This window comes from Leucopleurus acutus (genome assembly GCF_964270905.1).
Source record: "Leucopleurus acutus genome assembly, chromosome: 7".
NCBI classification, from domain to species: domain Eukaryota; kingdom Metazoa; phylum Chordata; class Mammalia; order Artiodactyla; family Delphinidae; genus Leucopleurus; species Leucopleurus acutus.
Window position 1 is genome coordinate 46570155 of NC_139150.1, and position 144179 is coordinate 46714333.

The 144179-nt window shown below is 37.3% G+C and overlaps 1 protein-coding gene across 1 annotated transcript; it reads left to right on the top strand.

The window, feature by feature from the left end:
• The first annotated feature begins 45157 nt into the window (after positions 1-45157).
• Positions 45158-98994, top strand: ALDH1A1 (aldehyde dehydrogenase 1 family member A1). The gene is made up of 13 exons (XM_082841970.1): positions 45158-45260; positions 63972-64076; positions 71911-72051; positions 74125-74254; positions 75845-75906; positions 77458-77586; positions 79215-79328; positions 83505-83607; positions 85179-85363; positions 88186-88350; positions 91614-91771; positions 93616-93690; positions 98369-98994. The coding sequence occupies exons 1-13, from the start codon at positions 45195-45197 to the stop codon at positions 98439-98441; spliced, it is 1506 nt and encodes a 501-aa protein (XP_082698096.1). The 5' UTR covers positions 45158-45194; the 3' UTR covers positions 98442-98994.
• Positions 98995-144179: the final 45185 nt, after the last annotated feature.

Here is a 144179-nt window from a genome sequence, read left to right on the forward strand (position 1 = left end):
TGTATGTGTTTTTTCCACGAAAGGCATTCACACAGAGAGAGGGCTTTAATTTTTCATGGTGTTGCCATGTTGATCTCTGAGATTTTACACAGTATTTTTGATCCTGGACTAAAAAAAGAGAGTAGGAGGGCATTTCACAAAAGAGGAAGTATGAATGGCTAATAATATCAAAAAGATACTCTACTTCACTGAGAGAATGTAAATAAATTTAACAGTAAGCTATCACGTCACACCCTCAGACCGGCAAACACTGGAGTGGTAACAAGTGAGGAAGAGAACTCTCATACATTACTGGTGGAAGTATAAATAGTGACGGCCATTTAGGAAAGCATTCTGGCACTCTATATTAAAATTAATAATCCGCATGTCCTTTTATTCAGCAATCCCACTCCTTGTATTCTAGCCCATAGAAATAAAAGTACTAGTGCATACGGAATAGTAACAAAGATATATTTTACAGCTTCAGAAACAATTGAGGACTAATTTAATATGTTGTGATAGTTTCATACAATATTATTTAGCCATTAAAAGGAATGAATTAGATCTATATATATTTCCCTAGAAATATGTCCATGATATACAGCTAAGGGACAAAAACAAAATTCAGAGAAATATATGCACCATTCCAATTATGTAAAACAAAGTGGCAAAATGTGTTTTATATGTGCCGTATGTTTTTGCATATATGCATGTATGATTCCATATACATGGGGAAAGGTATAGAAAGGTATAGAAATCATCTACACCAGGAGGTAGGTAATTTTTTTTTTTTTTTGCGGTACGCGGGCCTCTCACTGCTGTGGCCTCTCCCGTTGCGGAGCACAGGCTCCGGACGCGCAGGCTCAGCGGCCATGGCTCACGGGCCCAGCCGCTCTGCGGCATGTGGGATCTTCCCGGACCGGGGCACGAACCTGTGTCTCCTGCATTGGCAGGCAGACTCTCAACCACCGTGCCACCAGGGAAGCCCTGTAATTTTTGACTATATAGTTGGTGAAGAGGAGATGAGGTGGGGAGGGGAGAATGGAGTAGAGGGAGAGGAGATGTCAGTTCATAAAAACAACTGACCCAGCATGTATTATATTGTCCCATTTATGCCATTTTATATACAGAATAAATATCTGTGATTGCATGAAGATGAATAAATGAATTTAACCAAAACGACGCAAATGGATACATGAGGGTAGCAGGATCTCAGAGGATATTTTCATTTTTCCCTATAATTTATGGTATTCTTTAAAGTTTTACAAAGGTTATGTACTATTTACATAATCAGAAAAAGTGATAGCACTGTTTTCAATGGGGAAAATAGATAACATAAGCAATATTTTATTATTGTTATTTTTAAAGGCATTTAACCTGGAATACCTTTGTTAATTTGTAGGTTCAGAAATTAAAATACTTTGGAAAATATCTGGGATTGAATATTACCTTTGCTAGACTGGAAATAAAAGCTTCCATCTAATTAATAGTGTAAATCCCACATGAGGAAGAGATGTGTGTAACTCACAGACATTGGTTTTCAAAATCTCTAACCCTAGTTCTCCCGCTCAAGTCAAGGGTGTGGCATCATGAAAATGGAACCACTGAGATCCAGTATGCGGTTTTTGCTCTAGCATTCATGTCTTATGTGGTCTCAGGGCCTTCTCATTTCTGGGCCTGGAGTTTCTGATCTGTTAAGTGGCCCGGACTAGATTAGATGTTCTCCAATCTGATGGTCAACAGACACCCACAGCGTGAGGTCCATACCAACCATAATGAATCAGAATCTCTGGAGCTGGAGGTTAGAAGTCTATATTTTTAAAAATCCCTCAAGTCTGGAAGATTTGAGAACCACATGGAACACCATGTCACATCCAGCCACGACTGTTTTAAATATCTGCTGCTGTTACTGCCACACCCTCGTAGTATGGAAAACAAGTCATCTCCAATGATCTGTTGCTGCTTCGGTGACTGATGCTCATGACTGACTTGATGCTCCTGATATGTACTAGTTGCAGTGGTTTCTCAAGGTCTGGGGGAGGGAGGAGAGATGGCTTTTCTTTCTGTGTTGTGTGCAGCTAAGGTTGTTGAGATTGAGCAGGTACCGCCTGGACACAAATGAATCCTTGCTGTCGTTTCCTTATCTTTGTGGTGAAAACTATGTCTGTCCTTCAGAAGTGATGAATTGGATTCTCTGGGTGTGTGCTGTATTAGTTGATCTAACTATTAATGAGATTTTTAATGTACAAATAAAATGTAGAAAACAAAAGGAGTGAAAATTTACATTTGTTACATATATTACATTCTGAAACATTATAAGTCAAATTAAACCACTTCTATTAAAAGTCTAAAGGATCTAGAACTTTGTGTGTTTCAAAAAGGAAAAATGTGTCCTCTTCTTACTGCTCCATATACTCTAAATACCAAATAAAACAAAAGTACATTATGTATTTCAAATAGGGTGCTTTCTACTCTTCGATTTAGTGGAGAATGTTCACATAATAAATATCTTCTTTTGTTACTTTCTAATTCTCATAGAGTTGAAAATATAATGTGATCAGTTAAATATTCATTGGAACCCAGTGATGAACCCATTAGAAAATTTATCTTTTCATATATTTTATACTTCTATGACACATTTCAATGTGTGAAAAATGAGAGGTACGTTAAAAAATTGCTATTATTTTAAAATTATATTGTTAAAACAGTGTGATATATTATGTGAGGTCTTAGTTCTTTCATTTTTTACTTATTAAATATCTTTAAGAACGTATTATGCCCCAAGCATTTTGCTAAGTGCTGAAAATTCAAGGATGAACAAAACATAGTTACCATTTCCCTAGATCCTGGATTTGGTTGGTACACTGTCATATAAACAAAGAACTGTGATAAAATGTAATGAAATGGCCACACATAAAGGCACACAAAAACTTTTACCTCATTTATAACTTCCCATTTTTCCCATTTCCCCTTAATATAATAAAGTACAATGATATATTTAAATGCTTTGTAAAGTTTGTACACTTCTAGCCACCAAATAAAATGTATTTTAATATCACTGTTGATCTTGTTTCCTATTTTAAGGAAAGGTAGCTTATAAAAATGGTATGAGTTGAATGTATTGCCTGCTAATTTTGAAATATTAGTGATTTTAAATGAAGAATAACATTTATAGAATCATATGTACATATTATATTTAATAATATGATCAAGGAATCATATATTTAATAATATATTTAGTAATATAATTACAAATGTTAAATTCCATTTTTTTTTCTATTGGAAAGGCTTTTTAAAAAATGCTCTCTGTGGAATTTTCTCCCCTTTCTCACTCTTCTTTTATTTCCTTCTCTCCTCAGTGTCAGTCATAGTGTTAAAGCAAATGAGGTGTTAAAAGAAATTTTAAAAAAAATAGAAATAATAACAATAACAAAAAGGGAAAGAAAAGAAAGTCAGAAACACAACATTGAGAAAATGCATATTTAACCAAGCCTGGGAGATCAAGCCAGATAGCACTTGGTAAATACTCTTTGAAGACAGTAATGCTCAAAGGTTGTGTTTGCTGTTGTGCTTGAAGTTTGCTTTTCGTGGGATCAAAGACACCAGATGACCAGTAATCTCACTTGCCCTTTCTTTTTCTACTCTCTGTGGGCTCTGTACACACCTCCTTTCCCCTGCAACCTTGCTTGCCCCTGGCCATCTCCCAGCTCACTTGTTCTTCTAAAGATGTCTGGGATGGTTAGGATTCAGCAGGTCACACCTTAGCCTGTCAGGGCCTGGCGCCTCCTATGCCTTGCATTAGTTCATCACTTTATTTCCCCTCCAAAGGGCCCAGTGACAAGTCTGCCTTGTTAGACATAAATCTCAGCGAGCCCAAGGCAGCCAGCAGTCTCCCGTTTGGTTACCTGTCATATCTCCTTATGTTTTGGCAGTCTGAGACACCCGTAGTTCTCAACCTCAGCCAGGGCCATGCCAAGGAAGGCGGATATAGGATAGACAACTCCACTCAAGGGCCTTTAGATTTAATCTGCACAAGGTCACCATTTACAAACTGCATAGGGTTAGACACAAATCCATGGTAAATTTTTTAAAAGTTTCAGTTTTGTTTAATTCAACTTCCCAATCATTTATTAAAGCTATGCAAGCTGAGGGAAACTGCACATGACACGTAAGTTTTAAAAGTTTAACTTATCACTCATTACCAGTTTTGATCTTCACAACAACCTTGCGAGATAGATGGGTAAATATTCTTCCATTGCATTGCATTCCATTCCTTTATTCATCTATTCATTCACTTAACTTTTTTTTTTTTTTTTTAAAGAATCTACTCTATTTGGTACTGCTCTTGGATTAGAGCTAAAATAAAAAGACTGATGAAATGTTGTCCTTACTTTCCAGAGACTACCTGTCTAGGAGAGGCACAGAATTAGGCAGATATTACATAGAGTAAATGCAATGACAGAGATAAGCAAAGGAGAGTATATCCAATGAGGTGAGATAAGAGGGTATATACAAGGGCTGGATGCTCCAAGGAGGTGATGCCTGAGGTGAAGTATGAAGAGAAGTAAGAGTCTGCCAGGAAAACAAAAAACCCTGACATATTTTGCCCTTATTTTGTAATTTCATAAAACCCTTAGAGGTTCTTATTCATATCACTGCTTCTCTTCAGATGTTTCAGTCCAGGTTTAATGTAGTTATGGGAACTAGGCAACGTCACTTAGCAAATAATTGGCAGAAATGGGACAAAGCAAACTCATTCTGTCTGATTCACATTTAGTGCTCTTTTCATGAAGCAATGTTATTTCCTTAGAAGGAGTTAATTCCATTTTGAAGACAATATTGATAGTGGAGAAGAAGTGAATTATAAGATGAGATCACTTTAATTATAAGCCAGAGAGCCAAAATAAGTTTAAGAATTTAGTCTGAAATACTCCAATTTTCCAACTCCTCTGTACAAAATAAGTGGACAAAAATTTCCATTTATATTTTAAATTAGGTTTATGTGGTAAATATTTTGTAATTTTTGTGAAGCACAGACTACCATTTGAACTTTGCTAAATACGAACAGAGTTCAATTTACAGTTAATTCCGTATTGAAGAAGTTGGTGGTTTTTTTTTTTTTCAAGAATCATCAGAGAACTTAAAAGCATACTCTTACCCAGCCAAAGAGAATGCTTAAAATCATTTTCCTGAATAATTAGAGAAAGTGAAATCAGGTAAAAGAATATAAATGCATTCCTCTTGTAGACTTTTCTGGAAAAACAGCAGGAGGAACATTACAAAAGATCACTAAGAAAAATTACACAATGGAAAACCACTAGATAAGAAATGCCAGCTCTGCCAAGATTTGCTGTGTGGTTCTGAGTACATCACTTTACCAAGGTGAGCCCTTCTGCTTTCTTTGGTGTAATGAAGAAAATGGTCCTATTTTGTTCCAATTTACAAGGTTCCAGTGCATAAATTAAATGATATATGGGGAATAATTTGAAACATAAAACACTATGCATAAAGTACTGAAAAGAAGAATGTTTTATTATTACAAATTAAATATTTTGTGCATATTAATAAAGAAGAAGGTTTGTATTAGCAGATCTTCAAGGGAAAGAGCTGATATAGACATCTTAGGAAAACCATGAGTCCTCTCCTGAGTAGATTGTAACGACTCTTGTTATGTTGCCTACAATTCATTTTAAATATCTAGGCATAGATAGTGTAATAAAGTGAGTATAATTTAACTATAATCTACATGCTAGAATGGATTATTAACGTTGAAAGTATTCTAGTTAGGATAATTAGATAGCATTTGAAAGACTCTAATCAGTGTTGTGTATCTTCCAATAACAATGACTTCTAATTATGACATTCCCAACTGCAATAGAACAGAAGAGATACTTGAGATACTTTTCCCCCATTGTAAAGGTGATTTGAGAACTTGGTGAGCCAGCGCGCACTATCCTTCAAAGCATGCCCTAGTCCTAGGACTCCTGTTCTTTCCCAGGGCCCCAAAGCAAAATAAAGGACTCACCTAATTTTAACCAGATGACTAGCTGATCCTCAAGACTACTGTCACATGGGCCTCCAAAGAACCTTTCATGAAAGGTCAATGACTGAAGGACAGAGAGCTAAAATTTCACCTAGTTTAAAGAACACGTTGTTTGAATTTTTTGTTTGTTTGTTTGTTTTTGTACCTTCTTGGTAATAAATTTGTTTATGCCACCTGTGTCTGTGACTTGATTTTGTTGTAATGTACCACTTGGCATGTTGCAAACTTGTTAAGGAGATTATTACTTGGAGAGCCACAATGTGAGTTCCTATTTTAAAGACTTCAAAGAATTTTTGAGGAATTAATGTGATTCCATCTTTTTTAATAAGAGACTCATGGAGCCTACTTTATCTCCCTTTTTACTTTGGTTTGCAGAAAACTCTAAGTTTGGTTTGATATTTGATTGAAAGTCCTCTGGGATGATCCAAACAGCCTACATTTTTGTTTTCTTCCTTTACGTGGTTTTGATTTTTTAAATTTTAGGCAAATTGCTCTACATTTTATTATTCTAATGGCTATTTATTTCATTTTTTATCTTAAGTCCTATATGTAAAAAGGATTAGAATTAAAAACATACTTACAAATAAATTTATCATATAATATGAATTTACAATATTATAAATCCATAATTTATAATTATGGACTGCTGTAAGAAAATCCTGCAATAGTAAAAAAGATTACCTTTTCTCTACAAGCTTATTTTCACACTAAAAACTTAGAGAGGGCTTCCCTGGTGGCGCAGTGGTTGAGAATCCGCCTGCCGATGCAGGGGACACAGGTTCGTGCCCCGGTCCGGGAAGATCCCACATGCTGCGGAGCGGCTGGGCCCGTGAGCCATGGCCACTGAACCTGCACGTCCGGAGCCTGTGCTCCGCAACGGGAGAGGCCGCAACAGTGAGAGGCCCGCACACCGCAAAAAAAAAAAAAAAAAAAAAAAACTTAGAGAAATGACTGAACATTAGAAGCATCAGTATAAAAGTAAAATTTTTAATGAGTTGCAAATTATGGAAAAATAGAATGCTGTGCACATTTTTAATAAGGAATTTTATTAATGCACATCTATAATAAATGGCTTTCTCAAACAAAATTAGAATAAAAGTTCTCATTATACATCTTTTAAAATGTCTTTAATACTATGTTGTAATACTTAGTCTTTATAAATTTTCTAAACTTTGAAAAAACTTGCTAAGCAAGTTTTTAAATCAATAAATTAGTTTTTAATTGATAAAATATTTTCCTATCCCAACCACTTCCACCCTTCTCAGCCCCAAGCTAATGATAAATGCAGAATCAAGTGCAAGAAGTGCAAGAAAAGACTTAATATCACTTTGAAACTTAGGCTATTGTCCTTTAGGTGCTGAAATTCTTTTTTTGTAGAAATTCAGGAGATTGCATCCAAATGGGTTAAAGCCACTAACTGGTTAGCACTAACTTCCAATACCTGTGAAGTAGTTAGTGCCCAATTTGTTCCTTTAACATTTATTTCCTTTGTACCCAAAATCTTTGAGGTTGGAAATTAGGATTAATTTCTTAATCTTCATGTTGTAGTACTTATCATCTCTCTCATTAGTCTAATTTGAGTTAATTAGAATCTGTATTACTTCTCAATCTGTGTTATAGTAGAACAATTGAAAAGAGAGGCACAGACACAATTATGTTTTTTTTTATTGTCTGGAGGAGACAGAAAGCCAGTGGGGCTTCCCTTATTAGGTTAATATCTACCTGACTTCAAAATGTTCCAATGGTACAAATAGCAATGGGAGCCATTGCACTTTCCAAATTCCATCCCTCTTTCCCTTGCCCTACCCCTTACAATCCAATTAATTCAAAGGTGATGGAAGAAGAGAAATGTTCTACATGTCAAAATGACAATGTCCATTACATGATTTACAGAATGAGTAGTATGTGTGATAGTCTGGGGTGAATTCATGTTTTTACTTTTAAAATAAATTCCCCTTTTGTCATGTTTCATTAAATCCCCCTTCAAATCAGTATGGATGAAGCATGTGCCTAAATAATCTCTTTTGATGACAATAGCGGTTTGATAAAAATGAGATTGAAACAAATATAAAACGTTGTGAATCTATTACCTCCAATTCCTTGATAATCTGGCAGTTGTGGTGTGGTTTGATACCCCAAGATGAAACTTTGCTTTTGAGTATAGGTTATGAAGCCAACTTTCATTGTAAAGGTAAGACACTCCATTCTTCAAAAACTATGTGGTTTAGGCCTGGTCTGAATTTCAATGAACAAATGTGCTATTTATAAAAACATCAAAAGAAAGGCATACTATTTGATATAATTAAATATACATGCCAGTTACTATAATCAAGTGAACTCTAAGTCTCCAATCCAATGACTGGAAATTAGTAACTGTTAAGAATATAATCAATATGAATGAGTCATTAATGTTTAACAAATAGAGGGTTTTTCTTAAAAAACACATAGGGACAAACAATATTCATTGTAAATGTAGAAAGATCTTAAATTTCACTCCTTAAGAAAATTCTAGTTGAAAATCACCAAGAGCCATTAGAACATGAATAAATGTAAAACAAATAAAAAACAGATTTTAAGGTACCAAGATCAGGTGGTAGGAAACAAAATAAATGTCAGCTACTTAAGAAATCTACATTGAATAAGAAACTACTAATACTCTTCCAAAAGGGATATTAAGGAATTATCTTAAAGATATTCTCCTCAGAGCCCTCTAGATTCATAAAAGCACTAGCTAAGTTGTTTTTTCCTTAGTTTAAGTATATAGAGTGAAAACAGTATTTATTATTAACTAAAAATAGATTTTAATTGACTCTAATGCAAAGTTGTTTCTCAAAGGTAGCTGTTATTTTCAGGAATATTTTCAAGGGAGAACTTTTTTTCCGTAGGCTCACTTAGATAAGTTGTGAGAACAAAAATTCAAATAAATAAATTAGATTTGGGGAACACTACCTAGCCACTACTTTTTTCACTCTTTTAAAACATATAAATTAAATAACAAAACATGATTAAATATTTTTATTAGAAAACAAAATTTTGATTGAATTTTAGAAGCCCAAAATATGGTTGAATTATTTCCTTTTATTATAATCTGTTTTTAGCCTATAAATGTTACATTAACTTTTAGTTGCAATGTATATGCCTATAGGGTTGCCTCACAAGTTATGAGTTGTAATTTTATTTGCAAAGGGAAAATGTGGTAATTCTGTGTTCTATTCCGATCCAAAGAGGAAATTCAATTCCATTTTCTCAGTTGTAAAATGAGGACAATACCTGCTTTACTTATCTCCTAGTATTACTATGAGAATACTGATAAAATATGTGTGAAAGCTGGGAGAATAATAAAACCTTTGGCAAATGAAAGGTGATACCAGAATTTTTACTGCATATCATGTAGAAATATCAATGCACTCTATCTGGATGATTGGAGCAGAAAATGATGTTCTGAGAGTGCTTTTTATAATATTGCAATATTACATCTTGATGCAAACATGCAGAGTTGGCTAGCCCACGTGCTGCTTTTGTGCTAACTAGGAAAAAAGAACCTCCTCCTCCAGACAAATGAATGCCCTTGCCAGGACGATGACTTGGTGAGTGGGGTACAGGTTGGGTTTACTTAGGAACCCTTGTGTTGTAAACAAACAACGTTTATAACTGTACACTGTGACTCAGCAAACATGCTTTAATTTAAAAACTCAGATTTTCACTAAAATATCAATCTAATATGGGCTGTGAACATTTACTAACAACTGAAATGGTCTCACAACCAAGGGGAAAGTTATGTCATATGTGGTTAGATTAGCTGTGGCTATACAGAATGAATACTCTCTAAAATACATGTGGTAACAATGGCCACAAATTTCCTAAAGTGCAAAATTTAAGTTTTAACTTCTATTTACAGTGTAGATCAGGGCTGTTCCACTGAAAATATATGCAAGCTATATTTATCATTTAAAATTGTCTAGCAGCCACATTAAAAAATATTAAAACAAGTATATTTAAAAATGTTCAGTATTATATTTTGTATAACCCAATATATCCAAAATATTGATCCAACATGTAAAAAACAGAGAATTCATTACTTTAGTTTTGTTTTTCTCCTTTATTTTTCATACTAAGTCTTTACTAATCATCAGATGTGCTTTGGAATTTTTTAAGGGATGGCACCAGAAAATTTAACAATTTTTTAAAAATGATGTTCAAATATAGAAGTAAATTATTAATCAAATTCCAAAAGTAATATTTTAACAAAATACAAAGGTTTATATAAAAGATTTTGCAGAGTAATAAATGTCTACTTGGTTGAATATTAATTTCCTATACTTGCTTATTAACTTACTCTGTGGATTGCAATCTTTTTTCATAAAATGACTTTTATATCTGTAACAGTCACATTCATAATTTTCTGTCTAAAAGTTAACTCAAATGTTGCCTCAATTAAAACAAAGCATCTACTCCTATGCATCTCCTAACTTAATTGAACTTTGTACTGTTTACTTTCAAGGAAGGAAGGGGAAAACTCAATTTATTTCTTACCCTTTCAGCATAGAAGAAGAATTTGGAGAATATGTTTGATGCTTTATATTATTGTTTTTTCTTAAGTTGCAACTTGGAAAATGAAATTATGAACAAAATTCTCAATATTCACACTCAACTACTCACATTCCTAGTCCTTGGGACAATGCAAGAATTGCAAAGAGCTACCAAGCATTTAAAAAATTAATGTTTATTGCAAAGTTTTATTGCACGATTTTTTTCTACTTTTACATCCTTCTTATATGTTCTGGAGAATGTCCACTTTTTAGAGATATGTTTTATTATTCTGGTGGGGAAAAGATCCTTGAGGATGTGTTCTATTCTAATTATTTTGTACTACCTTAGTCACCTTCAACTAATGATATGAAACTCTTGAATATATGTTCTCTATAGGAAAGCAAATTTGAATGTAATAATCTTCCCCTCTCCAAGTAAATGGATAAATATCATTCAGATTTTTTATGTGTTTTTGCTTAACTGAGCTTGGAAGTTTTCATTAATTCCATTGTAAAAATATATGTTAAATCTGCACACCTAATAAACATTTTAGAAATTAAATATTTTCATATTTTATAATTCTATTTATTGAAAATATCTATATTTCAGTTTTCTAAAAGTATCCTGAAGTAACATCCTTGTGTTTGACACTTTGATAAGATGAAAAAGACAGAAATTTTATAATAGATGATTGCATAAAATCATTTTCCTCAAAAGTGGTTATGGTGTTTTAAAATTACATACTGGAAAAAAAAATCACACAGCAAAACTTCATTGTTCTATATGAATTTACTACTCAAAACCAGTCAGTGAAAAAGTGTCCAAAATATTGGGAGCAATTAACCATTAAAATTTTAAGTCTTCCTTTACTGAATCTTTTCATTTTGCAAAATCTATTCAGTTGTATAAACAACTTTGTATCTGGACTTGACTTGTGATGAACTTGAATGACTTTTATGGGTACAAGACACAAACTGGTTCTACGTTCACAAATTGTTCTCCCTTCCGTTGAAAATTACACAGAGGGCTCATGTAATTTCCCTGAGAGAAAGCAAATGTCGTGTTATGTTCCTGTTCATGATGTCCTCTGAATAGAGAAGCATTGTAATATTTATTTCAGCAATGTAATTCATGTCACTATAAATATGCTGCACTGTCTAGTAACTCCATGCTCTGAGAGGCAATGAATTGCAGTGATAAAGCAGTGTTCTATGCAGAGAATAATGTGCAAATAAGAAAAGCATGCAGCCTTATTTCTAAAGGAAAACAGCTTTTACAAGACAAATCCCATTGCAGATAGTTTGTTAATACACCTGACAATTTTTATACTAACATTTTATTGTCTGTAATGCTGCTTATAATAAGTAATACAGCAGTTAGGGTATAGAAAAACACACTGTTTCACATATTTTATTTTAACGTCAGTAGTTTAAATGGACTTTTTGAGTTCCAGCATATAAAAGGAAACTCCATCTTGATATTCTTTGCAAATCTGAGTTAACTAAATCTTTTTCATATTTTGGTGTGCCTACTGGAAAATGTTTTTCATCAATGCATAATGCCATATTTAGCCATATAAATGTGAACATTTATTCATATGCATCACAAAGAACATGTCTACTTCTGTTTAGGTGTAAAAAATATTCTAGTTAAAGCATAATAATTCTTCATGATCTTTACTTAAAAAATACACCCAACCGTGTTCTTTTCTGAACATAAATCTGTTATGAGTTGTCACTTTGCACGTAAGGAAAGATCTACATATTTCTACCAGCAGGATGACTGCTGGTCAGCTTTACCCCTTTACATTTATGTATCATTTGGGATTTTTGAGCCCCAGGATATAGTATGAGCAAGGGCAAAGATGGAGAGCTGGAGAATGTACTTGGAATTTTTGGGAACATTGTTTATTTTTCCCCTAAACTACTCTGGGTTCTTTGCTTGCAAATGCCAGGCTTGTCTCCTTGTTGATGAAATCGAGAGACTGAAAATATTGGGAACTGGGTACAAATGTGTGCTTCTTCCTCCCTCCTTTCCTGCCTCGATGCCCAGTAAAGTACACCACTCCTGCAGTGTCATGTAAAGACCATAACATGTTCTGCCATCCCGCATTTCATGGTCAACACGTGCTTCCCTCCTAAGTAAAGAGAAACAGATTAGATTGGGAGATATGTGTATTGATTGCAGTGGTCCTCAAAGCCTGTCCCATGCCAGAAGCATAAGAAATACCTGGGGACTTGGTAGGAAATACAAATTCTTGGGTCTCACCCCAACCTACTAAGTTAGAAACTCCAACTTGTGTTTTAACAAATCCTCCAGGCAATTCTGAGTTTTAACCACTGGCATAATGAAAGGCAAGACACAATCGTCCAAAGTCACATAGCCAGAGGTAGAACCAAGAGACAAGAAAGCATGTGCCCTGACTCCCAGCTGAAATCCACTTGCCCAAGACTCTGTGTATGTATGACGATCAGGTTCCTCTTGCATTTGTCTTTAAGGATGACTTGGATAATTTTTGAAACAGAACTTTCCCAGGACTTTAATTGAAGGAATTAATGACAGTGTGGATTTTTTATATTTTAATACCACAAAAACTAAATGAGAATATTATGAGTAATGCATACTTTTATTAAATATTTCTTGACTTTGGTGATCCTATTGGAGATAATGGCTCTCTGATCAGACTTAACCATTTCTGTTTCTAGGAATATTCTCCTACAATTGGGAAACTGAATATTTCAAAGTGCTCAACAAAATCTTTGTGAAGTCTGCTTCAGTGCTTCTGTTTGTGAAGTGAATCTTTTGTAGGACAACACTGATGTATTAAACCACACTGATGTACTCAGATACCTTTCTTACTTTTCTTCATCTTGGTATCAGAAAATTCATCTGAAGTACACCAGTGAAATGGTATTCAGTTCTCTTGGCGCTTTGAGACATTCTAATGCTTTAGTACTGTCTCATTTTATTAGTCTATAAATTTGTAAACACATAAATAAACTATTGGCATCATCATAATTGTTTTATTGTTTGCAGCTAAGATTTACTCTCCATCCCTCTAGTCATAAAACAGATTCTTTCTCAATTTACTTCTGGTAATATCTATGTATTTTCATTTTATATATTTAAAAATGTTAACCTGGCAGTCTATCTTACCCTTCAAAATATTTAGGGATCTAACAAACTCCATTATTTGGGGAAAGAATGAATCATCTTTCCTCTCAAAGTTAATATTTCACAAATGATCATAGCTTGGTATAAGCATGAAGTTTTCAAAGGGGGCTGCTACAGGAACTTTTTCATTACAATACAGCTTTAAAGACACTGTGTAATCTATTTCTAAAGTCACAAGTTGTGGAAAGAAGACAAGCTATCTGGAGTGATTATGCTTAACGGGTTTGGTTTCCCTATACCTCAGGTATTCCCACCCACCACCTCGAGAGAGACTTTATGTTAAATACAATGAAATTATCATCACTCAGGGGTTTGCCCTGCCAAATATAATCCAGGTAAAACACATTTGTAAGATGCAGCCAAGTATATAACTTAGTGCGCTTATGACGGGATTCCTTTTGGTCTGTAAATTGATAGGCACAGCCAGAGGGATTATGTAAATAATCAAGGGAATGAAATGCAATGCAGAGGGTGTAACTCTATCCCAGGCTGCAAAGCAAGAGGCAGCATGCACCTGACAGCTCGTTGGACTCAAGCGAGGTATCTAAAAATGGAAGCAGTTCCTTTTTATAGTCCTGTTACTCAAGGGGACCTACTCCACATTGTTATGTTAAGCAAATCTCCGCACACTTCTGATGCTACCTGGGAGGTTCTAAATTGTTCCATAGTTTGCTGCTCACAGCTTTCTTGGAGCAAACTTCAGGCTTCTGAATTCAGTGTGTACTGTCTTCATAATAATTTTTTAAAAAATCTGTTATGTGCCTAGTATACAAAAGGAATGGTTTCTTACATCACTATCCCCCTTCCCCAGGATCATGATAAATGTTCATTCATGTAATGAATAATTATTCATTGAATACACCAACTTTAAGCCATGTGCTGTACTAGTGTCTGGGGACACAGTGCTAGCAAAACACAGCTGTGTAATATCCAAGTGGATCTCACAGATTCATAGACACCCTAGTGTGTGGTAAGTTCTATGGTTAAAAGGCATTGGGCGCTTTAAGAGCCCAAATAGTCTTAAGGGTTGGGGAAGGTTTCCCAGAATAAAGTCCGAGTATTACTAAGACCTGAAGTAGTAATTAATCAAGCAAAGAAAGAGAGCCGGAAGAGAGGAAATTATCATCGAAACATAACTTAGAGCACAATTTTGTAATTATATGGCAACAAATCGCTAAGGTCATTAGGTCTAATAGCTACCTTCAAAACAAACCAGGGTCTTAAAAGTCAAGAACATTTACCTAACCATTATTTCTCTAGTATTTTGCAAACTCCCTGAGTGGACCTTTTCCTGCATTTTCTTGCCCTTATAAATAACCCCACAGCATAGTGTCTGGAATACTGTAGATGCTCAGTAAATATCTGATGAAGTATTATTTAAAATAATCTCCCCTTATATCCTATAGTCTAGTATGAATATAGGAAAACAATCAAATCTTTTTTCTAGAAAATTTCTGCATGTATCTTTAGCTTTCTCTTAAGGGTAAAAAGTTTTCCTTAGAAAACTCAGTCACACCGGTAATATCCTACCACTAAGCATTCAACCCCAGGGTGCTGGGGTGTGGAGCAGGGAGTGTTTTAAACAGTAACCTTTATCTTAAGTATGAACGTTAACATCAAACTAATTTAACCCCAGTCATCATATAAAGACAAAGCACTTCGGACATGCCTTTCCCAGTGTTATACAGGAGAAAGTGTTTCACCATTAAGCAACTATTCCTTGTTATCATATATCACCACATTTATGGAATCAGTCCTCCTCTTTACCTGCCTCAAAATGCAGTGTCATTAATGTGATGCCTAATTGCAAAAATATATATCTACAGATTTACTGCTTACATATCAAATATGTAAAAATCAAGAGGCTGTCTGGGACTTCCCTGGTGGCACAGTGGTTAAAAATCTGCCTGCCAATGCAGGAGACATGGGTTCGATCCCTGGTCCGGGAAGATCCCACATGCTGCGGAGCAACTAAGCCCGTGTGCCACATCTACTGAGCCTGCGCTCTAGAGCCCGCGAGCCACAACTATTAAGCCTGCGTGCCACAACTACTGAAGCCTGCGCACCTAGAGCCCGTGCTCTGCAACAAGAGAAGCCACTGCAATGAGAAGCCCTCGCACCGCAACAAAGAGTAGCCCCTGCTCACTGCAACTAGAGAAATCCTGCGCACAGCAATGAAGACCCAACGCAGCCAAAAAAAACAAACAAAACAAAGAGGCTGTCTGCATCTTGACTTTGAAACCAAGATTGCTTCAGGGAAAGTTGAAAGTTGCTTAATACCAACTGCTTTCAGCAATACAAGCTGATGATTAAGGATTTAATCTGCAACCTGGTAGGAAGATGGGGATCTATTTGTCTATTCACATTATATTTAATGGAGAAAACTTTAGTCAGTAATTCCTTAAACACTTGCATAGAAAATTATTTTTTTTAAGTAGGGAAAACTCATGTTAATGTTTCATTTGCTCTCTTTAGATATGTCACTTGAGTCAGATTGTTATCATCCATGGCAAATCAGTACCTTAATGAGCACCTTGGGAGTATAAAGTGCACATAGAATTATGCCTGATGAAGACTGAAAGGAAGGCCCATCTAGTCCAAAGCATTGTTTCCCAGCTGGAGACAGAGAGGACTTGAGAGCCCAAGAGCCTGCACCTGTTCAGGGTCCCATTGCTGATTTTTGAAGGGCTGGAATGGGGGCTCTGGACTCCCAAATCAAATCAGGGTTATCTTCCCTTGATCCAGCATTTCAATTTTTTGTTTAAGATTTTCCCAGTTGGGGCGATTACTAGATTGTGAACTGTATCTCAATTCCATGTTAGGATTTTCCAAATTGGAGGGATTAATACATTGTGAACTTCTGAAGAAAAATTAAAAAGTCATTTGCAATGAATATCTTTACATTTTGATTACCTATTACAGTCATTGACCTCTGTGGAGGATAGCTTATTAACCTGTTTTTTGTTTCCTACTGCCAGTAATTAGCTAAAATTTCACAAATGCATGTGAATTTGATGTATGGTTTGTGTTCCCTAGTAGGTACATATACTCAAATTAACCCTTTTCTCGAAAGGTTTTGAGGATAATCCTTAAAGTAATCATTGACTAGCTTTTAAAGATTGTTTGGTTGGTTGGTAATTCCTGTGATATATTAACCCAGGTTGTCTATTCTGTCATTTCCTGACCTATAGAAGGTATCTAAATTAGGGACGAATTATTTTTTCTCTCAAAGCCTTTTTCTCTTAATAGAATGACTTGGTTCAGAACAGGCTCAGGCAATATAATTTATGGTACACAGTCTCCTAAAATATAGAGCAAAAACTAGGCCAATGGCTCTTCTAACATCATACAGGAGCCTGGGAAAAAGATACCTAACAGTAGATCCTCTACTACATCACTATGAAGTACATAGGCGCAAAGAATTGAAAAGGGCTTGTGATTCTGAACTTGGGACTATTCCTAAGAAATCACAATTATACTGAGAATCCTCCTTATTAAGCACTCTCACCTTAAGACTGATGGACCCAAAGCATCATTATCCAACCACGCCATTACAGCCAGGTTTGGAAAGATATCTGAGAAGAGCACCCTGCTGATGATAACAGAGCCCTGGCATTCCTCCTTAAAAGTTGTTCTCTGACTTAGTCATGCTGCTTCTTTTTCAAGAATCTACTATTGTATGCCTATTGCCATGACAGTTATTTCTCAGAGATGATTTCTTGCAGCAACATTCATTTTTTTCCCAGAAAATACTTATTGAGCTAATGTATGATGTGATAGGATACTTTTCATATATATTTAATATAGTATATATTTTATATCATATAGGGATAACTGAAAATTTTCTTGAAATAATACTGACCCTTACTACATGCAGTACACTCTAATATATTATATCCTACTGAATTTTATTTTTAAAAATTTAACAGAGAAGTACAACTCTAACTCCATATTGGATCTATTCTTTTAGCTCTAACCTTTGTGCTCTGTTGCCTGTGCTTAGTTATAATGGCTTTGCACCTTTGTAAAAGAATGTTTGCCTGAAATAAACATGATAGCCCATCCTCAAGGCTCTGCCTCCCAGGCGTGACCTTTAGAGGTATAATACTTTTCATTCACACAGAGATTTAAAAAAATGCAGAACAGAGAATAGCGTTCGTCTTGCTAAGAGTTTACAGGAACATCGTGACTAGACCTACGTGGACAGCTGCAAGAGCAAAGGATTATCACAATCCCTTGGGGGTCTGGCCAGCACCAGGAAGTTTGCAACAGCAACCACACCACCTCCCCTTTTAGTGTAAAAGAGGCATGAACTCTAACTGAGGTAAGATGGTTCTTTGGGACACTCGTCCATCATTTTCTCAGTCTGCTGGCTTTCTGAATAGTCTCCATTCCTTGTCCCAACACCTTGTTTCCTGACTTAGTGGCCTGTTGTGCGGCGAGCAGTACAAGCTTGGACTCGGTAATAAAAATGCTTATCTTAACCCACTAAATTGGTATCATTTACATTTTAGTTGGACAATTAATTTGGCTTATTATTTGATTTGTCATTTGAAAAATACTGTTTCAAGCCATATTAAAATTGGAAAGCCATTTAAAAATGATTTGTAAGCCTTGAAAATGATTGGGGGATTTTGAAGCTGTTTAAGAGTTTTTAACAAAGAAATGGAGTGTGATCCTTTGGTATCTTATTTTATTTTGTGCTCAATTAACATTTTAATTAAGGGTAACAAACAATAATTAAACAGATGACATTTAAATTAATTTTCTCACTATAAATAGTCTGATGGAAAGTATTGTAAAATCTGATCTAAATATTTCTCATCACAAAAACAGTGACCTCAAACTACCTATGATCAGAAACATCACCCCACTTTTTTCCAGCTTTATTAAAATATAATTAACATATAACATTGTGTAAGTTTAAGGTGTATGACATATTCATTTGATACATGAATATATTGCAAATGATTACCATTATAGTGTTAGCCAACACGTCCATCAAGTAATATAATTACCATTTCTTTTTTGTGTTGGGAGCATTTAAGATCTACTCTTATCAACTTTCAAGTATACAATACAATATAACTAACTATAGTCACTATGCTGTACATTAGGTTCCCAGAACTTATTCATCTTATAACTGGAAGTTTGTACTCTTTGACCAACATCTCCCCTCACCTCCCCGCTGGCCCCTGGTAACTACCATTCTAGTCTCTACTTCTCCTTTTGGTATTTTAAAAGAAAATTCTGCCTGTGCCATGGAGCATGACTTGGAGGGGATGGAGACATCCCAGGTGTCAACCATCTGTACAAGAGCCTGGAACTTCACTGAGTAGCAGAGGGGCATCTGCCTCTCCTTGTCATGACTTGGCCCAGATGTCCTGGGAACAATTGGAAGGCTAGGGTTTTAAGATGGTGATTTCCACGTGAGCAGCAGTCAGACCAAGAAAATAAGGAACTAAAGCAAGGGGATTATGAAATCAGTCCAGTCTTTTGGAGCTGGAGTTTAGAAACTTCAAGCTATAGAATCTACTTGCATGATAGCCATGTGTACTTTGTTATCCAAATTACTTAGTATTTTAGTCACTCATGTATTCACTCATTTAAGATGTATAAAACAATTACTATCTGTCAAGACTGTGTTAAGTGTCAGAGATTTAAGGAAATAAGGCTAGTTCCCGGTCTTAAGAGATCCACACATCTTTCCCTGGAAGAAAACAAATCTTATGTTTTCTGTATTTATTTCTCTTTTGCTCTTTCTACGTACTTATTAAAAGTCTGAAAATCTAGCCTGGCTTTGCTGTAGTGAGAGGAACCTATAGTATCAGGCAAAACCAGCGCCACTGGAAAGGGAAACTTGAGAGAACAAATCTGGAGCCACTTGGTTCAAAATGGACCTCTCTATGGAGACTTTGCTTCCAGTAAAAAAAATCTTTTTGAGGTTCTGGATTTTGTTTGAGAGAGTTGGCATTCCCTTAATCCTACATTATAATCTTAGTATAAGCCTTTTCAAGCATGTTAACTATTAGGAAAATCAGTTGTTTATCACAAAGAACTGAAAGATGAATGAATGACACTCTCCATTATTCATCAACACGTCTCTCTAAATGTGTTTAAGCTATCAGCGAGTAATGCTGGCAACAGCTGAAACAGGCTTACAGAATACTAAGAGACAAAAGATAAAGATCTGAGCAGTAACATAGAACAGAGGTAGGGTTATTCCAAGCACACTTTCCCCCAAACTCCAGCACACACAATAACTCCCTCTGTGAGTAGCAGTCTTCCGTGGAAGATCAAAGAACTAACACTTGAGACTATATCAAGAAATCTAGTCGTTAAGGAGCCAAAAATGTAGATCAGAATCTTCTTTCAGATTAACTCAGGATATGAAGCAGAAGAAAATGGGCAAAATATCTTTCCAGTGAAGTGAGGAAGGAAAAAGTACAAGAAAAGAAAGCAGTAATCTATAGTTCAAAGCAGACCCCTAAAATATGGGACATTCAAATATTGTATCTATTTTGGGTCCCTGTAGACTGTCTCATCCCACACCAAGTTGCTGATTATTTGTCCCACATTCCTGAAGATTATAAAAACACTATAGAAAATTTAAAGTGCTAACTGAAAAACAAGGAAGTTCTGAAAACTGTTCAATAATCTTGGTCATTATCACTGCAGGGAGACTGGATTCAATGGCAAACCATTCTTGGTTTCCCGTTTGGCCCAAATAATTGGAACTCAGTACTTTTACAGGTAGTTTACGGTACCTAGTCAATAGTTCTTTACTACTTCTTTAACTTGCAGAATAAAATGGTAAAATGAAATGCTCTCTGTGGCACTTTCCAGCCTTAAGACCTTATATGTTCAAACCTTTTGAAAGGATACGCCCACTTGATTATATATATATATATATAATAAAAGGAAACATTTTGTCGGTAGAGAACACATCCTAACTGTGACATTCCTGATAGATGGCACCACAAAATGGGTCTCATAGACTTCTGAATCTATCTGTCTTGATGGATAATTTAATATGCTAAATAAAAGCCCCAATTGGGAATGTGACTTATACAACATCTGTTGACAAAGACCACTTTAACCTGAGAAAAATGCAGTTTTCCCTGGATTTAATCTACGTGTAAGGTTTGACCTTTAATTTCTTGCACAGTGAGTCAGCATTATTTGGTGCTGCTAAGGAGTGTAAACTAATTTCCACACTTGCTGTTATGCAACCCATAGCTTTATCTTTTCCCTTTGCATTCTCATAACCCTGAATCTCATCACAATCCCAAAAGCACTTGTATACGGTCTTTTGTAAAAATGCATACACCCTGTATGTACACCTGAGGTCTTGTTTATATTTGGTTACTGTGGTGGTAACCATAGAGCACTTTTGGGCTAGGTGTCGCTGTTTGCATAAAAACTCAAATTCAACCTTAACTTATATACACCAGAACCTAGTAAACACAGTGAATTCCATGGTGCTCAATTATTTTATATGTAAACAGTGCCTCCTAGAATTCTATGACTTTTGTGGCCTTAGTGGAGATAATCACCTCTTTCATAAAGATTTGAGGGAGCCAGTGGGGGCTTGCTCTGAGAAAGAGGCCACATTGTGAAAGATTTCTGAATATGCTTGATAATAATAGTTCAAGCCTTGCTAAAATGGTTGTCTTCTGTTCTCTAACAATTATTTTGTGGATATTCATGAGAGGAAAACATGAAAGAAATCGAATGTTATTTAAAGCATATTATTTCACGAACATATAATACCCTAGTTTACCTAAAATGTGTGAGTCTTAAAACAGCAGTTCCTCTATTAGCAGGTCGAAATGTAGAGTATTGCATAGTAGCCAGGGGATCCAAGTCCAGAAGGAAATAGTTTTAATATACTGAATTATTCAAGCCTATAATCTCTTGGATTGTTTTGTAACATTTCACTCCACTATTTGGAAACGTTTCCAAACCACAGAATGTCTTCAGCATTGCAAATAAGTTACTATGCCAACATCTGCCACCCTGTTGAGCCGCATTATAAGATGAGTTCCCTTAGTACCAATTATTTTTTGAGGGACTAGATTCACTTGGTTGGAAACATCATGCTTTCAATGACCTTTTAACACAAAAACCTGCGAGCTCATTGCATGCATGCTTTCAGTCAATCAGCATGTGTTTATTCAGACATTTCCTAGGAGGTACAGGACTGGGTATAGTACAGAGAGTAAAGACAATTAAGAAACAGCTCCTGTCCTCCAGGTGCCCAAAGTCTAGGACAGAAAACAGATAGATAATCACAACCATAAAACAATATGATTCAGATAATAAGCAAGATCAGTGCAAGATGCTCTAGTAATAGAAGGATTAGCAACTGACTGGTGGAGCCTAGAAAGACTTGAAGAAGTAAAATTGAAGCTGGAAATTGAAGGTAATATTTAAGCCATTCAGAGAAGAGGAATTAAGACTTTCATGGTAGAGGGTACAACGTTATAAATTATAGAAACTTAAAAGATTAAAATTTATTAAGAATATTAAGGCAATGACGATTTATATGGCATGGATGATTTACAACTTGAAATATGTTAGAGAATGTATGGAAGATGACAGGGAAGGTAGGATGAGTCTTTAGTCTGGTGTACCTATGTACCAGGCAGGAAGGCTGGACGTCATCTCGTGAGAAACTGGAAGCCTTTGAAGGTTTTTTGAGCAGGGAACTAGAGACATGATTATAACTTTACTTTAAAAAGATAATTCTGGTGGCCATATTTAATGAACATCTATTAGTTTTCAGTCGGTCCTACCACCCTTAGTTTGGAATACTGCCCCTTCCTTGCTCCTTGTAATTTTGGTGGGGTAGTAAGCAAGGGTTTCCACCTCTCCACCATGGGGTTGGGCACATGGCACAAGCTGGCTAATCAAACTGGCCCAGGAGTGAACCCTGACCCATGAGAGCTTAATATAAATCTTTGGGGTGGGTGGATGACATACATGCTAGTGGTCATCATGCTTTTTTCTCTGGAACTGCTACCTAAAAGACTTATTCATGTGAGCCTGTGGCTCCTTGGCTATCTTTGCCACTATGTGGACAGAACCTGACCAAGGAGGCCAATGGTGAAAAAAGCAGAGCTGAGGGATGGAAAGAGAGACAGAATTCTGATGGCATCATTTGAACACCTGTATCTAGCTATGCTTGAAACCAACTCTCTTCTTCAGTTTTCTTATTTAGTAAATTATATTTTGTTGTTTATTTCATAAACATAATTTGAATTTGGTTTCTGTATTTGTAGTTGAAAATGTTCTCATTAATGTAGAGGATAAAAGTCAGATAAAAGTGGAAGAAGAGAGATATACTTATAGGAATTAAAGTAATCTACATGAGTGATGATAACGGCCTGAACTAAGACAATGGAGCTAAAGAAGAGAGGCTATATCCAAATGTATGAATCCTGAATGGACACGCTTCAGTGACTTATTAGATGTGTTAAGGAGAAAGGGGAGAGGGAGAACGAAGACTGACAGATGTTATCTATGAAACACTCTCCACCATAATTTCTAAGCAAGTGAAAGGTCCCATTCTTAACTAAAATGAATGATTGAAGAAGCAGGATATGCTTTAGTTTTCCTTGGGGTTCAGTCCAAGGAAATTTATATAGTTTATTGCACCCTGGTGAATAGTCAGTGTGAAGAAACAGAGGCTGTGTGTGCATTTCCTCCTCAGTACTCTGGGAGTCAGGTTCCAAGCTTAGTGTATTGTAATTAGCTAACATAGCACTTGATGTTCCTTCATCTAAAAGCTGGGCACTGTCAGATGTGACCTGCCAGCTAAGCTGAGTGCTACGAAAGGATGAGGATGACTCACTGTGCTCTGCTGCTATGCCTGCCACTGCTTTGAATGAGATAGAAACTTCAAACCCTCATCTTTGAAGCCAGTCTTTGCGGGTAACTCTTGAGCAGAGCTGTAATTCAATCTCTAGTTCCCAGAGGTATAAGCCATGTTGTTTCAGAGAGATGATGCCACTTCTGTGCCAAAATGCAGCTGGAAGAGGATCTTGTGTGATTTGTCCAATATGATGGAATGAAAAAAAAAAAAAAAACAGACTAAGTAGGTGCTTAGAATAAATGTTAGTACTTTAAAAAAGAAATCAAGTTATACAGTATCTAGTCTAAATCTGTAACCTATAAAGAGCACATTCAAATTTTTATGTAAAGCACCAAGACTTCAATATAAAGAGAATGAGCGGGAGACCCACTCATAAAGAGACATGCAAAATACACAGACTCAAGGAAACCTATTTAGCCTCATGGGCAATCCAATAAATGCTTACTGAAACTAAACCAAAGCACCTTTGCATTACTAATAACTTGGAGGCAGGAAATTAAGATGTTAAAATGAAATCATGATTTTAGAATTGAGTACGGCAATATTTAACTTATGGTATTTAAAACCATAAAATATCATTACTCTTACTCAATATTCCTACTCTTGGGATTACATCCTTAGGATATTATTCGGCAGAAGAAAAAGATATGTACATAAAATGTCCATTATAACATTCTCTGTAGTATCAATATATTGGAAAAAGCTTAACTGACCAATAACAGGGAATGGATAAACAAAAATGCTGCAAAAAGGTATATAGGCACAATGTTATAAAACAATGTGGAAATATTGAAAATAAGATAACTTCTGAAATAAAGAAGCAGTATTCAAAATTGAACATACACTATGTGAATGAAAAATGTATATTTGGACAAGGACTAAGTTGACTCAAAGAAAATGGAAACAAAGTAATGCATGTATTGAAACTTAATTTATGACTGAGATTAAAAGGACAAAAAAGGACCTACTCAATAAATAATGCTGTATGACACACAGACAAAAATCAATTCCAGCTAGTTAAAGAACTTTAATGTGAAAGGTAAAATTTTTAAACTTTTAGAAGATAATCTAGGAGAATTTTTTTCTGGCTTCAGAACAAGGAATAACTCCTTAAATCATACATTAAAAGCATTTACCATAAAAGAAAAATGATACAATTGACTTCATGAAAATAAGAAACTTCTGTTCATCCAAAGACACCCTCAAAAGAGTAAAAATACAAGCCACAAATTGAGAGTAGATATATGTAACACATATAACCCACAAAGCCCTAGTATACAGACTACAGGAAGATTTTAAAATTGGGTGAAAGTCATGAATATATATGCTTCACAAGAAGAAGTATGAGTAGCCATTAAACAAACTCATTAATAATCAAGCAATTTTACATTACAATCACACTGAGATATGCTTCATTCCAGCGTTTCTATATATAGCTGCATGGATCACCCACTGCTCAACTCCAGGGAGCACCATCCTTATGAACTCAAATATGAGTGTCATCCCCTTGAAGCTGTGGAATGCACTGGCTCTGTTTCACAACCGCTAAACTGGCAAAAAATCAAAAGTCTGCCACATCAGCAAGGATGTGAAACAATGAGAATCTCAGTTACTGCTTACTGACGTGTAAATTGGTTCAACCCCTTTGGAGAACAGCTTGTCATTATCTAGGACAATTAATGGCAGGTTTAGAGTAGGAATGGGAAAGAGTGTTGACCAGTGACAAACAGAGAAATGAGCAGATATTAAAAATAAAAATGTGAAATGGCTCTAATCCGGATACATTTTTTTCCAGATGTCTTTAGAAGCCAGGGCTAAAGGTCAGGAGGGCACAGATAGGGTGAAGTTGAAATAATTATCCAGGCTATCCTTGTTCGTATATAGACTAAGGCGTAGGCCAACATACTATGACCTGTGGACCAAATCCAGCTTGACTACCTTTTTTTGTAAATAAAGTTTTACTGAAACACAGTCACATCCTTTCATTTCTGTGTAATCTATAAGCTCCTTTTGCTCTACAACAGTGAAGGTGAATAGTTGTGCAGAAGCCTATGGCCTGTTAAGCCTAAAATATTTATTATCTCACCCTTACGGAAACATTTTGCTAACCCCTGGACCAAAACATTAGGAAAGTAAAAAAAAAAAAAAAAAAATTGGAGTGCTTGGTAAAATTTTAATGAAACAATGAAAAGATTCTTGATCTCTATCATGGAAGAGAATTACAGAATTCATGTACGTAAAGTTAAAGCCAAAATGCAAGATAACAAAGTCCAGAGTGTGTTCATGCCAGTGGTTGCCAACCTGATATCAAGTTGTGATTAAATTTAGCAGACTTTTTGATCTCTAGTAATCATAGTGGAAAATCTGGAACAGAAGGCCAAACACTCCCTATGAATTGACAAAATTCTACATCATGTGGATGTAGATATAACTGACTCAATTAAAAAGACCAAAAAATAAATGGTGAGAGATTGAGTTTTGCTACTAGAGTGTTTGGATATTCAATTACTTTTGATGACTCCTGTAGTTATGACAATAGTTTACAACAGGGGTATCCACTCACAGATGTATTTGTCAGGGCAAGACTAAACAATTATAAATGATTTCCAAAAATCCAGATAAAAACTGTCCTTGTCCCTCTCCCATAAAGGTTCCTATGAGTTCACTTCAGGTTTGCAGGGGAACCCTACTCCTTGGGGTTATTCATAAGCCATATTCCAAAAGTCATTGTCATGCTACCCCTTAGGCACTATCACCAGTTGACACTGTCACTGTCACTTTCACTCTGGTCAGGACTGAATTCCCACCTCATCTAGCTTCCTGCTGGTAGAAAAAGGAAAGAGGAGATAGAAGAGGTATACTTGAGGCCTGAAGTCCTAGACCAAAAACTGGCACATATAACTTCTGGAACTGTGCCATGCACTCACATGTCAGCCTCAAACCTATTATTATGGAAGATGAGAATAATGGATTTTGGAAGAGAAGTAGCAGCCTCTCTCTCTTTCTGTCAAGGAATAGTAGCTTTCTATCTAGTAGAAGAATGCCAGCCCAATTGATGCTAAGCAGAGATGTAAATAATATGATTCCAAATGTGGAGATGATAAGGTAACCTATTCATAATATTTGCTTGAAAAAAAATCCATAAAAATTCTTCAGGGTTTTCTACTTTTAAACTGCATTATGAGAGATATGCAGAGATCTTTTCTCTCTTTCGCTTGGGGATGAGAGGAGGAAATGTAATATTTTTCCAGGCACTGAAACTTCTATATATTTAGTTATTCAAAACATGAAAATAAAGTTGGCAGAAAGACAATGTGGTCACAGAACAAATTAACCTCAACCTAAGATAACAAAAACTGGCAATGCAAAGCTGCCACAAATTAAGAATACTGGCCCGGTGACATGATCATGGTCTCCTTGCCTCTCAAGGCAAATAAACAAAGTTTCGTGGGAAGTATCCTCCTATACTAACCAAAGAGGAACACCAAGTCTCTTGTTTTATTAACTGGGTTAACCACAGTCTCATGAATGGAAACTATGGTGCTGATGACTTTCTGAAGATTCTTTGAACCAGGTGTGCTGGTTGGGGACCCTGGTTCTTAACTATAATATGAATATTTTATCTGTGGCAACTCACGTTGAGCCATTGCTCAGGTAATCTGGAAGCAATAAAACATTAGCTGTTCAGAGGATGAATACTGGGTGGTCTACACCCAAATCTAAGTAGTTCTCTAACATCAATATCAATAATTTACAAAACTTTAAAAATGATTATGAAATATTTTATTATGTGCAAGGCACTTCCCTCTGAACCACATCTGATACAAAGCTGAGTGAGATGGGCCATTTCCTCAATGTATAAGCTGCTGGAAGAATGAGCAAGCATATGTATGGGAGCTAAATTAAGAGACATATCAAGGTATTAACACATTTCTATAGGAGGTGGCAAGTCAAAGAAGGTAGGGACTAAATTGATTTGGAATGGTGAGTTGGGAAGGACTAGGAAGACAGTAGGACTCTGAGGATATTACTGACGTCACGAAACCTTGGTTTTTTCATCCATACAATGGGGAGAATAGTACTTTCAATCCAGATTTATAAAGCACTTAGAATAGAATTAGGTTCATAATAACTTCAGTTGTCATTGTTGCTGTTTTTGTTTCGGCTAATGAAATTTTCTGAAAGTTTGAACAGAATTCCAATAGTTTAAAATATTGGAGTGTAGAATTCTAGGCAGATGGGATGGAATCATCAGCTACTGGATACTTCATTGGTATGAATCCAGACTGCAATGGGATTTAGTATGGATTTACTAAGCAAAATGCCTTTCTAAGCCAGCTGCCTAAAAGAGACTTTGATACACCAAGGTTTCTGTGTCCTTGAGTCTACATTTACAAAGAAGGATTTAATTTACTCAGTTTTATGAATTTCCTATTTTACACTTTTGAGGGAGAATGCCACTAGTCTCTTTCTATATGTTGAGTGGGGTAAAAGAACTTGTCCATGCACATATCAGTGATAGCCCATATATGGAGGTACATAAAAAAATATAAGGTCAGTCCTCACTCATATGGTAGTTGAAATTAAAAAGTTACATAATGTTAATTCTGATACCGTGTAATGGTACACTGGGGTCAAGTGGTAAGGAATGAATAACTTGCAATTCTATGGAACACAGTGGAATCTCTGTATGCTAGTACTTCTTTTTTTTTTTTTTTTTTTTGCGGTAGGCGGGCCTCTCACTGTTGTGGCCTCTCCCGTTGCGGAGCACAGGCTCCGGACGCGCAGGCTTCGCGGCCACGGCTCATGGGCCCAGCCGCTCCGCGGCATGTGGGATTCTCCCGGACCGGGGCACGAACCCTCGTCCCCTGCATCGGCAGGCGGACTCTCAACCACTGCGCCACCAGGGAAGCCCCAGGACTTTGAACTTTTGAAGTCCATTTTTTTTGAGAAACAGTTTGCATCGCCCACAGATAATGTTAGGAGATTATAATTGCTTAGGGAGTTCATGACTCTCTGATTTAAAAAATTAGTCTTCATACAGGAACATGAGGGAGAGAAGTGTGCCATTGCTTTTTTGCCTAGGAAAGCTGTATCCTGGGAGAAACAACCCCCAATGGTTTACAGGGAAGCTTTGAAATCTGGGTTGAAGACAAATCATGACACTATTGCCTGAGGGAAACCATTTCCTATGTTCACACACCATTTATTTTTAAAATGTTTAAACTCCATATTCTAAATTGCTCTTCAGTGCTTTAAAGTCATAGTAGTCTGACTTCAGAGAGAAAAGAATTCTCGATTCTCAAACGCTTTCCAAAACTAATCAGAGCAACTTAGGAAAGATTTTAGATTAATATCGACTCTTGTTTTATTCTTTGAATGAGGGGGAGTTTGAGGCAAATCATTCTTTATCCTTCAGAAACAACAAGAAAAATATACAAATTTATCCTTTTAGAATATTCTTGAAGTGTTATCCAATACATGCTAATCATTATTTATGTTGTCACAATATCTAAGAATTGAGACTGAAACAATAGGACATGGGAGCAAAATATTTTAAATGGCATGAAACTCATATTTCCCCAGGGCAGCCATTCCTGGGTCAGTTTGAAAGTAATAAAAACAGTTTCTCAGGCTTTTAGTATCCATGGTATTGCAAGGTCTACAGCCTCATCAAAGAATCATCCATTAACTGGTATAGTCCTTGGGTTGTGACATGTGGTCAGTAATAAGTTTCTATCTGCTTCCTCTTTATATTTTTAAAATAATTTATTGAGGTGAATTTTTACAACATGAAATTAACCATTTTAAAGGAAACAGTTCAGTGACATTTAGTCCATTCACATGTGGTGCAGCCACCACCCTTATCTAGTTCCAAAACATTTCCATCACTCCAAAGTAAAACTCCTTCCCCATTAATCAGTTTCTCCTCAGGCCCTGGCAACCACCAGTTCACATTCTGTCTCATCTGTTTCCCGTTTTGTGATCTATTCCTTTTAGCGAGCGTTCTTACCAGGCTTTTGCTGTCCATAAAGTCATCTGAGAGCACCTGGCTGCAGCCATTTACAGCTAAAGAAAAGCTGATCTTAGAGCCAAGGACACAATCTCTCTCTTGGTGGTCACTAAGCTGCCAATAACAACCCTCTGCTGCCTGAATGCCCTCCTATCTCCATGGCTACCCTACCTCCTGGGCATTGCATGGGCTCTACATCTCTGCTGCCATGACTGACATAGTGGAGTCTTCAAAAATACCAGTGATAATGTATTTTCTGGGTTCATTAATGTACCAAAGCCACTGTGGGAGAGTCTTTCTCTCTCTCTTAACTCTTGCATTTCTCTTTATCATGTGAGTAACAGATAAATTAAATACCTCTGGAATTTCTTTGTGTCTGTGGGAGAATGACTTTTCATTAATTAACAGTTTTTTTTTTTTTTTTTTTTTGCGGTACGCGGGCCTTTCACTGCTGTGGCCTCTCCTGTTGTGGAGCACAGGCTCCGGACGCGCAGGCTCAGCGGCCATGGCTCACGGGCCCAGCCGCTCTGCGGCATGTGGGATCTTCCCGGACCGGGGCACGAACCCATGTCCCCTGCATCGGCAGGCAGACTCTCAACCACTGTGCCACCAGGGAAGCCCCAATTAACAGTTTTTTATTAATTAATTTCAGCCTACTCTCTCCTTACATTATGATGAAAACCCATGTTTGGGAGAAGGGGTGCTGAGTTTGGAGCAAATCTCAATAGCAAATGGCAAGTTGTGATCAGATTCAACCCTCATCTCTGACAATCAAAGCATTACTATAGACCTCAGTTTGTTTCTCTGGTGCTATCCTCACTTAAGAGTTATTCCCAGGAAGATCTTAGCCCTTCCTTTAAAAATGCTCCTGATGGGTCAATATGATCAGTATTCTGGACACATTCAAAATATCTCAACACTGGTAGATTTTAGCTTGAGTTTAGGTTCAACCTGGAACTCTAAGTACAAGTATTAAACTTAGTATTGGAGCGATAACAAACTAATATGATCTTGTATGATTTTGTAATTTTAATATAAATTGACTAAAATTTTCTATAAAAGGAAAAAACTGAAAAAGAAAGCTCCAAATCAGGAAAGAGGTTTCTATACACATACACCTTTATGCTTGTAATAATAAACAATATATACCATATATGAGAGTATGAATATTTTCTTATATTGATTGCCATTTATTAAAAAAAGTTTCTCAAAATTATGTGCAAACAAAAAATGAGCAAGTGTAAAAATCTAGTAGTCTTATGAATGAACTAGTTTTTTTTTAAATGACTGTGCTCTTTTTGGAAAAATAATTTCCATTTCACTCATTATAGCAGGCTAGATCATGGGGAAATTCTCCTTCTAAAACACAACTGAAAATGCAAGATAAAAATATAATAAGTAACTGTCGAATGCATACTTGGCTCAATAAGTAAAAAAAAAAAATTCCAGAAGCCAAAAGAACAAAGAGGAAACTTAAAATTGAGAGGTAAACACACTGTTCCTGCTCTTGAGAATGTGCTGCCTTGATAGCCAAAGGGTTTAATAGCCAAGTAAGGAGAGCAGTCAAGGTTGCAGGAAGAGGAGGTAGGAACTAAGACCCCACATGGTTGAATGGCTTACATTCACTAAAGAATGTAATAGAAAAATATGCCCTTTGAATCACTGGATGGGGAGGCAACAGCATGGTCAAACAGCTCCTTAGTCTAGGCTGTGGGTGTAAAAAAAATTTCTTCCTTCTTTGAGATTTCATAAACAAAGGCGTTTACTCTTTGTCTGTGTTACATCACTTAGACTTGAAACTGCAGTTCCTCCCAAATGCTAATGAAAGGAATATCAGAAAGATAATAATAAAATGTTTCTTTTTCTCCTTACAATACAGAGGAGCAGATACAATTTCATGTCTTAAGTTTAGTTCTGATAAAGTGGTAAATTGAGAACATTTACAAAAACATCTCAATATGATTCTCTTTACCAGTATGGAGATTTGTATAAAAATGAATAATCCTGTTCTATTTCATAACACATTCTTGGAAGTGTTATTTATACAAATAAGCCTTTTAAGACATTCAGATTTTGGCGGTTGTTGCTGTGTTTTGTGAAATATAACCTCAACAAACTTCTACGTGTTTGCCCAAGAAATACTATTTGAATTGACAGATTATTTGAGGTTTTGTTGTTAGTCCAGAAGAACTTTAAACTTTCCTTTTTTACCATTTGTTTATAAAGACACAATATATCTGTGATTCTGTTGAATTCTTCAGTTAAATGAAGGTTTGAGAATATTCATCTTATTTAAATCAACACAAGATAATACAAAAAAAAAAACCCATGATAATTTTAAAAAGAATCAAAACTCCAGAAAGAAAAAAACATAGTCATTGAAATTAAAAACTCAACTGATGCTCTAAACAACAGATTGAAAATAGCTGAATAGAGAGTAAGTAAAATAGAGTATACATTTGAGGAATTATCTAGGATGCAGCACAGAGAAATCAAGATATGGGGATTATGAAACAGATTTTCAAGAACACAGAGGTTAGAATGAGAAGGTACAATATATATCTAATAGAAATAAAGGTCATAGCAAATATAAATATTTTTAAGAAGAAGATAGGATCATCGTAAGTCTTCAATTATTTGAAAACAAAATTTTAAATCCAATGCCTAATACATAATGTCTAGCACAGTCAGAAGAAGAAAAGACAGCATGAACAAAAGCCAGAAGGATCAACAGACAAAATGCATTTCTCAATGCAGAGACTTAGGATATTGGAATTATCAGATGCAGACTTTAAAAGATCTATATTTAAAAGACAAGACTAATAATTTCAGAAGAGATCCAAAAACTGAAAAAAGAATAACAAAAAAATAATACTTGAACTAAAAATGGCCATTATCAAATGCTGCCTAGATGAATTATTTAATAGCAACTGGACACAGTTGAAGGAAGAATTAGTAAACTAGTTAGGATAGAAGAAAATCTCCATAGTGAAGCCTAGACAGACAACATACTAACAAAAAATAGAGAAGAGTGAGTAAATGACTAAATAATAGAGACATGATCTAATAAAACATAGCTGGAGTCCCTGAAGGAAAAGAGAGAAGATTCAATGCAATCCCAATTAAAATCCCAGAAGACATTTTTGTGGAAATTGGCAAGCTGATTCTAAAATTCACATGGAAATAGAAAGGATTTAGAATAAACCGAAAAACTTTGAAAAACACAACATTGGAGGATGAACATTACCTTATTTCAAGATTCATTATAAAGTAACAGCTATTAAAACAGCGTGGTATTGATATAAACACAGACAAAGAGATTAATGGAATAATATAGAGTCCAGAAATAAACCTACATATACATGAACAATTGACTTTCCACAGAGGCACAAAGGCAAGTTGGTAGAAAAAGAATAGTCTTTTCAACAAATGGTGTTGGAGCAATTGGATAGGTTGACACATAGCTGTTGAAAGTGGGTTTTTTCTTAATTTTCATTTTAATTATTACATTATCTGCAAGCATGTCCCATTTTATCAAGATATTTTTGTATCCTTTTTCTCTTTTATTGCTCAGTCTTTCAAATGCTCCATCTTCTATTTTTCAAAAAGTCAAGTTTTGGCTTTGTTGAATTTCTCTATTTTGCCTTTTAAAAAAAACTTAATTCATGCCTTTTTTACTCTTATTAGTTCCCTCTTTCTACTTTCTTTAGATATATACTGCTATGGATTTCCTACCTCCTTAAAATGAGCAGTTATTTCATTCATTTGAAGAATTTTTTCAATATAAGTTTCAGGAATAAAAATTTCCCTTGAAGTACTGTTTTTGCTGAGCCTAACAGATGTTAATATATGATAATTTTATTATCATACATTTTTAGATGTATCTATATTTTCACTCACAATGCAAGTAATTAAATGCAAATCCAATTTAGCTTTAGTTCCAGTATGCAAAGGTTTTTTAATATTAGAAAAATCCATAAATGTAACTGACAACATACAGAATTAAAAAGAAAAAAAAATGAAAATCTAAGGTAATACAAAAAAATTATTTTATGAAATTCAACACATTCATAATAAAACAAAACCTCTAAGTAAAGTAGGAATAAAAAGAACCTTCTTTAAACTAATAAAGAGTTTCTAAATGTAAACAAACAAACCCACTATCAAAAATCAATCTAAACGGGAAAACATTTGAAATGCTACCTTTAAAATCAGGATATAGAGAAGGATGCCCACTAACATCACTTAAATTCTACAATGTGTTGGATGGTTTAGCCAGTGTAATACAAATTTGAAAATCAAGTACTCAAGAATAAATCTAACAAAATCTGTACAAATCTCAACAGGGAATTTTTAAACTTTATTAGGAAATATTAAGGATTTGCTAAATACACTGGGGAACTATACCATTTCATGGATAGAAATGTTTATACAATGAAGATGTCAATTCTTTCCAAATTCCAATCAATATCTCAACACATGGCTTTTCATGAAACATAAAGTAAAAAAGATTCTAAAATATAGATGGAAGAGTATAAAGCCAAGAATAGCAGGTACTCTTCTAAAGAAAAAGAGCAGAGAGAATAATCTTTTTCTACTAATGGCAAAGCTAGACATACTAATTAAGACAATGTGGTATCGGTAGTTGGATGGGCAAAAAGACCAGAGAAATAAAACAAAGAACTCCCCCGCAAAACACACATATATTTGTATGAAATGTTATTCTATGACAAGATAGCATGTCAAGTTATTGGAGAAAAGCAAGATGTTCAATAAAAGGAACTTGAAAAAATGCTTTTCCACATAGAGAAGATTAATCAGTACTGCTACTCAATGCTCTGCTGGTAAACCAACTCTCTAAAAAAACAAAACAAAACAAAACAAGGCCCTGCTTTGCACTGGTTTGTAGCACTTGACAGTTCCCGTAATGCAAATACTCCACCCATGATTGAGTTTAAGTAACCAGTGTAAAGTCACCTGACTCTCAAATTCCTGAAAGATTAACAGCCAAGTTTCCTGAGCTAGGATGAGCCAGCTGCAACACCCCACTAACTTTACTTCACACCATACACAAAAATCATTCCCAAATAAGCTTCAAAGGGAAAAATACAATTTAAAGTTCTTAGTAGGAAAAGATGACAGCATATCTTTGGTCTGTGTTATTTGATTAGTTTTCTTTTAAAAAGCACAAAAAACAACATTGACTGTAAAAATAAAAGACTGATAAATTTAACTGCATTAAAATTAAGAATATTTTGATCATTAAAAATATACTGTATGTAAATTAAAATTTAGAGATTCAAAACTGAGAAAAGACATTAGTAATATGATTAAGGATTAGAATCAAGTATATATTTTTAAACATTACAAAATAATTTAAAAATACACAGACAATACAATAAAACTGTGCAAAGCACGTGAATAGGCTTTTACAAAAACAAAACTAACCAATAAACATATGATGAAGTATTCGAGATACTTAGTGACAAAAGAAGAACAAATCAAGATTGCAGTGCGATACCACCTTGTATCTCTTTGATTATTAAAAATTAAAAAACCTGATACTCAAATGCTGAAGAATATGGATCCACAGGTTATTTTTCCATTGGAGATAGAAGTGCAAATTGATACAATCACTGTGACATTGTATCCCAAAGTTTAACATTCCTCTTCCTTAAGAAATATCAAATTTGATTCTAGATATATAGCCAATAAAATGTATACAAAAGTGTTCATAGAGGGCTTCCCTGGTGGTGCAGTGGTTGAGAGTCCACCTGCCGATGCAGGGGACACGGGTTCGTGCCCCGGTCCGGGAAGATCCCACATACCGCAGAGCGGCTGGGGCCGTGAGCCATGGCCGCTGAGCCTGCGCGTCCGGAGCCTGTGCTCCGCAGCGGGAGAGGCCACAACCGTGAGAGGCCTGCGTACCACAAAAAAAAAAAAAAAATGTTCATAGAAGCACTGCTCATAATAGCAAAGCCCCCCAAAACCCATTATCAAAGACTGGATGAATAAACTATTATCAGAAAAGTATATCACCCAGCAGTCAAAATAAAGAAACTACGTGACATGCAACAATACGAATGAATCCTATCTATAACACTTAAGGGAGTTCCCCGGTGGTCTGGTGGTTAAGATTTGGTGCTTTCACCGCTGTGGCCTGGGATCAATCCTACAAGCAGCATGGCCAAAAAACAAAACAAAACAAAAAACATTTAAATAAGAAAAAAATAAAGTTAGAACTAACTAAAATGTATACACATACACACACACAAACACATGCATACCATTTTCTGGAATACACAGAGATACAGTGGAAGTCAACCAAGAGAATAATAAACACAGGTTTCATAATTTTCTCATCCGGGTAGGAGAGAGGGGACAGAGCAATGGAATGAAGGACCACAAGTATACATGTAGGTTATCTTCAAAGTACTTTGTTTTGTGTAGTGGTTTACTAGTGCTTATTATGTTATTATACATAACTAATTATACAATTAAACAAAACAAAAAGATGTATCTGAAAATCTAAAGGAATAATATCAGGGTCACAGCAAAAACAAAAGGCACACCTGGCTGGAGTTTTGTAAATGATATAATGAAGGAATTTTTTACAGAAGGATAGACAATCCACAAGGAATACTGAAGAACCTAGAGCTTGCACAGGTGAGAAGCAGTGACCACTCCTGAAAACCTGAAGAGACAGGAGGTGGAAATGGTATTTTCAGAGCCCAGTGAATAAAGCCAACACTCTATAGTGAGGGACATTCAACAAGGTCCATAGTCATAGGAGGAAGAGTCAGCCCTGCCAGAACGCTGCCAGAATGCCAGCCAGCCATGAGAGAAGCAAGGGAGCATGTATCCTGGCCTTTCTCTCCTGCTACACTACATTCTCCTGTCAGCACCTCCCTCCCTTTCCTATTGGTTGAACAAAACCAGAAGCCAGAGGGCAAGAGAGCCGTGTCATAAGGCAAAGAGATGAAATGGATCTGCAGTGGAAAACAGAATATCCAGTAATATTAACATGTACACACAAATATTTAAATAAACATCCACCAGCAATGACATGTATATGGGGAGAGATGTAAACAAGTTTAAAGTGTTCTACGTATTTAGATTGGCCAAGGAAAAGAGTAAAGGTACAAATTAATTTTAGACTTTGAACTATTATTAAAATAATAAACCCAATATAAAATTCCCCAAATAATAGAGAGAATAAATAATTTTTAAATTTAAATGAATGTACACTAAATGAAAAATTAACATAGTTTAGTTTAATTTTAAAACTAATATCTTAATTAATTTTAAATCAATTTTTTATAAAGGTAAGAAAAGAAAAATCGAGCAAGTAAAACAAATAAAAGTATTTAGTAAGATGATAGAATTTTTAAACATAAATTTATCAATACATTATATTACATGTCAATAAAATAAATGATCCAATTAAAATAGAAAATCTGTAAAATTGCACAAATGAAGAAACCCCAACAATGGGTCGTTTAAAGAGACGTGCAACACATATAGACACAGAGATTGTAAGTAAGAAGATGGAAGAATATATATTATGCAAATTCCAACCTAAAGAAAAGCTACTGTGGGTATAATTTATCCGACAAAGGAAACAAAGGCAAAAAGCATAAAGATGAACAGGGACATCTTATAGTGATAAAAAGTTCAATTCACAAGGAAGATAAATCAAGGCTAAATTTGTAAGCACATAAAAATATAGCCTTACTAATGTAAGCTGCAAAGACTTGGGGGCTGTTTATTGCCAACCAATAGAAAAATTAAGAAATGCACACCAAAATAAACCATAAATCAAGGAAGATATCACAATGGAAATTAGAAAGTATTTTTAATTGCCTGAAAATGAAAATACTATTTCCAAACTTGTAGACGCTTCTAAAGACATGCTTAGAGGTAAATTTAGAGCTTTAAATGAGGGAAGTGCATTAAAATTTATAGGTTGACTAATAAAAATAGAAAGCATTTCTTCCAAACAAAAAAAGAGGTGAAAATGGAGGAATAGAGAAATTGCAATCACTACAAGAGAAGAGAGGTAAGAAGTAAAGGAGTATGCAGTTACCTCTACAATAGTCCTCTCTTCTTACTACTACAATTACTGATTTTGAACTATGAGCCTGGTTGCCCAGAAAAAGTGTACAGTCTTTATTTTTCCTTACAGCTAAGTGTGGATATGTGACTAAACTCTGATCACTGAGCTCTAAGCTTCAAGGGAAACCTCCTCAAAATGCAGTGGACCCTAGTCCTTTGTCATTTTTCCTCCCCTTTCTCCATTCTGAATCCTGGGATATGAATGCAATGGTTGGAATTCTGGCAGCCTTCTCTTACCAGGAAGCCGAGTCATAGTTCAGGGATGCTGGGGCAGTAAGCTGAAAGGAATTCCCTCTGTATCTTTCAACTCTGCCACCATGCCTTCCCTGGATGAGCAATTTACGATGTCTGTTTATGTGAAAGAGAAATCCATTTCCATTTTGAGTATTTATTTTGGATGTTCCCTAATGGGCAACCAAACCTAATCCTAACTGATATAAGGACAAACAGAAAGCACAAAGTACATCAGTCATCACAATAATCAGAAATAGAGAGAAATGGAATAAACGTACATGTTAAAAGCAGAGACTCTGAGATTGGATTAAAAAAATACGACAGCTATGTGCTCGTTAAAACCTTGACCTAAAATGTCAGGACACTGGAAAGTTGAAAGTAATAATTATTTCAATAAATAAAATTAATAGTTTTACAGGAAAAAGGCAAGGAATCACAGATGCCTGAATTTTCGTCGGTGTTGTTTTGTTATAAGCAGAAAGAGAAAATTCAAGAAAAAGGTCTGATTTTGAAAAATGATAATGAGTTCAATCAAGGGTCTTAAAATATGAACTAAGAGACTAGGTAGTTAACCTAATTGAGTGAAAATAGGCTGAACTAAATACTAGAGATAGGTTGGGTCTATGTTTCAGTGCAGTGATCCTCAAACTTGACCTTGACTCAGAATCACCTGATGGGTTCTTTAAAGCACAGATTGCTGGGCCCTAGCTCCAAGGATTCTGATTCAGTTGTTCTGAGATGGAACCTGAGAATTAGCATTTCTAAAATTTCCAGGTGATGTGGATGTCACTCCAACATTGAGCACCATGAGGAAATAGAGCCAGAGCTGCTTCAGCGGTTCTGACAGCTGACCACACATTAGAATTACCTGAGGAACTTAAAATGCATACCAATAGCTGGACTCAAACCACTGTTACTGAATCGGAATCTCTTTTGTTTTGTTTTGTTTTGAATTCCCTAGGTGATTCCAATGGGCAGGCAGGCTAAAACACTCTTCCAGTCTTCTGATGGTCAAGTTAAAATCTGGGTTTTTATGTAAATGTTTGTATTTATTTTTAATCATACTGCATGGTCCACGTAAACAAATATACAAGCTCTCAATTTTCAAATCCAGCTACCTGACTAGATGTGCCATGTAGCTCAGGTACCGAACAAGCAGCTGGAACCTAAGCCAGAGCCTGGAAGATAAGTTTGGATTGTAGTTATAGATCTGGGTACACATGTGTGTGGGAAAAATCCAAGCAAGCAAATGCAAACCAAGTTTGATATTGTCTAGCTGAAATGATCATTTTAAAAAAAGGCTTTCACAAACATCATTTTCTATTGCATCTTACTTTTGCAATTGAATGGGTATCCATTTATACTACAACGGAAACTGGAAGGATTTCAAAATGTCAGCACCTGAGAAGTTTTTATTCCAGGTACAGATGGGAGGGAGGCTTCCCTTTATTTGAACATGAATATTTAGATTTTAACAATAAACTAGAAAAACATGCAGAGGGCATGACCAATGACAGTGGATACTATTTGGCAACCCTGAACTCCTGCTTACATTGATTATTGTATTGGGTGCCCATGACTGATGTAACAAATTACCATAAACTTGGTGGTTTAACACAGCACACATTCATTCTTACAATTCTAGAGGTCATAGGGCTGAAATCAGTTTCACTGGTCAATATCAAAGGGGTGGGCAGAGCCAGTTCCCTCCAGAGGCACAGGGGGAGAATCCATTTCCTTGTATTTTCCAGTTTCTAGAGCTGCATTCCTTGCATTCCTTGGCTCCTAGCCCCTTAATTGTCAAAGCTAGCTGCTTCAGTGGTCAAACTGCCTTCTGTTTCTGTGGTCAAATCTCCTTCGCCTCCCTCTTACAAGGATACTTGTGATTACATTTAAGGCCCACCCTGATAATACAAAATAATCTCTCATCTCAAGATCCTTAACTAAATCATATCTGCAAACTTTCTTTTGCTATATAAGGTAATATTCACAGCTTCCAGAGATATCTTTAGGAATCATTATTCAGCCTGGGAAAATTCTATAAAATATAACCAAAGAAATCACATGATTGTTTTTATCATGCATAAATTCAAAATGCCAGAAATGACACTGAAGTCAAAATTCAGCTATTTAGCTTTCCAAATGCTGAGGCCAAGGTCAAAGGCAAATTGCAGATTTCGGCCAAATACTAAGAGTGAAGCACAATTTCTTAGCATGCCTACAGAGGGCACACGGGTTTATAACCTTTTTTTTTTTTTTTTTTACTAATTTACAATATATCACAAAAGTTCCTCAAGTATTTGTTTACTTTTTTCACTAACCCATGATTTATCTAACCATCTGGTATTTTTTTAATTTCATAAATAATATTCTTTTAAAGATACTTGTTCATAATTTACACATTTATTTGTTTCCTTAAAAGAAATTTCTAGAATTAGAATAACCAGATCAAGGGTTAAATGTTTTTAATATTTTAATACAATTTGCCAAGTGTTATTAAGCTCTGAGAAACGCTACAGGAAAAGGGTCATTTCTCCGCACCCTTACATGTGCCGGGATTGGGATAAAAAAAGTGCCCCTTGACTCTTAAAAATGCTAACTTGTTGCTGCGTATTTTGCACTTATAATTTAAATTTATTGGAGGATATTTTGGTGGAGAGTACTCCCTGAGAAACTTTCTTTACCTACAACCACGATTTAACTCACTTGCCTGATTAACTTGCACCTCTGAAGTTCCTTTGTAAAAATATTCTGACTGTATGATTTGCTTACAGGTTCAAAATCAGGGAAAAAAGAATGTGTGGCATTAGAAGTTAGGATACTGGTCATCTGGGGTGAGGAAGAAGGGGATAGTGACAGAGAGGATGTACAAAGTGGGCTATGGGGTTCTAATATTGTTCAATTCTTTGACCCCGGTGGTGGTTATTTTGTTTTGTTCCTTTCATGACTGTTTGTTGAGATGTTATAAATAAAAAGTTATGAGTTTTGCAGTTTTTCTATACATGGTGTATTTGACTTAAAAAATTTTTAATAAAAAATAAAAGAGAAAAAAATTAGTACTGACACTCATGTCTACATACACTCAGTTTTGGGCACAATCTTGTCTGCTTAGCAATAGTCAAATCTCTGCTCCAAAATCTTATCATTCACATGAACCTAGTAGTTCAACCGCATGATTAAATTAAATGTTATTCAAGTTGTTGATTTATTAGGAGGAAAGGGAAAGTGATTTCTATGAAAACAAAACTGAGTGTTATGCAAACACTCAATCTCGTCAAATTATTAAACACACTGGCATAATAATAATAATCCGTGTATAAGACAATTGTAAAAAAATTAAAAATACATAAAAATCTCGAAGTAGTCTACATTCAGATTGCCTCAAAGATGTCTTTAAAATTCTTTCTGCACTCTGAGGAAACAACAACAATGTGAACATTATTTATGCAAGGTTATTTCAAACTCTAGCAGCAGACCCAGTTCTAAGAAATGGTTTTGGCCCATGAAGTTTAGCAAAACCTATTTAAAGTGAAATAACTGTCTTATAGAGGATTTAATCTACTATTTCTTTTAGTGACCCTATTGTATCAGGTAAGAGGGACATCTGCCATCTTAGTAACACAGGACAAAGAGAAAGCGATGATAGGATATGTGAGGAGCAGGGGAAATCAGAGGTAAAAAAATATCGCCAATTGGAAAAGATTGTCAGATGAACAGAAATTAGCCCACAAACACATATGTTCACATACTCGAATTCTCTTTCCACCTCCATTTTTTTTTTTTTTTTTTTTTTTGCGGTACGCAGGCCTCTCACTGCTGTGGCCTCTCCCGTTGCGAAGCACAGGCTCCGGACGCGCAGGCTCAGCAGCCATAGCTCACGGGCCCAGCCGCGGATCTTCCCGGACCGGGGCACGAACCTGCGTCCCCTGCGTCGGCAGGCGGACTCTCAACCACTGCGCTACCAGGGAAGCCCTCCACCTCCATTTTTAATAGCAACTTGCCAACTGAGCACATATTCTCTCATCACATACAAGATCCACTTTTTCCAAATTATTAAAACCCAAATAGGCACATAAGCCCATGTGGTGTCTGTTGAAATTGCAGTGATCAAAAGCAAAGGGACATATCCATTGCTGGGTTAACCACCTGGCAGACTCACCCAGTCATGCTGAAGGTGACAATGAAGTGTCAGGGATGGCAGATGTCACTGAGCAAAAGAAGTTCAACAAATTGATCCTGGATTTTGAAATCAGAAAATGAGTTATTTTTTATTTTACCATACAATTAAGTTTGTTAAATATAAATGGTTTTTATTTCAATTACTCATGTGGGTGGGAGAAGGTTAGGCTCCATTAGCTTTTCAGTGACTAAGGCTTGAATGGAGTTTTAGAGAGATTCCTTATAAAATGAGACAGCAGTTTCAGCAATGGTTGATGACCTGGTCTATATATTTCTTCGTATAATGACAGCTTTCACAAAGGACTGGAGAAGTCAGATTCAAAATAAAAATAAATTATGCTCCTTTCCCCATCCCCCCACTGCCGTGTGTGTGTGTGTGTGTGTGTGTGTGTGTGTGTGTGTGTGTGTGTGTGTGTGTGTGTAACTTAACTTGTCCCTAAGAAAGAAAGGAAGATTAAACATCCTTCATCTATTAATCCCAAATTCAAGTTCCAGCCCCTCCTCTGATGCATAATCCTGGCAAAATATACAAATATATATTGTATATAAAAATATACACGATTGGGTCCAGTCTTGAAGTGGGGCTTCTTGGGCCCTGTGTTCTCACCAAAGCCACTTTGTAAGGGAGGAAAGTGATCTCCTAGGCCTTTTACCCATGCAACCACTCCTAAAAATATACTATTCTACGAGACAAATTCCAGGGGCAGGATGATACTTACTTCAGAAATAGAAATCTCAGGGCCTGTGGTTTCTGGACAGAAGAGATCTGCCCTTCAAGTAAGATTAAGGTTGGAGAGTTCCTGATACTCTAATCGCAATGCTTTACTCATAGAAGATACTTGGTAAATATTTGTTAAAATTTAATGTGCAGGTGTGGTAACCTGTTTCCAAAGCTGTTCCTTTTACCTACATTCAGTAATATCTGGCAAAAAGGGACCTGTTCTTATGTAATTATTCAATAGAATATGATTAAGGATGAGCTTAAAATATTGAGATGACACACCAAATGTGTTATGAAGCTTTGAGCTTTCACTGCCTGGACAAGTGTCTGACTCCACAAACACCTGCAAAGCTGAGAGAAGAAGAAAGTAGCAAAACACAGCTGTCTGGGCCTGGCCAGAGCACCACTCTGCAAGTTATGTAACAGCTATTGTGTAATTGTGCATTTAATTCGGAACACATTTTTAAGAGAGAAAACAATTAGATTTTCCAAAAAGAATGAAATTGAGAGTGAGAGAAAGAAAGGGAGAGAGAGACAAAAATGGTGAAATAGCACAGAAGTTTCCATCTGGTCTTCAAGAGTGAAGCGCAGGGAAGGCAAGGACCTTGGGGATGGTTCTCTTAGAATCTAGGGGCCTGCCTATGAGTCAAATCTGGCCTGCCTCCTGTTTTTGTAAATAAAATTGTATTGCAAAACACCCTACACCCCTTAATGTATCGATTGCCTGTAGTTTGTTTCATGCAGGGTTGAGTAAGTTACAACAGAAACTATCTGGCCTAGAAAGTGGAAAATATTATCTCTTTACAGAAAAAGTTTGCTGACCCCCATTTTAGGTGAATAGAAGGCTAAGCTTGAGTGCCTGTGAGGAGTGACTACTCACTTAGAGAACCAAAACAGCCAATTCTCAAGTCCATCTGGGAATTCTCTTATGGAGAGGAGGGCAAGGAGAATAAATTGGAATAAGAGCCAGGGTTTTAGCATCCGACTGGCCTGAAATAAAATTCAGGCCAGTGAAATTCTTGTACATATTAGATTTGTGTTCGTAAGCAAGCTACTTACTCTATGTCTGTAAAATGGGAAACCCAGTGAGGAAGGAAAGAGAAAGTAAGGCTTCTGCACCTGATTTGGAGTAACTACTCAGTAAGTCTTAGCTTCCCTACCTAAATCTCATATTTGGGGGAGCTGGCATTTTTCACTGGAAAAAATAATTGTTGTTCTTAATTCTTAGTAACCAGTTAAGAGCATCCAAAGTTTTCCATCTTGTTCTGACTCTAGCTTTTGCTAGAGTTTCAATAAAATAAACTATTGTACTTAAAATGGGAGTAGTACAGTTAAAAATTGTCCTTTTTGAATGTTCCCAACTTGAAACATTAATTTCATTTTAAGAACTTGTATTACTTGGGAGTCCTGTTTAAAGTCACTCTTGGTACAACTGCCTGCATCAATGATTGATAAATACCAGCCAACTTCCAAAACCAGAGGTTCCTTTCATTTTAAATGAGTTTTAGCAGACGATATTGCCATATTGCTACTGCGGTGACTGTGTGACAGCACAGTCCGAGTTTTTAAAAAATATCCTGCTAACTTTTCTATTCCCACATATAAAAGATAATTTAGATAAAGGTAATTTAAATAAAGGTAATTTAAGTAAAGATAAATTTAGAGCTCCTGAAATCCTAGTAGTTCTACTTACCAAGCACTGATAATACATTGGATTGGTATGATTTTTTATAAGCTGACTTGGGGTAGGGTCTCTATAGAGGGCCTTTCTTCCACAAACAGCACCCTGCTTTTCTGGGACATGGACTGATTCTCTGACTGCACTGTCCTAAAGATACCTGGCCAGGGTCCTCGACACACCAGCCTCTGCTGAGAACAAGTGCCCTTTGAGATTATTTTTCAATCCTCGAATTCTCTGATTCCAAGTCTGTCAGAGAACAGAAAGTTTCACAGCAGCATAAAAAGCATGAAAAGCCAAAAACATAATAACTGGCCTTAGTGGCCAGAGCAGCTGTGCTTCGTACCCTTATCACAGGTTTCGGCTTTGTAAATTAATTCGTCTGCAAATAGTGCCCTCTCTCCAGATGCAGCTTCAATGCTGTAGCACTGGTTTCTTAAGGATTTAAGTTTAAAGTCAAGGGCTTCCTGCCCTAGGTGTTACAAATAAGTAGTGTCGTTTTCTTTTTGCTCCCAGTTTGTTCATCCAATCATAACCCAGTATGCAAATAAACCTTAGCCCATGCAGATAAAAAGGAACAAATAAAGCCAAGTGCTCTATCAGAACCAAATCGCTGAGCCTGTCACCTGTGTTCCAGGAGCTGAACCAGAAATGTCGTCCTCTGCCATGCCAGATGTACCTGTCCCACTCACCAATTTGAAGTTTCAATATACTAAGGTTAGTACAACTTCTATTTGCTGTTTTGCCTCAGTTTTATAAAAACTACGTTTATTTAAAGCATAAAAGGTCAATTTAAGTAAACTTGTGTAAAGAGCCCTTTGCAAATATAAAAATAAAAGGCTTGCAAAATGCCGGTCTGGGTTTAGTGTCTTGATCAAATAATGAATTCTAAATTGTATCAGGCAACTTTTCATAAATTTATTTCTTAAAATATTTCTGAGTGAAAGGAATTCTCTTCGTTGTAAAAGGTTCTTGTGCCAGGATTCAGGGGACTTTACTAAGCAGTTCTATTAACTTTCAGCAGAGCCTAGCATGTGTGATAGGAGAGGCAAATACTAGAGAAACTTACTGGAAACAGACAAACAAATGGGAATGTTTTTTTAAAAAGGAAAAAAAAGAGAGAAACAGAGCATAGTGAAGTAACATGATTTTTATATATGTCAAATGAGTGTCAAAATTGAAAGACCTCAGTCTGATAACTGGATGAAGAAAACTCCAGTTACAAAAAAATTCATGGGACTTGCATTATTTAGCATATTTGGGGAAAGAAAGCATTCTTATTTATTTCTTCAGCCAAATTTGCTGCCATTGGAGCCAGTATGTAATTGTTAGCTGATAAATATTTACAGAAACAAGAGCAGAAGCCAGACCCAGATTTAAAAATCCACAGCTAGAGAGAAGGAGGAAATGGATCCTATTTGAGTCGATCAGGAGTATCTCTGAACTTTGCCTGTTTCACACTGTTACATTCCTGCTTTCTAGTCAGAGCCTAGAACTCCCAGAAAAACAAATAAAACAAACAAAACCAATCTAACCAAAATCATTTAAAAAGTGAGCTTTGTGGTGTGATGCAGAAAGGAAGGTAAGAAAGGAACTATTCCCACTCAGGGAGAGCCATTTTCCTGTCTGAATTAACCAATGAAAAACCAAGAGCATTATACGTTAATGATAAAGTCCTGCTATTATTAAATTGTTTCCTTACTTGCGACCACGGATGCTTTTGAAATCCTAAAGTCTGTTACATTTTCATTTTCATAAGTACAACAAATGAGGAAGTTATTCAGCTATTTTCCATAGTAGAGATCAGATTGTGCCTTTAACATGGTTGACCAACAGCTACAAAGTGTATTAAAGTATTATTTTCACAAGCTTTTATTAAAAGGGAAAATATTTTTTGTCGGTTTGATTTTATTCCAAATGGGAATATGAAAAATGCGATGACACTATATATACCGTCCAAAAATTTTGCACTTGGCAAAGTTATGCCCAAAAGATAACAAGACTCCAGTTTTGCCAACTTTCTTAACTCTGTTATTCACAAGAAATTTCGATCCAAGGTAAGTACATTTAAAAATGCATTCACTTCATAAAGATCAAAACCATTGGCAATGATTGAATTATACCCTTACTATTATAGGAGTCTTTTTTTTTTTTTCTATACTACCTGGGAAGATATTTTGGTAGTCTGAATGTCACTTTTTTTGAAAATCTGGTTTGCAGAAGTTTGCAGTCTTCCTTATATGTGAATCTCCAGGGACATCTAGTATGAAATATTCTTTCTACTGAATTAAGCTTCATTTAGTAGTTATTAATTAAACATGTGAGAAACAGTAGTAGACAAATGAGATGGTCCTTAAAATCTAACATACAAAAAAAAATCTAACATACAAACACAGATCTAGTGATTCTTTAACACATAGAGATGATTTTAAGATTAAAGTCTCCTGTTCACTTAAAAGTCATTACACAAGAACACCCTCTAGGGAAACTAACTGACCTTCGTGTTCAAAAGGAGGCAAGATTCCAAGAGCAGAAATTTACTCTTGCATATAAGAACTTTTCTGGGTAAAAATGCCCAGTGCAAGTCAGTGAATTTTGATTGCTCACACATCTTCTCTACAAATCTGTTCTGCTCAGATACCATTTTATTGTCTGATTTATTGGTTACAGCATTTTCACACTTGGGAGGACACCAGTTATGTATGTAATTAAATCTAAATGGGTGAGCTTTTTCAAATGCCTTTGCATTTTCTTTTTACTGTGCCTCACTGAAGAATTGTATTGGATTTGCACTTGCAAGAGGAGTTGGAAAATGATGGTTATTAACTAAGTTTCCGGGTTGCAAACCAAATAAGCAAGGATTTTATAGTGTCTGAGAAATTACCTTCTATAGCTAGCCCCTAAACTCTATTATTTTTCTCCCACTGTTTTAGTGTCCGTCTTTATTATCGCTAGAATGTATTGGTCATTGGGGCAAGGCGGAGGGAAGAGACAAGCAAAATTGAGTAACCAAAAACTATTACAACTATGGTAGAAGAACTACACGCCCTCTCAAGCTTGAGACTGCCTCTCATCCAAACAAAAGACATCGCTGTCTCTTATGACTTATTTTCTAGTACAGTCGGTTTAATTTTTTAAGGTGCATAAAACAGAGATCAGAGTTTAAGAAATACTTTCTAAAATGATACCAAAGTTTTTAGAACTTAAAACCTCAATAACATCATTATAAATGCACATAAACTCAGATTTCATCTCTATTCTCATTTTCCCCTTTTCCAATTCTAAACAAACCCTACATCTGCCAACTCATCTGTTTTGTTGAGCTTTTAAATAATGAGGTTCTTCGGAAATTATGTGATCTTTGGGCAAACTACATTACCTCTCTCTGCCTTGGTTTCCTTACATGGAAAATAGGAATTCCTAAGGTGGAAAAAAGCATTAAATGAGTTTAATGCATTTAAGGCACTTGAAACAGTGCTTGGCACATGGGAAGTGATCGATTAACATTAGCTATCCTAGTCCTATTTATTTTTCTGAATTCCTTCCAATTTTCCAGAGCCTTCTTTTACTCAGCCTTTCCTAGACCTGTTTCCCACAAGTGTCCCTCTCATCTCATTCTCTTTTCCAAGGCTTTCTGTCACTCTTTCTTGCACAGTCATGCCCCACCTGACAGGACCGCATTGGAGCGAAGTTCCAGGGGTTGATCTGGGATTTCAGGGATCAAGAACTTTCTCTTACAGGATTTGGTAAATTTGTTTTCCATTCTCCCTTCATAACACTGTTTTCTACCTTAAAAGACAAATAGAAAATTCAAGAAGAAAGCTTTCTCAGACAGGATTCAAACCCCAAAATATTTAACTTGACTCTTAAATGTAACTCATTGAATAATGATTTATTCATGCTGGAAAAGATCTTCATCAGCTAATGACATTTCACACACACCCCCACACACCCATACCCACACACACATGAAATATCATAGTTAAGTTTCATTGTGTTTACTCTGTGCCAATGACTGTTTAAGTCCTTTACAATGATTTTATTTACTCCTTACAATAACCCTATGAGAACATTACTATTCCTGTTTTGTAGATGAGGACACTGAAGAACAGAGTGGCTAAGTAACTTGGCTTAAGTTACACAGCTAGTAAATGACAAAGCTAGACTTGGAATGCTGGCAGTCTCAGCCCTCACACCAACAAGTGACTTGTCTAAGACCAATATCACTACTTTGGGACATGGCGTTGCTGACATCCTATTCTACCTTTATTCTGTCTTTCATTTGTCCATTCCTGATTACTGGAGGGGCCATGCCCATGAGCCTTTCCAGCTGTTGCTCTGCTGTTCCCAGGCCAACAGGAGGAAGTTTGCCACCAACTTAGAAAAAGAGGAGAACAATAAGGAAGGTTGGAAATAAACAGACTCTCTGCTTTGATGGAAAAGGTGGCCTTTGGGCTGGGAGAGACCATGATGCAGAGGACTTTGACATAGGTGTGCAATTTCTACGTGGACTGCATTTCTTCAACCCATAGGGAATAATAATACATTTTGGTTAGAGGAGGAGATATTTTCCTAGATTTCTGGTATTATTGTTTAACCCATGTGGGTTAAAGATATATTTTTGATAAAGAAGAGTTATGAATCATTGAATACTATGTGCTAGGCACAATTTAAAGTGTTTTCTTCCCCTACTATTATCTCCTTTTAAATTCTTACAACAAACAAATTCAGACCACATGCAGTTCCAAATACTCCACTCTCTTCACTCATTTCTCCCTTTTTCCCTTCCTCTCTCCCATTTTACCTCCCTTTATTTAACAAATCATTGAATGACTGTTCTGTGCTAGGTCTTATGATATAAGAAAGCTAGTATGATTCTTGCCTCATGGAGCTTATATTCCTGCAGGGTGTGGGGTGGGAAGGAAGGAAGCAAGTAAGTAAATACTTTAATCACAAATTGTGTTAAATGCTAAAAAGAAGAAAACAAAGCTGAGACAATATGAGGGGAAGAGCTTACTTTGGATGAGGTATCAGGGAAGGGGGAACCTGAGGGATGCAGAGCATAAGGTGGCCATGGAACGTGGGGAAACAAAGATCCAGAGGTAATAACACGTGCAGGGACGTCTGCGGACACGTTTGGTATATTCAAAGAACTATCAAAAGGCAAACATAGCCGGAATAAAGTGAGGAAGAGAGAGCATGGAAGAGATAAGACTTGAGATGGAGCCTCCAGCCAGACTGCCTGATGGATTTCATTTGAGGGAAACCACTGAGGGGTGCTTAAAACAGGACAGGACTTATGTTGAAGACAAAGACGATTGTGCCGTGGCACTGCTTTCATTTGGGAAATCTTTTTAAGTCCCCACTGACTGAAGCAATATTTTGTTTGCTTTTGGCTTGGAAGCAGTTGAACAAATAGCTGGATGGCTGCAAGGTGCAGTGGCTTAACAAGATAAACCCGGCTTCAATTTCTAGCTCTTCTACTTATTTAATGATATGACCTTGGCCAAGCTTCTAATCTCCTTGAGTTTCAGTTCCCTTGTCTGTAAATTGGGAATAATAATGACTACCTTGGAAAGTGGCTGTGAGAATTAAGTGAGGTAATTTGTGTAAAGTGCCCAGCACTTATTAGCTCCTTGGTCCAGGCTCTCTTTAACCCTCTCCTTCCCAAGATGACTCCTAGAATTCTAAAAATTTTCAGTTGCCAATGTAAGTGGAACAAATACTTGCACTGCTTGTCAAAGTTCAAAACTACTTTCATCTGCTGGTCTCATCTGAAGTTTATAATTAACCACCGGGAAGGAGCTAGGGAAGATGTTACTTGTGACCCATTTTAGAGCTGAGGGACCTGAGCTCAGCTTAAGTGACTTGCCCAAGGTCACAGTTTTTAAGAGGCAAGCACAGAATGAACCGGATTCTGAATCTTATTTCAGATCTGATTCTTTTCCACATGGTTTCATATTTTTCCTAAATATTAAAAATAGTAGTATTTGAATCTCACTGGATCGTCTCTAACAAATGCTTTTGCACCTGTTATTTAATTTGTATCATTCATTCCTTTATCCGATAGAGAGAATGGAAATTTGGATGATAAGAGAAGAGAGATAATTTGGACACTAGATCCCGAAACACGTGGACTAATAGAAAGAAGATACTCTAGAGCAGTATATCTCAAATTTGATTGTGTAAGTGCCTCAGTTAGAGACCATGTTGAAACACAGATTCTGATGCTGTAGGTATGGGGTGAGGTATGAAATTCTGCAACTCTAACAGACTTAAAGGTTTTGCTGATGCTACTCAAAGCATGGTCCATTGACCAGCAGCAACTGTCTAAAAGTTTTGGGTCAGCCTTATAACTTACCTACAGTGATCACCATCTAATTACTTAGGGACTTGACTTCCTATTTCTCCCAGAAACTCACTCACACCCAGCCAGGTCAGAAGCGCTTACTTTCTCTTTCAGTGCCTGAGTCCAGCAAGAACTATATCATGGCCACAAACCAGTGATGAAACCAACTATTGATTTTGATCCTGGGAGATAAACATTCTCTAAGAATGCAATATTTTAGCTTATCTCTGAAGACAGTGTCTTGGCAAATTGTTTTGTTCTCTGGCACCTGCCTGGCTTCAAGAAAACCTAATCAACAAAATCCTAAAGTAAATAGCACATACCCAAAAGAGGGTGTTATTCCCATTTCATGAGGACCCTCAGGACTACAAGTGTTCACATGATTTCTTTAAACTGGACTTCACCTAATGGATTTGTCATTAACTACTTCTCAGACTAAGGGGGCAGGGTGAGAAAAACTCTTGAAGAGTATGAGAAACAACTCATTTGAAGAGCAACCCAAAGTTAGATTAGTGCCTCTGAAATGGCATGGGTAATCTACGGGATGATATAACCCAGATCAGCCAAAAAGAACCCTCATGGGAATACAGGCATTGATAAAATGGCCATAAACCTGTCTCAGGGTAGCAATTAGATGGCTTGGGTGGTGGTGGTGGTGGTGGTTTGTGTTTTCATAATGCTATTATAATTGTGGTCAAACCCATTACACATTTACCAGATTTAAGTGGCAACACAGAGCCATGTTCAAAAGAACAGGAGCAATAATTGCTTCATAATTAAACATTTAATTAAGAGCCACTGCTAATCTACAAATCAGAAAAGTAAATATTTGTGTAAACTGGATTTCATCACACTGATTCATTTGGAGTATACACACGTACATATGTATGTGTATGTGTGTGTGTGTGTGTGTGTGTGTGTGTGTGTGCGTGTGTCTGTCTGTCAAAAGTTCCCACAAACACTGGTGATGCTTGCAAGGTATGTAGAGTGTTGCTAATATTTGATTTCTGATGTTATCTCTACCTGATGCCTTTATTGTAATGTTGGAATTATTAATGTATATTTCTTGGCTGGGGGTCTGCACAAACAGCACAGTTCTTAAAATTTTGCCTGAACAGCTACCTCCCTCACCCAGATCCCATTAACTGACTATTTCTACTGCTCTCCCAATACTTTTTCAGAAGTCAAAGGAATGCAAATATCAAACAACTGAATCATGCTCTCCATTTGGCACTTTCTTCAGAAGGAAGAAGGCTTATATGCGAGCAATTATCTTATTGGGTCTTGATAATTGTTAAATATTAAATATATACAGAACTTTCTAGTGCTTCTGCATCTTACCTCTTTGATATAGGGTATATATGATGTATGGAAATTATCGATGAGTGTTTTTGTCATTTATGGGACAAAATGAAGTTGTGGCTCAAAACAGAAATGCCTTAGCATCTTTTCTTTTCCCCTAATTGAATTGAAAAGGCTGAAAGGTTTTTCAAAGAACAAGAAAGAATAGAGTATACACTCATGTTATTGAACTCAGACTATAATATAAAACAGAAATGAAAGGAAAATTTTATTTCTCTTACTTTTCTTTTGGTCACCCCCTCATTTTGTTTTCATTCTTTTGACTGCAGTTAAGTATTTTCTTCCCATCTGTTATTTCCTCCTTAATTTCCTTTTAGACATTTTTACTTTGAGTCTCAACATTTTGCTTTGCAAAATGGGTTGCATTTGGGTTAAAAGTACTTGCTAGAGATCTAGCTTTGATTCTTTTAAATGTTTAACACCTGACTTTTGTTCAGTCTCTCTCTCTTATTATTGAACCCCCATCTTGTTCTTTCTCCCTGCCCTCACCCCCCACCCTCACGGGCTCTGGTGCTTTTTAGGTTCCTAATGCTGAGAAAAGTTTACACATTTACAGCATCCATCACTTCCTATACGTTTACAACAGTACCCATCACTTCACATGCCCGAGACCTAGGCTCTCAGGTTTGGAATTTCACACAGGTGACATAAAATGGAGAATCTCATCAAACTTCCTCACTCTTGGCATGACTTAAAAGAAATTCTTTGTACGTTGAAAATGTGAAATCTGTTAAAATCTCTCTGCCACCAAGAAAGCATTGGCTTCTCTTACGGCATCTGGAGCCGCTGGCCAGGTTGCAGTCCTAAAGAGATAATGTGAATTTAGGGCTCCCCGAGGGACTGTTAGAGGGAGCCAACAGGTTCCAAAAATCTCATATCAGCAGATAAGGCTAATAGGTTTTATTTGCCTATTAGTCAAACCTAACTTGATCTAAACCAGACATATTTTGAAGAAAGTGCTTATTTATTTAGAATTGTAGCTTTATACTAAACACACTAAGATATAATAACTTTTCCTCAGGAAAGCCTTTTTTTCCTTCAAAATTATGATTTATTGTTGGACACTAAACTACATTCAGGAAACAGCCAGTTTTTTTTATCAAAGGTTATGTACTGCATCTCTTAAAATCTGACATATCTAAAATTTAAAGAGTAAAAATCAATTTTTAAGTTGCTTCAACATTTCCATTGATTGTTTCCCCAAATAAGAAGCACTTGAAGTTTAAGAGTATGAATAGGCATCTATGATTTCCCATCAATATTGTGAACTTTAAGTTGAGTCTACTGCACATATATATTATTCAAAAGTATCCTGAGTCCAAAATTCATAATTAGAATATAGTTAACATAATGGTTAAATAGGATCCAATAATTTTTTTTTTTACTTTTATAGCATGATCCTTTCCCCCCTAAACTTGCTAAAGGCAAATAGCAAATGGAAAATGAGGTTGTAACCATGATAGATCATTTCAACAGGCCTAAAATAGGTTTCATAATCATTATAATAAACATTCATTAACCTACACATCTCCATATAACCATTTTATATAACTACAGGAAGGATGGTTATTCAAAAACATTCAGTCACACAGTTAGCTGGAAGGCAAATATAAACCCAATACAATTAAAACAGAAAAAAAGATGATTAAGATAGTCCCTATCAATAACTTCTCCACAGCTCAGGGGAAGAAAAAGATGGAACAATGCTTGCCTCTCATCTCATTATCTGTGCTGAGTTTTGTTTTCACGCTGCAAGGCCACTGTTTGGGGGAGAATGTGTATCATTCATAATTTGCAGACTATACTGCTGTGTCATTCTCCTCTAAAGCCTTAAGACGTCATGCCTGGAATGTTAGAATGGTCTCCAGGCAAATCCCCTGGACTGTCTGTGCTCCTCAAATCCATTTTGGGTACTGTAAAATCAATATTTCTAAAACATCCATTTGATCCTGTCACTCCCTTATGACATCCAGAATAGAGTCACTCAGGTATCAAGATCCACCACAAACTGGCTTCATTTTCCCTGCTGGAACTTATCTAAGACTTGTTCGCACTGGAACTCTCTGCTTGGGGCTGATCTCTCTACCGTGTTCCAAACACCCCAAGAGGGTTCCCTCCTTCTGCTCCTTGTTTTCCTTTTTTTCTACCAATCCTATCTTCCAGATTGCATTCTTCCAGCCCATGGTCCTCTCTTCCATGAGTTTCACTCTGCAATTTACTGACTAAAGCACTGCTTTGGTCATTGTATTCTACAATCTTTAATTCTTTACTGGCTGATCTTGATATAAATATACTCTCCTCTTAGATCATAAACCACTCGGAAGCAGGGGCCAGAGCTCACTCATCTTCCATGTTTCCATATGACCTTACAGAGTATTTCTCAGCTATCTACACATTATTTGACAAACACTTTTCTGATCAAAGAAAAGTGACCATTTGGGATTATGTGAGTATAAGCACAAATTCAAACAAAAATTAAGTTCACTGTGTTTTCCTTTATTAAAGGTTAAAACTGAATAATGCAGAGTAGTTGCTGGTAACTTGGGATCATCCACAACTGATCTCTTCAGTTGCCTGGAGGCTGACAGATAAATTTGTGTTCTTTAATGCTCATTTACAAAATATTCACTGACTTTAATCTGAAAGGGGAGTTTTATGTGCAGTTTAAATGCAAGAGCCTGATAATAAAAATAGATGGTACATACATATTGTAATGGTTCTTTCACCAAAAGAGATTGTATGAAGGGATTAAAAACAAGTTATAATATATTGAGCGTGTATTATTGAAAAGTTGAAACCACAAATTATCAGGGTGAGAGGACTTAGGTGGGAGCTGGAAAGCTTCACCACAGGCCTATCAAAATATAATACATTCTGTCTCTTCTTTTTATGAGAGTTTTGGTGAAATTATACTGTGGAAGGGTGGAATTCTGGGCATATCTCTGACAGGGTGAGACTTTGTGCTCTCTTAGTTTAGAGATATAAAGTTGGAGGAGGGGATATTATCTTTAGGGCGAGAAGAGGCAGAATTAGACATCTGTGAGTGAATCTGAATCAAGTTTTGCAAGGCTGGCTCAAGAATCTAGAGCAAGTACCATGATGTCTTTAGTTTTCTGTTTATAATTTGATGAGCTGATATGTAGATAGCTAGCTTTAATTCAAAACAGAACATAATAAGTAATTTAATAGTAGGATATTAAAATGCTATGTTAGGAAAGAGAAAAAAAGAGGTTAAATCCAATCGGACAGACTAGTGAAATCTTCATGAGGAAATGACATTTTAAAAGAGTTTGAAGTATGAAGAGAAGAAAATAGTGAAACTCCAGTCTGAGGAACAGCATGAATCAAGGTATGGAGGAGAAAAAAATGCATGGTATTTGAGACAGTAGAATGAGGTTGAAATAAAGGGTAAATTGAGGAAAGAGTGGGATGAAAGGTTGGAAAAGGACATTGGGGCCAAACCATAAGACACCTCAAATGCCATGCTCAGTAGTTTGAGAATGGAGAACCACCTAAAAGTGTTCTGAGGAGGGGACAAAATTTGAACTGGCCTGGCTTAGGAAGGTTATGTTAACAGGGTAAAAATTAAATTTCAATTAGGCAGAGGTGGGGGCAGGGAGAACAGGGGAAAGCTTTTTTATGATAGTATAAAACATAGTGATACAAAAGCATGAGTAGGGATTTTGTGTGCCATTAACAGAAGAGGGAAAGTGTGTGTGCATGTGAGAGAGAGAGAGAATGCAAGAGCAAGTTTTAGAACCTTAGTTTGAGTGAGAGCAGCATAAAGCTAGAGATGACAGTGAGCTGAACTTGGGACACTTAGATTGAGGTGCTTCCCAGCGATCCCATGTGAGGAAAAATAAGAGGTAAAGGCTAAAGACGCATGAAAGAGAATACTCTTTAAGAGTAATTACAGGATTCCATAAAATGTGTTTTTGATAGCTAGAATGCTGATTCACTCCAAGAGACGTTGAGTAAGTCAGTAGTTTTAATCTGAATTTATCTTTCTTCAAGTTGAACTAAGATGCCAATTTTTTTTTTTTTTTTGGAGGCTAATAGGAGTTTTATGCTCTTCGTCTGTATTCCATTACCCTATCAGAGAAACAAGGATTTTCTTGATACCTCTATCTTTCTCAAACCTCCATATATGTGTCTTTGGACATCTAGTCTCTTTATCTGAACTGCTTTGTATCCCTCCCCCTTTATTTATTCACGCCCACATCTTTTTCCTGTCAGTTCCAGGCTAGCATCACAATTCTTTTGAACGCCTCCAAATACATAGGTTATATTGGCAGGAACAGGCAAAGGAGGAGACTTATCCTTCCCCTTGTTTTTTAGCAAATCAAAATATCAGAGTGTACTCATGTGCAGAATATTATAGATATTACCCATACGTAGCTACTGGATTCTAGGTTCTTTGATTCAATTTTAAGTTATTTATTTAAGAGTTCTTTACTGAGGTTAAGGTCACTTGAGGACTGGGATTGTGCTGCACACCTTGGACACTTTGGCTGGGAATTTTTTATTCTGAGGATAAACCAGAAAAACAGACAAACATAACTTTATTCATCATATAAGTGGTACTTCTTAATTTGGCCTCATCAAATGTTTTTATTCTATGAAAAGATGAATATCAAAGCTCTATTAATTTCCATAATGAAATGCAAATTCAGGGCTGCAAAAGTTGAAACTCAGACTTTTTAAATGATGACATACTAACACTTCTTAATATTCTTATTTTTTTATTGTGTACAAAAAACAAAATTCCATTATTTTCTAGATCCTTCTGTTTCTTTAGATGCAGGTCTCTTTCTCATAGATAGCACTAAGAAATCTAGTATCTGATTTCAAATGAGGACAAATAATTTATTAGATAATCTTTTAAAAAGGAGAATGAAACCCTTATGCCTTTAAAAAGTCGATGAAAAAATGTCACTAAGCCAATTTTTTTCTAAGCAATCTTCTTTTAAAATCCTCCCTCAGGCTACTTTCAAGACAGTAAAATAAAGGATCAAAAAATAGTCACTTATGATACCAAATCACCAGTAGCCCAAAATGAGCATGTTCAGAATCTTAAGTAGAAAATAGACAGTGATTCATAAAGATCAAGCCCACTCAAGCCTTCGCTCTTACCTCAAATTTATGGCTAACAGCATCTTTTTCTAGGTTGTCTTCTCCAGTCTGTATTTTCTATTCTTTAAATGACCTCATATCTTAGTGAAATTTTAAAGTATTACCTTATCTTACTGTGTGTATGTGTGCATGCGTGTGTATCTGTGAATGTGTGTGTAAAATGTCTTAAACGGCTAAAATATTCTTGGAGGGGGCAGGTAGGTGAGGGAGGTGAGGATGTAATATTGGCTTCACCTATGCATTCTGTAGTGCTTTAGTTTAAGTTTATAAAGAGTTTCCGAAATTTGCTGCATTATTTAAATGCCTTTTTAAAAAATAGGTCTTTATTGGAGTATAATTGCTTCATAATACCATGTTAGTTTCTGTTGCACAAAAAAGCGAATCAGCCATATGCATACACATGTCCCCATATCCCCTCCCTCTTGAGCTTCCCTCTCATCCTCCCTATGCCACCCCTTTAGGTCATCGCAAAGCACCGAGCTGATCTCCCTGTGCTACGCTGCTGCTTCCCACCAGCCAACTATTTTACATTCGGCAGAGTATATATGTCGATGCTACTCTCACTTCACCCCAGCTTCACCCTCCCACCCCATGTCCTCAAGTCCATTCTCTATGCCTACCTCTTTATTCCTGCCCTGCAACTAAGTTCATCAGTACCTTTTTTTTTTTTTTAGATTCCACGTATATGTGTTAGCACATGGTATTTGTTTTTTTCTTTCTGACTTACTTCACTCTGCATGAGAGACTCTAGGTCCATCCACCTCACTACAAATAACTCAATTTTGTTTCTTATTATGGCTAAGAAATATTCCATTGTATATATGTGCTACATCTTCTTTATCCATTCATCTGCTGATGGACATTTAGGTTGGTTCCATGTCCTGGCTATTGTAAAGAGTGCTGCAATGAACATTGTGCTGCATGTCTCTTTTTGAATTATGGTTTTCTCAGGGTATATGTCCAGGGGTGGGGTGCTGGGTCATATGGTAGATCTATTTTTAGTTTTTTAAGGAAACTCCATACTCTTCTCCATAGTGGTTGTATCAATTTACATTCCCACCAACAGTGTAGGAGGGTTCCCTTTTCACCACACCCTTTCCAGAATTTATTGTTTCTAGGTTTTTTGATAATGGCCATTCTGACTGGCATGAGGTGATACCTCATTATAGTTTTGATTTGCATGTCTCTAATAATTAGTGATGTTGAGCATTTTTTCATGTGCCTCTTGGCCATCTTTATCTTCCTTGGTCAAATGTCTGTTTAGATCTTCCACCCATTTTTGGATTGGGTTGTTTGTCTTTTTGATATTGAGCTCCATGAGCTGTTTGTATATTTTGGAGATTAATCCTTTGTCTGTTGATTCATTTGCAAATATTTTCTCCCATTCTGAGGGTTGTCTTTTTGTTTTGTTTATGGTTTCCTTTGCTGTGCAAAGGCTTTTAAGTCCCATTTGTTTATTAATTTTTTTTATTTCTGTCACTCTAGGAGGTGGGTCAAAAAAGATCTTGCTGTGGTTTATGTCAAAGAGTGTTTTTCCTATGTTTTCCTCTAAAAGTTTTATAGTGTTTGTTTTACATTTGAGTCTTTAATCCATTTGGAGTTTATTTTTGTGTATGGTGTTAGGGAGTGTTCTAATTTCATTCTTTTACATGTACCTGTCCAGTTTTCCCAGCACCACTTATTGAAGAGGCTGTCTTTTCTCCACTGTATGTTCTTGCCTCCTTTGTCGTAAATTAGGTGCCCATATGTGCGTGGGTTTATCTCTGGGCATTCTATCCCGTACTATTGATCTATATTTCTGTTTTTGTGCCAGTATCATACTGTCCTGATTACTGTAGCTTTGTGGTATAGTTTGGAGTCAGGGAGCCTGATTTCTTCAACTCTGTTTTTCTTTCTCAAGATTGCTTTGGCTATTCGGGGTCTTTTTTGTTTCCATACGAATTGTAAGATTTTTTTTTCTAATTCTGTGGAGAATGCCATTGGTAGTTTGATAGGGATTGCACTGAATCTGTAGATTGCTTTGGGTAGCATACACATTTTCACGGTGTTGATTCTTCCAATCCAAGAACATGGTATATTTCTCCATCTGTTTATGTCATCTTTGATTTCTTTCATCAGTGTTTTATAGTTTTCTGAGTAAGTCTTTTGCCTCCTTAGGCAGGTTTATTCCTCGGTATTTTATTCTTTTTGTTGCAGTGGTAAATGGGAGTGTTTACTTAATTTCTATTTCTGAGTTTTTGTTGTTGGTGTATAGGAAAGCCAGAGATTTCTGTGCATTAATTTTGTATCCTACAACCTTACCAAATTCATTCATTAGTTCTAGTAGTTTTCTGTTGGCGTCTTTAGGATTTTCTATGTATAGTATCATGTCATCTGCAAACAGTGACAATTTTACTTCTTCTTCTCCAATTTGTATTCCTTTTATTTCTTTTTCTTCTCTGATTGCCACAGCTACAACTTCCAAAACCTTGTTGAATAAGAGTGGTGAGAGTGGACATACTTGTCTTATTCCTGATCTTAGTGGAAATGCCTTTAGTTTTTCACCATTGAGTACGATGCTTGCTGTGGGTTTGTCATATATGGCCTTTATTATGTTGAGGTAGTTTCCCTCTATGCCCACTATCTGGAGAGTTTTTTATCATAAATTGGTGTTGAATTTTGTCAAAAGCTTTTTCTGCACCTATTGAGATGATCATATGATTTTTTATTCTGCAGTTTGTTCATATGTTGTATCACATTGATTGATTTGCATATATTGACAAATCTGTGCATCCCTGGGATAAATCCCATTTGATCATGGTGTATGATCCTTTTACTGTGTTGTTGGATTCTGTTTGCTAGTATTTTGTTGAGGATTTTTGCATCTATGTTCCTCAGTGATATTGGCCTGTAGTATTCGTTCTTTGTGACATCTTTGTCTGCTTTTGGTATCAGGGTGATGGTGGCCTCGTAGAATGAATTTGGGAGTGTTTCTCCCTCTGCAATTTTTTGGAAGAGTTTGAGAAGGATCAGTGCTAGCTTTTCTCTAAGTGTTTGATAGAATTCGCCTGTGAAGCCATCTGGTCCTAGACTTTTGTTTGTTGGAAGATTTTTCATTATGGTTTCAATTTCATTACTTGTGATAGGTTGTTTATATTTCCTAATTCTTCCTGGTTCTGTCTTGGAAAATTGTACCTTTCCAAGAATTTGTCCATTTCTTTGTGGTTCTCCATTTTATTGGCATATAATTGTATGTAGTAGTCTCTTATAATCCTTTGTATTTCTGCAGTGTCAGTTGTGATTTCTCCTTTTTCATTTCTAATTTTAGTGATTTGCATCCTCTCCCTTTTTTTCTTGATGAGTCTGGCTAAGGGTTTATCAATTTTGTTTATCTTCTCAAAGAACCAGCTTTTAGTTTTATTGATCTTTGCTATTGTTTTCTTCATTTCTATTTCATTTATTTCTGCTCTGATCTTTATGATTTCTTTCTTCTACTGACTTTGCGTTCTCTTCTTCTTTCTCAAGTGATTTAAGTGTAGCATTAGATTGTTTATTTGGGATTTTTCTTGTTTCTTGAGGTGAGACTGAATTGCTGTAAACTTCCCTCTTAGAACTGCCTTTGCTTCATCCCATAGGTTTTGGGTCGTCGTGTTTTTGTTGTCACTTGTTTCTATGTATTTCTTTGTTTCTTCTTTGATTTCTTCAGAGATCTCTTGATTATTTAGTAGCACACTCTTTAGCCTCCATGTATTTTTGTTTCTTACAGTGTTTTTCCCTGTAATTGATTTCCAATCTCATAACGTTGTGGTCAGAATAGATGCTTGATACAATTTCAATTTTCTTAAATTTTCCGAGGCTTGATTTGTGACCCAAGATGTGATGTATCCTGGAAAATGTTTGTGTGCACTTGAGAAGAAAGTGTATTCTGTCACTTTTGGGTGGAATGTTTTATAAATATCAGTTAGATCTATCTGGTCTTGTGTCATTTAAAGCTTGTGTTTCCTTATTTATTTTCTGTTTGGATGATCTGTCCATTGGTGTAATTGGGGTGTTCAAGTCCCCTACTATTATTTTGTTACTGTTGATTTCTCCTTTCATGGTTGTTAGCATTTTCTTTATGTATTGAATTTCTCCTATGTTGGGTGCATAAACATTTATAATTGTTATATCTTCTTCTTGGATTGATCCTTTGATCATTATGTAGTGTCCCTCCTTACCTCTTGTAACAGTCTTTATTTTAAAGTCTATTTTATCTGATACGAGTATTGCTACTCCAGCTTTCTTTTGATTTCCATTTGCATGGAATATCTTTTTCCATCCCCTCATTTTCAGTCTCTATGTGTCCCTAGGTCTGAAGTGGGTCTCTTGTAGACAGCATATAGATAGGTCTTGTTTTTGTATCCATTCAGCAAGCCTGTGTCTTTTGGTTGGAGCATTTAATCCACTTACATTCAAGGTTATTATAGATATGTATATTCCTATTACCGTTTTTCTTAATTGTTTTGGGTTTGTTTTTGTGGGTCTTGTTCTTCTCTTGTGTTTACTGCTTAGAGAAGTTTCTTTAGCATTTGTTGTAAAGCTGGTTTGGTGGCGCTGAATTCTCTTAGCTTTTGCTTGTCTGAAAAGCTTTTAACTTCTCCATCGAATCTGAATGACATCCTTGCTGGGTAATCTTGGTTGCAGGTTTTTCCGCTTTCATCACTTTAAGTATATCCTGCCACTCCCTTCTGGCCTGCAGAGTTTCCACTGAAAAATCAGCTGATAACCTTATGGGGATTCCTTTGTATGTTATTTTTTGGTTTTCCCTTGCTGCTTTTAATATTTTTTTCTTTGAATTTAATTTTTGTTAGTTTGATTAATATGTGTCTTGGTGTGTTTCTCCTAGGGTTCATCCTGTATGGGGCGCTCTGTGCTTCCTGGACTTGGGTGACTATTTCCTTTCCCATGTTAGGGAAGTTTTCCACTATAATCTCTTCAAATATTTTCTCAGACCCTTTCTTTTTCTCTTCTTCTTCTGGGACCTCTATAATTTGAATGTTGGTGCATTTAGTGTTGTCCCAGAGGTCTCTGAGATTATCTTCAATTCTTTTCATTCTTTTTTCTTTATTCTGCTCCTCGGCAGTTATTTCTACCATTTTGTCTTCCAGCTCACTTATTCGTTCTTCTGCCTCAGTTATTCTGTTATTGATTTCTTCTAGTGTATTTTTCATTTCAGGTATTGTGTTGTTCATCTTTGTTTGTTTGTTCTTTAGTTCTTCTAGATCTTTGTTAAACATTTCTTGTATTTTCTCAATCCATGCTTCCATTCTATTTCTGAGATTCTGGATCATCTTTACTATCATTACTCTGAATTCTTTTTCAGGTAGATTGCCTCTTTCCTCTTTATTTATTTGGTCTTGTAGGTTTTCACCTTGCTCCTTCATCTGTGACATTATTTTGCCATCTCATCTTTTTTTTTTGATGAGTGGGATTGTGTTCCTGTTTTACTGGTTGTTTGGCCTGAGGCTTCCAACACTGGAGTTCGTAGGCTATTGAGTAGAGCTGGGTCTTGGTGCTGAGATGAGGATCTCTGTGAGACTTCACTCTGATGAATATATTCCCTGGGGTCTGAGGTTCTCTGTTAGTCCAGTGTGTTGGACTTGGAGCTCCAGTTCATGGAGCTTCCCCCCGACCCTGGGCTCCGTGAACCAAGATCCCTCAAGCCGTGTGGTGTGGCAAAAAAAAAAAACAACCCAAAACAATAACAAAGTAAAAAATAAAATTAGACTAGGAAAGTACCAGATATGTTAGAAAGAATGTAAAAATAAAAATATAGATGAATCAACAACTGGAAGGTACATCAGTGCCACAATAGTAAAAAAGAGGAGGGAAAAGAAAAAAAAGGTGGGGAAGGCCTTGGCTGTGGAGGGTGGGGCCTAAGCAAGGGTGAGGTTTGAATGGTGGGCGGGGCCAGTGCTCAGGACCCACAGGGCTGGAAAAGGCCCTGGGGGCATGGGAGGGTGGGGTTTTAGGCTCAAGGAACAGAAGGGGCACAGGCGTGGCCCCCACCCCTGGTCTCAGAGGGCAGGGGACCTCATCTGGGAGCCCAGCAGGCTTCCTGGGCTTGAGTGGGCGGGGAAAATGTCCTCCTCTCCTCTACTGCTCCTCTGGTCTGGGGTCTGGGAGGGCCCCTCCCGCCTGCCTCTCCTGATCTCCCCGAGCCTCCCTCCTATGCCCCCAAGGACACACATGGCCTGGAGGGGGCTTTGGAGGGCAGGGGATCAACCCAGGAGCTCAGCAGGCTCCCTGTGCCCAAGTGGGCCAGGCAATCTCCCTTCGCTCCTCTCCCGCTCTTCCCAGAGAGTCTCTCCTACCTGCCTCTCCTGATCTCCCCGGCCTCAGGGGCACCGATCCTGTCTGGCCTCCACTTCCCCTCCCCCTTCAGTCCCCCTACATCCTACCGGTTCACTCTGGGGTTCCTCCCGTCTCCTTGGGTGTCAGAGTCCCCCACCAGCAGCTGGCAGTCACCCTAGTTGTGGGGAGATGCTAACTCCATGTCTTCCCACACTGCCATCTTGACTCTGCCCTTAAATATCTTTTTATTTACCTTTTCTCCTTCTCTGCAGATATTCATAAACAATGAATGGCATAGTTCAGTGAGTGGCAAGAAATTTCCAGTCTTTAATCCTGCAACTGAGGAGAAACTATGCGAGGTAGAAGAAGGAGATAAGGTAAGTTTTATAACACTAGTTCCATTTTATGCCACCATTCTGAGCTCCCAATCTCCTTCCATGTTCAAACAGACATGTCATGAAAACATGGTTTCCAGGTCATCTGGGGAAATGTTCTTGGTACATAATGGGTACTCACTAGTCATGCAATGATGATGAGCCTGTGCTTGTGCTTCTGGGTGTGGTGATTCTTTTCATATTATTTTCCTTGCTTTTCAATTGAAATAGTGTCTGTATTTATTGTACAAATAGACTGCATATGAAGTGAGTGGTCATACATTTAAAAAGCAGAGAAATCCTTTATTCATACAAAATTTTTTAAGTTGCAAAAGGAAACTAAAAAATCTTAATATAGGGCTTTTGTAATGATACATTGCCAAGTTATTTCATTAAAAATCATTGAATTTATATTGATCAGTACCTTAAAAATTGAATTTTAAAGTGACTTAAATTGAATCACAAATTAAGTGTTGTTGCTTGCTAGCTAATAATACTAACAACAAAAATTAACTTTTATAATGATAATTTTTAATACAAATTAAAAAAAAATTTAATACACAAAGCAACCCTACGTATTGCTGTTAGCCACTTTTACAAATGATGATGAAACAGCAGAATGAAAAGGTTGAGTAATTTACTCAAGAAGATATTGCTAATAAATAATGAAATCAGCATTCAGCTGCTGTGCTTCTGTCCCCGGAGCCTGTGTCTGGCAGGGCTACTGCCTTACCTTGTTATTATTATACAAGAGAGGGTAATATTAAATAGGCCAGGGAGTGAAGAGAGTATAAAAGCCTTCAGAATTTTTACCTGAACACATACCTTAAAAAGCATATGGTCTAATTTGAAATGATTTTTCTGGTCTTTAGCTGTCCAGATGTTATCAAGCTTTTAATTTCTGTTATATAAGATATAAAGAGGTAAAATATTTTGCAGCATGAAAAGACTACTTATTGGAAGATGAAGTCAGCAAAATCCAAGGATAATACTACTTCCGACACTATGTTCAGTTCATGGTAGCAATCATGTGTTCCTGTCCTGTCTCCATTCTTTTGCTATCTTCTTCCCAATCAACTAATCTCAAGGTATTACACCTTGCAAACCTTTTTGAAAATAGTGATAGACCTGAGGGGCTCTTTGGGATTTAGGAAAGGCCCTGGATTCAGGTTGCAGTGTTATCAGAAGAAATAAGACCCATGCCTCAAGGGGCAAGGATGCAGAGTTTAGACAGAGGGGTCAACAGCTTGAGAAGTAGAAGCAACATAGAATGGAGACACACGTCACCTGCTTTCAGATTTCACTTTCTATATATCAGAGTTCACCCGTGCATAAATTCTTCAAGGGCTTCTCATTGCCTCTGGGGGGCGTGGGGGAAACCTTTGTTTCTGGCTTCCATTTTTCCTCATCAATGTAAGAGTTCCAACCTTACGGTGCCCAGTACCATGCCCCAAACATTGCATGTTGATCGCTGCCTCTGGGCCACAGCCACAGTGCAGTCCTTGAGACCTAGTTCAAGTCACCATCTGTGGTAAGGACACAGAAGTTCCACATTTGCATTTACCATTTACCCTCTTTGAGTTCCTGTTCCTTTTTGTGCAAAACAGGGAGATAGGAAAAACTTGGGGGAGCTTAAATAAGAAAATACGTAGTGTTTTAACAGTGCCAGGCATATAATGTAGCCTCAATCATTATAGGTATTACACTTCTTTAAAGCCTTCTCTAACCTTTGCAGGTAGAATTGCTCTCTTCTATGTCATTACAGAACATCACTTATACTTATATTCTATCCCTTGTGTTTTACTGCTTATTGGTTAATTTGTCTGAGACAATATGCTTCTTGTAGAGATTGACATTACATCTCACCTTTATGCCCATGGTATCTAACACCCTATAGATAATGGATAAATGAAATCATTTTCTCTTTCATCAAGCTTTGTTTCCATATACCTCATACACCTTACCTTAGGAATCTAGTACTAAAATGACCACTGACTAAAGCAGTGATTCTTGAAATTTTGGTTGCTTTAGAACTTCTTGGAAGGCTTGTTAAACACAGATCCCTGGACCCCACCCACCCTGAGTTTGTTTCAATAATTCTAGAGTGAGACCTGAGAATTTGTGTTTCTGACAAATTCTTAGCTGATGCTGATGCTGCTGTTTGGGGTAAGGGTAGGGAATACACCTTGATAACCACTGAACTAATGTATTAAATTGTAAGCTGTATCTCCTCTCAGGTGTTAGCATTTAAGAGGAAGCATGGGTTTTGACAGGTAAGAAAGTTGATGATTGGAAACTGTGCTATGATCATCACTCTGCATCTCTATGAAATGGCACAAGACCAAACTTAGGCAGAAAAATACTGATGATCCCTAGCAATGTGCTCTAGGAAACCCAGAACCCTGGGTCCTATTAGGCATTCCCAGAAATCAGAGAAAAATTGATTCTTCACATTCAATAAAGAAGAATAGTTTTTATCATAGACTTCTAGAGGTCTACCCAGAATTACGTGACCTCAAATGTCCTTCTAGTTGCTTGAGTGGCTCTGACAACCCTGAAGAGGTGGGAAAAGCAATAAAGGACAAGATGAGGGCAGAGCTGAGCCCCTGACAGCTGCCTACGCTTTCTCTCCAGAGGTATAAATGCCACTCAGGAGGGAGACTGCAGACTGTGTGCAGTTTGCATTAACGAAAGAAAAAAACAATTCTTGATGCTTTAGCTCTTGGGCCTTGGACATCTTGCTTTGCCACTAGCTTCTGAGATTAGTTTCCTCAGTAAAACAAATCTGTGCCTGGAATTCCAGGTGAAATCTTGTCAGGCAATCTGAGGACTTTTCTTGGTATCATTGGTGAGATTTACCCTTTTCCTAAAGTGTAGTGAGGGAAAGCTGATGATCACACCTGAAGCTTTAAAAATATTTGATATCTATTTGTTCTCTGCTTATTGACAATTATTCCTGCTCTTACTAGGGCAGAACTGTCTGTGCAAATGTGGTTTAAAAACATTCATTAAAGTCCAGCAAAGCTTCAAATCAGGTCACCGTGCTAATGGAGTTGGCTGGATACTTAATCTCTCAAGTTAGATTGTTTATGGTATAAACTGTCCATAGTAAGCAACTGTTTGCTTAAGATCCAGTGCTCTTGTCCTCATATTCTTTTTTGAAATGATCTACCAGCATTTGCTTTAAAATAATTTTACTGCTGTTCTCACAATTTTGCTGACAAATGTATAGTAACTTCCAACGTTGCTTAGTGAAAGGTACAAATCTAGTAAATTACATGGTCACAGTAAACCTAATATTCTGGAACTGACTCTTTAGATAATGAGCCAAGAGGTTTTAAGGATTTAATTGATGAGTAGAATGGAGCTAACAATGGGCTACATACCGCCTTTCAATGGTACTATAAAGAAAGGAGGAAGGGCAAGAACAAATGCAGGTTACAAAGAAAAGCACAGATGGGGGTGGGAACTGTTTTCTTTTCACTTCAGTGGCTCTTTTGGGCTATATTGACTAATCCCGAAAACTGCTTTTAATACTAAAGCATGACCTAACAAATAATTGGTGGGGATAAAAGTAAATGTCCATTAAAGTAAATGCCTATGACAGGTGTAAAACTGGTCTGATAACTACTTTCTCCAAATCTGAACAAATTTCATATGGAAATGCACGGTCTGGGAGGGATGGAAGAGTTCAGTCCTTCCTTAATTTCATCTTTTCAACTTGTGGTCCCTACTTCAAAAAGGAACATTTTAAACACTATAAGGTAAAAGTATTATTGATGGTAGAAAATCTGAGTTAATGGTATCAAATTGTTTTCTAGTTAGTTAAAAAATTATGTCCTTGGAAATGCTAGTCCTGGATTAAAAATCCAAGAAATAGTAGTCTTGGAATAAAAATAATAATAATAATAATTTACAAAAACCCCTTATGCCTAATAGTTTTGGTTAATGTAAAAGCTTTGTTATATAATGGAATCAATTACGATATGAATTATTTTGTAAATATCAATATAAGAAAATTATTTATATAAGGAGCATGCTTATATAAAATCAATGTAACATAAAGAGTTTATAAGATGCATAATAAACTTATTAAATATTTATAACCTGCCTATTGTAGACCCAAATAGTAAGAAGTATTATAGCTTATAATAGAGATAGCAGTGAGTATTCATTGCAAATGAGATCATTATCAGGATAGCCTTGAAGAGCTATACAACTGGATTTTGGAGTCAGATTTGGGACTAAATTTTGGTTCTACTATCTGCTAGATTTCATGTCCTATAAAACAAGGTCTGTGATGCTTAACTATAGCAGTAACTGTGGGGTTATAAAGGGTTTAGCATAGTGCCAGGAACTTAGTAAGCTCTTAACTAGTAGCTATTATCAAGCTGGATTAATCTGGCAAGGGTGTAGGTAGGTTGTGATATTTGAGCTGGGTCTTAAAGAATATGTAGGATTTTGAAAGGAAAGGGGTGTGCTGGTAGAACATTCTAGGTGAGGAGAATTATAGGAGCAAAGGTGAGAAGTAGTTGGGCCAGACAGAGTAGAAAAAATGTGAGCACAAGTTTGAGTAGGTGAAGTGGGGCCCCAAAATGCTAGGCTTTGAAAATCAGAAAGAGAAGTCTGACCCAAGGACTGTGGGCTAAGGGGGCATTGGCAAACACTGGAAAGGGAAAGTGATAAGGTCAAATTATTTGAGGAAGATTAGCCTGGTAGCAACAGGCAAGACAGTTTGGGGAGAGAAGAAAATGGACTTAGGAAGGCTAGCAACGATACGAGATAATGACAGCCTAAAATAATACAGGGCAGTGAAAACTGAAAGGAAGGATTAAAACACACTACAACTGCTGAGAGTTATTTTAAAGTTGTTTTGACTGCTCTGATTCCAATAGCACTTACTACCATTTAATGAACACTTAACATAATGTCTGTCACAGAAAATGTGTTTCAAGTGTCACCTTATTTAATCTTCAACACAACTCCATGAGGTACATTATCCCTATTTTAAAGATAAGAAAACCAAAGGTGAGAGAAGTCATATCACAATATAGTTCACTTCAGAATATTTCTCATGGTTTATAATAATGATGTGATTATTTGGTTGTATGTTTCTCCCACACAACTGGAATTTTCAAAAGGCCAGTCTCTTTACTTCACTAGTTTATCGTTAGCAGCCTGATGATAAGAATGCTACAGAATAGAGTGTTTAGGTGAGGAACCAGAATTCAGATCAGGGTTGTTTTGTTCCAGACCTATATATTACCTACCATTATTCTATTTCTGTGCCAGCAAGATAAAATATATGAGAAAAGGAGAAGCACGATACAAAAACGTCTGTATTTATAGCAGCATTCTCCAGGAACATATTTTCCATATGGCAGAGTTCCTTGTCTTGAAGCCAATTATTCCATATCCCTTTGAGAGGCCAGGATGCCTATGATAAACCATATTTGGCTAAGGTTGATGAGGGAACACGGAGCACAAGGATCCATACGAAAGCTGTGTCACACAGACCTTTTTAAACACAGAGCAGAATGTATTTTATAAGCTGTGGTATCCACAGGTCATGCTGGCAATTTCAGATTCTTGTGGTTTGCTTTTTAATCGTTTTCAACAGTGCTCTTCCAATATAATTTGGAAAAGGTGAGAACCTATGGCATAACACAATGTCCAAATATAAGCAATCAATGTGATTAACTGAATGCCCAAAATATGACTGTATATATATTTCTCAGGGAGGGAGAGTAAGAATACATGTATTTTATTGTACATAATCACTATCCTCTCAAAAGTTAGACAGTAAGATACACAAGTGACTAATAAGAACCTGCTGTATAAAAAAATAAATAAAATTAAATTTAAAAAATTTTTTAAAAAAGAAAAGATACACAAGTGTGTGATGGTTACAGTGAAAGAATGTTTGCTTGTAGTCTGTATTGTGATAATATTATCACTTAATCAGACCAAATTATACTTCTAAAATGTCCCTCTGCCCCAAGATCATCTTAGTGTGGTGATAAATAATGTAAAAATAATTTACTTTTCTTGTATTTTAATATGCAGACTTGTAAGTTTGGGATTTTTTTTTTTTTTTTTTTTTTTTTTTTTTTTTGGTGGCGCAACGTGGGATCTTTATTCTCCAAGCAGGGATCAAACCCATGTCCCTGCAGTGGAAGTGTGGAGTCCTAACCACTGGACCACCAGGGAATTCCCAGTTTGGGACTTCTTGACTGAATATAATCAAAGGCAGGGAATATTAATCTGAGATCCATGCCTCCCAAAGGGGAAGGTATCATCGTTAAATGGGTTCAGCTTAATCTGAGCAACTTAAAAAAATTTAGGACAATTTTCCCTTCAGATTCTTTAAGGAAACTATGGCTCCTGCACAAAAGACAACCCACTGGCCTAAGAGGTACCATGATTTGTGGAGCTTATATAGCTCCATGTAGTGACCAGACTGATAAGCAAAAGAAGATTGGGAAAATCTATGCCTTTAAAGTGTTTGCAGCTGATTTGATGGAGGAAGGAAAAAAAACAAAGTAGTAATGGAAGAGGTAGTGATTTTTGTAGTAGGTGTATTCTATAGGTGCTCAAATGGGATCTGAACAAAGATCTATGGGAATGAGGGGCCAGGGAAAGTATTTAACTGAGGCAGACTAGGAAAGAACAGGAGGAATAAACCAGTTCAGAAAAAAGAGTATGAGTGAGGACAGATGAGAGATGGCAAGAAGACCGAGTGTGAAATGACTCAATTATTTGACTTTTGCTTGAATTAATGTAATTTTAAGCAGTGCCTTAGTAATAAGAAACTGATTTCTTTACCTAGTTAGGGAATGAAAGGAACTCTTTGTACCTAGTTGGGAAATGAGAGGTTGTAATATACTGCCCTTTCTCTATACCAGACCCGCTGCCTCTGTGCCTTTTTCCCTCTGAACAAGAGGAATGAGCACATGTTTATAATGTTTACTCTTCAACAGCAAAACACAGTTCTTATTCACCCTTCAGTAGGTTCTTCATTAGAGTACACAGCCCATAAAGTCACCAGAGATCCAAGAAGATATTCACTATTTTAGATCTTGAGCTTTCCCTGGAAATCTTGACAAACCAATCACCAAAGCAGTAAAATGCAGTGGTGAAGAGCAAAGACTCTACAGTCAGCTGGGCTCCTTTTAAAACACAGTTCAGCCACTTTCAGCTACTGAGCTTGGGCAAATCTCCTCTTTCTCTTTGCTTCAGTTTCTTCATCTGTAAAATGGGGAACGTATCTGTCTCATAAAATTATTAAGAATTAAATGAGGGCTTCTCTGGTGGCGCAGTGGTTGAGAGTCCGTCTGCCGATGCAGGGGACACGAGTTTGTGCCCCGGTCCGGGAAGATCCCACATGCTGCGGAGCAGCTGGGCCCGTGAGCCATGGCTGCTGAGCCTGCGCGTCCAGATCCTGTGCTCCGCAACGGGAGAGGCCACAACAGTGAGAGGCCCACGTACCACACACACCAAAAAAAAACCAAAAAAAGAATTAAATGAGTTAATTTAATTAACTCATAAAGCAATTAGAACATTACCTGATATATGGTAAGCACGCCAATAATAGGAACTATTAAAATATAATATTTCTATTCTAGGAAATCAAGCATGTGCTATGTGTGTGGTACTCATCATTCCAAAGAGTAGGCAGCAGGTATAATTCCAATATATGGTAGTTGAGTTTGTACAGTATGCTGGAATTAGGCTGATGAAGACACAGCTTATGAGGAGTTTTAGTGTATTTTATAGGGTTATCGCCACTGGATTTGCTAATATATTTAGCCCACGAATTGAATTCTTTGACTTGCAGGAGGATGTTGACAAAGCAGTGAAGGCCGCAAGACAGTCTTTTCAGATTGGCTCTCCATGGCGTACTATGGATGCTTCAGAGAGAGGACGGCTAATAAACAAGTTGGCTGATTTAATCGAAAGAGATCGTCTGCTTCTGGCAGTGAGTATTAACCGAACTACGCAGAACTCAAAATCTCTATAAAGCGTTCATTGTTTGGATTGGTGAGTTGTTTTAATTATAGTGTTCACTATATACTCTCTACAAATAAAACAAAAAGGCTTCTACCAGCTCTTGTATATGAATGGTACCACTGAGCTTATTCTCGGATAGTAAGTAATCTGCACTCTGGTTTTAGATGACGTTAATGTCTACTCCCAGAATAGAGTCTACAGTCTAAACATTGGTTTTTTTTGCTTTATTTATTTATTTAGTTAGTTGCACTGGGTCTTAGTTGTGGCAGGTGGGCTCCTTAGTTGCGGCATGCACGTGGGATCTAGTTCCCTGATCAGGGATCAAACCCAGGCCCCCTGCATTGGGAGCGTGGAGTCTTAACCACTGCACCACCAGGGCAGACCCTGAGTTAAATCAAATTAAACAAGTTTCTTTCCTTTACTGTAGAATTTCTGAGCCTTTATAAAATAAGGTCACATGCAGCATGAAGATCCTAGAATAATATACCAGCTTTCTTGAACTTACTTGACCACTGAACTCCTCAAGTGAAAAAGTCTCATGGAGTTTGTTAAAGGTGCCCAGGATATTTCTTTAAAATAAACCTTATTTCTCCATAATCTAGCCCACCAAGACAGTTAATAAAATGGCCACTTTTTCCTTTCCTGAAATGTACACGTTCACAATGGTCTTGAATAAATTCTGTTCTTTTTATAGGTGAAAGAGCGAATAATAAAGAAAAATCCATTCATGTGTTTATAAAAATGTTATTTTTATGTATACTGCTTTTTAAAACACGTTTCAGCAGTTATATGAATCAGCACATAAAATGGGTGGGGGAGGTGTTTCCTTGTTTTTTCCTAGAGAAGCCAATTTAACACAAAGCAACAGCAACATCAGATTTAAGAGTAAGTTTTTACTACCTTTAGAATCTTAACTGGCGGCAACAGAAAGGTTTATGTTTTTTAAAATCAACATTAGCAATTATAGTTAATCAAAGGGCCATTTATTATCCAATCAAAGATTCAGCATAATTCACAGTATGTAAAAATATGGAATTAGAAGTTATACACAATACAACAACCATAACCAAAACATCCTGCAGGAAGAAAGCAGAATTTGTTAAAACTTGCCTTCCCTAATTTATCCGATCTGTGAATTACAGAATGCTGACTGCCTCTGTCAGCATAAGATCGTAAGGGGGGAAGAAAGAGTAAGCATACAAAAATCATATTTGATTAAGTTTTGAGGTAGCATACAATATAATGCAGAGAGAGAAGACTGTACAACAGATAAGGAACTGCTTTAAGAGTTTATCACCTGTACACTCCTGCCCCAGCAGAACATTACGCCCCAAAGTCTTTACAGTTCTGCTTAAGAAAAGGAGGAAAAGAAGAGATAGGTCATCCTAAAACCATTAGGGCACTAGACTAGAAAATGTTGAACTTTACAGCCTGACCATTCAAACAATAATTTTGATATTAGTGGCAAAACTCAGAGTTTCACAATTTAAACTTCTGTTGAAGGAAACTCATGGATTTAAAAAAAATCCAGGGGTTACTTAAGTTTGTGTGAATATGCAGATGGGATATAAAAATTAAAAATGATTATTGAGGCATTATTAATGGTCACTGACAGTAAATTGTCACCCACAGTTGTATCATACAATAAATGAAATCTTGTTGGAACTCTGATCTGACTAAGGAGACTAAGTGCCACTCTGACAAGCTGTGTGTATATCAAATTGTGACCAATTCCTAGAAAGCTGGTTCACTGGCGGACGTTCAGAATGAGATAGAAGGGCACAAGGGTTTAGAAACCAGAATCTCACTACCTTTTCTACCCAGATCTTGCTATGTCTTTAAGCAAGTATGATCTTAAGCAAGTCCTTTTAACTCTTTTTTTAGTCTCCTTTTTAAAAAGAGGAGGTTACAAAAGATTGCTTACAGGACTTCTTCTAGTATTTTCAAAATTCTCTAGCACACGATTACTTAAAATATTGACTATTTTTTTAATCTAAAATTTCTGTGGAAGTTTAGATTTGGGGTGTGATCTCTTTTTCAGACAATGGAGTCAATGAATGGTGGAAAACTATTTTCCAATGCATATCTGATGGATTTAGGAGGCTGTATTAAAACATTACGCTACTGTGCAGGCTGGGCTGACAAGATCCAGGGCCGCACGATACCCATTGGTAAGTAGCTTTGGGAAACCACCGTGGGTGACGGTAGGGGTGAGGAGATTACTGTAGAGATGAAAAATTCCAAACTCTCCCTTTTAAAGATGTCAACCAAGTAGGGCAGAATTATTTTCTTCTTGACTTTGAGACAATGCAGTTCTGAACCTGGACGTTCTGCTAAGATTCATCATATGGGTTTTAAAATTGTTTCAACATAATTATGCAGAAGATAACACTATAGATACTTTAGAAAATATTAAAGTAAGAACATTCGTATGCCCACAATTACTGATTTAAGCAGTTGTCTCTCTAAGGACTCAAACTTTTCAGAGCTGGCCTCTGAAATTATTTATTTGGGTTTTATTCCAATGGTGACATTTATACCCTTTCTATAATGTAATTATTTAAGCCTCTTTGTACGTTCCAGTATGAGTCAGCTATGGTCATCTGTGCCTGGTCTAACTCAGTATAGTTAGAGCAGACTAATTAAACAAACTAATTCACATTGATTTGTTTCAAATAGTTTCAAAGAAAGATGGGTCTGTGTTTACGGCTTAAGAATTTGTGTGAGTGAATGTGTATGCATTTTAGTATCTTAATAGAGTATGTACACAACGGGATAGGAATATGAAAAGGCATCGAGTCAGAAAACATTACAAGTAGAATTTAATTCATATAAACGTATTGACTATGGAAATACAACACCCTCCAGGACTGGCCCCGAAGTGCATTTCCAATCTAACTGGAGCATCCCGCTGGTTAGATGTGAGAGCCAGGAAGTGGAAAGGGGAGAGTGAGACCATGATGGGACCAAGAACTGTGGTTATTTCAGAAACTTTTACTTTACCCTTTGATAAAATGGGAGAAACCATTTAAAGTACAAATCGATCTTGATAAGTAGCCTTCTTGCTATGATAGCCAGGAAGCTTTTGTGGGAACTAGAACGAACGCAAAGCACAGTGCAACCTCAGGATGACCACATCAAACTTGGAGGCACATGAATCAATCAAATCCAGATGGAAATGTCCTTTTCTTCCGGCATTTTTTTCCATAGATTAAGAGAGCTTGCTTTTATTGTTCGGTAGGCAAAAAGAAGAGGACTTTTTAGAACAAGCCAGTAGGAAAGGCTTGTCACTCACAGGGAGATATTTTTTTAATTCTACTATATTTTAATTTTACTATTTTTTAAATTATATTATGCACTTAAAAAATTACTGGTAGAACTCAGAGCTGTCAGAAACAGAACTCTAACAGTTTCTTTCTTAGTTACACACCTTTTATTTCCTTTATCATGAAAGAAAGGAAACTGAGAACAAGTATGATTTAGAAAGTAGCCCTCCTATAAGATCAGAGATAGAATAAATATTGTTCAGATCTTTTCCAATTGTGCATCTTTGCTTTGACCTAACTCAGTTTTATGGTTCCTCTCATTTCAAATTACTATTTGAGGGCTCAGTTTTTCATTTTGTAAATAAGCAGAGATATGTTCTCTCTTTCTTTTTTTTAAATTATTGTCTATACCTTCTTCTCACATCAGCCCCAAACCACCGTTCTGTGAATATCAAGCACATTTGTCTATAAATGATTGTGTGTTTTATTTTTCAGATGGAAACTTTTTTACTTATACAAGAAATGAGCCTATTGGTGTGTGTGGCCAAATCATTCCTGTAAGTTGCCCTCATATAATTTTCAGTTAAAAAAAAGTGAGTTCCAATTCTATTTCTTTTGTTAATGAAGATTTCTTGGGCACAAATGAATGCTTAGATATTTGCTAAATGTGGAGCAAATATAGTAATTGTTGAACTTGGGTCTCTCTGTGGCCGTACCCTTTGGATACGAACTAGTAGTCCGGAAACCTATCTATATTCTGGCATATCTCTTGACTGTGTTTCCATATACAGCATCACCAAACCTTAACCTTTTACTCTATGGTTTGTTTTTAAGAAGATGTATTGTGCACTCTTTTTAAGACCCATGCTTTACATGTACATAGCAAAGTGGTCATCATGCAAGACGCCAAGCATTTCAGTGAAATATAGTATGGCCAACCACTCTCCAACACTTTCTATCAATATATCCTCATTGGGACTTCTCAACATAGAGAATAGTAGCAACCAGAGTGTTCAAATTGAATGAAATTTCTTAACTAAATGGAAGAAACTGTGCCAGAGGCATTTGGAGCACAGTATGGAATATATCCTACCTTCAGATAAGAGGCTTTGATACTCCACATTCCTCTTAGGGAAAGTACCATTTTATGCAGAATCATGAAGATTTCCTTTTATGTCCAACAAATAGGAGACTATCAGTGATTTCACTTTGACTGACATATTCAGAAAGGCCAAAAAGTCCAAACGAAAAGATGATAAAATGTCCTGATGTTCTTAGATGAGGAAGTGGCAATGACTTATCTTCTGCTCCAATGAGATTGAAATGTACACATATTAACATTTTGAATGAAATTGCTCATTAGTTCAAAAATCCCAATAAAACCCATAAAAACGACATAATCCTGAATACTAAGAATTGTTAATATTTACTGTATGCCTGTGATGAACAATTCACTGCATTAAACATTTGGCCCACTTTCTCTATGAATCCTCAGGACAACCTTCTGAAGTAGAGAGGACTGTTTTCAGCACTTATAGATGATGAAATCATACACAAAGTGCATATAACTTGTCTGAATTCACATGGCTGCTCAGTGACTGAGCTGATGTGAACCAAGCTGTCAGCCTCCAGACCCTAGACTTCTGTGTCTTTAGCAAGATATTTGTCTTGGAATTAAATACTACTAAATATTATTATTGGATAAATGGTTACATTTAAAGACCTATAGGGAGGGAGGAATAATTACACTTTTTAAACCCTCACAGGTAACTTACAATATATTTAATAGTAAGGCTTGATTTCTAAACCATGCAGTGATTTTTTTTCCTGGTAGAAAAAGAACTCAAAATAACAGCACTTGATAAAATTTTATGACTTTCTCCTGCTCTCTTCCTGTATCTAGTTTGTTTGGAGGGTTTTTTTTTTTTTTTTTTTTAGCATTTATGAGTTGCTTTGAGCAATGAACTTAATTAGAATATACCAGATGATTAAACAGAACTACTACAATTCTTGTTTAACATCTACAGGGAGTGTATAATGTGGAAGTTAGATTAGCAAATGTGGCTTTCAGCAATACAAAGAATCTATTGTTATATATTGCTTTCTAGTGGAATTTCCCATTGGTCATGCTCATTTGGAAAATAGGGCCTGCCCTCAGCTGCGGAAACACAGTGGTTGTGAAACCAGCAGAGCAAACCCCTCTGACTGCTCTTCACATGGCATCTTTAATAAAAGAGGTACGTTTCCTAAATCAAAATATGTTTAATCTTTGGATGCTGAAGGAGATGGATGGGCTTTGGAGTGAATGCGGCCGTTAAAAAAAAAACCTTTATTTTTTGGACCTGCATATTTAGCTGTTTTGGAACACAGCTGTTTCCTCCTTGAGTTTCAAATATAAGACTGCTACAGTCACATGACAATATTGAGAGGTGGAATCTTGTTTGTTACTGTCATTCCCATTTCTTTTCATTTAGAATCAGAATAAAGTTGTATTTCAAGTATCTTAAAAAAAAAAAAGTATGTCCAAGAAATCAGTAGTCCTGATTTACAGTAGGAAGACTTCATCTGTTGCTACTGTAAATTACATTATCTGCCAATGGCTCCTGTCCTGTGGGGACGCATTAAGCATAGCTGCTGGCAGGGACTTTTGGCAGTCAACCCAAATGAACCTCTGCCCAAAGGAGGACAGGAAGCCAGACCAAAGCTTCATGTCCAGCTGCCACCTTATAATCACTTTTTTTATTTCTTTTGCCCAACACCCATGAATGCAAGTTCATGTTGAAATTGCTATGATTTTCTTTCAAATGTTGAACTGTAAGTTGGTATATAACTGCAACTAACAGCCTGGAAATTCTACAAATTTAAACTAGCTTAAACTAGTCTATCTGACTAGGCTTCTGAGTTAATATGCTTGCTTGTGGCATTGGGCTACATTATTTCTAAACTCATTCACCAATGAGGGAATACCTTTATATTCTCTTTTCTATTACGGTTTCCTCTGCATTTACCTTCCTGCTCAAAAACTGACAAAAGAGCACAGAGAATTTATTTTCATCAGCTATCTAGATTGTTTTAATATATTTTTTCTTGCAAACAAGTTATTGTCCTTTATATCATACCAATATTTAAAAAATAAGCTTTAGTCCCTAGAAATTTAAAATTCAGGAAATCTGAATCCATATCTTAAAAATATTCTTCACTTCAAATTAAAAGTAGGCAAAAGAGATGTCAAAATGAGACATTTTGATGCAAATAACATGAAATTTCAATGTGTTGTTTCAGTTGCCACACTGCTCTATACTTGATAATTCTTTAATTGGGATTGGAATCAATCTGTGAAGCTTGATCATGAATGGGATGACCATTTTTAACCTAACATTTTTCTGATTAAATAATGCTGATAGGAATTTGCAACCTAGTTGGTATGCCCTGATCAATCAACAGGTAGAAACTAAAAATGTTAAGATCGCTTTAGCTTCTTATTTTTGCTGAACGGATAATAAACACATTGTTTTCCTTCTTTGTGAGTAATTTACCAACCACTTTTACACACACTATCTTTTTGAGTTACTATTATAAAATTTGAGACAGCCATCATTGGAGCAAATGATCCATGAAAGTCAAAGATGGACTTACTCTGAGGAGAAATGGTCCCTCAATAATGCAACCCTTGAGGTTATTTTAAGTGGGCTTAACAATGAAATAATAATAATAATAAATAATAAAACCACCTATATGCATCTTTCTCTGTAGAGAAACTCATAAGATTAGCATAAAGAGGCAGCTTTGATCCCATACTCTCCTCTTTTTTCTGTAGAATTAAATGATCAGTTCTGTTCTAACTATTTTACTTGTCATCTTTTAGGCAGGGTTTCCTCCTGGAGTAGTGAATATTGTCCCTGGTTACGGGCCTACTGCAGGGGCGGCCATTTCTTCTCACATGGATGTAGACAAAGTGGCCTTCACAGGATCGACACAGGTAACATCATTTACTGAGGCCAGTAGTGAAGCAGTTGGAAGCATGTTTTATGTTACTGTTTTTAAGCTGACATTTCCTTAAAACAAAAGTTCTTTTAATGATTTGTTCCTTATTCTAGCCTTCACACATGTTTATAGAACATAAGCAGATGTCGTTGAGATGAAACGAAATACCTATTACAAAAGCAGAAGGACTGGAGTAAACTGTTTTTAGTATGTTATTACTTTCTCTGACGAGAAATATGGCTGATTAGACCTTGTCGTATGATTAGTAAGGTTTATGATTAAAAAATATAAATTAGACCACAGTGATTTGTATGAATGAATTGTAATTTTATCCTGTAGATCAGGGAAATCAAAGAGCAGAGCCTCACCCTTAGCTCCTTATTTGGGGCTCTCTCTTCCCTGAACATTCTGAAAAGGAGTCAGCAGCTCAGCTTCCCGATCCAACCTAACTTTTCTGCCTCAGTAGCTCCAGCTTGGCTATCCAGAAGATTAAAGAACAGGACCCCAGCCGTGGGCACTTCAGAGGAGAGGGATGGGGGAGAGGAGGGATGCTAAATGCTCTTTAAATGTTCTGGGTGTTGAAAATGGTTACTTTTTTAACTTTCTGGAGAAACAGGAAGAACATTCCAGATAGTGCGGAAAGGCTAATTTGATTATTTTATACTCCTAATTAGCCACTCCAATATAAAGAGTAGTTTACATAAAGAACTAAAATGATAGAAAATAAAATTTTATTTTTCTTGATCTTTTTTAAACTAGATATATCAATATATAATTTTTTCTTGTTTTTTTTAGACATAGAGTAGAAAAAGTTTACATTCTACAAACTCCTAATTGAGGTAGGGGAAAACCAATTCTTCAATCAGGAGTCTGTGGACAAAACAATTGGTAATGGTCAAGACACAGCAATAAATTAAAACATGATGAAGTCACAGGTTGAAATCATAGCAGAGGAGGTAAAGCGGGAAGGTACCAATTTCTCAGCCTAGCATCGTAGACCTTCCCCAACAGGGACGCCACATACAGCTTCTGCTCTAGATCCCACACGCTTCTCTAGTTTGTCTGAGCCAGAGGCTACTGTTCCACGATGCCATCTCTGCATCACTGCCTGTTTGTCTTGGCTCATCCCTGAACCCCTACAGCACTTTAGGGGTACTTTATCTGCCCCCTCCCCCAGAAAACTTTGATATGAGAAGACTAGGAAACATCTAGGTTTAAATTCTAAGTCTACCCCTCCTAGCAGTATGTCTTCCAAAAGTTAAGTATCCTTACTAAACTTGAGTTTCTTCATATGTCAAATGGGAATAATAATATCTACTTTATTGAGTTATACCAAATAAAACTGAATAAGCTAATGAGTAGTAAAACATTTAGCATCCTACAGAGTAGTCACTAAATGGCATGATTATTGTGTGTTCTAGAGTCATTTCCATTCCCTTGTTCCTTCCCTCACTCTTTAATTTCTCACACTAGTTCATAAGGTGTGAGGGAAGAGGTCCCTTCTCCACAAAATATTTCTTCATCGCTGCCCCATCACTTCCTGATTATTTCATGCATCTTTTCATTCCCGCAGGCGTTTGCTCATGCGTGGCCACACCTACTATAATGTGGCTCCCATCACATGCCCTCTATGGCTTTCTCCGCAGTCTCAGGAGCATCCTGAATTTAAAAACTTTCCATCTGTGCCCCCATTGTCCCTGATATATAATTATGATAGCATGTGCTCCTTGCTTTGTTATGTATCTCTCTCCCTTTTGCTGACTATCCTCAAAGACTATCTTATTCATTCTCATCTCCAGAAACCAGTACAGTAACTACTTCTGATTGAGTATTAAAGAATTAAGTGTGACTAAGATGATTTTAGAAGCCACACAAAAGATCAGTCTTTCTGGGTCCTCTTTTAGCTTCAAGTTCGTTGCTTTGAAGATAGTAGTGAACTTGCCAAATGCCATGAAAGAGGCAAACTATGGATTTTATGTTTTTGTGGTTCATTGTAGCAGTCACGCTCATTATAAAAATGTTTCTGGCATGGTAAGAATTTTAATGTCCCATTAGATTCATTTAAAACAGAATCCAACCCACGTTGTGCAGGATGTGCTAAGTTAGAACATTGTTTTGAGCATTTGCTACTTCTGCCCCACAAGGGCAACGCCACAATATCATGGAACATACTTTTTACCATAGCCTAAATAGTCCTTATCCTCTCTTCATTGTAGACCTTTTTGAGGAAAAAATGACAACATTTTACTTTTTTCCAAGTGAGGGAACAAAATCATGGGGCAAAAACTGATGTTTCCTTATTTTGACTTTAGCTAGACCTTTGGGAAAACTCAAACGAACCTTTTATTTGCCATCTGAAACTGCACGAAGTAAAAGTGTAACCTTTCTTTCTCACTCGTACCTCTAACCATTCTTCATGCTAGTTCTTTTGACATTCGTAGCTTTTAGAAAAATGCCTCTGATCTTACTCCCTTCCCCAAGACAAAAAATTATCTGCTCTAATAAAGTTTCTCCAGCAAATCTTTCTAAGCTAAAAACAAACAAACAAAAAAAACCCCAAAACCCCCAGAAAATAAAAGAAAGATGCAGAGAAAGAATTTGGAGAATTCGAAGGGAGAAAGGCAAAGATTATTATCTAGAAAATACAAAATTCTTAATCACCTCAAATGAAAATTCAATTTTTGAGAGTGGTCATAAGAAATATGTTGTGGAACCAAAATGGGATATAAGAGAACTTTCAAACAGGGTTTCTCCATTGCCAGTCTACTTTTAGTTTATTTTTATTAACCTACATTTAAGGGTTTGATTTAGTGCATGAAGATTTTAAATAAGATGAAAACATCAGCAGATTAATTAATGATCTACTCTGTAATGCACAGTAGGAGTCAGTTCAACAGTCAAAATTTAAACACACATTCAAGCAAGCGTCTACTTAACTTTTATTCAGTTGAGATAGAAACTTTTTCTTAAAATCTGATGTGTTGAGGAAGAAAAGAAATCCAGAAAATAAAAGAAGCAAGATAAAATGAATCACCTTGTAAAAAGAAAAGCGAAGATCCTTTTAGTGTACTAAGACTTCAATAAAAAATAATAAGGAAGAAATAGTTATATTAAAGAAAGAAAGAAAGAAGAAATAATTATAAAACAGGCCAGAGTTTAGAAATGAGAAAAATATAAAGAAATGCAGAAACTAATTTTCATAGGAAGTGATCCATAAAGAAAAAAAATGAAAACTCTTTCTCTGAAGAGAGGCCACTAGCATTAATAAGAAAAAAAACAAAAAACAGTAGGATTCCAGCTAACTGAAGTAGCAGCACAGAACACAGACCCAATTTCTTTCTCCAAACTCCACTCTTCAAAGGTGTGGAGGACAGCATGAGAAAGAGGGAAAGTGAGAGCGAGAGCCATGGGGGAGAGGGGATATCAGTTCATCGATATTTAAGTGAGCCCACTCTGACAGACAGTGCTGAGAAAAGGTATGCAATGATAGGACATTGTCACTGCTACCAGGGAGGCAACATCTGTTTGGGAAATTGATATTTATACAAATAATACAATCCAAGAGAAACTCTGAAACGAGTCCTCATGAGGGCACTTATTGGAGATCAGAGAAAGAAAGGGTCATGTTCACCTTGAGTCGTCATAGATGGCTTCAAAGAGGAGCTAAGATACGAGCTGGACCCTAAGGAAGGGTAGGAATGGAGGCAGCCCAAGTCGGGGTAAGACCTTTGGGTCTCATTATAAATGAGAAGCAGAGAGAGATTCGAGGCTGGTAAATACGCCACTTTGTCTGGATAGAGTTTTCTGGATTTCAACAGAAGGATGAAAAGTCAAAATAGATCAATTATGGTTGGATCATCATTTGTCAGACTGATCAGAAGAATGATGAAGTTCTGATTAAAATGAAAAATAACCTGTCTAGCCATGTACATCAAGATCATGTACATCAAGATCAGCTATCACGTTCAATGTATCTGTTTTCATGATCCATCATATGTTTATGTTTGGATGGAGAAGTCTTTGGTATCTGAAAGTCCCAAATCTGGAAAAATGCCATTTCTCCCTAATGAAACGTAACTGTGGCACAAACATCGTATAAATTTAAATCGCTAAAGAAACCTGCCTTCATGAGAGCAGATTAAGCCTCCTCCTTTGTAATGCTCCATTTCAGGTTGGCAAAATGATCAAAGAAGCTGCTGGGAAAAGCAATCTGAAGAGGGTGACCCTGGAACTCGGAGGAAAAAGTCCTTGCATTGTGTTTGCTGATGCCGACCGTGAGTAAAAGTCACTCTGCTCACTTCTCACCCTTCTTTTCGGTGTCTGGTAATGCCATACAGTGAAGGGTTTGCTTCTAACGTCAAGGTGTAAGGCATTAACCAGAGTCCAAAATTACTCTTAAAAATCTCTTAAATTGTCCTAAAGTTATAATGCCTAGATAAGTCCAACACAGACACAATTTCTTGGTTTGGAATAGATTGCTATTTTCTCAGCTGAACTCTAGAGAAACTATTTTGCATTTAGGGGCCATAATGTATATTCTTAATTCCATACCTTTAAATATTAGCATCACCTTAAGCGTGGTGAGATACCCTCAGACACGTTGGCCTGAGACCAGCTGGAAAGACAGCAAGTTGCACATTTGTCGTCTCCCTTCTCTCTGGGTCACACGCTCATTGAATAAAATGGCAAGAGGAAAAGGATGCCTACTATTTAAGTAATTTCTCTCATTTTTTTCTAGGAGGTGTAGTTGAATTTATATATATTAAATCTCTAATTATGATGTGACTCCGTTATACAATATTCCTAGGTTCATCCTGATTATATTATCAAGTAGAATCCCGCAATTATTTCCAGCAGAGAAAGAAGGTCAAACATTCATCTGTCTCTTTAAGAGCTGCATAATTGGTCTGAGGCAATCAACACAGATGACTTATGTTGTTACTGTGATCTTACCTGAAGCTTTTTAGAGCACACTATCTTATACATTCTACAGACATGACAAGATTTCTGATTTTACCAAATCTTCCTGTAAACTGCTTTCACTACAGCTAAGCGGATGTGATTAGTTCACAAAATAAAGATAACAATATCCAGTTGCTACAATGTTAAATTAAACCTTCTGCCTTTAGAAAATTAAAATGCAAAGAAAAATTTCTTCTGGTTGTTTAGGATCTACTAAAGAAGCAAACTATTTCCTCTTTTTAAGACCCACATAACCATCTCAAATAAACAGATAAGAAGAATTTATAAGCATATATGAAATAACATGGCACACTTTACATAAATTTGGAAAAATGTTTTCATAGAATAGGGTTGTAAGGTGGGTGGGCAATTCTGAATATTAGTTGTTTGGAGGTTTTGGGGGGTTTTATGGGTTTTTTTGTTTTCAGAAATATCACTTTTTCTATTGATTAGGGTATCTAAGAATGTTTTAAAATTCTTATTTAATGTAATGGATATTTTATATTTTCTTTGTCATTAGTTAAAACCTGAGGCCTGAAAGAAATATTCACAGTCGTCTAATTACAAATGGAGATATTTATAAAAATCACTTGCAGTGAGATTTGATCTTAGGATAGTTTCCACATTCTTGGAATTGCACATATTAAAGTTGTATTAATAACCACTATTATTTCAGAGTCTACTATTTTTACTATCATTTTAGTAGCAAATAAAGGATCAGAAAGGTTAATGTGTCACCTGGCTAATGAGGTAGAATATACTGAATCTATGACTATATGACTCATGATTTTTTTATACCACCATATCACCTCTGAGAAAGATGTATAAAAATATATAATCTTTAGAAAACATCTCTTCTTTAACATGAATGTCTTCTTTGCAGTGGACAGTGCTGTTGCATTTGCACACCACGGGGTATTCTACCACCAGGGCCAATGTTGTATAGCTGCATCCCGGCTCTTTGTAGAAGAATCAATTTATGATGAGTTTGTTCGAAAGAGTGTTGAGCAGGCTAGAAAGTATGTTCTTGGAAATCCTCTAACCCCAGGAGTCAATCAAGGCCCTCAGGTGAGTGTAAAATAGACGGAACAGCGTTCACCAGGCACAAGAATAAAGTATCTTCTCTAGACCTGCTTTTACTTGAATACGATTACTTCCCATTCACATATCTTCCCAGGTGACAATACTGTATCAGTTTGGTGATTAAAAAAATAATGAATCTAACTCCCAATGGTAAAGAAAGTATCCTGGTTTTGTGTTGCCCGGTTATCACATCCAGAAACAGTTGAAGAGATATGTTGGAAATTAAAGATGTGAGGAAAAATAACGAATGCTCTAAATTTGTTTTCCTCAATCTGTACACCTCTGAATCCCTATTTACAGTTCCTATCCACTTGGAAGTTCTTAAACAATCCTATCATTTATTCTTTCCTCAGCATCAATCCTTTTCCTCGGCTTCCAATCCCAGATACAGGCAGCTGGCACACCTCTATAAATTCTCTCCAAAGTCTTTAGTCACTCGACCTTCTAAAGATAGCATGAGTGCCTTAAAAAGTCCCGAGTTCCTGGCTTTGTGGCAAACTTCCCATGTTAGTTGTTAAAGCTCAATGATCCCCTAGGGTTCCCATTTTCTTCTGTCTGCTTAGAACCACTGTCAACAAGAGTGTCTCTCTTATCCAAAGCTCATCCTTCCCTCTTCGTTACACAGTTCTCTGTTCATTGTCTGCTTTCAAGCTCCTGGACCTTTGGTTCTAAATTTACTCCTGCCCTTTGAGGTCTTGATCCAGAGCAGAGTTTCTACCTGATCTCATAGAGCTTACAGTCTGGAAAGTTAAAAGGCTGTCTTGGATTTTCCTGCTCATGACAAGATACCCAAGTAGGAAAATTTTAGGACTTAGGCAATACCAAATATTGAAATCTAAAAGCCCTAAAATAACTGGTAAATGAAGTAATACGTTTTGTTAAGTCTAATCTTGTTATATTTTGTATTTATCTTTGTGTTTAGTAACCACATAGAAATAGTTGCTAATTTTGATCATATTGGGTAACTTTCCAAATGGATGTCAAGACATGTATTAAATTCAATTTTGACTTGGTCTCCCATTCTAAAAAAGGATGGGATTCTAAGGTTTTAGCTGTGATTGTTTCTTTCTCTAAATATCTGTCTATTTATCTATCTATGTAAAAGTAAGCACGTTTCCCATTTGCGATACACATCTATCAAACAGATGATAGATAGATTGATAGATAGATACAAAGAAATATATATGTGAAGAGGAAAGAAAAGAAGAGAGAGGAAGGGAAGAGAGGAGACTTAATATTAAACATTGTTGGGCAATATTTTCCCCCATCAGGGGATCTGCACAATTCAACCGGAGGCTCAAAAATTGAGCTAGAATGCTTCATTTTAAGAAAATTTCCATTCATAGTGTTCTTAAGTAAATAATCCAGTGATCTAACTACTTAACATAATAATTTAAACTTGATAAGTGAAAATATTTTTGTCACAGGTTGCACTGAATAAGTAGAAAAAGTAGAAAAAGTAGATACGTTGGGACTTTGAGTAAAAGACCGAAAAGCCCCTGAAGCTTCTTTACCCTTTGAAATACTCACTTGTTGTTATAAGAAAGAGCTTATAGAGACACTCATTTACTAAGCTTTAATATATATTCTAATTTATAATATAAAATTATATATATATGTGGATATCATAACTTCTTTTTCAAATGAAAATACTGATTATTTCCAACTTTTTAAGGAAATGTATATTTTGGTCTTTGAAATCAGATTGGAAAAGGACTTTACCAAGGAAGAATTTGTTATATGTGTAAATAGTATTTAATCTAATTGGATATGGAGCTGGATTGTGTGCAGTGAGAACTTTGAAAACTTTTCCTGGGATTTAGAAGATAGGGGAGATTACAGAGTCATAGAGGACGATAAAGAACAACAGTTTTTAACTAGTCAGAAGAGTCAAGGCAAATTGACAAGAGGCTCACACCTTAACTCCAGGATCTCCAATGTTTTTCCTTTAAAACCTAACCCTAGCCACATCTGAGACAAGGCAGTCTTCACCAGTGATTTGGAGTCCAAGAATCACCCAGTCCTTCAACCCCCCCAAACAGGAACTGAGGCAATAGGTAGTCCCAATTCCAGTGCATGGAGGAGAGGTATGGGCTCCTGACGTTCCCAGCTAGAACTCTGTAGTCATTCTTTTCCTTGTAAAAATAAACCATTTAAGTTCTGTAGTTCTTGTAATATATTTAGATGTGGTCCATTTAACAAAGCAGGTTGGCAACAATCAGGACAGGTCAGAAATTAGAACCAGACCTACTCACTGCCCCAGGGGGACTTAAACTGGGTGGGATAACCAGGCTGTGGTCAGCATGGACCCTGCCACAAGGGGATGGTCAGGATGAAGAGAAGCAGAGGTCGAGGAATCTTCCTAAAGTCACAAAGCATCTGCTTTCCAACTGCCATGTCTAATTAACCCAGTATCAAAGTTTTCTTTTTCTTCTTTCACCTTTTAATTTCATTTAGGATTACAGTTTCCAGGTTAAGTGTGGTTGATGATTAACAGACATTTCTTCCTGTAAATAAATGACAGTTGTGTGAAAAGGTTTACACGTTTGCAGTGCCAATACACTTCTCTTACATGGCTGTGAAACAAACACTAAATACAAATATTTATCTTCAAGGATTCTTTCCAGAAAAGTCTTGAGATAAAATGTACCCAACAATAAATCTGAGCCTCTGTCAGCTGTTTAGGTTGAATATTTAACTTAATAACAATAGCCTAGCATTTTGAAACCTTTATTTACAGGCCGGGCAAAGTATTATCTTTACGAGTTGCTATTTTTTTTCCTTTTCATGTGATATTTTTCAAATAGATTGATAAGGAACAATATGAAAAAATACTTGACCTCATTGAAAGTGGGAAGAAGGAAGGGGCCAAACTGGAGTGTGGCGGAGGTCCATGGGGGAATAAAGGCTACTTTATCCAGCCCACGGTTTTCTCTAATGTTACTGATGAGATGCGCATTGCCAAAGAGGAGGTAAATGGTTTCATTCTGTTCTGTTCCCTTTGTTGCCGTATTTTGTCTGTGTGGATGTATACAAAGTATTACTGTAACATTCTCAGCTCTTTGAACACCTTTTCCAATAAATGTTACTTCTCATTTCTAATACTGATAAAGGATTAATTTATTTTTGATTAAGACTAAAAATAGTCAGGAGTTCACTGGGCAAGCCAAGAACTTCCAGTCGACTGCAGATCAGGATGCTTAGCAATTTCTAGGTGCTTCCTTCACAGATTTAAAGTAATAGAAAATACAATTCCACGTTCATTGTTGCTTTTTCTCCTTTGGAAATAATATATTTGAAAATAATTAGAAAAGAATAAAGTGATATGCTGTTTTTTTAAATTAAACTCCTTATTTTGAGATAACTGTAGATTCAGTTGCCATTGTGAGAATATAGAAAGATCCCATGTACTCTTTATCCAGTTTCCATCATTGATAACATCTTACAAATCTATAATATCACAGCAAATATGTTAACATTGATACAGTCAAGACACAGAGCATTTCATCACCACGTGAATCTCTCATGTTTCCCTTTAATAGCCAAATCTATTATCCTTCCTACACCATCCCATCCTCAACCCTTGGCTTTCTCTTAACCACTAATCTCTTCTTTATTTCTGTAATTTTGTCATTTCAAGAATGTTACATAAGTGGATTCATACTTCATGCAATCTTTTGGGATTAGCTTTTTTTCACTCAGCGTAATTGTCTATAGATTCATCTAGGTTGTTGCACGTAAGGATAGTTTGTTCCTGTTTATTGATGAGTAGTATTTCATAGTACGGGTGCACCATAGTTTAACAATTCACCCTTTGAAGAACTTTGGGTTGTTACCAGTTTGGGGCTACTTTTAATAATGCTGTTATAAACATCAGTATACAGGTTTTTTGTGTGAACGTAAGTCTTCATTTCTCTGGGATAAGTGCCCAGGAGTATAATGCTAGGTCATATGGTAGATGCAACTTTTTAAGAAATTGCCAAACTGTTTTCCAGAGTGGCTGAACGATTTCACATTCCCCTTAGCAATGTATGAATGATCCTAATTTCTTTGCATCCTTGCTAACATTTGTTGTGACTATTTTTTATTTTAGCCATTCTGATAGGTGTGATAGCTCACTGAGGTTTAAATTTGCATTTCCTTAGTGGCTAGTGATATTGAACATCTTTAATGAGCTTATTTGCCATCTGATAACTTCCTTGATGAAATGTCTCTTCATTTTTTTTGCTCATGTTCTAATTGGATTGTGTGCTTTTTACTGTTGAGTTTCGAGAGCCCCTTATACATTCTTGATACTGATCTTTTTTTGGATGTGTGGTTCACAAATATTTCCTCCCAGGCTGTAGCTTGTCTTTTCATCTTCTTTACCAGGGTCTTTCTCAGAACAGAAGTTTTTAATTTTACAGAAGTCCAATTTATCCATTTTTCTTTTTATGGATAGTATTTTTGGTGTCAACTCTACGAACTACTCTTTGTTTACTCCTAAATCCAAAAATACTTTTTTCCGTGTAATTTTTTTATTCTTTCTGAAAGCTTTATAGTCTATGTTTTACACTTAAGTCTATGATCCATTTTAGGTTAATTTTTATACAAGGTGTGAGATTTAAGTCAAGGTTGTTTGTTCCTTTGTTTTTGCCGATATGTTCAATTGCTTCAGCATCGTTTGTTGAAAAGGTGTTTTTCTTCCATTCCATTACTTTTGCAACTGTGAAAGTTCAGTTGTGCATATTTGTGTGTGTATCAATTTCTGGGTTCTCTACTCTTCAACTGATCTATGCGTCTATTTCTCTACTTATACCCTCTTTTTTAATTTATTTACTTTTATTGAAGTATAGTTGATTTACAATGCTGTGTTAGCTTCAGGTGTACAGCAAAGTGATTCATATATATATGAATATATATATATATATTCTTTTTCAGATTCTTTTCCCTTATAGGTTATTACAAAATATTGAGTATACTCCTTTGATTTTGGTAGCTGTATAAGTCTTGACATTGGAAAGACTGAGTCCTCTCACTTTATTCTTCTTTTTCAAAATTGTTTTATCTAAGCTAATTCCTTTGCTCTTCCATATAAATTTTAGAATAACCTTGTCCATATATACTAAAAAATCTTGCTGGAATTTTGAGAGGAGTTGTGTTAAAATTGTGTATATATCAATTTGGGGAGAATTAATGTTTTTATTGTGCTAAATCTTCCAGTTATTGAATATAGTAGATCTCTCCATTTATTTATATCTTCCTTTATTTCTTTCATTAGCATTTTGTAATTTCTGGTTAACAAGTCCTATATGTGTTTTATTGGATTTCTACCTAAGTATTTTCTGAGTTATTGTAAATGGTATTTCTGATTTCAGTATGCACATGTTCATTGCTAGTATATACAAGTATATTTGATTTTTGTATATTTTCTTGCATCCTGTGACATCACTGAGCTCAGGTATTCTAGAAGATTTTTGGATATTCCTTGGGAATTTATATGTAGACAATCATGTCATCTACAAACAGGGACAATTTTATTCCTTTGTTTCTAATCTATATGCCTTTTATTTCCTCTTCTTGCCTTTTTCACTTGCTAGAATTCCAGCACTATGTTGAATAAGAGTAGTAAAAGTGGACATCTTGCTTTGCTCCCTATCTTAGGGGAAAAGCATTCAGTATCATATCATTGAGTATGATGTTAACTGTAAGATTTTTCATAACTGCCTTTGATCAGGTTCAAAAGTGCCTTTCTATTTTTAATCTGTTAAGGGGGAAAAGAGGTTGGATTTTTGTCAAATGCTTTTTCTGCATCAATTGAGATGATTATATGATATTTTTCCTTCATTCTATTAATATGATGTATTATATTGATTGATTTTTGAATACTGAACCAGCCTCGCATCTCTAGAATGAACCTCACTTGGTGATGGTGTACAATTCTTTGTAGGTATTGTTGAACACTATTTGCTAATATTTTTAAGGAATATTTGCTGTAGTTGATATTGGCCTGTGGTTTAAGGGATATTGGTCTGCAGTTTTGATTGTTTTTATTAATAATAAAAAAACATTTAGTGATTGCTCCCTGTGTGCCAAGTACCTTATAGTCAATATAAAACATAAGTATATTTACATGAAATATAATAAATATAGATATTTATAAATTAATAGATTTATATTTATAACTATAATACCAAATAAATATTTAGTTGTAACCTATTACTGTGATTTATTTCATTCATTTCTTGTGGTATAGATATTTGGACCAGTGCAGCAAATCATGAAGTTTAAATCTTTAGATGATGTAATCAAGAGAGCAAACAATACTTTCTATGGCTTATCAGCAGGAATTTTTACCAAAGATATTGATAAAGCCATCACAGTCTCCTCTGCTCTGCAGGCCGGGACAGTGTGGTAAGTCAAACCTATGTAATACCACCTTTTCAATGTTAACCACATTAACAGGCTACTTTGAATTTTTTCTGACTTTGATTTTTTGTTTGGAATCACATGGCCTGCTGTTTGAAAATAAAACAAACAAACAAACAAAAATCCTGCTGTATTGGAAGAACTTTAGAAGAGCATGGAAGATAGATAGATAGATAGATATAGCATATATATATATACACATATCTATATCTATCTATATATATATACACTGACACATATATATATTTAACTCTATCCAGCCTTCTGAAATTACTTGCCCAAAATACTTTATTGATGTTTGGCTAATACAATATGTATTATTATTATAAATAATTTCTAGGCACTTGGCACTATGCTACACACAAGGGAGATAAAAGTTCTGTTTAATCAAGATAATCAGATAGTAAGACAGTATTTATTCAGTGCCCTTATGTATACAAGCATTTAGTTCTTACATCAGCTTTTTACTCTGGGACTATTAGAGATGTCTGAAGGTCTTAAATTGGAAGAACATATTGCATTTTGAGGAGATGTCTGTTTTATTTTTGACCTGGTTTATATCTCTGATGTTTACACTTTAATTTAGAGTATATAAGTGCCAAGGCTATGCCTCTCAAACTGTCACATCCCCTGCCCAGCCCCCCATCTCTGGACTGCCTTGTTACTAATTTTTTTTCCATCAGACCTCACTTTGTCCCCTCAGTCCCATCAACAGCCCAAGATTATTTTCTTCCCGATAATGTCACAACCAAATCCACTGGACATTGAAAAGTATTTATCCTTGAGAGACAGCCAAGAAATCCTTGCCCCTCTTGATAGCTCTAGAATCTTTTTTCTTAAGCAAAGGGACATTCATGATTTAGTCAGTATGCACTCTACGCTAAGCACCACGTGGCAGTCTTCACATTCATTATCTCATGTTACCTTACTACAACTGTTAATTGGTATGGCAAATTTATGGACGGAAAAACAGAAGCTTAGTGAGGTTGCATAATTGATCGAGATCATGAAATAAATGACAGCTGAGATTCAGACCTATTTCAGACTCTAAAGCAGTGATTCTCAACCCTGGCTGTACAGTAGAGTTGTCTGGGGAGCTTTAAAAATATCTACACTGATTTGGGTAGAGAAGGGTGTACGTCAAACCCACCAATTATATCAGTTTCTGTGACTGAGTCTGGATGTAGGTCTTTTAATTTTTTTAAATTCTAATTATTCATGTTTTTATAATTATATGTTCATAAAAGCATTTTGAAACATTTTTTAAAACATGGCAAGGGATAAGCAAATTAATAATGAAATCCAACTCCTGTCAAGGCCTCTGTCTAAGCAATTTTTTGAATTAATTAATGAAAAAAGTGAACTAAGTAATATGAGACATATTACAATTATAAAAGAAAATTAATTCTAGCCTGTTAAGTATACAACCCACAAGAGAACTACAAAGCTTACTGAGTATAGGCAGTAAAGAACACCCATCCAACAGACTCGTCTCTCACAGACCATATCCTTCCTCTTATGGTACGTTGGGTAGCCTATCTTTTATAATTCAAGCTATAACTTCTCAGGGACATGATGTACTGCCAAAATGGCTATCCACACATAGAGTTGTACCATTTTTTTTAAATTCCTAGGCAGTATATATACATATACTTATACTTACTTATACTCCTGCATTCTAATTTATAGTGCTACTTTTGCTCAAAAATGACTGTGTAATATTAAAATTAATGGAGTTGTTAAAGAACTTGCTGAATTTCAAAAATTCCAAATTTAGGAGTTATTTCATAGGTTAAGTATGACCTATAACGTACTTATTTTCTTTTCAGGGTTAACTGCTATAGTGTGGTATCTGCCCAGTGCCCCTTTGGTGGATTCAAGATGTCTGGAAATGGTCGAGAACTGTAAGATTAACTTTCATTAAGATAAATACTTATCTTGATAAAAATGGTTCTCACTCTCAAGGAATTAATCCTTAGTTACTACTCGGATTAAAACCTGCCTCTGTTCTTTCCTGGAGATTAATACTGTCAAACAGCTTTTTAAATGCTGGATTTACCTCAAAAAGTGCAAACAGGGGATGGCAGAGGGAAATACAATTTATTAAACTCTTACAATTCACAAGGGATCATACTAAGCACTTTACATTGGTTACTGAAATATTGCTTACTTTTAGAATTGTTTACTGTATACATGAATGTAATATACTGGGGAAACATTTCCAGAAAGAAGGTGGAAACTACAAATTGGTGATTGTAAGAAGTGTGCAAATATAAGAACAGTTTAGCTATTTGAATATGCCTCTTACATAAGTAAATTAGGTGTGTTTATATCAAAAAACTTTTCAGTGTAGGAGTAATGATTCTCATTTGTTGTAATATTTTTGATGTAGACTCTAAAATAACCTGAATGAGTTATTTTTGGTACTAATATCTAAACTGAAAGAAAATTTAACTAAGGAAAACATGTTTTATAGTCATGACTAGATTGAGGATATATATATTATACAAATGCATTTATGAGCCTTCAATTGCTTTTCAATTCAGGAAATATTGACTTTTTAAAAACGTGCACATACATATTTACACACAGAAAGTAGTGGCAATGTGTTTGGTCAATTTTGTTCAAGCACTTTTAACCATTTTATTTCTTAAAATTTTCTCATGTTTATCAATAAATTTAAAAAATCACCAGGAAAAGACACATTATATTCAAACCTTATGGAATCAAACATAGTAAAGCTGCTCATTTTGTAAACAGCAAGTAAAAGTGAGTCTCAGCTTCTAAAGGTCATGAGTGCCTTAAAGAGCCAGGTACTTGTCATTTAAATAAATCAGCAAAATCACATTGAAACAACTACCACGGGGGAGTCAGTGAAAAGAAGGCACGTTAAAATGATCCACTCTCCTTCTCAGTATACTTTCATTAAGTAGTTACTATGTATATGAGGTCCTAGGAGCCCCAGAAACACGGTACCACATTCCACCTTCCATATAATCGTGGTGGCAGGAGGAACATGTAAAAATAGAGAGAGAGCAAAATAACCAACACACACTATGAAATAAATAGTAACAGACTAGGAGTCCGTGCCTCGCGAAGGTAGAGAAGCAGTTAAAATGCAGAGCGCAGTATCAGAGGACGGAAAATCTGGGCACCACCAGACTATAACATTCACGTCACCTCGCTAACTCTCACTGTTTCCATCTGTCAGACAAGCTCAGCATTTGTGGTGGGGATAGGAGTGGGAGAAGAAAGTAAAAGGTCTTTGAGCTCCTTTCCATGCTTGAGATTCTGTGGTTTTAACCCCGGTGAAAATGCAGCAGATAAAAACTTAAAGACCGTTTATAGAATAAGAGAAGACCTAACAGAAAAGGTAGGACTTGATCTAGGGCATATAACAAGTGTAGGATGTTAGGAAGCAGATAAGAGGGCATTCTTGAAGGAATGTTCTATGTGGCATGTTGAGGGGTTAGTGAATTTGCCTGACAGGTGGGGATTTATGGGGGTGAGAAGTGTGATTTCAGAGTTAAATAGAATACAGATTAAGAAGACCTGAATTCAAGAAAATCGGCTTACATATATTAGTGGAGCAGGTAAAGCGATAGATAGCTTCAGAATGTTGATGGAGAGGTGGAGTGGCCAAAAGATCAATTTGTCAAAGGTGCACATGGCATAGTAAACATAACTGGAGACTAACCAGCCTGCCTGTGAACTCTGACTCCACCTCTTGCTAGCCACAGAGTCCAGTTCAAGTTGCCTAACTTCTGAACATCTATTTTCTCCTATTTAAAAGGGAAATGTTAATATTCCTCTTAAGATGGTTGTGAGAGTTAGGAAACATACTACGCCTTCATTCCCTAGCACTGTATCTGTCACAAAGTGGGGACTCAACAAATGGTTTCATCCTTCCCTAGCTCCTTGTCTTTATAATACCCATTATTGGGGAGTCCCTTGGCAGCACTAATTACTTTGTACAAAGAGCTATAACAAAAGTTAGATTATTTTGAAGATCAGATTACTGCTGGCCCAGCTATCTAATACACTTCCTTAGGAATGTCATAGATAAAATAATCAGAAGGGATGAAATAATTAAAGTAGACTAAACATAACAATTTTGTTAAATACAATTTAGTCAAACTTTATGTTCTAGACATATGGAAAGCAAATAAAGAGGGGGATGAAAACAAGAATCAACCATCAGTAATTTCTTAAAAATCTGGACTGTGGGTATAGATGATTTGCTTCTTTGAAATACAAAGGAAAAAGTTATACTGTAATTTTTACTTCAAAACTTCCAGCTGAGGATGCTAGTGTTAATGTCTATCTGAAACCAAATTTGGCAAATTTAATAAATAAGTCATTTGCTGCAAGATGTTTAAAGAGAATTACTGAAGCAATAACCTCAAATGACTCCCAAGAGTTCAATTACAGTTTATCTTCAAAGACAGAAAGGTAGAATTGATCAGTTGGAAAGAGTTCTCAAAGAGCTGAAAATAGTAGTATGCGCAGCCCAATGTGGTGGTGATGCTGAGTGCCCAAACCAGGATTTGCATCTCAGGTCATGGTGCTGGCCCTGGAATGAGTTAAATGGTAGAAATCCCTCTCTCTGTGTAATTGCACTAATTTTTACTTAGATTAACATAGGTCACTTGAGACTTTACTAGTATGCCATTTCAAACTTAATTGGCTCTCAACACCTCACAAGATATTTCTTTCTTCCTGTCCCCTTCAGAAATGGGGAGAGAGAAAGTGGTATAAACTGGTGGGCTAACGTGAGTAGTTTTTGCTTGATTATATTTGCCAAACCAGTTCAGCAAACATTTTCCTGTGCCTACTTAATTAGTGCCAGGCTCATTTCTGGATACAGAGTGAAAAACAGGCATAACTTGTTACTAGCATCTTATCACTCCAGTGTGGACCCTGGATGAGAAGCCTGGGTATCACGTAAAAGTATGTTGGAAATGCAGTCTCAGGCCTATCCCCAGACCTGCTGAAATAGAATCAGCATTTGCATCAGGTCCCGGGTGACTGGTACATTGACAATTTTAGAAGCACAGAACCAATAACTCATAGGCTAGTGATATAAAGAGAAATATAAAGATGTTTTTGTGTTATATCATAGACATAGGAATTTGTATACATCGGAACACTAAGAAGCAGGGCCTATTTCAACTTGAGTAAGACAATTATCACACTTTGTACTCTCCTGAGAGTTTCAAGTGTCCATGTAACCCAAAATACAATGGAAAGCCTATTGGCAAAAATCATGGGTTAATATATCTAACTTTGTGAGATAAAATACTTACTAAAATATTATCCTTTAATGGGTTTCAGACAACTGAGGCTAAACCCTTTAATTACTTTGAAGAACATGCTCATTGAAGCTTTTAGAAGGTATTTTCAGAAGCTTAATGGCCCAAGAAAATAATCAGTGTAAGAGGATTAGGTTACCCAGGAGAAAAAGATGTCTTCTACATACCTGTCTACCTCACCAAAGGAGAGGGGTAGAAAAAGATCAAGATCTTTTTCCTCTGTAAGCCTACATGTGCATGAGTGTAATGATTTTAAGAGTACTCTTATGTACATGTAATTTAATCCTTTCATCAAAACAATATAGAGAATAATTTAGCCTAATCTTTTTAGTTATCTCTTTAATGAAGGGTACATCACAGTTTCCAAAACTGATAGGAGGTCTCAATAAACCTGATAACAAGATACAAGGATTTTAATTGACTGACTCAAGTTAATTCCTGATCATTTGGGTTGGATTTAAGAGTTATATAAGCAAATGACAGGGGTTGCATAAATAGAAAAATCCAACAACCACAGAAAGCCCAAAAGCCCTGAATTTTAGGCCAATGAACCCTCTCCCCCTCTTAAAACAAAACAAAACAACCCCACCCTCAAATAAAAAGTTGTAACAGTTAAGGTCAGATTTTTGGTTTTGGGGGGTTTTTGTTTTTGTTTTTGCCAAGAATCAAGAACAAAAGATATTAGAACTACAGCTAGAAAATATTTTGTTTTAAGCCATATTAGGGCCAGTTAGAGTGAAAATAGAAGCCTGGTCATTTTTAGCCCCTTCCTCATTTCTGGACCAATTGGACATGGTAAATACACTAAGCTGAGCTATACTTGAATTTATAGTTGTTCTATACTACTCAAGTGATTATACATTACTACTTTTCCTATAGTAATATAGCCTTCTTATTTATTTGAACCTAAGCTAGATATGATAAAATTCTTGTTGGGCCGATTTGTGTGTGTGTGTGTGCGTGTGCGTGTGTGTGTGTTGAGCCCTTTTATAGTCAAGCAGAAAAAATGTCAAAATTGAACAATTTCTTTGAAAGTCTACTGAGGGTACATGATCATTTAAAAATGCAAAAAAATTATTTTCCCACAAGGGGATTTATATAAGACCAGATATCTTACGGTTGGCTAGCTACTATTTGAAATGGTTCTGTACACAGAAAATATTTTCCATTGTCCCTAGCCAGATAAGCAGGAACAAACTTCGATTATCATTGACCATAGTATATTTGTACTGCTCTGCTAAATTCTGTTCATTTTTCCCCCTCTCTCTAGAGGAGAATATGGTCTCCATGAATACACAGAGGTCAAGACGGTCACAATCAAAATTTCTCAGAAGAACTCATAAACTACAAGAGTGCAGAGATGACTCCTCAATGGCTAAGCACCTCCTTCAGTGGCTAATATATCATAGTGGGTTTTAAATGCAAAATTGTTCTTTCTTTCATTTTTTAAACATGAGCTAATCATATTAGCATTAATACTACACATAGAAAACTTGATATGTAGCTTATTCTGAAGGAATCATCTGTCTTCTGATATGTGACACCCAAGTCCTACCCGTAATGAAAATGATGGATTTGGATGCAAGATCTCTCTAGCTCTGTAACAGTCATGTGCTTTTCTTTGTAGCTACTTGTCTAGGATAAACATTTTATGAAAGAGGACCAGTTATCATCTAGTTTCTTTCCCTTGACCACCCCTTGAAGTACTTACCATACCTGTTAACTGCAGACTAGATGTGCTCTGTTCCCCATAGTTGTGAAGTCCTTGGAGTTTGTTGAAATGTTTCCTAAAATGTCATGTCTGCTTGTCAAATGAAGTAATGCCTGAAATACTTAGATGTAATCTAAACATAAAGCTTAATAAAAACAACCTTGCATGATTCTTGTTCAGTGTGAATTTTTTAAATAGAGTCTTGGTTATGGTGATTTACTCTCCTTGTCACTCAAAAGCAGTGTTAAATTGAGAATAAAGATATATTTAAAAATAAAAGTCTAATCTACTTATTCTCAAATAGGTAAAGAAACAAATTTTATTTTCTGCAGGAATTCTTGCAATCAATAGCAAACATTTGAGATAGACGGCTTCAGTCCTTCAGCAAGCATTTATTGAGTTCCTACAAAGCTCTGGAAACTATGGTAGGTGTTATAGAAAATAGGTGAATAGTGAATGGTCCATTATCCAAAATGCTTTAATATGTGGAGAACAAAGACACTGTCTGAAAAAAATGATGGCGCATATGATGGAAATGAGAATTCGAAGAACCATAAGATTATAGTAATATGCCAAAGGGTAGTGATACCAGTAACTGACAGACTTGGGAATGGCCTCATGAAGGAAATTTGACTGGATATGAACCTTAATGATGAGCAGATTTACAGTGAATAAAGAGGAAAGAAGTCCTACAAAATATTCCCTCTGGACATGTTCCATCAAAAAAAATTCTATATAATATTTTCCCCTGTTGGAGTTGCAGATTGCACATTGGCATAGTCTAAGTTCTGAGAAGTCCTACAAACTGTTTAGTTTTAGTTTTCCCCAAAATTTGTTTAACCAGAGGCCTTGCCTTCCCCTCACCCTCATTTAATACCAGTTAACATTAAGAAACCCACATTGGAAGATGCTGTTCTATGCAACGAGGTAGCACTGAGTGTTCTGAGCAGAGATCTGGGGATCAAAGGGAAGCAGCTGGGAAAATGTCGTCTGTAAAACTAACTGGACCATATTTACATATTTGTGCCCTAGACAAAGAGCCTCTTCTTGTTGTGCTCCCATGTGGGAAGTGACTTAAGCCCAAGTATAATGTTTTTTATATATTACTATACATATTCTAAAACCGTTAGTTCAACAGCTTAAAATTTAAGCCTAGTAATCTTTAGGATAACATTCTTTTTCAGATTCAGATTTTATATAAATGATTAAGTTTGTCATTTTACATTAACAGATTAGTTAGTGACACTGTTACTAGGACATTCTAATAGCTGTCATAGTCAAGTGCAACAATGTGTGAACGAATGAAATTTATTAGCTTCTTAGACCTGAAATAATTTCACCCCCAACTGCAAGAGCTTCTCTAACTTGTATGGGCCTATAAAATTTGCCATCTGGACTATCTTATACAATTTGGGACATAATGATCATTTTGAAACAGGAAGAATTAAAGTCTAGGGAGAACTGAAAGATGTTAGGACACTGAGAAGGGAAAAAAGCCAAATAGAGAGGAAGGTTGTGTTTTCCAAAAACCAGACAGTGTCTACATTATGAAAAGATGTGTTTAAAACCATGCATAAGTAAATAGGTAGACAAGTTAATATTGTAATGGCAACCCACCAGAACATTTTAAAATGTAGAACAAAGAGGAATGAACACAAAACAAGACAAAAGCCAGAAGCAAGTTTAAATATTTGAAAATTAAATCTTCCTGGTATAAATAAGACATTACAGGATTAAACAACAAAAAAAAACTGTTTAATATTGGTTCATCCTGACCCTCTAGACATTATTTGTGTTCCTTCTCCTCCGATTTCTAAAGCCATACTGGCAATAATTCTTAAAACCTTGAAAAGTTAACGGGTATCTTATTAGCCCATGACTACAGGAAGTACAATAAGGAATTTTATCATAAAGAATTCAGTTCTGCAGTTGTAAATGTGATCTCATTGTCTCAAACCACCTGGCAGAAGTATTTTCACCTCTAGGAACACCAAAGTTGGAGGTAACTGTTTAGGCAGAGGCAATATCAGAGGTCAGATATGGATTCTCAAATGTCTAGCATCTTTTATTTTTTTTCATTTTTTAGGATACATGTTTCTGGGTTTATTTTGAAATAACCAATGAGAAATAGCGAGAAAATATTTTTCTTAAATTCTTGTGGTCAACTAAAATTAGAGTTAACTCAAAGTAGGAAATTTTAGTCATTTCTTCACATAATTCAGGAGGGAATAATGGACCCCAAAGACACCTTTCCCTGGGCAATGCATGTAATTTTTTGAGTATCTAATTTCACTTGGACTTTTAGAAGTGTGCAAGTACCATCAATGAAACTCTTAACTTTTGGTGACTTTTGCAGGGTATATCAAACAACTAGGTTACATTTTCACATGAAGCATAAGTTCCCAATTAGACTTTGATTTGCTGATTCACCTTGGGTTTTTTTTTTAATGCTCGCTGGAAATGGATTTGAGGCTTCCCTTTTTTATATTGAGAGAATATATAGGAAGGAGAATTAGAGAAGATAGCTAAATTCCCTGGATACCAAAATTCAGTGACTACCAGGAGGGCATGGAAGCCCACTCTTGTAACATGCTGGGACTGTGGTAGTCTGGAAGATATCATCCTGAGTCAAGATACAAATGAGAGGGAAATAGCTCAGTTATCCCTTTGACATCCTGTAGGGGAGAAGAGATGGCATCTCTCTCCAAAGGCAAGGCCACAAAATTACCAGGGGTGATTGAGATTGCTCTAGACCATGTCTTTAAATCAGTCTTTAGATTCTGGGTGGTGGTTTTATTCCAGGAGAGAACAGTCACATCCATTAACATCTATAAACACTTAGGATAATTCCAAAATCCCTAGAAAGTCAACTTTATTGCCTAGTAGACTATCTATGGCAAAGGTACTGCAATGTTTTCTTGCACATTTACTTTAGTGTCATGTGCCAACTAGTTTCACGAGCATTTAGGTTTAGTTTTGTTTTGTTTAGTTTAGTTGTGTTTTAATGGACATCTCTGAGTTTTATAGAAAACTTCATAGGAGGCTGACATGGTACTATCCTGAAATGATTTCACTAGCGTTTCAGGATTTTAGATTTTTTAATTTTTTGTTGAGTCACTTAAAGATTCATCAGGCCTTGGAAAATTTTACAAATCTGATTAGGCTGCCAACTATTTTTTTTAAGCTTTTTATTTTAAAATAATTTCAAAGTTTTGGAGGAGCTGCTACAGCAACACAAAGAACTCTTATATCTTTCATTCACTAATTAAAAAAAATTTTTTTACAGTAGGTTCTTATTGGTTATCTATTTTAAATATAGCCACGTGTAGTGTCAATCCCAAACTCTCAATGTATCCCTCCCCTCAAACATTCCCCCCTGGTAACCATAAGTTTGTTCTCTAAGTCTGTGAGTCTGTTTCTGTTTTGTAAATAAGTTCATTTGTATTTCTTTTGTTTTTAGATTCCACATATAACTGATATTATATGATATTTGTCTTTCTCTGACTTACTTCACTCAGTATGATAATCTCCAGGTCCATCCATGTTGCTAAAAGTGGCATTATTTCATTCTTTTTAATGGCTGAGTAATCATTTTTAATAATTTTAATAATTTTTAATATTTTCCCACATTGACTTTTTCATTCTAATTCTCTATACAGATTCATTTTTTTCTTGAGACAAACTTTTAAGAATAACTCTTAGCCATCATGTCCCTTTACCACAAAATATTTCAGTATCTTTTTCTAGAAATAATGTAATTCTTTCACAAAGCCACAATATAATTATCTAATTCAGGAAATTTAACATTGACAAGATACTAGTATCTAATATACAGTTCACATATAATTTTCTCTAACTGTCCCACTAATGTCCTTTATGGCATTTTCCCCCCATGATCCAAAACTTAATTCAGGATCATGCATTGCATTTACTTACCATAGCTTCCTTTTGTTTGCTCTTCCTTGACAATGGCTTTATACCTCATACACACACCTAATATTCAGTCAGGTTGTGTCGTTGGCCTGGAGAGAATCCTAAAGGACACACAAAACTCAAAGTTATTGAGTTAACAAGAATCAGAGAAAAGCAGGTTGAATAGTGTTAAAGAATAAATACTTCAAGATTTGATTATTAATTACCATCCTCCATGATAAACTGACAAGGATATTTATAAACTAGAAAATATACCTTCTTTCTTGGACAATTTTGAAGAAAAGCTATATGTTCCCCTGAGGATATTAGTGACTGTCCCTTGTCTGTACTATTGCAACATTGCCCTTTTTCATTTTATTTCCTAGCTTACTTATTTGAATATTTTTTCTTAATAACAGATTGCCTACATTCTGATGACATCTGGGGAGGTACTTCAATTTGAACTAGTTACAAATCCCTAACCACATAGAAGCATATCAAATGACTTTCCTTTCAAAGTACAATGGGGATATAAAGATCTTGACCTTTGGAGTAAAAAAGATTCTAAATTCTGGTTCCATTGCTCAATAGTGGTATTATCCTAGGTCACTTGTTAAACCTTTCTCATTTAGCATTCATTCAAGAGATAGTGGTGGCTATTGATATTTGGGAAGAAATATAATGTTCTACATAATCACATGGCCCTTGGACCCCAGCAATCTGGTTTCAAATCCCTGTTCTGCACTCACTGGCCTTAAGATTTGGGACAAGATACCCAACCTCTCTAAACTGCAGTTTCTTTATCTGTAAGAAGGATCAATAACGGTACTTACCTAATTGCTTTATTCTATTAAATGAAATAATGTTTGTAAAATGTTTGCAGGGTTCCTAGGATGTAACGAGCGCCGAACACATTACTAATCTACTGATAGCTTAGATTAATTATAACGATGTCAACAAAAATAATAGTGTCTTTAGACAGCAAAGAAAGTATCTTTCTCTTGATCTTGACTTTGTATTTTCCCTACGCTCTTTTTCTCAGTCTTCCAGTGACCTAGATGCTAAACTAATCTCATTTAGGACCCCATAATTGTGATTTGCCAATCCCCCAAAAAAATCATTCCCGGGACTTCCCAGGCTTTGCTGTGGTTAAGATTCTGTGCTCCCAATGCAGGGGGCTTGAGTTTGATCCCTGGTCAGGGAACTAGATCCCACATATATGCCACGGCTAAGAGTTCGCATGCCACAACCAAGGAACCGGTGAGCCGCAACTAAGGAGCCCACCTGCTGCAACTAAGACCCAGAGCAACCAAATTAAAAAAAAAAATCATTCCCTTCATATAAAGGTTAACATTTACCATCAAAGTCAGAAGAGGATGGAGAAGAATGTGAACAAAAACTTGGCTCTAAAGCTGAGGTTGGAAATTTGAATATATTTAATTTCAAAGTGGAATTAGTTCTAATGAAATGAACTCAACTGTCTTTCATCCCTGAGTTGCCAGTCATCATGATTAATCTTTAAGCTAATAGTCAGGGACAGTGGGACTAAGCAAAGACAAACAGAAGAGACTGGTTTCAGACTACCACACAGGAGCCCACAATGACACTGGTTACCCAGTGATTGATTCAGAGACTCAGCCCCTATGAATTCAATGAGAAGGATTAGTGGACTTAAAAGTACATGACTTAGCATTTGTGTTCAATGTTCAGTCATCCCAAATTCATGTAACCACAGAATGTCAGAGTTAGAAAAGAACCTAGTGTTCTATTCTAGCCCAATAACTTCATTTCACAGAGGCATGGAAAAATCGAGACACTTGAAAGGTCGCTAAATTACCATTGGCAGAGTCTGGCTAATGTCCTCTGTATTCTAACTCCTAGTTCTGTGCTACTGCCTGGGTCCCATGTGGCACTATAGATATTTAACTGATACTTGATTAAATATGTAGCATCCATCATTTTACTTTATTTTTTTATATTTTATTCCTTATGTCTAAAAAAATGAAGCTATATAATACCCATTGTTACATTTTGTTTGCATGTATTTTATTTATTGGAATTTATTCCTTTTGTCTATAAAAGGAAAAACTCTAAATGATAGCTCTTTAATAAGTCTTCAAATAATGCAAGTTAGTTTCAATCACTTACACAGCAAAGTGCCTTGATTTAGTTACAAAAACAAAAATTTGGCACATTTACTGATTTAACAGTTATTGGACGTCTATTGTGTACAAAATAACTAAGGACTGCAAAAGAAATAGTGGTTATTAAGTCCTTGTTCTGTGAAAAAACAATTCTAGTGACTTAAGAGGTTATTTGCTTCAAATAAAAGTGAAAGATCCTACTCACTCAATGCTTACATCTGATAGAGGAAATGAGAAATATACACAAAATCATGGAAATAAAAGAATGTACAAAATATACAAAGATAGATAGCAAAAATCTGCAGTTGTTTAGAGGGAGGAAAATGGTCTCTCCCTGGAGTGACTTTTGTGGAATAGACAGCATCTGACCCAGCCTGACATAGAGGAGGACCTGAACAAGTGCAGATGAAGCAGGAAAGTGAAGTCCTGCTTGGTTGGGAGATAAAGCTAGACAGGCAGTTTGGGGCAAGACCATGGAAACCTTGAATTCCAACTTAAGTCATAAAAATGTGACAAAGAGAAATCTTAAAATGAATGGTAAATTCATTGAGGTTTTTTCAATTAAACTTTTAATTTTTAAATAATTGTAGATTCACATGTAGTTGTAAGAAATAGTAGAAAGAGATCACATGTACTTTTCCCCAATGGTAACATCTTGCAAAATTCTAATACAATATCACAACCAGAACATTGATGCCATTACAGCCAAGATAAGGAACATTTTCGTCATCTTGTGGATCCCTTATGTTGTTTTTTATTGTCACACCCATGTCTCCCCCACCTTCACCTCTCCCTTAACCCCTAGCAATCTGTCCTCCATTTCTATAATTTGCCATTTCAAGAATCATACAGTATGCAATCTTTGGGGATTGGCTTTTTTTTTCAAACAGCACAATTCTCTGGAGATTTATCCAAGTTATTGTGTGTATTGAATTATAATCGTGTAAAATATATGATTGAATTTTACCACTTCTAATGGGAATTGTCTTGGCGAGTTTTAAGATACAAGTCTCTAAAGGGGGAGTTATTATTATTTTTTCTGTAATAATTTCTGAGTAGAGTTGAAGTGTCTTATTGTGCCCCATCCAAGTGTGAATATAGAATGACAATGAAAAGGCAGGAGAACAGGAGGAAGATCTGTTGGCAGAAACATAGAATATTCCATTTTTCTACTTCTAGAGAGGTAGTTGAATCTCCTCTGAAGTTCTGAGTTAGATTTGAGAAAGCAGAAGGGACAAATCTTCCCGTACCCATGTCAGAAATGAAACAAAGCCTTAAAGAGCAGGACCCACATATGAGAGCATGTGACTTCAGTTCTTAGGCAAGCACAACAGATCAGGAGATTGTCAATCTCCTGTGTCTTCTTCACACATCTCCGCTCATGATTCCTCCCCAGAAAGGCTACGGTAGAAAACATGGGGCTTCTGCCTCAGGACTTTTGACGTGCTGGTCCTCACATTGCCCAAAAGACTGGTCCACTCCAGCTGCTCCCCCACCCAGAAGAAGGTGGGTTGTCTCCACTTGAGCCTGTCTCTTTCTCCCCACAGCTGCTGAATTAGGCTAAGCCAACCACAGCACTCAGAAGCTCTCCAGACCCACCCTGCAGAGTGACAGGAGCAGCTGCCACGGAACACCATGGAACATCACAGAACACCACAGATCACATGACACCACAAAACACCACAGACATCACAGAATATCACAGAATACCACAGCACACCACAGGACTACTGAACACCACAGAACACCAGGAACACCACAGAATATCATGGAATACCACAGAACATGACGGGACACCACAGAATACCATGGGACACCACAGAACATCACAGAATACTACAGAAGAAGACAGAACACCACAGACACCACAGAACACATCAGAACATCACACACACCACAGGACAACACAGAACACCAGGACACCACAGAATGTCACAGAACACCACAGCACACACAGGACCACTGAACACCACAGAACACCACAAAATACCACTGAACAACACAGAACACCAGGAACACCACCGAATACCATGGAATACCACAGAACACTGAGACACCACAGAATATCACAGAACACCACAGAGACCACAGAACATCAGAATACACCACAGAACACCATTGGACACCACAGAACACCAAGACACCACAGAACATCACAAGACACCTGAGAATACCACAGACACCATAGAACACCAAGACACTACAGGACACCACAGAACACTGAGACACCACAGAATATCATGGTACACCACAGTGCACCAAAGACACCACAGAACACCACAGACACAACAGAACACCACAGAACACTGAGACACCACAGAATATCACAGAATACCACAGAGCACCAGACACCACAAAACACCACTGGATACCACAGAACACCACGGGACACCACGGAACACCAAGGAACATCACGGAACATCACAGAATACAGCACCCCTCACAGAACACTTTGTTCACATCAGGCACTATTCTAAGTGCCCTCAGAAAATTATCTCATTTCCTCCTCTCAACAGTCATATGAGACCAGTACTACTTTCCTCATTTTGTAGTTGAGAAAACCGAAACTCAGAAAATTTAACTAACTTGAAAAAAGTAGACACCTAGTAAGTAGTAGTATGAAGATTCAAAGCCAGGCAGTCTAACTGCTTAATCCCCCTCATTCTGAACCAATATACCATAATAACTAGGCATTAGGCCCAGTCAAGCAATCACAAATTACAGAATATTATTAGCACATTAGGGAAGCTGTCATCTCTCTCATTCATTGGCCCTACCAGCCAAAAATTTACCCCAATATTTCTTTGCCCAATGATGGTCAAAGCAATGGTCTGGCGTTCAAGGTCTTCTTAGGCCAAGTGAAGTGATTATGGTACATCTATAACGTTTCAAGACTTTTAAGCTACTCTCAGCTGATTTTTAAAGATAAAAGAATTTTATTAGGACTCATCTACTCCAACAACAAAGGATGTGCCAGTTTTAAGGCAAATCAAGTCTCAGGGAAAAAGGACGGAAGAAGAAATCTTTAGATTCAAGGTTTTTAATAGTTAAATTATGGCTAAAGGAAAAAATCAAGGGAAGATTTGGAGAAATAAGAAATGAAAGCCCAGGGAGATTGTAGGCACAGACACTGAAGAGGGAGGAATAACTGTATTATATTATAATGATAACTTGGGTGATTGTTTAAGACTTAAGTCAGGGGTCACCTCAATCCAGAAGTCTTCCCTCCCACACACTTTTCTCAACCACTTTTCTACTTAGTTGGCTCTCCTATCTGTCCTACAGTTAATCGGTCAGTGAATCTCTCACCTAGAACGCATTGTTCTCAACTGTAACCCTCTGTTTACTTGCTTGCTTCACACTGGACTGAGAAATGGTAGCCTGAGATTTGACATTGTGCTTTTATTTTACATTCCTCCATCCAGTACGGTGCTTAGCATACTGGTCTTTTGCAAGTTCTGGTTACACTTCAAAAAATTGTTTTTACATGTAAAACATATATGTTGGATTTACCACAACTGGACTTTGCCATTTGCTCTCTCCTGTCCTAATTCTGGGGATAATGGAAAGATATGAACACCGGTGATCAGAGGATAGAGGCCAAAAGAGAACCAGAGCCCATTGCACAGGCTGCAGGTGGAGAAGAATCACAAAAGCAGATCAGAAATGCACCCTCCTTACCACAGGCAGGCATGTTAATCCTTGTAAGAAATACCATAGACATTTTGCACAAGAGAGCTGACTTCAGCATCACGCAGACTTGCTTCAAAGAGCCAGCTCTGCAACCTGATGTGAGTAATTGTGCTACTTTGAGTAAAATAACCACTCTAGGTTTCACTTTCTTCATCTCATGAGTGAAATGGGGACATAACAGTGAAAACTTCAGAGGGTTGTGAGAATGAATCCATGTAAGTAACGAACAGCCCATGGTCCGTGATTCATAAAAGTTGGCCGTGAAATCATTAGCGGTACAATCCTTCGTGACAGCTAACATTTTTGTTGCATTTTATATGGCACATTATTGTATTTGATTCTTGTAACCTCTCCTGAGGGGAGCTGGGAAGGAACTGTCATCCCACTGGATACGTAAGAAATCTTAACTTTTAAGAGATTTACTGACTTGCTCAAGTTCAGATAGGTAAGGTGCAATGGTGCAAAGATTATGCTGAAATCTTCTGATATTATTACTCCAGGCTCCTAGACAGCACTCTCACATCCTTAATCATTCTTGATCTCATCACATCCTTAATCGTTCTTGATCTCACTGTACTTTTCAAGCCAGAGGTGCCAGTGAAGCAGCAATGGCAAAGAACAGTAGTTCACTGCTGGGGAAAGGGTAGAAAGGAGGAAGGAAGGTGGTGCTTACGCACAGAGGCCTGGAGACGTTGCTCCTTCACACTGGCCAGGAATGTCAAAGGAGAGCTGCATGGAGTTAGTTCTGCAAGGGGAAGGGGTGCAGGTAAGGGATACAGGGCTCAATGCCACTGGAATGACAACCCCATACCATCACCCCCAAAGGGATGCTTGTTTTCCCTTCAGAAAGCTGACCTCCTAATTCCTCCTTGTTCTCTTAGTGTTTCTAACACTAAGCAGAGCAGAGAGCAGGGTAGGTGGGGACAGTGTAAGAACGGAAGGAGCAGGTTGGAGAGCGCCATCTCTCCATCCCACAGAGTGCTCTCTCAGGACTTGAGAATCTGATCACAAATCCCTTCATATCTAAAAGGTGGACAGAAGCTTCAAAAGAAATTCTGAATGGTGATGGAGGTGGGACACTATGGAAATTTCTAGATCTTTCATCCAAAAAAAAAATAATTGGAAGCAAAGTGGTCACTATTAAAGAGCCAAAAAGTCTCCTCCAAATAAGATTTATAGCATCCAGCATTCTGAAAGGTAAAATCTCCAAAACTTGCAAATTCCGGGCCAGTTAATATAATTGAAACTGAGAGGTCTGTCATAGTCTCTCTCTCGGGCAGAAAGGGCTGGGGTAGATAAAAATGTTTAGCTACAACCTGCCGTTGGATAACTGCATATTCTGCACAACATCAAACATAAGGTAGTCTCGACTTTATTGACATGAAGTGCTATTAGGTTGTCAAGAATCCTGTGATCTCAAACTGCAAGAACAGGCGGAAAATGACTATGCAGAGGATATTAAAGGATTGTAGGATATTCTCTCCATTGTTGCGGTATCACTTTATTTTCTCCAATCATTTTGAGTTGCATTCTGGAGGAGGAAAACTGGGTAGGATTTTCCCATAAGGTAGATGGTGCAATTTAAAGAAAGAAAGTGGTTTTGCTGGGCTTATAAAAGTCCCATCTGATGTTCTCCTGGTTTATAAGGTGCTTTAGAAGCACAGAAATGTAGGCAGCTATGACATGATTATACCTAGTGGGTAAAAGGGAAGCAATGAAATTACATTTCTGTAAGTCATCCACATTTCAATTAACTTTCCAGGGTTTTTTAAGTTGTAACAGATTGTTTGCCATAGATTAGAGGAAGAAGTCAGAATAAAATGACTGCAGGGACTTCCCTGGTGGTGCAGTGATTAAGAATCCACCTACCAATGCAGGGGACATGGGTTCGATCTCTGGTCTGGGAGGATCCCACATGACAGAGCAACTAAGCCCGTGCGCCACAACTACCAAGCCCGCGTGACGCAGCTACTGAAGCCCGCGTGCCTACAGCCCACGCTCCGCAACAAGAGAAGCCACCACAATGAGAAGCCCGCGCACTGCAGCGAAGAGTTACCCCTGCTCGCCGCAACTAGAGAAAGCCTGTGCGCAGCAACGAAGACCCAGTGCAGCCAAAAAGAAAAAAAAGACTGCAAGGTCAAGCTCCTCCCTCTAGAAACAAAGTCCTTCTATACCTCCATAGATGGGGTTATAAGTGAAAAGGATCTAGCCCACACCTATCATTATGTAGCTGAAGATACTGAGGCTCAGAGACGTTAAGTGGGATGGCTGCTATCACAGAGCTAGTTAGTGGCAGCATCACGACTAAAATCCAGGATTGCTAATTTGTGGACTGGTACATTTCCCAGTATCATTCTACCTGTCATGTTTCTAAACATAAAATATTTGCATCTTCAGGTTGGAATTGACTTGAAAGTTTCTGGTCACATGTTATTGGTCATTGTTTCATTTTTCCAGCTTAGCATGTGTTTGAGGAACCAGCTTTTCTCCACTCTCACTCCATATGGTTTGGGAAAATGTGAACCCATGCACTTCCTCTAACTTTAGGGATGGGCATTAATCCAAGTCTGGTCAGAGTTTTTATCTTCCTGGGCTTGGGGATTGGTGTCCAGTTATGCACATGGTCCCAGCTAAGCCAGTCAGAACACTATCTGAGACAATTGTTGGAAATACAGAGACTGATTATTAAGACACCTGGCATATAGAATAAATGAGACTTAAGGGATCTAAACGGTACACGGCATTTTTTTTTTAATCTCCCACTGTCCTCTTAAAATATATTTAGTAGGAGAATTTCTCCTAATCCTACATGAGAACTTCAATAGACTGATGAATTTCTCTTGCTCTTGGAGAATAAAAAGTTCTTTATATTTTTAAGAAGTAATTCAGCATTTAGAACGTCAAGGCCTGCTTGTTAGTCAAAGGCCTACCTTTTCTCAAAGTCATCATTACTTCTCCTCCCCTAACCAGAGCTTGTGGTTGATGAAAACTTACAGACTGGAAAGGAGGGAGGACATGGTCTTTTTTTCTTATTTCTTTTTTTTCCCCAGTTTACACCTTTATCTCCTTCTTCCCCAACTTGCTAAGCAGCTTTCTTACCCTTTAGGGTCAAATCTGAGATGGAGGTAGGGAGGGATGAAGGGGAGGAAGCAGCATGGCGGCAGGAAAGGTTTTACGTGCCTGGTACTGTGGTGTCCTGGCTTTGTGCTCTCTGCTTCTGACTTTCTCCAGTGGGTATTTTCACGGGTTCTTGGAAAACTCCAGTGCTGGAGTTCTCATATCATCCATGCCCTCATCCAGGTTAACCACAGCCACAAAATATCTGCAAGTCAAGCTTCTTTTTGACAGAATCTGATAGCTACGCTGACAACCCTCTCCTATGAATAGCCCCGACATGTTCTGTGATGGGCTAAACTGTGCCCCCCAACTCCGTATTCATATGTGGAAGTCCTAACCCCCCAGTACCTCAGAATGTGACTGTATTTGAAGAAAGGGACTTTAAAGAGGCACTTAAAGTTAAGATGAGGCCATTAGGGTGAGCCAATATGACTGGTCTCCTTATAGTGAGAGATTAGGACATGGACACACAGAGGAAAGACCTTGTGAGGACACAGCAGGAAGGTGGCCATCTGCAAGCCAAGAAGAGAGGCCTCGGAAGAAACCAAACCTGCCAACACCTTGATCATGGATTTCAGCCTCCAGAGCTCTGAGAAAATGAATTTCCGTTGTTTAAGCTTCCCAGTCTATAGCATTTTGTTAGGGCAGCCAGTCCAAGGGAGACACTTCTGCATCACTCTTGCTGTCAAACTTTGGAAGTGCAAGCTGAGCATAGCAGCAATTCTCCTTCATTCTACTTCTAGAGAAGCTAGTTAACTTTTCTCTCATCCTCTAGATTCCTCAGGAGAGAGTCAGATAGTAGTGAATTGAAGGGGAAACTGATTGCAGATGGCACATAGCAAGCTCTCAGAGTATTTTTTTAAAGCTCCCCACTCATACCTTCTCACAAACAGTTTTCTCCAAAGAAATCTTTCTCCTAATTCCTCCTTAATATTGCATAAGCCAACCCTTTTGTTAAAGGTGATTTATTTTTAGCATTGTATATTTCATCTTTGGTTAACTCTGCAAATTCGTATATGGTTTAGCACTTCCTTTGTAAGGCAATAGATATTGAACCTCAGTGATTCAGCTGAAACTTTTACTTAACTACTTATTTAACTATTTAACTACATATAAAATCACACCCTCTATGGCAGAAACCTAGATAGTAATGAAGTCAACTCACAAAGTAATACCAGTAGATGGACAGAGTCTTGACATTACCATTTGCACTCTTGAATTTAGCCATACCTGAATAGATACTACCTTTGGCCGTTTCAGTTAAGTGACCTAACTACAGAGCTCATTCTCTGAAGCATTCTCATTGCTTGCTTCTGCATTTCCAAAGCTTCAACTGAAATAAAACAAACGATTAGGGTCTTATTTTCAAGTATTTTCTTATCAGTTGGTTCAGTCCCATCATCCTATCGTAAATCTGCCAGTAGGGTCACAGTAGCTGTGGAGCTGGGTATAGTGGTGGTGAGCCTAGAGTTTTCATTACTCAGAGGGCAGGGTGGAAATACTCCTTAGAGCTCCGGAGTCCCTCTGGGCGTGGAAGTTTGACTGAGGAGGGATGAATGGAGATTGAAGCAGTCTCAAGTGAGGCAAATTGACCAGATCCAAGTCGCAAGCTTTTACCATGGCAGACTCCAAGATGATTAAGTCTTTCAAATCCTTGAGCTTCACAATAATCTAATCAGTCTTCATTTCCTGTCAGTATTTTCACTGCAATATCTTTTATATCTAAACTTAGTTCTCTGTTCCTATAGTCTGTTACACCAAGTGAGGCTCTCAATAAATCTCACCTGGGATTCACTATATTTAGATAAAAGCACATTTACTTATACACACAATTTTGCATACAATTTCATGGGGTTTATTTACCTTCTGAAATCCATCTGTAGGTCTTATAATGTAAGAACCTGTCTTTTGGCGCTTTGCCTGAACTGGCTTTCATAATATTAACTGACATCCTGCATGAGCCAGGATGAGTTTTTGTATTATTTTATATTTTCAAATCTCAGATGTTTTCAAACATTTTTAAAGTGCTTATTATGTGCCAGGAACTACGCAGAACACTGTGATTTTGCATGAATTACCTCATTTATTCTTACAACAACCTTCTGAAGTACATACTATTTTTATTGCCACTTTATGGATGAGAAAAAAGGTTTAGCGGTGTTATGTAAAGTCACAGGCTGTGACGGACGCTGGACTCAAACTCAGGTCAATCTCTGCATGACTTTATTCTGACTTTCTTTTTGCACTTCCTTTTCTTTTCCCATGGCTTTGTCTCATGAGCATTTCCCTAACTGCCCTGAGTTAGTCAGGATAGGCCATAATGTGCTGCAATAAGAGATAAACCTCCAAATCGCAAAGGCTTTGCACAGTGAAGACTCTCAAAAAGTCTCATGTGAGTACTGCAGCCTTCCTGCATCTTTCAGCTCTGCCATCTGGAACATAGGACCTTCAAGGTAACCACTTTAAGGGAAGAGGTAGATGGAAAAGGCACACTAGCTTTCAACTGCCTCAGCCCAGAAGTGATGCATTACACACATAATCTGGTTTATAGAACTTTAAGAAATTGTATGAGCATTGTAATCCTTGCCACCATCACAGGCAAATGCATTATACTGCAAAGCCACCTCAAAGGAGTACATTTTCCTAAATATTAAATAAGCTCAGCCATTTTTCTGTGTATTTCCCAATCTTCCCCTCACTATAGCAATGCACACCCCATAACAGAGAGTTATTATCAAAAGGTCTAGAAGAGGAAAACTTTTGATGAGTCTAACTTAGAGTTCATCAGGCATTCATTTCTTCTTCTTGTGGATACCTGGTTTCCATGTATGGAACCTGCACTTAAGCCCAGAGACATCTGTGTGCTTCCACCACCTCACTGCCAAACAGAACATCTAAATCTGTGAACAACCACTCCAACCTCCAGCATCGATACGTCAGAAAAACAAGATTCTCTAAATCCTCTAAATCAGTTCAGGAAAAAGTGAAGAATCTATAACTATCTAACTAGACATTAATTGAAACAAGGCACTGTGAAAAACCCAAGGGTAAAAGAAGTACAGAAGTTATCAAATGGCCCCATCCTTCAGTAAGAAAATACAGGATGTTGGGAAACTGTCTTTCTAGAACATAAGTGGAAGAGGAAGACAAGCTGAAAATCAGCTTGTCAGAAAATCATTCGCCTACATTAATCATGTTAATCAGGGCAATTCTATTGGGACATATCCCCCCCCTCAGTTTTTGTTTTTGTTTTTTGCCTTCTCAACCATAATAAATGACAGCTATATTTATTGAGCTATAGGAATGGCACTAGGCTGTGTGTGTGTGCGTATGTGTGTGTGTGTAGGTGTATATGTAGATGTGTATTCTATACAATTTCTCATCATCCTGATGATGTTACAAGGGAATTAAGAATCTTCATTATGTAATGAAAAAAACTGAAGCACAAAGAGGATAAGTTATTTCTTCCAGATCCTAAGCCCATTTGCTTGTGAAGCTGGCATTCAAACTCTGATTGTGATGAGTTCAAAGGGAGTTGCCCTCACCGGATTAAAAAAGGGTACACAAGACCTTCTCCAGAGCTTCTTAAAGTGTTCCAAATAGACATGTCTGACCCTGAACCATCTAGAACAGCCAGCCTGTGGTAGAAGTGAGCAAAGAGAATGGGGGTGCAGGCAGGTGGGGAGGCTCAAAGAACCAGAGAGTAGGATAGCAGTTTCCAGGGCCAGGGGTGGGAAAATGGGAAGATGGGTCAAAGGGTACAAACTTCCAGTTGTAAGATGAATAAGTTCTGGAGATCTAATGTACAGCATGGTGACTATAGTTAATACTACTATATCGTACACTTGAAATTTGCTAACAGAGTAGATCTTAAATGTTCTCACCACCCCCCATCCCAAAATAGATAACTGTGAGGTAATGGATGTGTTAATTCACTTGAATGTGGTCTTTTCACAATGTGTACATATATCAAATCATCCCATTGCACACCTTAAATATATACAATTTTTATTTGTCAGTTATACCTCAATAAAACTGAAAAATAAATAATGAGGGGACAGGAGGCTTGAGGCTTTTCTCTTCTGTCATCAGAGCCCCGAGTAAGTAACCAGCCAGATTACTAAGAATAAAACAGTACTCTCCCTCTGTCCTTACATGATTTCACTCCACCAATTAATTCAGTCATTTCTTCATTCATGGGTTTGTTTACTCATTCATTTGTTAATTTACCTTTTTTTTCCTCTTATTGTTTGCCCTGTTTCTGGATGCTCTTCTGTTTACCTGCTCCTTCTTCAAACCTACACACCCATAGGGACTCCTGAGCTCAAAAGAATCTTCCGGCCCATCCCTCTGAGTCATGAGGACCCCAGACCTACACCACCACACCCAGGCCCCCAGTTACTGGGACCACTACTTGTTTTACGGCAAGACAGTGGCACAAAACCAACTGGCAATGAAACACCTGAAAAGAATCTCCTCATCAAGAAAGTGGTTTTAATTCGACTGGAACTTTGCAGAGAAGAACGTAAGATTAAAAGCTGAAGGCTCTAAATCCAGGCAGCCGTGAGTTCAAATCCTCATTCCACCAGTTCTTACTGTGAGACCTTGATCAAGTTAAGTTTAAAGTTGTCACTTGGAATGTGGGGATAAAGATGGTACCTAGTCCATTGTTTGAGAAAGTTAAACAGGATCGTGGGAAACACTTAGAACACATGGCAAGACATATGCTGGCCAAGGTTCCAGATGAGGGGGACACAGCAAAGAACACTGAGAAATTCCATGCTCTTACTCAGCATATGCTCTAATGAGGGAGGGAGATAATAAATAAATAAATAAATAAAAAATATTTGGGCTGGGGCTTCCCTGGTGGCACAGTGGTTGGGAGTCTGCCTGCCGATGCAGGGGACGCGGGTTCGTGCCCCGGTCCAGGAAGATCCCACATGCCGCGGAGTGGCTGGGCCCGTGAGCCATGGCTGCTGAGCTTGCGCGTCCGAAGGCTGTGCTCCGCAACGGGAGAGGCCACAGCAGTGAGAGGCCCGCGTACCAAAAAAAAAAAAAATATATATATATATATTTTTTGGCTGGTTATGAGTGCTAAGAAACATAAGGCAGGATAAATGTCTAGGAGTGACTGTGGAGCAATTGGGTCACTCTTGAGGGGATACAGGGTGAGGAACAGAGTGATGCTGACACACCGGTTCCCAGTGAGTGCTGCTCTGAACAGGTCTCCCCACGTGGACCCAGAACTGACAGACCCATTGTGGAGAAGAGGAGAGAAATTCATCATCTCTATCATAAAATAAAGTCATAGTTTGTATCAATTCTTCCTTGCTCTCTTTTTTTCCTGTATGAGGAAGACTTACCAAAATCTCTGAATATATCTGACTGAGCAATTTTGTTTAATGAATTGCTGACCAAACTCATTCTTTCATACAAGTTTGTTAGCCTGCAGAACCCAGAACACTTTCATGAGGGAAGGGGCTTGAAGTCTTGCAGCCTTTATAGTCATACACCTTATTCCATTCTTAGAAGTCAGAAGTGGGAACAAACCTGAGCTGGGAGGATTGGAGGACCAGCCTTTTAAGCCACTGGAGGAGGTAACAGGTACCATTCCCAGGTTTGTCATCGTGGGTCATGAAATCCAACTTGGACGGCTGCCCTAAAGTGATCTGCTCTTTCCGGGAAGGCAAGAAGCCTTTAGAGCATCATGTCCAGAGTAAAAAGGGGTTTTTGGCAGCAGTTCCCAAAGGTTTCTCATGCCCCTCCCATCCTTCTTGTTGTCTTCTTGTGAGGTTTCCTATACAAAGAAAATGTCTCTTAATCTCCCCCGTCACTTCCTTCTTCTGTCTGAGGCACCTGTCAGGGGTGTTCAGCCTTCAAGGACCCTTTAGTGAGTCAGGGGTGTTCAGCCTTCAAGGACCTTCTAGTGAGTCCCTTCGAGGCCCCAGGAACTGCTAACACTTCCCCACGCTGTCTGCCTGGCTCTTACTTCCCCGCGGCCTTAATAAGCCCATATGTGCCCGTACAGCTGCTTACTGCATGCGCCTGGCTCCTCACCCCCTTTCCCATTGCCATGGTCCCCACACCAACAACCTGCTTAATTTTGCTCCAGTTGAAGGTGACAGCTCACCCTGTGTGCAACCAGTCTTGCTCTTTTAGTATAATGCCTCTTACAGCTCAATTTTGATGTGCTGACTTCTAAGGGGTTATCATTCTTTGGCTCAATAGGATAGAGGCTTGTTTTAAAGTGACAACCCCCTTTTTAGTGCCTTGGTTCTGGTTTCTGCAAACTGCCTCACAGGCCCTCTTGATGGAGCAGGGCAGGGTGTGTTTGTGAGGCAAGGCAAGGCAAGAACGGGCCAGCTCCAGAGCTTTGGAGAACCCCTCCTGCCCCCTCCAGCTCCAACCAGAGCATCTCCTTCTGCATCTGTTCACATAGTGTGTAACAGGTTTTTAGTTGAAAAAGGATTAGAAAAAAGGTTGAATACTTCTGGACTGGATCGATCCCCTGACACCTCTTTAAACAGGCCGGACAGTTCACGGTGGTGTGACTCAGCACTCTACAGGACCCCTTGCATCCCAACGCCACATCTCAAATTGGAGCCATGATTTAGGCTTCACCCCATCTTCCTTCATTCAACAGATAATTATCAAGAACATATTCTGTGCAGGTGAATCTGAGAAGGACTGGATGTCTTCTCCAAGCAAAACAGAGTAATATAGATAGGCCCTCTTTTGTGTTAATGTCTTAATATTGGTTTCTAGGGACTGGATTCTAGAGCCCAAAAGTCTTTTAAAGAAAGTTTCTCTCAGGAAGCTCTGTGGCAGTCATGGCTGCCTGGGCAGCCAGGGTCCCTGAGGGATGCTCCATGTGTTAGACTCTGAAAAACCCTCAGGGTCACCAAGAGCAAATTGGTGGCATCATTAAGAAAGTGTAACACAAAGCAGGTGCTTCTCACATGCATTGCCATGGAACAGAATAAAGAAAAAAGAATGAAAAGAAATGAAGACAGCCTAAGAGACCTCTGGGACAACATGAAACGAACCAACATTTGCATTATAGGGGTGCCAGAAGGAGAAGAGAGAGAGAAAGGACCCGAGAAAATATTTGAAGAGATTATAGTCAAAAACTTCCCTAACATGGGAAAGAAAATAGCCACCCAAGTCCAGGAACCACAGAGAGTCCCAGGCAGGATAAACCCAAGGAGAAACATGCCGAGACACATAGTAATCAAATTGACAAAAATTAAAGACAAAGAAAAATTATTAAAAGCAACAAAGGAAAAGCAACAAATAACATACATGGGAACTCCCATAAGGTTAACAGCTGATTTCCCAGCAGAAACTCTACAAGCCAGAAGGGAGTGGCAGGACATATTTAAAGTGATGAAAGGGAAGAACCTACAACCACGATTACTCTACTCAGCAGGATCTCATTCAGATTTGACGAGAAATAAAAAGCTTTACAGACAAGCAAAAGCTAAGAGAATTGAGTACCACCAAACCAGCTCTAAAACAAATGTTAAAGGAACTTCCCTAAGTGGAAACACAAGAGGAGAAAAGGACCTACAAAAACAAACCCAAAATAATTAAGAAAATGGTACTAGGAACATACATATCGATAATTACCTTACATATGAATGGATGCTCCAACCAAAAGACACAAGCTCGCTGAATGGATACAAATACAAGACCCACAAGAGACCCACTTCAGACCTAGGGACACATATAGACTGAAAGTGAGGGAATGGAAAAAGATATTCCATGCAAATGGAAATCCAAAGAAAGCTGGAGTAGCAATACTCATATCAGATAACATAGACTTTAAAATAAAGAATGTTATAAGAGACAAGGAAGGATACTACATAATGATAAAGAGATCAATCCAAGAAGAAGATATAACAATTATAAATAGATATGCACCCAACATAGGAGCACCTAAATACATAAGGCAAATGCTAAGAGCTATAAATGAAGAAATTGACAGTAGCACAATAATAGTGGGGGACGTTAATTCCTCACTTACACCAATGGACAGATCATCCAGACAGAAAATTAATAAGGAAACACAAGCTTTAAATGACACAATAGACCAGATAGACTTAATTGATATTTATAGGACATTCCATCTGAAAGCAGAAGATGACACTTTCTTCTCAAGTGCACAAGGAACATTTCCCAGGATAGATCACGTCTTGGGTCACAAATCAAGCCTCAGTAAATTTAAGAAAATTGAAATTGTATCAAGCGTCCTTTCCGACCACAACGCTATGAGATTAGAAATCAATTACAGGGAAAAATGTAGAAAACACAAACACATGGAGGCTAAACAAGACGTTACTAAATAACCAAGAGATCACTGAAGAAATCAAAGAGGAAATCAAAAAATACTTAGACACAAATGACAACAAAAACACAATGATCCAAAATCTATGGGATGCAGCAAAAGCAGTTCTAAGAGACAAGTTTATAGCAATACAATACTACCTCGAGAAACAACAAACATCTCAAATAAACAATCTAACCTTACACCTAAAGAAAGAACTAGAGAAAGAAGGACAAACAAAACCCAAAGTTAGTAGAAGGAAACATAAATATCAGAGCAGAAATCAATGAAATAGAAACAAAGAAAACAATAGCAAAGATCAATAAAACTAAAAGATGGTTTGCTGAGAAGATAAGCAACTTGATAAACCTTTAGCCAGACTCATCAAGAAAAAGGACTCAGGAAGAGGACTCAAATCAATAAAATTAGAAATAAAAAAGGAGAGTTAACAATGGATACTGCAAAAATACTGCATCCTAAGAGACTACTACAAGCAACTCTATGCCAATAAAATGGACAACCTGGAAGAAATGGACAAATTCTTAGAAAGATATAACCTTCCAAGGCTGAATCAGGAATAAATAGAAAATATGAACAGACCAATCACAAGTAATAAAATTGAAACTGTGATTAAAAATCTTCCAACAAACAAAATGGGACCAGATGGCTTCACAGTTGAATTCTATCAAACATTTAGAGAAGAACAAACACCCATCCTATTCAAATGCTTCCAAAAAATTGCAGAGGAAGGAACACTCCCAAACTCATTCTATGAGGCCACCATCACCCTGATACCAAAACCACACAAAGATACTACAAAAAAGAAAACTACAGACCAATATCACTCATGAATATAGATACAAAATTCCTCAACAAAATACTAGCAAACAGAATCCAAAAACATATTAAAAGGATCATACACCATGATCAAGCGGGATTTATCCCAGGGATGCAAGGATTCTTCAATATATGCAAATCCATCAATGTGATACACCATATTAACAAATTGAAGAATAAAAACCATATGATCATTTCAATAGATGCAGAAAAAGCTTTTGACAAAATTCAACACCCATTTATGATAAAAACTCTCCAGAGTGTGGGCATAGAGGGAACCTACATCAACATAATAAAGGCCATATATGACAAACCCACAGCAAACATCATTCTCAATGGTGAAAAACTGAAAGCATTTCCTCTCAGATCAGGAACAAGACAAGGATGTCCACTCTTACCACTATTATTCAACATAGTTTTGGAAGTCCTAGCCAAGGCAATCAGAGAAGAAAAAGAAATAAAAGGAATACACAATGGAAAAGAAGAAGTAAAACTGTCACTGTTTGCAGATGACATGATACTATACATAGAGAATCCTAAAGATGCCACTAGAAAACTATTAGAGCTAATCAATGAATTTGGTAAATTTGCAGGATACAAATTAATGCACAGAAATCTCTTGCATTCCTATACACTAACAATGAAAGATCAGACAGAGAGATTAAGGAAACAATCCCATTCACCACTGAAACAAAAAGAATAAAATACCTAGGAATAAACCTACCAAAGGGGGTAAAAGACCTGTACTCAGAAAACTATAAGACACTGATGAAATAAATCAAAGGTGACACAAACAGATGGAGAGATATACCATATTCTTGGATTGGAAGAATCAATATTGTGAAAATGACTATACCACCCAAAGCAATCTACAGATTCAATGCAACCCCTATCAAATTACCAATGGCATTTTTTACAGAACTAGAACAAAAAATTCTTAAAATTTTTATGGAGACACAAAATACCCTGAATAGCCAAAGCAGTCTTGAGGGGAAAAAACAGAGCTGGAGGAATCAGACTCCCTGACTTCAGACTATATTACAAAGCTACAATAATCAAGACAATATGGTACTGGCACATAAACAGAAATATAGATCAATGGAATAGGATAGAAAGACCAGAGGTAAACCCATATACCTATGGTCAACTAATCTATGACAAAGGAGGCAAGGATATACAATGGAGAAAAGACAGTCTCTTCAATAAGTGGTCTGGGAAAACTGGATAGCTACATGTAAGAGAATGAAATTAGAACACTCCCTAACACCATACACAAAAATAAACTCAAAATGGATTAGAGACTTAAATGTAGGACTGGACACTATAAAACTCTTAGAGGAAAACATAGGAAGAACACTCTTTGACATAAATCACAGCAAGGTATTTTTTGATCCACCTCCTAGAGTAATGGAAATAAAAAGGAAAATAAACAAATGAGACCTAATGAAACTTAAAAGCTTTTGCATAGCAAAGGAAATTACAAACAATACGAAAAGACAACCCTCAGAATGGGAGAAAATATTTGCAAATGAATCAACAGACAAAGGATTAATCTCCAAAATATACGAGCAGCTCCAAACAACCTAATCCAAAAATGGGTCGAAGACCTAAATAGGCATTTCTCCAAAGAAGACTTACAGATGGCAAGAGGCACATGAAAAGCTGCTCAGCATCACTAATTATTAGATAAATGCAAATCAAAACTACAATGAGGTATCATGTCACACTGGTTAGAATGGGCATCACCAGAAAATCTACAAACAATAAATGCTGGAGAGGGTGTGGAGAAAAGGGAACCCTCTTACACTACTGGTGGGAATGTAGACTGATAGAGCCACTATGCAGAACAGTATGGAGGTTCCTTAAAAAACTAAAACTAGAATTACCATATGATCCAGCAATCCCACTACTGGGCATATACCCAGATAAAACCATAACTCAAAAAGACACATGCACCCCCATGTTCATTGCAGCACTATTTATAATAGCCAGGTCATGGAAGCAACCTAAATGCCCATCAACAGATGAATGGATAAAGAAGATGTGGTACATATATACAATGGAATATTATTCAGCCATAAAAAGGAACGAAACTGGGTCATTTGTAGAGATGTGGATGGACCTAGAGACTGTCATACAGAGTGAAGTAAGTCAGAAAGAGAAAAACAAATACAGTATGCTAACGCATGTATGGGAAATCCAGAAAAATGGTACAGATGAACTGGTATGCAAGGCAGAAATAGCGACACAGACGTAGAGAGCAAACCTATGGACACCAAGGGGGGAAAGTAGTGGGGGTGGTAGTGTGGGATGAATTGGGAGATTGGGATTGACATGTATACACTAATATGTATAAAACAGATAACTAATAAGAACCTGCTGTATAAAAAAAATAAAATTTAATTAAAAAAAATAGTAATTGACCCAAATCTGCACAATAGTGAGTGGTAATGCTGGAATTTGAATCCTGGCCTGTCATCTTAATCAATGCACTGAGATGAACAGAATTTTTTAAGTCTTACTAGGCTCACTCATTTTCTTTACACACCCATAGACTAAATTTAAAACTACTGACATAAGAGAATGAATATTTATAAGCTTATATGAAGTGTAATCTTTTTGCGGATAATCTATCTTATCCATCCTGGAACTAATTAATCTAGTTTATTTTGGATGATTCAGTTGGGAGTCATGCCCATATATCTAGGGAAAATAATTTTTAATTCTGAAGAATAGAATGTTTCATATCTTGGTTTATCTTGTTGGCAGTCCAACCTTTAACTGTGTGGAGACCAAAAAAAGTCCCTAAAGATAATAAAATACTATTGACTGAGATGAAATACATCCAGTTATTTTTATTGGAATGACTTGACAACAGGCAAAAAAGCAAACCTGGAAGTCTCCTCTTCTTTAAATAAATACCTGTGAGAGATCTTCATTCAGGGTTACTAGAAAGTTTTCATTTACATTCTCAATTCTATCATTCAAACAATGCAAGTAAATTTACATTAGTTATATTTTCTAGGTATTTCTCAGAAAATTTTAACTGGAATAGTTCCTTTAAAGGAAGGGTTTTTAAATAGTCCATTTGCTAGGCTTCGATAGCTAGGAGACAATAGTGATCATTTTATATTCATTCTTTTACTCCAGTAGACGTTTAGGATCTGCTCCTTGTTATTCAATTTTTTTCTTTTTATCTACAGTCACTATCCCAAATCTAGTAAGCAGATGTTCCTAGGGACATTAACATAGGAATCAGAATTGTCACTGAAGGTGTATTAAATCAATGGATTTAAATGAGACTGTTGTCTGTGAAATCAGGACCTGGGGGGAAAAAGCCACCAGTAACATTCTGACTCAGGGTGGCCAACTCACTAATTCATAATTAGCCTGCTACATGTGAGGGGTCAGAGAGGACAAGGACTGTATGTCAGACCTCTGACAGCCCAGTCCACATCAGTGGACACAGCGATAACAGATGCATGTCAGGTAGTGTCTTGGGGCTCTCAAAGACTTGATTTAAAAGAAAAATCATCAGTAGGAAGGACACTGTTTATGTGCCTGGCTCAAGTTTGCCTTTGTGCCATTTCAGTGGAGAGATAAAGAACCAGATCTGCTAGCTAATGTAATAAAACTCCCCCAAGAAGCTGGGAGCTTGGCCAACTTAAAATGCAAGGCAAGTTATTTTCATGCACTTTTAAATTACATTAGCAGCAGATGTTGGGAAACATTGTACTGATAACAAATTTATGATCTCTACCTTCAATTTCTACATAAAGCAAATATAAAATGAAGAACCAATCTGAATGGAAGAGAATTATGTATATTTCACAGATTTCTACTACTGTTTCCCCTAATTCTGAGAGGACTTCATTCACCACAAATATGTTTACCCATATTAAAATAATAAGCTAAAGAATACGCCCAGTGTCCCTGTATAAATAGGAAATGGTTAAATTTTTCCTGAAACACTTTATAGCTGAGCAAACTTCCTGTTCCACTCTAATTGTGCTGACCTTTAGTTGTCTTTTTAGGTCTATACTTAAATGCCACTTAAATTTTTTTTCCCCTAACCGCCTAATTGTAATTAAGTTCCCATGTTACACTCTATTTTAAAGCTGCCTATTTTATTCATAATATTTATAGCAATTTGTAATTGTGTGCGTGTGTATTTATTTGTTTAATGACTCTCTTCCCATTTAATGCCTCATGCACCTCTGTATCTCAAGTCCCCAGCACCAGAGTGGAGACTCGGTGCATATTCAAAGAATGAATAATGAATAAATGAGAAGCAGACACAAGAGTGACAGTGTGTTCCCTAAAAGAAGCAAAGAGCAGCCTCTGCTCCTGGTACGCCTTGGTTGTGTTTTGTTTCTCTTCCAAAAATGTCTGTGATATTCCTTCTTGTGTATTTATATAGGATTCTTTTTTCTTGAGCCAGCTGGAATGAGCCTCTATTCCTTGCAGCAGGAGTATCCTAAGTCACAGCCAGAGAATGGGGCACATTGACATAATAGTCAAAGAGAATATGATAATAACAAGGTAACATCCTAAAAGGGAACATCAGAGGGAAGAAGTAGTCCCCTTGGTATTGTTTATCTTTGCTTTATCCTATCTGAAACTGAAACCCTCAACCAAATTTACTTCCTAAATTTAACCCTTTAATAAACTAGCCTCTAACTCCACCTGGTGGAGATACAGAAACCTGTGGGAAAAAACCAATCCAAAGGAGGATAAAAAGGTACCACACCTATCTGAGTTCTCAAAAAGAAAAGACATATACTCAAAAAGCCAAATAGATGACCTCCTGGGATGTGTTTTAGCCACTCAAAGTCGCTGAGAAGAAATAGGTTGTAACGATCTGTTGCTCTTGGCTCCCATTTCTGCCCTTCTACGTTCCACTATGTATTTTAAGAGTCCAGGGACCTGCGTATCCCATTTTCCCAGTTACTTGCCAGCGAGCTTCTGGTTAGTTTCTACCCATGGGAAGTACTGACAGAAATCTGAAAGGCAGGAGTGGGGAAAGGGGATTTGCTTCCTGTTCTAGATTCTGTTGGCATTTTCCAGCAGCCAAGAGAGCCAGCACTCCATCCTCATCTTTCTGGCACCTGCAGTAAAGAGTCTCCTCACGTGCTGCGTATCAGCCTCTCAGCAGCCCCAGCACCTGTCTTAGGTGGTGCTTCATTTGTGGTTTCAACAGTGGCTCAGGCAGGCCCCTTCTCCATGATCTTGGGTCTGGTGAGACCATTGCCTTCATTTACTTCTTCAGAGGGGTTGCTGCAGCTCCCAGCAGCTACTTAGCATAGAGTTACCTGAGTATAACCAATTCAAAGAGGCTAAATTAATGTTTTCCTATGTCCACCACCCAGATGTATCCAGAATCCAGTTTTTGGTCTTTAATACCATTATGGATTGAAGAGGAACAAGGTATCTTGGAGAGTAGGTCTTTCCAAGCCACAGAGAGGGAAGACAAAAAGTCTATGTAAATCTGCTTTTGCCAAAAAAAAAAATCTCATAATGACAGGACAGTGAATTAGTATTATTGTTCATTTTAAAATGTACATTATTCCTAGAATTTCAAAAACACAAAATTTCATAAAATTCATGGACTGAAGTTCTTATAACCAAACAAGGCAGATTCATTATTAGAAAGGGCTCATCCCAAGTAAGTGGCTCAGTTTTGCGTCACTTTGGACTGCTTGGGTTATGCAACTCTACTGAGAATCAACGTATCAAGAATGTAAACCCTAGACCTTGACAAGTCTGAGTATTCTTTTACTTTGGTGTTTGGACAGAATATTTCCCACTTTAAGGAGGTATAAAAATCAGCATCTGGTAAAATTACTGTGATCTTGGGAGAGCAAAACAGAAGATTAAAAACAAGAATATAAAATGAAATCATTAATAATGTAGTTATGTGTTTTCATCATTACCTTTACAACTATTTTAATTTTACTGTAATATTTGTAATTGGTATGATATTTTATGAGTGGGTTTTCCACTCTTCAAATTGTTTAAAGCCTTTAAAAAAATTTCGTATTTCATGTTTTGATTTCAACTAAATATTTAGAAGAGTAAAATTAAATATATTCATAATCATTTAAATATTTGAGATATTTTTAACTGAACTCTGTAAGTATTGATGGATTAGCCTTGTAAGTAGTATAAAATATTTAGAGAGATTGTGAGTGTTCAGTGTTTAAGTGAATGTTTATAACAAAATGGTTTTAAATTTAATGAATTAAGCATTAAACAAAATAAAAGGAAAAGGTTGCATTTTCCATTGTGGAGCTAAAGGACCTATTAACACCTTTGACTCTCTCTGTAAAACGTCACGCACTGACAGGAAGATGTATTATTCATTGGGGTTGGGGGAAGGATTTGTCAACACATTAGTTTCCCCCAGCACCAACACCATAGATACTTAATTATCAAAGACCAGGAGGCTAGTAGGCTCATGACTTCAGCTGTATTTGGCTTTTCATCTAGCCACGCCTTTTAAATTTTATATTTTTACATTTTACCTATCGTTGTTATATATATGAAGCAGATGGGGCATTACCGTCATGATTATCTAGTGCCATCTTGACTGAAAATCTCTCTTATTGGACTTTTAAAATTGAACTGGAAATATATACTTTTAAAGTATCCATCTCTCCTACTTAATCACAAACTCCTTTAAGCATCGTTCTTCTTTTTATATACAGACTCTGGCACATAGTAAAGTGTTCAATAAATATTTTTGAATAAATTATCGAGAGGGTAACATTTTGTGAATACTGGAAATGCTGGAAAGGGAAGACAGAAACTATTGCTCATGTATTATTGATGGGAAAGTAAATTGATGCAACCCTTTGGAACTGAAGTTAGCAATGTCTTATGAACATGTTCATAAGCTCTGACTGCCCTTATAGGAATCTGGCCTCAAGTAATAATGAAAAAGAAGCAAAACAACAAAATTGGAAACAACCTGCATGTCCATTTATATGGAATTGGTTAAATAAATTATAGTTTATTCATTAGATACAAAATTAACCCTCTATTAAAAATATTTTAAAATATGATATAGTAATTTGAAAAGAAGATATTTATGGCATAAGCTTATTTTAAAGGCAGCATTTGGAACGATTATGACAACATTATAAAACATATGGATTAAGAATTGGAGGAAAATAACACCAAAATTGTAGCAGTGTTAATTCCATCCCCTTTCCACTTCTCAAATTATGTAAAATATGGTTCTGTAAATTGCCCTTAAATTTACATCAGAATTTATTGCATTTTTTAAAATGTTATTTCCTCTAACTATATATTCAATTACAGGAATCAAACAATATACATTTTGAAAAATGTGATGTTTAATCTGGAAACAAACTCTGCTTTCAGTTTTTAGCTCACAGCAAGCACAAATTTCAAGGATCCTATTACTTTTGATATATCATATTTTTACAAGTTTTGTACATATGGTTAAATGTAAGTCGATGTGACAACAGCCTTTGGGAAAACAAAAAAGAAAGGGAAAAGAAATACTGAGTAGAAATCACAATGAAATAAGGCTCAGAGAGACTTAAAGACATTATGAAGCATTCCGGCCAGTGACAACCACCAACACGAGAGTGAGGCCATCTTGGACCTTCCAGCCTCGCCCAGCTACCACTTTCAAATCCTGACTATATTTGCAGTCATGCAGCAGTTTCCCTCTGGAGGAGGGTCCTTGCAGTACTTCACAATGTTAAACGTTCTTTTATGACCTTGATGGTAGAGATCATTTGACACAGCTTTAACAGTACTGGCAACTGAGATTCTTAACACAAACACAATAGTCCAAGCAATTTCATGCTCCAAGGCCACCTCTCCCTGGGATGGGAGGCAGTGGAGATCACATCTTTTCCAGGGACCTAATTTTATCCATCATCCTGTTAGTCTAAATAGACAGAGTAATTGAATGTTTCTGGGCACAAATACACCTAGAGAGGTTGTTAAAAGTATAGATTTTAGGGCTCCACTCAGCAGAGATTAAGATTGAAAAAATTAAAAGGTAGAGGTCAGAAATTTATATATTTAATGAGCATTTTAAAGACCATTCCCATCCCTGCCAGTGGATCTAATGAAGATGATGAGGCCCGTTTATCGTGAGTGGGCCTCATCCAATCAGTGGAAGGTCTGAGTACAAGAAAAGGGCTGACCCTCCTGCAAGTAATGGCAACTACACCTACCTGACTGCCTTGAGCTTGGATATCAGTTTTTCCTGCCTTCAGACTAGAACTGAAACATTGGCTCTTCCCGGGTCTCAAGCCTGCCAGCTATTAGACAGGAACTACACCATTGGCCCTCCTAGATCTCCAGCTTGCCGGCTAGAGATTTTGGGGACTGGTCAGCCTCCATAATCACATAAGCCAATTCCTTACAATAAGTGAATAAATATGTATGTGTATATAGACACACACACACACACACACACACACACACACACACACACACACACACACACACCTTATCAGTTCTGCTCTGTTTCTCCGGAGAACACAGATTAATACATCAGGACACTTGGATACCAGACACCCAAAAGTGACAAACGTCCGCTACAATAAAACTTTTCACCATTTTGAACATATTCTTATCCATCTCAATTACACACCTCATTGAAGAGCTATGAATAGATTAGGATTTACCATTTAAGTATCTTTAAAGAACTCCATCTTTATCTCAATTGTAATGTTACTTGTTCCCTTTCAATTTTCTAACTTGTAATTTTTAATAAAATAAGACTAAAATACCATAGTTTTTTTAATTGTTTCATCCTCATGGTACCTGTACTGTCTGGGTCAAGTTAAATTGCTGGGTTGCAGGCAGCATGACAAACTGATGGCTTGCAATGCTCATTTTTCAAACTTATGAAATCCCACTATGAACATACTAAGGTCAAGGACTTCTGATGCCCCAAGTCCTCCTTCATGAGGGAGTTAGTTAATTCCTCCTTCTCCGGCTGCAAACTGAGGCTGATAGAAACTGTTATGGAGGCGAGGGGGCAGGGGCATGGAGGGAAACTCTCTTCTCTCTCTCCCTAACTCTGCTCTTTTACCTGTAAGGCCTTCACTGCACAAATAAAAACATTATAACAAAGAAATGGGCATCATAAAGATCATTAGGATCAAAGCCAAAGGTGAATAGCCTCACAATCACATGTTAATTGGAGAAGTCCAGGCCATGAGGAAGGCAGATGTGAGCAGTTAACACATCTGAAGCAAGATTTGCTCATTAGAGGAAACCTCTGTAATCATAGAGCCTGTCATTCCAATAGCACAATATAATGGAATATAGCATTTATCAGAAAGCACTGATTAATATATTAAAGCAATTATTGCAATGACAATGGTTCATTTTAATAAACATTAAAAAATAAGAACCAAATCACTGCTGATCAAATTACTTACTTCCCAGCACAGGCTACAGGAACTTAATATAGCTCAGTACAGCACAATTTATCTCTCAAACAAGTGGGAATCCTAACTCTTCTACATTTCCAACTGTATTTACAAAGGGGATCTACTTACCACTGCCGTGATGAAGTTCAGAAACGGAAATGCTAAACTTTCACTTCAGGATGGTATAAAAGACACACTCTTTCCCTCTCACGCCAAACCCCTAGAAGTAAAAAAACACATTTTAAAGGATACTCAGCCATGCTGAAAAACAACAAAAAGAAATATAATAGATAGGAAGTTGTGACAAATACTGGAAATACAAAAGACCAACAGGTTGGATTTACGAGGAAACTGATAACATAAGAGATGTGTGGGAAAGTTCTAGCAGAAATGGTGGGAACAGAACCCAGGGTATTCTGCACTGGTGTTTCAGTGTGGAAATTTCCCATATGTCTCAGAAATTTTATGTTTTTCAGAATCTCAAAAAAAAAATCAGTTGAGGAATCAAGGAAAAGAGAAAAACTAATTCTTCTGTGAGGCTAACAATCAACATGGAGGCATTACTGGTTCCAAGGAGTTCACTGATATCTCCTTGAAAGCAAGACATTTGTGACCTGAAGGTTAAGACCAGCGTTTCTGGGAACCTGGAGGAGAGAGGCAGGAATGAGCTGATCATTTGTCATGTTGTAAAATGGATGTGCATGGCCCCGTTTGCTGCTAACAGCGACTTATTCTTGCAAATAATATAAATGTCAGTGATTTTATCCTCATAGTATACATGCTTTAAACTAATTCTCTAAATGGTATGCTGAGAACTAACACATTTGGAAAGCAAACTAAGTCCTTAAATTAGCAGCTTCAACTGCTGATTCTATGCAATACTGTGGCCCTTGCTAACAGATTCTAATGTTATGTTACTCAATATTTTCTAGCATTTTCCAGAGTCTGAATATTTGCTGTAGGCCACAGTTCCTTGTAAATACCTTAAAAGAGAAAATACAAGGAGTAGAATATGTGAATATTATTGAGAATATACCCTTAGGAAATCAGAAACTGATCTAAAATCTGAATGAGCAAAAACAACAAAAACCTCAAAATTGTTTAAAAAGGAAGTAAGCTTACGGAAAGCAATATGTATTCTAACACCCAGCTTGAAGATGGTTTTGGACAAGTGAACAAACGTCAATACAGAATGAAAGCAATTTTTGTCATGAAACAAAGATCAAGACCATTGGATAATGCTTTGAATCTTAGAATTCAAGATTTTTAACTTTTAAACATTAAATGTACATGGTATAATCCTAACATCTGAAATAATTTTTATTTGACATTTGTTTTGTTTTTATGTTCTCTTACTTCAGTGTATTCTATTATAAAACGTCAATATCAGGTAGAGATCATTCTAATATACTATTAAAATATATAATTTTGTTCCATTATATTGTTTCATAATAATAAAGAAAACCTCTGAACTTTTAGTAAAACCCTGTGAGAAAAAAACGACTTTTGTTCATTATTATGGTCACTCACTACTAATTTAAAATATGCAAATAAAGAATTTTTTAGAAGTACATAATCACATCATTTCAAGAATTCCTGAGAATTCTGATTCTTCATTCCAAAATCACAAGGATATTAATTTGTAAATGCTATAATAATCTAAACCCAGATATGGTGAAAGCCAGGAGGCAGATAGGACACAGGATTAGAGGTGGACAGGTCACTCATGGCCCCACCCTCCACATGCAGCAGTGCCTCAGGAGAAGACGGGCCGCCACTAGGTGGCAGCAGTGAGTACAAGCACTTTGCTCTGAGATGGGACCGTCCCAAAGAGAACTTGAGAGGACCCACACTCAGAAGCCTTTTAGACTTAGTTGCTTTGTAAACTATTAAGATATCGAAACTGTCAACTACCTTAATTTACTTACTCTGATTATCTTTTCACTTCATTTTGATTGTTTAGTAAGAAAATGTACTATGGTGGTCTCTTTTGTTTTCAAAGTAGGAAGCATGCCTTAACTAGAACAGTGTCTGGCACATAACTGGCACTCAATAAATAGATGTTAAAAAATTAATGAGTGACATTAATTAATGAGAGGAACAGAGAATGCTTTTATTTAGGACTGGCCATTTTTCCATAAGTCAAAATTATGCAAAACCAATCAAATTTCCTTTAAAGAAAATGTTGTAATTGAAGATTAGATTCTCTGCCATAACCCTAATATAAAATAACTACACACAATTTTTATCTTTTTGAACTTCAACCAATTGGAGAGTAAAGAATCGGCTTTAATAGGAAACTTTAAGTTTCTTCAGGGATATAAGGATTATCTTAACAGAAGTTAATAGGAGATTGGTTCAAGATGGTTAAGTAGAAGGACGAGCGCTCACTCCCTCTTGCAAGAGCACCGGAATCACAACTAACTGCTGAACAATCATCAACAGGAAGACACTGGAACTCACAAAAAAAGATACCCCACATCCAAAGACAAAGGAGAAGCCACAATGAGATGGTAGGAGGGGCACAATCACGATAAAATCAAATCCCATAACTGCTGGGTGGGCGACTCACAAACTGGAGAACACTTACACCACCGAAGTCCACTCACTGGAGTGAAGGTTCTGAGCCCCACATCAGACGTCCCAACCTGGGGGTCCGGCAGTGAGAGGAGGAATTCCCAGAGAATCAGACTTTGAAGGCGGGATTTGATTTCAGGACTTCAACAGGACTGAGGGAAACAGAGACTCTACTCTTGGAGGGCACACACCAAGTAGTGTGCGCATCAGGACCCAGGGGGAGGGAGCAGTGACCCCACAGGAGCCTGAATCAGACCTACCTGCTAGTGTTGGAGGGTCTCCTGCAGAGGTGGGAGGTGGCTGTGTCTCACCACGGGGACAAGGACACCGGCAACAGAAGTTCTGGGAAGTACTCCTTGCTATGAACTCTCCCAGAGTCCATCACTAGTCCCACCAAAGAGCCTGTAGCCTCCAGTTCTGGGTTGCATCAGGCCAAACAACCAACAGAGAGGGAACTCAGCCCCACCTATCAGCAGACAAGTAGATTAAAGTTTAACTGAGTTCTGCCTAACAGAGCGACACTCAGCTCTACCCACCACCAATCCCTCCCATCAGGAAGCTTGCAAAACACTCTTAGATAGCCTCAGCACCAGAAGGCAGACAGCAGAAGCAAGAAAAACTACAATCTTGCAGTCTGTGGAACGAAAACCGCGTTCACAGAAAGAAAGACAAAATGAAAAGGCAGAGGGCTATGTACCAGATGAAGGAACAAGATAAAAGGCCAGAAAAACAACTAAATAAAGTGGAGATAGCCAACCTCCAGGAAAAGAATTCAGAATACTGATAATGAAGATCATTGAGGACCTCAGAAAAAGAATGGAGGCAAAGACTGAGAAGATGCAAGAAATGTTTAACAAAGACCTAGAAAAATTAAAGAACAGAAGATGGCGGAAGAGTAAGACGCGGAGATCACCTTCCTCCCCACAGATACACCAAAAATAAATCTACACGTGGAACAACTCCTACAGAACACCTACTGAAGGCTGGCAGAAGACCTCAGACCTCCCAAAAGGCAAGAAACCCCCCACGTACCTGGGTAGGGAAAAAGAAAAAGGAATAAACGGAGACAGAAGGATAGGGACGGGACCTGCACCTCAGAAAGGGAGCTGTGAAGGAGGAAGGTTCCACACACTAGGAAGGCCCTTCGCAGGCGGGGACTGCGGGTGGCGGGAGGGAAGCTTCGGGGCCGCGGAGGAGAGTGCAGCCACTGGGGTGCGGAGGGCAAAGCCTAGAGATTCCCACACAGAGGATTGGGGCCGACCGGCACTCACCAGCCCGAGAGGCTTGTCTGCTCGCCCGCCGGGGCGGGCGGGGCTGCGAGCTGAGTCTCGGGCTTCAGTCAGAGCGCAGGGAGAGGACTGGGGTTGGCTGCGTGAACACAGCCTGCAGGCGGTTGGTGCGCCGCGGCTAGCTGGGAGGGAGTCCGGGGAAAAGTCTGGACCTGCCCAAGAGGCAAGAGACTTTTTCTTACCTCTTTGTTTCCCAGTGCGCGAGGAGAGGGGATTAAGAGCGCTGCTTAAAGGAGCTCCAGAGACGGGCGCGAGCCGCGGCTAAAAGCACGGACCCCAGAGACGGGCATGAGACGCTAAGGCTGCTGCTGCCGCCAGCAAGAAGCCAGTGTGCGAACACAGGTCACTATCCACACCCCCCTTCCGGGGAACCTGTGCAGCCCGCCACTGCCAGGGTCCCGGGATCCAGGGACAACTCTCCCGGGAGAACGCACGGCGCGCCTCAGGCTGATGCAACGTCACACCGGCCTCTGCCGCCGCAGGCCCGCCCCGCACGCCGTGCCCCTCCCTCCCCACAGCCTGAGTGAGCCAGAGCCCCCGAATCAGCTGCTCCTTTAACCCCGTCCTGTCTGAGCGAAGAACAGACGCCCTCCGGCGACCTACACGCAGAGGCGCAGAGGCGGGGCCAAATCCAAAGCTGAGCCCTGGGAGCTGTGAGAACAAAGAAGAGAAAGGGAAATCTCTCCAGGCAGCCTCAGGAGCAGCGGATTAAAGCTCCACAATCAACTTGATGTACCCTGCACCTGTGGAATACATGATAGACAACGAATCATCCCAAATTGAGGAGGTGGACTTTGAGAGCAACATTGATGATTTTTTTCCCCTTTTCCTCTTTTTGTGAGTGTGTATGTGTATGCTTCTGTTTGAGATTTTGTCTGTATAGCTTTGCTTCCACCATTTGTCCTAGGATTCTATCCATCCGTTTTTTTTTAAACTTTTTTTTCTTAATAATTATTCTTTATTTTAATAACTTTATTATATTTTATCTTACTTTATTTTATTTTACTTTATCTTTTCTATCTTCCTTCCCTCCTTCCTTCCTCCCTCCTTTCTTGCTTTCTTTCTTTTTTCCCTTCCTTCCCTCCTTCCTCCCTCCCTTCTTTCTTTCTTTCTTGCTTTCTTTCTTCTACTAATTCTTTCTTTCTACTTTTTCTCCCTTTTATTCTGAGCCGTGTGGATGAAAGGCTGTTGGTGCTACAGCCAGGAGTCAATGCTGTGCCTCTGAGTTGGGAGAGCCAACTTCAGGACACTGGTCCACAAGAGACCTCCCAGCTCCACATAATATCAAACGGCAAAAATCTCCCAGAGATCTCCATCTCAACACGAGCATCCAGCTTCACTCAACGACCAGCAAGCTACAGTGCTGGACATCCTATGCCAAACAACTAGCAAGACAGGAACACAACCCCACCCATTAGCAGAGAGGCTGCCTAAAATCATAATAATGCCACAGACACCACAAAACACACCACCAGATGTGTACCTGCCCACCAGAAAGACAAGATCCAGCCTCATCCACCAGAACACAGGTACTAGTCCCCTCCACCAGGAAGCCTACACAACCCACTGAACCAACCTTAGCCACTGGGGACAGACACCAAAAACAATGGGAACTACAAACCTGCAGCCTGCAAAAAAGGAGACCCCAAACACAGTAAGATAAGCAAAATGAGAAGACAGAAAAACACACACCAGATGAAGGAGCAAAATAAAAACCCAGCAGACCTAACAAATGAAGAGAAAATAGGCAGTCTACCTGAAAAAGAATTCAGAATAATGATAGTAAAGATGATCGAAAATCTTGGAAATAGAATAGAAAAATGCAAGAAACATTTAACAAGGACCTAGAAGAACTAAAGAGGAAACAAGCAATGATGAGCAACACAATAAGTGAAATTAAAAATACTCTAGATGGGGGCTTCCCTGGTGGCGCAGTGGTTGAGAATCTGCCTGCTAATGCAGGGGACACGGGTTCGAGCCCTGGTCTGGGAGGATCCCACATGCCACGGAGCAACTAGGCCCATGAGCCACAACTGCTGAGCCTGCGCGTCTGGAGCCTGTGCTCTGCAACAAGAGAGGCCACAATAGTGAGAGGCCCGCGCGCCGCGATGAAGAGTGGCCCCCGCTTGCCGCAACTAGAGAAAGCCCTCGCACAGAAATGAAGACACAACACAGCCATAAACAAATAAATAAATAAATTAAAAAAAAATACTCTAGATGGGATCAATAGCAGAATAACTGAGGCAGAAAAACGGATAACTGACCTGGAAGATAAAATAGTGGAAATAACTACTGCAGAGCACAATAAAGAAAAAAGAATGAAGAGAACTGAGGACAGTCTCAGAGACCTCTGGGACAACATTAAATGCACCAACATTTGAACTATAGGGGCTCCAGAAGAAGAAGAGAAAAAGAAAGGGACTGAGAAAATATTTGAAGAGATTATAGTTGAACACTTCCCTAATATGGGAAAGGAAATAGTTAATCAAGTCCAGGAAGCACAGAGAGTCCCATACAGGATAAATCCAAGGTGAAATATGCCAAGACACATATTAATCAAACTGTCAAAAATTAAATACAAAGAAAGCATATTAAAAGCAGCAAGGGAAAAACAACAAATAACATACAAGGGAATCCCCATAAGGTTAACGGCTGATCTTTCAGCAGAAACTCTGCAAGCCAGAAGGGACTGGCAGGACATATTTAAAGTGATGAAGGAGAAAAACCTGCAACCAAGATTACTCTACTCAGCAAGGATTTCATTCAGATTTGATGGAGAAATTAAACATTTACAGACAAGCATAGGCTGAGAGAGTTCAGCACCAGCAAACCAGCTTTACAACAAATGCTAAAGGAACTTTAACACCCCACTTTCACCAATGGACAGATCATCCACAATGAAAATAAATAAGGAAACACAAGCTTTAAATGATACATTAAACAAGATGGACTTAATTGATATTTATAGGACATTCCATCCAAAAACAACAGAATACACATTTTTCTCAAGTGCTCATGGAACATTCTCAAGGATAGATCATATCTTGGGTCACAAATGAAGCCTTGGTAAATTTAAGAAAATTGAAATTGTATCAAGTATCGTTTCCGACCACAACACTATGAGACTAGGTATCAATTACAGGAAAAGATCTGTAAAAAATACAAACACATGGAGGCTAAAGAATACACTACTTAATAACGAAGTGATTACTGAAGAAATCAAAGAGGAAATAAAAATTGCCTAGAAACAAATGACAATGGAGACACGATGACCCAAAACCTATGGGATGATCAAAAGCAGTTCTAAGAGGGAAGTTTATAGCAATACAAGCCCACCTTAAGAAACAGGAAACATCTTGAATAAACAACCTAACCTTGCACCTAAAGCAATTAGAGAAAGAAGAACAAAAAACCCCAAAGTTAACAGAAGGAACGAAATCATAAAACTCAGATCAGAAATCAATGAAAAAGAAATGAAAGAAACAATAGCAAAGATCAATAAAACTAAAAGCTGGTTCTTTGAGAAGATAAACAAAATTGATAAACAATTAGCCAGACTCATCAAGAAAAAAAGGGAGAAGACTCAAATCAATAGAATTAGAAATGAAAAAGGAGAAGTAACAACTGACACTGCAGAAATACAAAAGATAATGAGAGATTACTACAAGCAACTCCATGCCAATAAAATGGACAACCTGGAAGAAATGGGCAAATTCTTAGAAATGCACAACCTGCCAAGACTGAATCAGGAAGAAATAGAAAATATGAACAGACCAATCACAAGCACTGAAATTGAAACAGTGATTAAAAATCTTCCAACAAACAAAAGCCCAGGACCAGATGGCTTCACATGCAAATTCTATCAAATATTTAGAGAAAGCTAACACCTATCCTTCTCAAACTCTTCCAAAATATAGCAGAGGGAGGAAAACTCCCAAACTCATTCTACAAGGCCACCATCACCTTGATACCAAAACCATACAAGGATTTCACAAAGAAAGAAAACTACAGGCCAATATCACTGATGAACATAGATGCAAAAATCCTCAACAAAATACTAGCAAACAGAATCCAACAGCACATTGAAAGGATCATACACCATGATCAAGTGGGGTTTATTCCAGGAATGCAAGGATTCTTCAATATACTCAAATCAATCAACGTGATACACCATATTAACAAATTGAAGGAGAAAAACCATATGATCATCTCAATAGATGCAGAGAAAGCTTTCGAGAAAATTCAACACCCATTTATGATAAAAACCCTGCAGAAAGTAGGCATAGAGGGAACTTTCCTCAACATAATACAGGCCATATATGACAAACCCACAGCCAACATCGTCCTCAATGGTGCAAAACGGAAAGCATTTCCACTAAGATCAGGAATAAGACAAGGTTGCCCACTCTCACCACTCTTATTCAACAGTTTTGGAAGTTTTAGCCACAGCCATCAGAGAAGAAAAGGAAATAAAAGGAATCCAAATCAGAAAAGAAGAAGTAAAGCTTCACTGTTTGCAGATGACATGATACTATACATAGAGAATCCTAAAGATGCTACCAGCAAACTACTAGAGCTAATCAAGAATTTGGTAAAGTAGCAGGATACAAAATTAATGCACAGAAATCTCTGGCATCCTATACACTAATGATGAAAAATCTGAAAGTGAAATCAAGAAAACACTCCCATTTACCATTGCAAGAAAAAGAATAAAATATCTAGGAATAAACGTACCTAAGGAGACAAAAGACCTGTATGCAGAAAATTATAAGACACTGATGAAAAGAAATTAAAGATGATACAAATAGATGGAGAGATATACTATGTTCTTGGATTGGAAGAATCAAATTGTGAAAATGACTCTACTATGCCAAGCAATCTACAGATTCAATGCAATCCCTATCAAACTACCACTGGCATTTTTCACAGAACTAGAACAAAAGATTTCACAATTTGTATGGAAACACAAAAGACCGCAAATAGCCAAAGCAATCATGAGAACGAAAAACGGAGCTGGAGGAATCAGGCTCCTTGACTTCAGCCTATACTACAAAGCTACAGTAATCAAGACAGTACGGTACTGGCACAAAAACAGAAAGATAGATCAATGGAACAGGATAGAAAGCCCAGAGATAAATCCACGCACATGTGGTCACCTTATCTTTGATAAAGGAGGCAGGAATGTACAGTGAAGAAAGGACAGCCTCTTCAATAAGTGGTGCTGGGAAAATTGGACAGGTACATGTAAAAGTATGAGATTAGATCACTCCCTAACACCATCCACAAAAATAAGCTCAAAATGGATTAAAGACCTAAATGTAAGGCCAGAAACTATCAAACTCTTAGAGGAAAACATAGGCAGAACACTCTATGACATAAATGACAGCAAGATCCTTTCTGACCCACCTCCTAGAGAAATGGAAATAAAAACAAAAATAAACAAATGGGACCTAATGAAACTTCAAAGCTTTTGCACAGCAAAGGAAACCGTAAACAAGACCAAAAGACAACCCTCAGAATGGGAGAAAATATTTGCATATGAAGCAACTGACAAAGGATTAATTTCCAAAATTTACAAGTAGCTCATGCAGCTCAATAACAAAAAAACAAACAACCCAATCCAAAAATGGGCAGAAGACCTAAATAGACATTTCTCCAAAGAAGATATACAGACTGCCAACAAACACATGAACGAATGCTCAACATCATTAACCATCAGAGAAATGCAAATCAAAACTACAATGAGATATCATCTCACACTGGTCAGAATGGCCATCATCAAAAAATCTAGAAACAATAAATGCTGGAGAGGGTGTGGAGAAAAGGGAACACTCCTGCACTGCTGGTGGGAATGTGAATTGGTACAGCCACTATGGAGAACAGTATCGAGGTTCCTTAAAAAACTAAAAATATGACCCAGCAATCCCACTACTGGGCATATACCCAGAGAAAACCATAACTCAAAAAGACACATGCACCCCAATGTTCATTGCAGCACTATTTACAATAGCCACGTCATGGAAGCAACCTAAATGCCCATCAACAGACGAATGGATAAAGAAGATGTACTACATATATACAATGGAATATTACTCAGCCATAAAAAGGAATGAAAGTGGGTCATTTGTAGAGACGTGGATGGATCTAGAGACTGTCATACAGAGTGAAGTAAGTCAGAAAGAGAAAAACAAATATTGTATATTAATGCATATATGTGGAACCTAGAAAAATGGTACAGATGAACCAGTTTGCAGGGCAGAAATTGATACACAGATGCAGAGAACAAATGTATGGACACCAAGGGGGGAAGTGGTGGAGGGGGTGGTGGTGTTATGAATTGGGAGATTTGGATTGACATGTATACACTAATATGTATAAAATGGATAACTAATAATAACCTGTTGTGTAAAAAAATAAATAAAATAAAATTCAAAAAAAAAAATTGGTCTGTTATTGCCAGCCTAATTTCCTTTAGGGGATGGCAGGGGTCTATCAGGCAGACGACTTAACTAGTGCTGAGCAGGAGATTCCTAGTTAACTAGTTTAAGATTCCATGTCTGGAAGACCCAAAACTATAATTAAGTCTCGGTTGGGGAAGTGGGTCTTAGCATAAGTGACTCCATTTTGGGTCTATTGTCCTGTTTTTTAACATATGAAGTAAAAGATGCAACCTCAAAAAAAGAAAAACAGAATTTAATAGGAGACACAGGTATTCTTTAAATACAAGGAAAACAGATCCAAGTAAATAGTCTTGTTTTCTCATTGTAAATTTACCTGCTCATCTACACATAAAATTGGATATGGACTATACTGAATATACTGCACATAAAAATGGAATCCAGTTATTCAAAATCTGTGTATTTTTGTGTGCTACTCATCAGAATATTTACCAGGATTAGAAGTGTATATCAAAGTCAAGGCCATTGCTATTCACCAACTAGTTCTTAAACTTTCTTTATGTAAAGATAATGCAGAGTAAAATATTAACAATTTATCTAGATATTAAAAAAAAAAAAGCTGTCTTGAAAACTGTGAGCTCTGTCACAGTTTGAATCCTAGGAAAGTCACTTTAATAAGATGCAGTCATATCAAGTGTCTGCTATAATCATTCCTAGCTCACATGGAGTTCCGTGTCAGACCCCGCATGGAGCACTTCACAGACTTTAACTCAAGAACTGCTCATTAAGCCTCATGGGGGAAGTACTATTATCCTCCAGGCTTTACTGGGGTGGATACGGTAGAAGCAACCAAGAAATGAAACAACAAACAAACAAAACACATCTCCGTTCAGGGCTTGGTGTGTGGGCTGATGTATTAGAAGAGAGATTCATGCAGACTTCAAGGGAAACAGAGGAAGTAAAGCTGGAAACCTATGAAAAGACTAGGTTCTAAGCCAGAGAGCCATCTTTGGATACCTCAGCCCATTAGGACTAACCATTGGTTTTCCTTTACCAAAATGAAAACATATTTCTTGTCTCAGAGAATCTTGGGGTATTTTTCTATTTTAAATTTAAATTTGAATTGTAAGCTATAGGACCCCAGTGGTCCCAAACTCTGTATTCTTTTTGCTTCTTTACCTCTGCCTTGAGCATATATCATGGTAAAAAAAATAAATTGAATATATAAAATAAAAGCAATAAAATATAAAATAAAATTAAACTGATACGCTTTATGCTGAGTTTCAGGGGAGTTTGTTGTCTGTTTTTACAGTTAGTGAAAGAATTCTTAACAAAATTACGCCAGTGTTTGATGTTTTCATGTAAAACTTAAAAAAGAAGTTTGAGCTCCCCCTTGTGGTAGTATGTCAGAGCTGAACTCAAATCCCAGGTTCTTGGTGCAGGAAAAGCACAGATAATGTCTTCATGAGCCAGCAGAGAAACTGCATTTTTTTTCAAAGAAGAAAAAGACCAGGAAAACCCTGATAAATGGTTTGAGAATGTACAAAAGAGGATTGTTTATTTGAAGGACTTCTAATATCAGAAATATCAGAGTGCACCCTGATGGCCGTTGGACAGCATCCTGCCAACAGATGGAGTGTGTGTTTTTCTGTGTATTAATTTACACTAATTACTAATGTTTAAAATAGTATGTGCATAAAAGTCCAGGTTTCCAGCTTCTCTTTAAAAATCAGAAGATCTGGGAGCCTGGGGTCTGCAATAGTTAGCTACAACTGAGTAGTTCACGTTCCCTAACTATAGGACAGATCTCTTCATTTCACCATGGTCCCACTAGATAACTTCACTTACTGTGTTGCTCCCTTGGCCGCTGTTGGCCTCCGGGTTTGCAATCCCTGTTAAAGCAGGAAGCGTATAGCAAAAATGCTCCAACATCACTGAAAGAGCATAAACCACGGAATAAAAGACTCTTCTGCTTCCCAGCTTTGTCATAACCCGGATGAGTCACCTTGGGAAAAAGCAGTCTGTCTTTTAGCCTCTACGTTTTCATGATTTCTTATACTCTTTCAATCATTCTGGGCTTTTATTTTTACTAAATAGAGTGGTTTGTAGAGCAGGTATGGGTTACACTCTACAACACTATTTCTTCAGTGATGTTTATTTCTCTAAAACGGGCAAATTATTGTCAAGCCCCCACCTATGTAATTCATGGTAATTTAAACACTTTTTATAGCTCCCCTCACTCCCCAAGGGATCTTAAGTAATCAAAAATTTCAAAGAAGCACCTCTGTTTGTCCCTTTTTCCTCAGTTATGTCTCAATTCCAATGTCACCTCCTCAGACACAAGCTTCCCTGATCACCTTGCTAAAGCAGCCCTCCCAGCCACTCTATCAATTTACCTTATTTTACCTTTTTCTTAGCCATTATCAGCAGCGGAAGCTGTTTGTTGTTGAAGCCATGGGTAACGAGTCAAATCCATTTCACTTACCTTCACTAATCAAGGTCATTTGAAGACTTGCACGTCCTCTGAGCCGCACATAACCTAACAGTAAGACATTTGCTCGCATTTTCCAGAAACTTGGAGTCAGCTGTGTCTAGTCAGAGCTGAGCTGGTTAAGACTGGATAGGACCACCCACCCTTCAATTGAGCATGCGCGTTTTGCGTTTTGACCTTTTGACCTCAGAAGGTGGGAAAACTTCCGCCTGGGAAGTGCAGAGCCCTGTAGCCTAGTTATACCTGCGCAGAACGTGGATTCCCCGCCCCTTTTTCCATTCACGTTTCCCCATGTTTCTCGGCTCAGACCGCCCTGTTTCTTTTCTTTTCTTTTTTTTTTTTTTTGCGGTACGAGGGCCTCTCACTGTTGTGGCCTGTTCCGTTGCGCAGCACAGGCTCCGAATGCGCAGGCTCAGTGGCCATGGCTCACGGGCCCAGCCGCTCGGCGGCATGTGGGATCCTCTCAGACCGGGGCACGAACCCGTGTCCCCTGCATCGGCAGGCGGACTCTCAACCACTGCGCCACCAGGGGAGCCCCGCCCTGCTTCTTTATTCTTCATCCTGTAAATGTACCCTGAGCTCCCTGCCTTCTGGGAGGTGGATTTGAGACTTGTTCACCCATCTCCTCACTTGGCTGCCTGGCGAATAAACCCTCTCTTTGCTGCAAACCTTGAGGTCTCAGCATTTTGGCTTGCTGCGCATCAGGCAAAACGAACCTGGTTCGGTAACTTTGTTATTGTTGTTTTAATTTACTCGTTCACTTACTTGGTTCATTCGTTTGTTTTTATGATGGTTTCTTGTGTGTTTCCTCCATAAGGAAAGAGATCTGCTATTTTCAGTGCTGTGTTCCTCAACCTAGTACAGTGCCTGATACTAACTGCTCACAAATGCATCTGTGTCTTAGGGCTTAGTGTTTCCCAAATGATACTGAAGACTGGTTGGTTCTACATAGCCTCACGTGTTGTCTCCAGGGAGATTAGAAGAGGAACAAAGAGGGAGAAAGTTGGAAGTCCAGCTGATGTTCTCAAGAAAGGCAAAGACCTGCTGTCACTCACAGTCAAGGAGGTAAGGATTCATCTTGCTGGGCTGTGCACCAGCAGGTGGGGATAACATCTCAGCAGTCTCACCCTGAACCTGACTCCAAGATCCCTCCTAAAAGGG

Bases quoted from the DNA above. Each gene is read 5' to 3' on its own strand.
- ALDH1A1 (XM_082841970.1), top strand. From the start codon at position 45,195: ATGTCGTCCTCTGCCATGCCAGATGTACCTGTCCCACTCACCAATTTG. The intron at 45,261-63,971 runs GTTAGTACAACT...CCTTCTCTGCAG, and splicing joins TGAAGTTTCAATATACTAAG to ATATTCATAAACAATGAATG. The intron at 77,587-79,214 runs GTACGTTTCCTA...GTCATCTTTTAG, and splicing joins TGGCATCTTTAATAAAAGAG to GCAGGGTTTCCTCCTGGAGT.